At 36.8% G+C, this 121,896-nt stretch overlaps 7 protein-coding genes, 1 long non-coding RNA gene and 2 pseudogenes across 8 annotated transcripts in view; 8 read left to right on the top strand and 2 right to left on the bottom strand.

Annotated features, from left to right (window-relative positions):
- Nucleotides 1–200: 200 nt before the first annotated feature.
- On the top strand, nt 201–7,863 carry LOC131012970 (wall-associated receptor kinase 1-like). The gene is made up of 6 exons (XM_057940954.1): nt 201–965; nt 2,609–2,986; nt 3,087–3,611; nt 4,130–4,495; nt 6,136–6,312; nt 6,493–7,863. The coding sequence occupies exons 1-6, from the start codon at nt 416–418 to the stop codon at nt 7,692–7,694; spliced, it is 3,198 nt and encodes a 1,065-aa protein (XP_057796937.1). The 5' UTR covers nt 201–415; the 3' UTR covers nt 7,695–7,863.
- Nucleotides 7,864–16,195: 8,332 nt separating this feature from the next.
- On the top strand, nt 16,196–43,005 carry LOC131012021 (uncharacterized). Its single transcript, XM_057939926.1, has 5 exons — nt 16,196–16,784; nt 40,832–41,203; nt 41,403–41,936; nt 42,057–42,416; nt 42,621–43,005. Exons 1-5 carry the CDS (start codon nt 16,202–16,204, stop codon nt 42,869–42,871), a joined length of 2,100 nt encoding a protein of 699 aa, XP_057795909.1. The 5' UTR covers nt 16,196–16,201; the 3' UTR covers nt 42,872–43,005.
- LOC131012022 (wall-associated receptor kinase-like 1) lies at nt 42,950–44,372 on the top strand. The gene has a single exon (XM_057939927.1). It carries the CDS (start codon nt 42,950–42,952, stop codon nt 44,132–44,134), a length of 1,185 nt encoding a protein of 394 aa, XP_057795910.1. The 3' UTR covers nt 44,135–44,372.
- Nucleotides 44,373–49,823: 5,451 nt separating this feature from the next.
- On the bottom strand, nt 49,824–50,966 carry LOC131009908 (uncharacterized). The gene has a single exon (XM_057937308.1). The coding sequence runs from the start codon at nt 50,964–50,966 to the stop codon at nt 49,824–49,826; it is 1,143 nt and encodes a 380-aa protein (XP_057793291.1).
- A 2,197-nt stretch (nt 50,967–53,163) lies between these two features.
- On the bottom strand, nt 53,164–56,015 carry LOC131013204 (uncharacterized). The gene is made up of 2 exons (XR_009097593.1): nt 55,490–56,015; nt 53,164–53,711 (listed from the first exon to the last, which is right to left on the bottom strand). It is a non-coding gene; the product is annotated as an uncharacterized LOC131013204 (long non-coding RNA).
- A 6,549-nt stretch (nt 56,016–62,564) lies between these two features.
- Nucleotides 62,565–68,508, top strand: LOC131009907 (wall-associated receptor kinase-like 1; annotated as a pseudogene).
- A 14,134-nt stretch (nt 68,509–82,642) lies between these two features.
- LOC131013203 (wall-associated receptor kinase-like 8) lies at nt 82,643–91,359 on the top strand. The gene is made up of 4 exons (XM_057941268.1): nt 82,643–83,287; nt 87,753–88,124; nt 89,242–89,412; nt 89,972–91,359. Exons 1-4 carry the CDS (start codon nt 82,705–82,707, stop codon nt 91,159–91,161), a joined length of 2,316 nt encoding a protein of 771 aa, XP_057797251.1. The 5' UTR covers nt 82,643–82,704; the 3' UTR covers nt 91,162–91,359.
- A 2,658-nt stretch (nt 91,360–94,017) lies between these two features.
- Nucleotides 94,018–94,458, top strand: LOC131009906 (wall-associated receptor kinase-like 10). Its single transcript, XM_057937307.1, has one exon. It carries the CDS (start codon nt 94,018–94,020, stop codon nt 94,456–94,458), a length of 441 nt encoding a protein of 146 aa, XP_057793290.1.
- A 233-nt stretch (nt 94,459–94,691) lies between these two features.
- LOC131013202 (putative wall-associated receptor kinase-like 11) lies at nt 94,692–97,332 on the top strand (annotated as a pseudogene).
- Nucleotides 97,333–120,649: 23,317 nt separating this feature from the next.
- LOC131013201 (wall-associated receptor kinase-like 1) overlaps nt 120,650–121,896 on the top strand; it is a 3,325-nt gene continuing 2,078 nt past the window's right edge. The window contains exons 1-2 of the mRNA XM_057941267.1: nt 120,650–121,354; nt 121,453–121,803. Coding sequence (XP_057797250.1) covers nt 120,784–121,354; nt 121,453–121,803 — 922 coding nt within the window. The 5' untranslated portion in view covers nt 120,650–120,783. The remainder of the gene's footprint in view (nt 121,355–121,452; nt 121,804–121,896) is intronic.

Raw genomic sequence — 121,896 nt, 5'->3', positions numbered from 1 at the left:
TATTAGAACCTCTCCCTATATATATATATATTAACTCAAATATGTTAGGTTATACTACAAAGTTAAAACTTCTATAGCTTCAAGGAAGCTCACTCTAGGAGTTTGCTAGCGAACCAACTGAATAGTGTTTGGTTCAAAATCAACTCATTTTGTCATTAGACGATCGAGTTTAAATGAGATTTTATCGAACACAAAACTTGAGTAGCTAGCTCACTCAATTACAGTCGTCCTTCATATAGTTCTCTTCAATCCGATCGAACAAATTAACCGAATCCATTGGATTGGCCGCCGCAATGAATTAGTCCCAAATTGCAACACACCCGACCCATTCATAGAAAGAATTTCCCTTGTCAACTCTTATACTTTCTCTATATAAATAAAGTAATCACAAGAATTTGTGGTCTTGAGCTATGCTATGCATTCCAACATGCTGCCTTGTATCTTTAGTTTCATCTTCCTGCTTCTTCCACCAGTATTTTCCGCGGGTCTAGTTGCTAAGCCCGGATGTGTGGATCGGTGTGGGAATTTATCGATTCCATATCCATTCGGAGTCGGGTCGGATTGCTCGCTAGAGCCATCTTTTAACATCAGCTGCGATACTTCCAGTGACCCTCCAAAAGCCTACATCACCATTCTTGGTACACACGTTATCGAAATAAACGAGTCGTATGTTCGGGTCAAGTACCCGAATTTCCTGGCTTCAGCTTGCTACAATTTGTCGTACCACATGCCTCTTAACCTGTCCGGAACCCAATACACGCTGTCGGGAGCGAACTGGCTCACCGCCATCGGCTGCGATGATATGGTGGTCGGCACCGAACTACCCACCAGAAGTTCTTCGGCTGGTAGCACCTGCGCCTCGCTTTGCGCACAGGGGAATGCTACGGCCGGAATCGCCTATTGCCCAGACAATGGTAATCGCTCGGTCATCGGTAACGGCTGTTGCCAGGCCTTCATTTCGCAAGGTAATTGCACTTAATTGCTTATGTTTATTTAATTATACTTTAGATTTTCACTTGCTTCAATTTGTAATTAATATATTATGATAGCTTTCATTTCGGTTCCCCAACAGTTAGTAGACTTGGCCCAATCGGATCGAAAGCCATTCGCTTATCTGGGTATCTAAATATCGATTGGAAAAATATTCATTTGGTTATTTATGGAAGATTTGAACATGGGTCTTCAAGAAACACAAAGTGCTACTTATCCACTACACCACAACTCTTTGTTTTTTTTTTCTTAATACAATGATTTTTTAAATATTATAATATATATATATATATATATGAAATTATAAATTTAATAAAAATTGGTTATTCGGTTAAGCCGAATCGGTTATCAGGCTAATCGATACCCAAAATTTTTGGTAATTTAATAACCGATATCGAACTAATAACTGAAAAAATTGACTATCGGGTAATCAAATTCGAATAATTCGGTTCGGTTATCGGGGTTATCCGATACCCAATATCCATTTAGACAGCCCTACTTGTAGTGTAGGATAAAATTAATCTACTATTCAAGTGTAAGATATATATAACTAACAAAAGACTTACATATCTATCTATAATTAATTTAGAGAAATGTTATACTATATATCTTATGTGAGCACTCAAAAAATATAAATTTGAATGGTCTAAACCGCACGAAAAGCTTAATGATTTAGGTGGGTTAACCTGAAACCGAATGAGTTGATCCAATTAACATCTAGACATATATGAGTCAAATTGAACCAAATTGTGATAGGCTCACACGCCTTGGGTGGGGCCGGCCGGGATAGTTCAACCTAGTTGATGTCTATTTAAAAGAATAACAAAAATATTTACATAAGTGGCATATTATATCTTTTTAAACCCTAATTTAACAATCTAAAGGGAGTTTAAATAATACATGTATTATCAAGGGTTTTGCTATATAATTGTTTAGATCTCGGTCCCAATATTTTATGGATCTTGGCCTCATGAGAGGAGAGGATATTCCAAACATATATATTGGAGACATGATCATTATCCAGTTATGTGGAATATAATAGGTGGCTTTAACACGTCCTCACATGTATAGGCCTATATAACTCATTAACTACGTACTACAACATGCACAACGTGTAGACAAATCACATTGAACTTGAGCATGATCTGATACTGTATTAGAATTGGGCTCATTATCCCCTCAAAATATATCATAAGGGGAGATATATGGTACTTCAAACATGTATATATTGGAGATAAGTTGAAGTGGAATAGATAATGGGATCTTAATTTAACATAAACAACTATATGTCCTAATTAAACTCCTAATGGTGGATTTGGCAACCCTATTAATCAGTTTGTTTTCTTTTTCTTTTTTGTGTGTTTCACTCATATCCTAATATTAACTTTTGTAGTTTTGTTTGCCTTTTTTGTTTTTTACTTTAATTATAAAATATTAGTCACAGTTTATTTTATCCAGTAAAGGTATAGTTATTTTGCAACATTTTCTTAAACTTGATTATTAGAGCCGATTATATTTTCTAAATAGGGTATATAATTTTCTTAAACTTGAACTAAGAGTTAATTAGGCCATTTATAATATTATAATTATTTATATTTATTATGATGTTTATATATAGGCACCACTTACCTGAAAGCACAGTTAACTGACCTAAGCGGAGCATTGCAACGTCATAGGCTTTTCCCATGCAGCTACGCCTTTATCCAGGAGATGAGAAGCGCGAATCAATCGGGGTTTTCGTATCACTTAAATTTCTTACAGAATAATTCCAAGGCATTCCCAGAAGATGAGTTTAGGGCTACATTAATCACGGCACCAGTGGTGCAGCTGAACTGGCGGATTGGGAATAAGAATTGCAGCCAGCAACTATCGAATGACCCTACTTATGCATGTCGAGATAGGAGCATTTGTGTTGATTTATATAACACTGACGGATATCTCTGCAGCTGCTTTCAAGGATACAAGGGTAATGCTTACCTCAACGGAGGATGCCAAGGTTAGTGCCTAATTATTATTGGTTACACTTATACTTATAACAAATGCATACGGTTTTTATATTATGCAAATTTAATTTTATCTCTTGCTTCTTCCATTAGCATTTTCCAATTCAATTGCGAAACGGGGATGCCTGGACCAATGTGGGAATTTATCGATTCCATTTCCGTTTGGAGTAGGCCCAAATTGCTATTTGGAGCCATCTTTCAGCATCGGTTGCAATTTCTCCAGCAATCCCCCCAAAGCATACCTCTCCATTCTTAAGGCCGAAATCATTGACCTTAGCCCATCCCAGGTTCGGGTATATTACCCGAACATGGCTTTAGCCTGCTATGATTCATCAGATGGTAAACGTGGGATCAGCAAGACAGAGAGTCGAAGCTTCATTATTGACATGACTGCAACTCCGTTTACACTGTCGGATCAAAACATGCTCACCGCCGTTGGCTGTGATGATATGGTGGTAGGCTACGGTGAATCCAACCGAAGTTTTGTCGGGGGCAGCTGCGCAGCCTTCTGCACCAGCTTGGATGATGTTGACGCTCATGGATACTGCGCATCCTATTTATCTGATATGGATATGTATCTCCCAGGCGTAGGCTGTTGCCAGACCGTCATTTCCAGAGGTAATGATGGACGTTGTTAATTCTTTTTCCCCAAAAGATATGCATTACCAAATAATTTTATGAGAGCGCTTTTGAAATAGCCATTTTGAAGAAGAAGTATAATATTTGACCATTAATTAAAAAAAAATACAAAATCTGGCCATTTATTATGTGCTAAAACTATTTTGCCCTTAATTAGGGCGGATCGAATTCGGGTATATTTTTTATTTATTGAATAGAAGATATTTATTTATAAACCTTATCAAATAGCTACATATATATATTCATGAGTGTAAAATCTAATGAATTACTATATACTTATAAATATATAAATCTTTTATTTGCAAAATTACTCTTAAAATAAAAATACTCCATGTAATAGCAATATAATAGGTAGTCTATATTTTGTGTTGAAGACACTTTTTGTATCAATATAGATTATCCAAAACTAAAATATCTACTTTCTTATCCAACATAAAGATTCTTCGGAACAATTACTGGGAAAATTTTGAAACATTGACGTTGGTGTTCACTCACAGGCACCTCTTACCTAGAAGCAAATTTGACAGACTTAAGTGGACAATGGCGACGTAGTAAGCTGTTCCCTTGCAGTTTCGCCTTCATCACACAGAAAACTGAATATTCTTTTGGTTATTCGTTTCCGTTGGAGTACCTTCAAAACTCAACAGCACCACTATTAGATGATTTTTTTTCAATAATGCTAGCAATGGTGCTAGATTGGAGGATTGGGATAGAGAATTGCAAGCAAGCAAGAAGAAATCCTACTACTTTTGCATGTCGGGGTAATACTAGTTGTGTCGATTTTGAACCAAATGTTGGAGGTTACCTCTGCAACTGCTTGAAAGGGTATGAAGGCAATCCTTACCTCGGACAAGGATGCCAAGGTTGGTACCAAACTCTCCATTTCCTTTTTAAATAATCATCAAATCTATCCCAATTTTTTGCCAATCACTAAACATTATAAAAATAAGATACCGGAATCTCCGTCTATAAACCCCGTCTTTTCCATTGCAAATTTGGTCCCTGAGACAGATGTGCTGTCATAAAACCATTCGGAAACGGTCGTCATCTGATTCGCATTTGCTACGGTAAAAATTCGTCGATAAGTGCATTATAAAAACGTGTCATTAATGTCGCTAAACACTACCGTCTTAAAGTAATTTGCGACTTAACCCCACGTTTAGTTGGGTATTTTTAGAGGTTGGAAATGGATTCAATTAATTGAACTCATACTTGTTGTTTTGGTTTGAGTAATGAGTTAACCATTACTTTTATTTGAGGGTAACCCAATCACCCAATTTGTTACCTCACAAAATAGAGGAGAAACAAAAGAAAGGGAATATCTTACTAATGATTTTTTTTCATTGTTTAATCAAACACTCAATAAAAATAATGATTATTATTACCATTCCACTAATCATTTATTTGATTCTATTTTCTTTTCATTCATCTACTTGAACCAAACGAGCACTTAAAGTCCGTCTAGTTTTATTAAAATTTGGGGGAAATGAAGAAGTCCGTCTAGTTTTATTAAAACTTGGGGGAAGAAGTCCGTCTAGTTTTATTACAACTTTGCGGTTTGCCTCTTTTGAGGCTTTCCTTTGATTTTCCCCCTCCCTTTTGTTCCTCTGTTTCGAATTTTTTTCCTGTTGTACTTCTCCCCTTTTTGGTACCCCTACCTTTCTGTTCTATAAAATTTTCCTTTTTCCTGATAAAAAAAAAATGAAGAAGGGGCCCGCCTAGAGTTTTATTAAACCTTACAAGTGATTATCGTCGCAAAAAATTCATCATAATAAAACACGTATTTTGTAGTGAAAGCTTAGGATATAATTTCATCATAAAAATTCATCTTCGGAGGATAAATTTCAAAGGTCATGATATAATTGATAAGTTTCCAAGGTCATAATACAATTTATCAAAACACTAAAAGGTTAGCATATAATTGATCAAAAAATTTAAAAGATTGTGATAGAATTCATTAAATCATTAAAGGTCTAAAGATTCGATCCTGGCTCTTTCTTTTTTATGCTTAAAATTTATTATTAGATAAATCTTGTTAGATACTACCTTTGTCCCTCAAATAACTTTTTAAGAGAGAAGAGAATGATACTGGTTTTAACACGAAGTTGTCGAATATATTGCGAGTGGTGAAAAAATATCGTAATTAGTATTGAGAGATGTGAGGGTAAATGGAGAATAAATTATGCTAGGTAGTATTCAAAAATAGAAAGAAAAGTTTGTTTTGGAGACGTACTGAAAAGAAAAATTAGGAAGTTATTTGGGACGGTGGGAGTATACGTTATTATCTGTTTTACTTGTAGACTGTATGGAATTAATTATGGAAGTTAATGCTTAAAATTGAGATTTATTATTATTATTATAGAAGTTTGATCAAACAATATTTTAAGAACAGAGTCGTTCAAACTAAATTTTGTGGTAGTATCCATCTGAATCGTTGAAAATGAGATGAACAGGAAACGTAACTGAATAAGGACATTTCTTGTGTTGGTTTTCGGTGAAGTAGATATTGATGAATGTGGTGATGATACAACCAATCCATGCGAGTCAAATTCAATTTGCATCAATACTCCTGGCTCCTTTCTCTGTGAGTGTCCAAAAGGGTTTCGTGGCGATGGAACGAAATATGGCAGGGGTTGCATTGAGCTTCCACCATCCAAGTCCAAGATGATAATATTGACAGGTTAGAAAATATAATATTCCCACCTTAAAATAAATCACTCCAAGTTTCTTGTACTAGAAATTTCATATCCCATCCTCATACATGCATATATATGTTAAACATTAATTGATCATTTATTCAGCTCAATAAGTTCCGATTATTGTATTCACTCTATCGGTAAGTACTTTTACATACATGCAGGCATGGGCTCTGGATTTGGACTACTACTATTACTCTTAATGTGCATTTGGTTGTATAAGATGTTGAGAAAGAGAAAGGAAAAAATGGTTAAAGAGAAATTCTTCAAACGAAATGGTGGTCTTCTCTTGCAACAACAAACGAATGAAGGTGCACTTGGAAAAATAAAAGTTTTCTCTGCGAAAGAGTTGGAGATAGCCACTGATCACTTTAATGAAAGCCGGATTCTTGGACATGGAGGGCAAGGCACTGTCTACAAAGGAATGTTATCTGATGGTAAGATTGTGGCTATAAAGAAATCAAAGTTGGTTGAGGAAAATCAACTAGAACTATTCATAAATGAGGTGGTGATACTGTCGCAGATCAATCATAGGAATGTGGTCAAGTTGTTGGGGTGTTGTTTGGAGACTGAAGTTCCTTTGCTTGTCTATGAATTCATGCCAAATGGAACCCTTTTTGAGCTCATTCATGATCCGAATAATGAATTTCTAGTTCCATGGAACATGCGTTTGAAAATCGCAGCAGATATAGCAGGGGCACTAGCCTACTTACACTCTGCATCTTCCATGCCTATCTATCACAGAGACATCAAGTCTAGTAATATCCTTCTAGATGAAAAATATGTTATTAAAGTGTCAGATTTTGGAACTTCAAGATCCATTGCTATGGATCAAACTCACTTAACAACTCTGGTTAAAGGGACGTTTGGGTATTTAGATCCGGAGTATTTCCAGTCGAGTCAATTCACAGAAAAGAGTGATGTTTATAGTTTTGGAGTAGTTGTTGTGGAGCTTCTTACTGGGCAAAGGCCGATATCTTTCGATAAAACAGAAGAGGAAAGAGGGCTAGCAACACGGTTTCTGACATGCATGGAAGGAAACTGTCTGGACACAATTTTAGATCCTCAAGTTTGGCAGCATGGAAGAAAGGAAGAGGTGATTTTAGTTGCAAGGCTTGCACAAAGATGTTTGAACTTGAAGGGGAGAATGAGACCAACTATGAAAGAAGTGGCTATTGAATTGGAAAGTTATAGGATATCTGAAATGTCCAGCGATGTGAAAGTTGAATCTGAAGATGTGAGAGCTTTTGAAGACATGCCCACCATGATTTCGGACATTGAATACACATGGACAGGTAGTTATAAGAATGCTTCTACATCGTCGTCATCAGACACACATCCCTTAATGTTCCCAACAATTATTTGAAAGTTTGTCGTACTAGAGAACGTACCATTTATAGTAATACTCAAATTAGTGGCTCTCTTTGCACTCTTTCTAGTGAGAGGATGATTAAGACTTGATTCTATATGTGCGAGCTGTGAGATCAAATTTGATTTAATTTACTACAATATTTTTATATTTATCTCCTTATTCATATTTCTTCTGTATTTGCGAGTTTATTTTTGTATGATGACTTGGCAAATTGCACACGTTATATTAATTGCTGAAACGATATGAAGCTACCTAGACAATCTTAATCGTAATTGTTTAGATAGTCTTACATAATTAGTATCATACGATAGCTTGTAAATCATGTGGGCATTGTCTGTTTAGGCCAGCATCATTACCTACTACTGAGTACTACTGACATAGTATTATGGTCTCCTGCTCCTTTAGGTAAATATCTACTGGATTTCACTATTAGATGATGTGCTGAATCAATGATATGATTAGTTGGGTAATTATGTAATCATGTTCATATTAAAGCTATAGTTTTACCTATGTACACACCAGCTAGTGTTTTAATGTCTTGTATCAGACATCTTATGCGTGTCTTCCATGCTATCTCTTAAGGCACATAACTGGATGTGAATCTTGTCAATTTGATATATTTACTGTAGTAGTAGGCCTTGGATCAAGATCTGTGAGGTATATATAATGCCATCTTTGAGCTGAAGGTTATACATTAATCTTTTAATCTTGAACAGGTTTTTGTTTCTTTAGTAGAGTTGTCAGGCTTAATTATTTGAAAGACAGGAAAGAAGGAGCAACACTTATGGCAAAAGAGTGACCAGAAAAACAAATTCAAGCAGCAAGTGAGGAGAAATCCATCACAAACATGATCTAACAAATTTCTCCATCTAATTTTCAGACTTCTCATTTCGAAAGATTTTCTAAAATCATACAAGTGTTGATGCAAACTACTGACAATTTGAATATGGAGTCAGGGATGAATATTCGCCCCATTTCTTCCATCCTATGACGACTTTAATGACAAGCCTTGAGAATTCCCAAAATTAATTAAGGCAGTGTACTTACCACTCCCTCACTATAACCAAGTGTGTTTGTATCAGACATCTAGCGCTCCTCTTTACCAAGGCCGTCTCTGAGGGCAGACCAGCATGGGCGACCGTCAAAGCTCATGAGAGGTGAATATCGGAGGTAGGGATTTTGGCCCGGATGAGAGGCGAAGCCTAGGAATAACGCTCCCTTGAATATCGGAGCTAGGGATCATACAAGTTATTTTAAAGGTGTGTATGCTTTTTATCCCTCTAAATAAAGGGATAACAAAAATTTATGCTTTTAATGTTTGTTTTCTTATCCCATATTTTACACAAACACCATTTTTTCTTCCTTATTTTCACTTCAAGGAGGGATAATATTATCCCTCCATTTTAGTGTGATAATATTATCCATCCTTGAAGTGAAAATAAGAAGAAGAAAAGTGTTTGTATAAAATATGGGATAAACAAATATTTAAAGGCATAAAATTTTGTTATCCCTCCATTTAGAGGGATAGAACACACCCTAAAAGGTTTAATTATAAATTCAACCTTACACTGCATCTGCATGGAACACATTACCATCGGCATAGTAACCGCATGCGACCCATACTATAATAGCATTGAAAAGTCTACTAAATATATATAGCTTGTTAGAATATGGATAATCTATATATATTAGGTGTTATTTTGTACACAGTACAGAGACAATTGTTACATGAGTTGTTATCAGATCTATTAGATTTTATATTTTAAAGAATAAGCACAAGACTTATACTTGAAGTATAATTGTTGTATGAATATATTTCTTATTTATCTGATAACCCACGAATTTATTCAACACTATATGATTGGACTCTTATTTCTTGAAGAATAATTATCAGATTGATAGATCAAAATAATCCAAGCAGAGTTCTTATCGAATTGGACTTCTTTATACATCTTCTATATAAAGGCGAAGAGAAGAAGGTGGATCGGTTGCTGCATTCATTATTCTCGTATATCTCCAAAATATTTTCGTTAATCAAGCCAGACTTTATCCTTATATTTTTCAGAATATTTCGTGAGTTTTGTTACTACTTTGTTAGTGAGCGTGTGTTTGGTACTTTGCTTTTCCATGTTGGCTTGAGCAAGGTACGTTTTACTTGGTGTTTTGAAGTATTGTGTTGTAAGGGATGTGGTGTGTTCGCCGGGGTTCACATTTAGAATGTTAGTTCTATCTAGCTTTCAATATTTCACTGTTGGTGAAGGTTTGGAAAGTTATAGAGGCGTAGAAATGTTGAGTCTTTTTATAAGTTCTGTTGTAACTTATCTTCTCATAGTGAAACATTTTATCACTTTTTGTGTTTGTTCCTATTACTGTTCTTGTTACTTATAAAGTTACAGTATCTCGCTCGGTACTAACTCTGGTGATTGCGAGATTTTTATGTGTATCAGAACAGGTAGGTATTTCATAGCTTCACCTACATGAGAAAGAGAGAGAAAAAAAAAACAATTCAGATCCGAACCAAAAAAGAAAAAGGATAATAGAAGGTTTAATTTATGAATATCTTCTCACTGATTGATGTGTACTTTGGTTTACATTTTGAAGTTTTTAATGAATTTTATTAGATTAATAAACATATTTAAGTGAACTTGCTATAATAATTGAAGACATTGATGTGGAAAGAGTCCATCGAAAAGAAACGTAAAAAGATGAGAAATTGTCAATTTAATAATAATAATAATAATAATAACCACTAGTCCCGGTCCTTCCGGATCTTAAGTTGGGCTAAGACTGGATTATTTATTTATTGGCCCACCGCCTTGAATTTAAGCGGCGGCTAGGTTTATTAATTTTTTTTGTTCGTCAAAAATTATCATATTGAACAATATGAATTTTAATAAAAATATGAATTAAATTGTAAATGTAGTAAAAATATTACTTTAAATATGAGTAAAGTTCTATAAATCTTATTATTATAAATAAAATTGATAATTATTTCGTGAACGGATCGAGAAGAAAATTATAATAATTTTATTATAACTAAAAAAATGATAATTATTTTATGAATGGATCAAAACGAAAATTATAATAATTTTTTATGTACGAAAAAGTATGGAATTTTTTAAAATAATATTATACATTTTGAGGAGAGATCTTTTTTTTGAAAAAAAAAAAAAAAGTCTCCCCTCAAAAAGTATAATTGGGGGTTCGAAATGCAATTTCATTATTTATTTTTCGGAACAAATCTGATCGGTTGAGCAATTTCATTTTTAGTGAGTATTTATTATTCTTGTATGTAAGTTTTAATTTGCATGACAATAATTTGTCGTTTCATCGTTTGTGCCTTGTGTTGTTTAATTTAATCAGCATGGGTAGTTAATTTGTTTGGTTTGAGGAAATAATGAAACAATTTTTAATTTTGTAAGATCTAATTATGTGTTTAATTGATTTTAATTGAATTTTAATTTATTTCTTCAGTAAAGTGTATTAATCTATTTAGTACTAATTAATTTTTTGAGTATGGTGTTTTAATTCAGATTAGTATCAATTAATTTGATTAATCTGTAATTGTTGGAATGCCATTAATTAGTGGCGAAGCTATCTTACCGATTGTAGGAAATAAATTGATAGATGAATTATTACTAATTTGTTAATTTAAATTATAATCCTAAGATATCCATCTTAATGCTTGGAACTTTAAATCTAGGTTTGTTATTTCAACTAGGTTGTGTACTTGTGTTTCAATAAGAGAAATAATTAGTTTAAGTGTCTAATGCTAATTATAGAAAAAGTATATAAGAATTGATTTATCTTTGTATAGATTATCAGAGTAGTGATTATTAACTAGTATAAATTTATTCGAAGCTGAGTCCCTTTATATTTATTAATATCTTGTTTGTTAGTTCAGTTGATTATTTATTTTCTTAGTTTATAACCATTTCTCCAAATTTGAGATGTGGTCGCTACATCAAAACCCAATCTTCAGAAAATTGAGTAGATTAATTCGTTCTTTGTGATTCAAACTTGTTTGTTGTTATACTTATTTTGATTGTTAGCAAGATTGATGCATATTACTCCATCGATCCACAAAAATTTTGCCACATTATGTGCGATAGGGTTTTAATTAAATACTTCCTCCATTCACAAAAAAAAAAAAAAAATCCCGTTTGAAGGTTGTCACAAATTTTAATAAAGTTGTTAAAATTTTTGTAAGTAGAATAAAGATATAATTTGTAGAGATATGTTATTACAAACAAATAGAATAAATGTATATTATTAGTTAAAAAATACTCATATCGCAATTTACGGTACAATATACCAATCCACCCCTAGAAAAATAATATACTTATTTTGATTCTCAGCAAGACTAGGAGAATTATTTAGTGATAGGCGATGGCGATCTCGCCGAAACCATAATAAATAATGTGGTGCTGGAGAGTCTTGGTCGTTTCTAGAAGGGAGTAAGGGAGGCTTGGGATTTTGACCTTTTTGATTAGTTGGGACAAACTTTTTTACCCATTTTCTTTTGTGTTAATTGCTGCAAATACCAAAACTTCTACCCGAATTTCTGAATTTTATACGATTTTTAAATATTGTGATTATACCATAAGTGATACTATTTATTTTGAAAAATTAATCTTGATAAATAAAAATAGTAAGATTTATCATTTGTTTATATAAATGGATTGAAATAATATTGAAATATCTCAAGACTTTTGATTATTTCAATCATTTAAGCTAATTTTGCTTTATCTTTATTTTATTGAAAGAGTACTGAGAGTGAAAAATACATCTTAAATACCCCCAAACGTTTAATTTATTTTGAGTTAATTGGCCCTTAGCTTTATCTTTTGAGTTTACCTTTTCTTTTTACATTTTTCATGTTTAATTAGTGTTTGGAATGTATATGAGCAAATCGACATCACTAAATATATGAACTTTAGGCATAGTGCAAATTTTTCAAAGTTAAATTATAAAAGAAAAATAAAAAGAGTCAATATATCAAACTAGCCCATTCAAATAAAAAATTTAAATAATAGCCAGTTTTTGTGTTAAATGACTAAACTGCCCCTAAGATTAAAATTAAAAAACTACCCACACATAATCTCTCTCTCTCTCTCTCTCCTGCGACGGACGGCGAGAAACGCTGCCGTCAACCTTCCTCTGCCATCACCGCTGCTGATTCCGGTGTAGCTGGAGATGTACTCGTCGCCTTGCACCGCCGTCATCTGGTTCCGCCTCGACGACTAAATCCGATTCTCCATTTCTGAATGACAACGATTTAAATTGACAAGTTCCGCTGTCTCTATCGGTCGATCTGTTAGAGGTGAGTAAGGTGTTGCTATTGCGTTGTGTCTATTTCTGATCGATACGGATGGCTAGGGTTGGGAGGGGCATTGCATTTCTTCTTCATTCTTTCTATTTTTAAAGCTTTTCAATCTGAATTTAATTTATAGCAAGGGCTCTGAATGGGAGGAATCGTCTAGGAGCTTTGATTTTGTCAATTTCTCTTCGGGGCGGGTTTTGGTAGCTTAGTGATTTTTACCCATGGCAATCGATGCGTTAGATTTTTTGATTGATTGATCTGCATGTGGTCAGGGCAGGTTTGCAGATTTGTTGTGCGGTCTTGTGATTGTTATTTTGTCGGCTGGGGTGTGGCCACTGTTGGTTGTGCGTGGACGTGTTCTTTTTTCTCCTTCTAGAATTTGTTGTCGCTGTTGTCGTCCCTCGCCGACAACATGGCCACGGCAACAGCGGCGTTGCCGCGATTCAACCGGCGAATCGCCATGCCCAACCCTAGACGATCCAATTTCAGTCGATCAGTAGCCACAGATCACAAGTTGGATGCATCAAGCGCTCATGATTCCAGATCTATGAATTCACAACCAGATTTATGAATTCACAACTTAATGTTCTTGAAAACACAACCTGATCTATTAATTCACAACTTAGTGTTCTTGAAAACACAACCTGATCTATTAATTCACAACTTAATATTCGTGAATTCACGACTAACACTGTTTCTAGTTGTGAATTTAAATTTTAAAACTTGAATTCACAACCAATACTAGCTATTCAGTTGTGAATTCGAGTTTTTAAGCTTGAATTCACAATCAAAATTAATGATAGTTGTGAATTCAACTGGTCGTGAATTCGCGGGTAATTTTTAAATTTTTATATGCAAGGGTAAAATAGTAAGTGTGATTAATTTTTAATATTTTTTATCTTAGTGAGTAATTTTTAAATTTATTATTATAAAATGGCTATTTTTAAAATTCGTTCAAATAAAAATATGCGTGCGTTGATTTAATGGTAAAATAGTTAATATTAGAAATTAATAATCTTAAGTTCAATTCAATCGTCACATGATTTTTAAATTATTTATTTAAATATTAAAAGAAGTAAGATATACAAAGTAAAAAAGACGATAAGATATAGTGATTGGCCACACGCTGCATTTTCATTTTCTGACATACTCTTTTGTGTAAGACTTAGTTTATTTATGATTGTCGATTGATCATCGTTGGTCATCATTAAAAGATAAAAAAAATATAATCAAAATGAAAAGATGAAATGTCTAGAAAACAACACCCAGTTATTATTAAGAGTGGCATACCAACTCTTCTAAGAAGTCATTTTATCAAAAGTGATCATATGACATGTGTCATGTTGTTATGTTATTGAATAAGAAATTTTTTTTTGATAAAATTTTTAAGTTTAATTAGTATTTTTTTTTAGAATTAGTTTAAGTGAGTTATTAATAAAGTATAAAGATTGTATAATTAAGTTGGATTAATTTAGATTATTGATGGTAATGGGTCTAAGGTGAAAGTGACGGCAGACTATTTATTTACTGGCCACCGCCATGAACTTAAGTGGCGGCTAGAGTTTATTTAGGAGTTTTCTTTTGATGGTGCGTTCTCTTTGGTTGTAAATTTATCATAGAAAAATGAATGATAAATAAAAGTTCAACATTTAATTAAATTCTTCTTTTTTTTTTCCATATTTCCTATTTGACCCTTACTCATTCATCATTTACACTACAAAAGAGGAATAATATTATCCCTCCAAAAATGGTGTGATAATATTATCCCTCCTTTGTAGTGTAAATGAGGAATGAGTAAGGGTCAAGTAGAAAATGTGGGAAAAAAAAGGATTTAAATGGTAAAATTTTATTTATTTTTCCCTTTTCCATGATAAATTTACAATAAAAAATAACGAGTCTTGGTCGTTTTCAATTGAATTTTAATTTATTCTTTCAATAGAGTGTTTTAATCTAACTTTTTGAGCTTGATTACGTTAAGTTATAAATTCAAATTAGAGTTAATTAGTATTCTCAATTCAAAATTATTGGAAGATAGTCTTGGTCGTTTTTAAAAGGGAATAAGGGAGGCTTAGGATTTTAACGTTTTTTATTAGTTAGGACAAACTTTTCTACCCACTTTGCTTTCTTTCAGATGGGATCCTATGTCCTAGAATATAGTGTGTACCACATGTACCATTCTTCATTTTTTTATTTTATAAATTATTTTTTATAAAAATAAAAATTATTATTATATTATAAACTCTAACTAATATTTATCATTGAAAAATTAAAATTTAAAAAATTATATAACTTAACTTTGAATTAATGAACCCAAATAATATATTATTAATTCAAATAAATATAAAAAATAATTATAAACCCTAAAATGGATGAGTGAACCCTTATTAATTATCTTTATAATATATAAAAGCATAATAAATTAAAATTGAATAAAAAATAATTAAAATTATAATATAATAAGAGTGGTACACGGTGGTACACAGTATATTTTGGGACGGAGGATCCCATTTGTCTTTCTTTTGTGTTGGTTGCAGCAAATACCAAAACTTCTATCCGAATTTGTGAATTTTATACGGATTTTTAAATGTTGTGATTATATCATAAACGTTTAATTTACTTTGGGTCAATTAATTGGCCCTTTGTCTTTTTGAGTTTTCATGTTTAATTAGTGTTGGGAACGTATATAGTATATATATATATATATATATATATATATATATATATATATATATATATATGAGCAAATTGACATCACGAAATATTTGAATTTTAGGTAAAATGCAAATTTTCAAAGTCAAATGATAAAAATATATATATATATATATATTTTATTCCCATGAGGACATCCAAGCGAATGTAAATTTCTATACGTGAATAAAGAGGTTTAGTGCTCAAATTTCACTGTTCCTTTTTAAAAAAAATATGTTTGTGTTGATTCAGTAGCAAAATAGTTAATGGTCTTTGATTCGATTGAACGTCACGTGATTTTTAAATTATTTATCCAATTATTAAAAAAGTCAAATTAAAAAGTCAAAAACTCGGTAAAAAATATACTCATTGGCGATAGGAGGTTTGTCATTTTCTGACATATGTTTGATTTGTGTAAGTGGCCCACTTCTTTATATATAAGTAAACAAGTGATGAACCAATCTCAAGTGTAACGCTGCTCTTGCGCTATATGTATTCAAATATACCCATTATGCCTCGGCTACAACTAGTTTCTATTCTGTATTTCATCTTGGAGCTTCTTTTACCATCAATTTCTGCTGCTGTAATCACCAAATTACTTGGATGTGAGGGTAAATGTGGGAATTTATCGATTCCATATCCATTCGGAGTCGGGTCGAATTGCTCACTGGGCCCATCCTTTACGATGAGTTGCAATACTTCCACAAACCCTCCAAAGGCGTACCTTTCCATCATCAATAAAGAAGTGATTGAAATAAATGAAACATATATTCGGGTAAAGTATCCCAACCTAGTTTCAGTTTGCTATGATTTGTCAGCAGCGAAATCATCATATTCATACAAAGACAGTATGGCTGTGAACTTGACGGGGACTCTGTATGCGTTGTCGATGTACACAAACAGACTCACCGCCATAGGCTGCGATGACGCCGTGTTGCAGTCCAACGGAACTTCCACCAACGGCGGCTGCTCAGCGTTTTGTGATGACGACACTGAAAAGGGCGGCGTCGGGTATTGCCCATTTGATCCTACTTTGATCGGTAACGGTTGTTGCCAGGCCCAAATCGTCGGAGGTAATACACATAGTCATTTACGTATATAATGTTTTTTTTAGTCTACGAGTATATCTATATGTAAACATAAATTTCAATAGAAAGTGCTATCACCTGAAAACTGTTCAAAATATGAAAATGGAGCTACATGAACTCCACGGTAGGGGGTTCCATGGGGACACTAGGCCCAATTGGGGTTCTTTTTTAATTTAGTATGTAGGAGAAATAGGTATTTTTATGTGTTAATTGGTAAAAAAATATCCACTTTTTATTAAGTGTGTATGACAAATATCTCTTTTTATAAATATTTTATGATCAAAATAAGTGAACAAATTTTTAAATACTCTTAAATGTTGATAGTTTTGGTTGATTTTTTTATTAAAAATCCTACACATTTCTTATAGAAGTATACGATTTGACAGCAATCAGTAAAAATTCATGTTAGGATTGTGTAAGGTGTTGACTCTCAAGTACAACAATGATTTCAAGATTAAGGATAATTTAATTCATGTGGACATATGTAATGCATTTTTTTTCTTTTTTTTCGACTACAAAATCATCATAATACTCTCTTTGTCCTAGAAGAATATGCTCACTTTTCTTTTTTATCCATCCCACAAGAATATACACAATCCATTATTGGATATGACCCCACAACTAACCCCTTGTTTTTATTTTCAGTTTCAACATTTATTTACAACTTTACCAATACGGACATTTTTTTCACTCATAACGCACTCAATTAACATTTATTAAAATTCGTATCGAACAAACTAAGATACTCTTTCGAGTCGAAAGGAGTATATTTTATTGTAACGTTATTGTTATTTCATGTTTTTGTTTAATTTATCTTTATTTAATTAATTAATGGTTTGATTTTAAAGTTCTTTGTGGTGAATCTTAAAAAAATTAAGACTTGAGTTATTTATAGTTAAAACAAAAAAAAAATAAAGATATATAATTATATATAATTAAATTTTAAAAAATATTTCAAATCATATTGTATACGTGTTTCTTAAAATAAATTATATGTATAACATGCTATTATTCTAGGCTAAAAAAAACATGTCATTATTCTATAATAATTGCATAATATCCTATTAATAATTTTTATATTAAATAAATAGAAATACATAATTAAAAATTTTATATACTAAAATAAAGAAAAAAGGAAAATTAAAATGGTTTAAAATAAGGTTTCTAGTTTCAAGGAAAATGTTATTACTTAAAAATATTAATATGTTAGAACTTTAAATTATCATAATTTATTGATTTTAAATACATGTTTTACATGTTATATATCGAATGCGGTCCATTTATGATCTTTCATTCAAGATATGTATTTCATATTTGATTCAAAATATAATTAAATAAAAATATAAAAAAAAAATGTGCTCTATTTTCAAAGTGAGGGGAAAATGAAGAAATTTAATATTAGTAGTGAAATTAAGGGGTTAATGGACGGTTAATTTATTTTTTATGTATTAATTCTAAATTTTTGAATAAATTAGTTTCAAATTAGAGATTCTCTTTTTAATATAGCATACGTTTCTTTATTATTAAACTTACAATTTACTTTTTACATTGATTTTTCTATACTTTTTCTAGTTATATGTATATATATATATATATATATACATATATATATATATGTATATTTTTCCCTTTGTCCCATAAGAGTATGCACTTTTTACAATTTCGATACATTTTATAAGAATGTGAATTTTTTTATTTTTGGACACTGACCGCCACATAACACTACAATAAAGTAGGTCTCTTTTTTCACTCACAATACACTCGCCCAATATTTATTAAAATACATGTCATCATAAGTGATGCACACTTATACTAGATGAAGAAAGTATTAAATATACATTATTTGTATCAATGAACATTTTCTTTTTCTTTTTCTAAACTTTTAATTAAACATGTAAGTGATTATAACGTATTGATATTTGCTTAATCTTAATACATCACATCGGTGCACTCCAGTGAGACCCCTATTTTTTGTGAGACACTGAGTACAATGAATAAGACATATATACTGATGAATAAGGTTGTATATACTGATGATTAACAAAATTTAAAAAATTGGTAATGAATAAGACATATATACTAATGAACAACGCAGTATATATATATATATATATATATATATACAGTCCACATCAATAGGGGGAGTTAATACCATTGATGGTATTTAAGTGTGTCGGGAGTTACAGACAGAAACGGACGTAACAGCCCTGCTGTTTGAATTTGCCATGAATTCTCCGACAGCGGTTACAGAAGTAACGGCTCTGCAGTAATGTGGAAGCTTCCTGGGAGACCAAGGGTCCTCCCGGGCCAGGCCCGAGCGGGCTTCGTGTGCATGCGCGTAGGCCCAACCGAGTTGGGCCTCGAACCAAGTTTTCGTTGGTCCAAAAAGATAAGGGTAGGCCCAAAGACCACCCAAAGACCAATTGCCAAGATCCAAGTCCACGGCCGTGTGTCGGGTGACGGGGACGGGACGGGACGGGCCGGGATCGGGACCGGGCGCCGGGGGCCGGGGCCGGGCGTCGGGCGACGGGCCGGGGCCATTCCTCAAATGCCTCTCCCCGGTGTTTGATGTACCCATAATTGTTTGGTGGCTTTAGAAAGGCTTTAGTACAATGTCATGTTGTCAAATGGCTTCAAAATCAACGAATGTGACAAATGTGTCTACATCAAGAGCACTAATAATGGGTACGTTATGGTGTGTCTCTATGTAGACGACATGTTGATTATGGGAAGCAACAATCGTATCATTGTTGATACGAAGAACATGTTAAAAAGGAATTTTGACATGAAAGACATGGGGTTAGCTGACGTGATCCTTGGAATGAAAATTCTCAGGACCACTGATGGAATAACTTTGACACAATCTCATTACATTGAGAAAGTGCTCAAAAGGTTTAATGCGTTTGACAAATCGCCTGTAAAAACCCCATTAGAACTCAACGTTCACATGAAGAAAAACATGGGTGAACCTGTCGCACAGGAAGAATATGCAAGAATCATTGGGTGCCTTATGTATATTACAAATTGCACTCGACCTGATCTTGCATGCCCAGTGAACAAATTGAGTCGCTATACAAGCAATCCAAGTAAAGAACATTGGAAAGCACTTGAGAGAGTTTTGAGATACTTAAAGTATACTCTAAATTTTGGAATACACTACACGAGATACCCCCCGGTACTTGAAGGGTACTGTGATGCTAACTGGATATCCGACGCGAAAGACTCGTTATCAACGAGTGGTTACGTGTTCACTATAGGGGGAGGAGCAATCTCGTGGAGGTCTACAAAACAGACATGTATTGCTAGATCAACTATGGAATCAGAGTTCATCGCTTTAGACAAAGCAGGTGAAGAAGCCGAATGGCTACGAAATTTTTTGGAAGATATTCCATGTTGGTCAAAACCCGTGCCGCCTGTCATGATAAACTGCGACAACCAAGCAGCTATTGGGAGGGCGAAAAGTGGGTTGTACAACGGTAAGTCTCGACACATACGTCGACGACATAATACCGTAAGACATTTGATCGAAAGTGGAGTTATCTCAATTGACTATATAAAGTCAATAGATAATCTGGCCGATCCGCTCACTAAAGCTTTGAATCGAGATCAAATGTATAAATTGCTAAAGGGAATGGGTGTCAAATCCACAATATAAGGATGATTATAGTGGTAACCCAACCATGATGACTGGAGATCCCAAGAACGTGGTTCAATGGGAAAACTAAGCTATAAGACTCCAAGTAGAACACTCAAACTACTTGCATTCCCTAGAGAGCAACTGAGTGTTGAAACCTGCTTAGTGGTAAGGTTAAGTCATTGACTTTTAATGATTCCTAAACACCTCAGGGAGGTTGAGTATAGCAGGATACTCGGAAAAGAATCACCTATATAAGTGAGATGTGGGGGCCGCATCGACCTAACGCTTATGAATCCAAAGAGCTGTCCAAGGCCCGCAAAGGACAAAAACGTGAGAACGAAATGAGGTTGAGGCGTTAGTGTGTTAATACTGTTGTCTCGGTATACACGAAGGAGAAATGGTTCAAAGACATCAAGTTCTACCAATTCACCAGTATATCCGATAGTATTAACTAAGGATGGTTCAAGGCCGCAAACCACCTATTCTAATGCACTAAGGTCTCTTGAGAACAGAGCTTGTGTCTGCATTTGCATTTGGCTATTTCCACTCATGTGGGGGATTGTTGGAAATTGGTTGTGAGTAACCAATCTTTGAGAATTTTTCGAGTACCGAAAACATTTAATTTAGCATAATTAAATGGGACAGGATCGATCTACGTTCCGAGTAGATGATCGTAGTATATTTATTTACTCAAAACCGATTTCCGGTGAGTGAGAAATAATTGTTTAAAGTTGGGTACTTGAAACATTAAGCTGTGGGAAAAGATAAGCATTAAATAAGATTTAATACTTATCCCACATCGGAATGTGGATAACATTTATTACAGTATAAAAGCTATTACATCATAGGATGTAATAAAACTGTGTGCACACGTGACGGGTTGCACAGCCACACGCGCGCCGCCGCCGCCGCCGCCCGCCCGGCCCCGGCCCCGGCCCCGTCGCCCGACGCCCGGCGCCCGGCCCCGGCCCCGGCCCCGTCGCCCGACGCCCGGCGCCCGGCCCGGCCCCGGCCCCGTCGCCCGACGCCCGGCGCCCGTCGCCCGACGCCCGGCGCCCGGCCCCGGCCCCGGCCCCGGTCCCGGTCCCGTCCCGTCCCCGTCACCCGACGCGCGGCCGTGGACTTGGACTTGGATCTTGGCAATTGGTCTTTGGGCTGGCCTTTGGGCCTACCCTAGGCCCACATCGACTATTATCTTTTTGGACCAATGAAAAGTTGGTTCGAATAGGACGAGGCCCAACTCGGTTGGGCCAGCGCATGCACACGAAGCCCACTAGGGCTTGGCCCGGGAGGACCCTTGGTCTCCCAGGAAGCTTCCCACGTAACTGCTGCTGTCGGAGGAGTCATGGCAGAGCTGTTACATCTGTAACTGCTGTCGGAGGAGTCATGGCAGATTCAAACAGCAGGACTGTTACTGCCTGTAACTCCCGACACCATTTGAATACCATCATTGGTATTAACTCCGCAGGCTCCCCCATTGATGTGGACTGTGCCTATATATAGGACAGCCTCCATGCATCATTCACCACCTGAAAACAAGCATTACACTCTTACTCTGCTGCACTCTGCATCGTAAAGTTCTGTTCTCGCCTCGTTCCAGTTCGCCGGAGCTCGTTGGTGTGCGGTGCTGCTACCTACGAGACGAAGCCGTTTCATCTTTGGGGACGACACGCCAAACCGAGAGCACTACCGGGGCGTATCTCGTCTTGCGGACAGAGGACCTTCCTCGACTCGGCTGCCTTTACTGGTTATTAGATTGTAATTTTCAATACAGTTTTTCCCTTGTATTCTCAACTCCTACATTTCTGTTTCATTGTACTACGCCCGCAAGCTGTAATTCCAACAATCGCAAGACGAGATAGCTTGCAACGTGGGAGTTTTTGAACTTGTAAACTGAACTTAAAACTTTCGTAACTTAAACACCTTTGCTGGAGATGTCGACCGGTCCTGCGAACTCCACCGAGGCTGCCAACGCCGTTGCCGCTGCCAATGCTGCTGCCGCTGCTTCTGCCGCCGCTGCTGCCGCCGCGGCCGCATCAACCGTGGCACCCGCCACCTCTGCCGCTGCTGCCTCCACCTTTAGTGGTGGACATTTTGGTGGTCCAACACCGCTGCCTTTCATGTTTGGTGCTAACCAAACCACACTTGGAGGAGATAGTTCCGTGCAAGGAACGGTTGGCCAAACTCCGTTTGGGTCAACAATTGGTTCCACTTCGAGTGGTTCCGTGGGGTCCATGTTTGGACAGAACGTTGGGGCCTTCGGGACCAACATGATGGGCTATGGCCATGTGGTGGGGTCGGTTCCAACCCAACCCCCAAGGGCGAACGCAACCGCCGACAAGCCACCAAAGTTTTGTGGCTCCGACTACAAGAGTTGGCGTCAAAAGATGTTCTTTTACCTCACGACGTTGGGGTATGCGGGATACTTGACGGACAACGAGCCGCCCACACCGGCGGAGAACGAGACGAGCTTCACCGTTCGTGCAGCCTATGATGCGTGGCATAATGGCGATTTTCTTTGTAAAAATTTCCTTCTAGGTGGTCTAGGGGATAGTTTGTACAAAGTTTATGTTGATGTAAAGACCTCCAAAGTGTTGTGGGAGGCACTAGACAAAAAGTATAAGCTAAATGATGCTAGTACTAAGAATACTTGTGTAACCAGGTACATGGAGTACAAGATGGTGGACTCGAGGCCCGTCATCGACCAAGTGCAAGAATTCCAACTTATCTTGCACGACGTACTCGCCGAGGGACATGTGGTCTCCGACTCATTCACCGTGGTGGCGGTGATTGACAAATTGCCCCCAAGTTGGAAGGACTTCAAGACCTACCTCAAACACAAACGAAAGGGGATGACGTTTGAGGACTTGATCGTGAGGCTTCGCATCGAATGCGAGGAAAGAAGGATCGATGGCAAGGGGAAGGGCCAAGTTGAGGCCAAAGCTAACTTGTTGGAGCGTGGTGGCCCATCCAACTCCAACAAACGTGGGCGCCCTAATCCCAAGGACAAAGGCAAGGGCAAAGCCAAAGTTCCTGCCCGCAAGTTCGAAGGTGATTGCTACAACTGTGGCAAACCGGGCCACTTGGCGAAAGACTGTCGCAAGCCCAAGAAGAAGAAGGCGAAGCAAGATGCCAACGTTGTCGAGAAGGACTTCGACGAGTGGAACGAGGATGACTTAGCGGCGGTGATCACCGAGGAGGTCAACCTTGTTGAGAACCAAGGTGCTTGGTTCATTGACACGGGCGCAACTGTGCACGTGTGCTCCGACAAGAGGCGCTTCTCTACCTACAAGGCTGTTGAAGGGAGAAAGCTAAGCATGGGTAACCAAGCGTCGTCGGAAGTTGCCGGAATGGGTGATGTGGTGCTCAAGCTTTCATCCGGCACGGAGATAACCTTGAAGGATGTGCTGCATGTCCCGGACATCCGCAAGAATCTCATCTCGGGGTCCATACTAGTTAATAAGGGCTTTAGACTAGTTTTTGAGTCCGAGAAAGTTGTTGTAACCAAGTTTGGAAAGTACCTTGGTAGGGGTTTTCTCACCAATGGGCTTTTCAAGCTTAATGTTCAGCCGGTCAAGCGTGTAACTGGCAAGCCTATCAATGAAAATGCTACTACTTCCTCTTACTTGGTTGAGTGTTGTGATTTATGGCATTGTAGATTAGGACATGTTAATCTAAATGCGATAAAAAGATTAGTAAATATGGATTTACTAAAAATAAACGAGTTTAACACTCAAAACAGATGTCAAATTTGTGTTGAAGCAAAAATGACGAAGTCTCCGTTTCATTCTGTGGATAGGAGCACTAAACCTTTAGAACTAATCCACACCGACGTGTGTGATCTAAAGTTTGTGCAAACTCGAGGTGGTAAGAAGTACTTTATCACGTTTATTGATGACTGCACAAGGTATTGCTATCTTTATCTTCTAAGAAGTAAAGATGAGGCTATTGAAGCTTTCAAGAACTTCAAAACAGAAGCCGAGAATCAACTTGGTAGTCGAATTAAGATAGTTCGAAGTGATAGAGAGGGAGAATATGTTGCTCCGTTTGAGGAATTATGCAACGCTAGTGGTATAATACATCAAACAACTGCTCCATATTCACCTCAATCTAATGGTGTTGCTGAACGCAAGAATCGAACTCTTAAGGAGATGATGAATGCCATGTTGATTAGTTCTGGGTTACCCCAGAACATGTGGGGGGAGGCTGTTCTATCAGCCAACTATATCCTCAACCACTCAAGGGAAGGGACGTCACTCCCTATGAGTTGTGGAAAGGCAGAAAGCCCTCATACAAATACCTTAAAGTGTGGGGGTGTTTAGCCAAGGTACAAGTGCCTCCACCCAAACAAGTCACAATCGGTCCTAAAACAATTGATTGTATCTTTGGGTATGCACTAAACAGCAATGCACATCGTTTTTTGGTTCACAAGTCAGACATTCCAACAATGACTGTAGGAATGACGATGGAATCAAACAACGCTGTTTACTTTGAGAATATCTTTCCTTGTAAAGACAAGGGAAAAGAAGAAGCTAGTACAAACAATGATACTAGAGAAGAAGCTACTAGTTCTGAACCTGTTGAGACAGTGCCCGAATCGCGAAAGCGACCAGGCCCTGACCTTAAAGGGTCAGAACCAAGACGTAGTAAACGAGACAGGATAGCCAAGGACTTTGGTCCAGAATATATCGCCTTCATGCTAGATGAAGAACCTTCATCTATCAAAGTGGCGTTCTCTAGACCAGACGGACTACTCTGGAGGGAAGCAGTCCAGAGTGAAATTGATTCAATCATGCAAAACCACACTTGGGTGTTGGTTGATTTACCCGAAGGTTGTAAACCCTTAGGATGTAAATGGATCCTAAAAAGAAAATATAAAGCTGATGGATCAATAGACAAGTATAAAGCGCGCCTAGTCGTTAAAGGATTTAAGCAGCGTGAGGGGTACGATTTTTTCGATACCTATTCACCAGTGACGAGGATTACATCTATTCGAGTGCTTCTCGCGATTGCAGCTCTGCACAATCTTGAGATTCATCAAATGGATGTTAAAACTGCGTTCTTAAACGGTGATCTAGAAGAAGAAGTCTATATGGAACAACCTGAAGGGTTTGTAGTACCTGGACAAGAGAAAAAGGTATGCAAGCTAGTAAAGTCTCTCTATGGACTGAAACAAGCGCCGCTGCAATGGCACTTGAAATTTGACAATGTCATGTTGTCAAATGGCTTCAAAATCAACGAATGTGACAAATGTGTCTACATCAAGAGCACTAGTAATGGGTACGTTATGGTGTGTCTCTATGTAGACGACATGTTGATTATGGGAAGCAACAATCGTATCATTGTTGATACAAAGAACATGTTAAAAAGGAATTTTGACATGAAAGACATGGGGTTAGCTGACGTGATCCTTGGAATGAAAATTCTCAGGACCACTGATGGAATAACTTTGACACAATCTCATTACATTGAGAAAGTGCTCAAAAGGTTTAATGCGTTTGACAAATCGCCTGTAAAAACCCCATTAGAACTCAACGTTCACATGAAGAAAAACATGGGTGAACCTGTCGCACAGGAAGAATATGCAAGAATCATTGGGTGCCTTATGTATATTACAAATTGCACTCGACCTGACCTTGCATGCCCAGTGAACAAACTAAGTCGCTATACAAGCAATCCAAGTAAAGAACATTGGAAACGGCCCCGTCGCCCGACGCCCGGCGCCCGGCCCCGGCCCCGGCCCCGTCGCCCGACGCCCGGCGCCCGTCGCCCGACGCCCGGCGCCCGGCCCCGGCCCCGGCCCCGGTCCCGGTCCCGTCCCGTCCCCGTCACCCGACGCGCGGCCGTGGACTTGGACTTGGATCTTGGCAATTGGTCTTTGGGTGGTCTTTGGGCTGGCCTTTGGGCCTACCCTAGGCCCACATCGACTATTATCTTTTTGGACCAATGAAAAGTTGGTTCGAATAGGACGAGGCCCAACTCGGTTGGGCCAGCGCATGCACACGAAGCCCACTAGGGCTTGGCCCGGGAGGACCCTTGGTCTCCCAGGAAGCTTCCCACGTAACTGCTGCTGTCGGAGGAGTCATGGCAGAGCTGTTACATCTGTAACTGCTGTCGGAGGAGTCATGGCAGATTCAAACAGCAGGACTGTTACTGCCTGTAACTCCCGACACCATTTGAATACCATCATTGGTATTAACTCCGCAGGCTCCCCCATTGATGTGGACTGTGCCTATATATAGGACAGCCTCCATGCATCATTCACCACCTGAAAACAAGCATTACACTCTTACTCTGCTGCACTCTGCATCGTAAAGTTCTGTTCTCGCCTCGTTCCAGTTCGCCGGAGCTCGTTGGTGTGCGGTGCTGCTACCTACGAGACGAAGCCGTTTCATCTTTGGGGACGACACGCCAAACCGAGAGCACTACCGGGGCGTATCTCGTCTTGCGGACAGAGGACCTTCCTCGACTCGGCTGCCTTTACTGGTTATTAGATTGTAATTTTCAATACAGTTTTTCCCTTGTATTCTCAACTCCTACATTTCTGTTTCATTGTACTACGCCCGCAAGCTGTAATTCCAATGCACAATCTCCCCGGCAACGGCGACGGGCCGGGATCGGGACCGGGCGCCGGGGGCCGGGGCCGGGCGTCGGGCGACGCAACGGGGCCTTTCCTCAAATGCCTAAAGCCTTCCCCGGCAACGGCGCCAAAATTTGACTCGGTTATTTTCTCCCTCCGGTGCGTTTGATTTGTTTGTTCGTGTTGTGTATGCAAGGACGTAGAAGCTTGAAGAGAAAGCTTGCACCCTACTACGACAACATTCACCGACCTCGTGAGGCCCCTTTAAGCCTGGAGGAGGAGTCTGAGTCCAGTTCGAGAACCCTTGTGGAATCACAGTCTCGAGAGGGAGACCGTGAAGAGAGAATCGCTTCCGATCCCATTCTGGAAGCCATCGAGGATACACCTCCTTTGCACTCGGAAGGAGAAGAAGAAGTTCGGCCTAATCCTGACCAAGAAAACATGGCAGAGCAGAACGTACAGTATATGGGGGATTTTTCCAGGCCTGTTATTGGGACCACTAGCACTTCTGCAATAGTGTTTCCCACGGCGGTCCGGAATTATAATCTGAAGCCCAACGACTCAAACTTGCTGCCGCTCTTTCATGGGATGCCCAGTGAGGACGCCTTGCAGTTCGTCCGTGATTTCTGCTCTCAAGTGCAAACCTTCCCACTGTCGGGACTCACCGAGGATCAGTTGAGACTCAAGTGCTTACCTTATGCACTCAAGGACCGAGCTAGGACGTGGTTACTGTCCCTGCCGCCGAACTCCATCACCACATGGGGAGAGGCATGTGAGAAGTTCATGCTCAAGTACTATCCTAGCCACAAGACACAGGAGATTAGGAGCCAGATAATGAACTTCATGCAAGGAGCTGACGAGCCTCTCCACGAGGCTTGGGAGAGATTCCAAGAGCTCCTTCGCCAGTGCCCACAGCACCAGTTAGCACCCGTCATGTTGATGCAGTTCTTCTATGACGGATTGATTCAGACGGCACAGTTTATGGTGGATAGTACCGCTGGGGGCAACATTGCCCGAAAGACAGCTGATCAGCTCAAGGAGATCTTCAACACACTTGCAGCGAGTTCTCAACAGAAATCAGTTAGAGGAAGGAGGGTTGAAGCCAATGCAGTAGCTCCCAACAATGAGCTTCAGAAGCAAGTAGCAGAATTGATGAGACAAGTTCAGTACCTCAAGATGAACCAGGCAGAAGCCCCACCAGTTCACGCGCCACCAGCAGAAGGATGTGGAATATGTGGTGAATTTGGCCATGGAATTAACGCATGCCATCGAATGGGCGAATTCCCACCTGAAGGACAAGCTGAAGTCTATGCTGCTCAGGGCTATTCGGGGAGGCCTCAATTTGAACAGAGGCCCAGCTTTAATCAAGGGCAACAAAGCTCCAATTCGGGTTGGAGAGCTCAGCAGCAGAACTACACTCAAGCGTATCAGCAGCAGCAGCCTCAGCAGTATCAACAGTTCCCTATGCAACAAGGGAATTTTCAGCAGCAGCAATACCAGAATGCTCCTCAACAGTTTCAGAAGCAAGCTCAACCGCAGAAACCGTCTCTCGAGGACACCATGCAGTCCTTTATGGAGATGACCAAACAAAACATGGAGTCTCAGAGTGCTACTATCAAGCGCCTCGAGACCACAGTTGGGCAATTAACAGGAGCCTTGACTCAGCTGCAGCAAGAACAGCCAACGGGGAGGTTCCCAAATCAGGACCAACAGCCGCATCAAGCTCATGCCGTGGCGGTGATCGAGGAAAATGCCCCAATAACCGATGGGAAATGGAGAAGCAGAACCGTGCAAGCAATCAAGGCTACCCAATGCCCCAGTGAGCCATTGCCACCTGTCACTGTTGCACTAGACCAACCACCACCCAAGCAAGGAGATCCAGGTAGCTTTATTTTTGATATTAGCTTAGGTGGGGTTGAAAAGGTGTTTGGAATGCTTGATTTGGGCGCGGCAGTTAATTTGATGCCGTTTGATATTTTTGAAAAATTGGGTAATAAAAGGCTGAAAGGCACGAATTTGAAGATAGAGCTAGCTGACGGCTCTATTAGTAGTCCACGGGGCCTTGTCGTAGATGTTGAGGTGGTTGTGAGGGGAATTAGAGTGTTGGCTGATTTTGTCGTCCTAGATGTGGGAAAAGGGATTAGAAGCGAGAATGGGCATCTCGTGCTACTTGGCCGGCCCTTTATGGCTACCACCCATACTCGCATCGATGTGGGTACGGGGACTGTAAGTATGGTAGGGGCAGGTAGAGCGGTAACATTTTCTGTTTTTGATAAAAAACCTGCTACCCCCACCCCCTTAATTCAAATATGCTCGTATGTTGAAACATTTGACGCCTTGGATGAGGATTGTATTGTGCAGGAATCCCTTAATAAGTTGCAGGAGGAGGACGAGATTGTGGAGGAATTCCTTGCTAACTTGCAGGAGGAGGCTGACTTTGAGCAGGAATTTCGGGATAAGCTGCAAGAGGAAGATGATATAGAGCAAGGATTTCTGTGTGCTTTGCTATTGGAAGAGAAGTTGAATGAGGTTGGGTTACCCAATCTCGTTGGATGCGTGGATAGAGGGCCATTCAAGGATATGAGTATGGAGGACTCATTTGGAGGACCCGCAGCTGCAATTCAAGAAGATGTGCTTACAAGGGCGCTAAGGCAGCTGAAGCTCCAATCGGATTTTGGTTAAGGGGTTCTCTTAGTCGGGTTGGCGACTTAAAATCTAGCGCTGCATGGGAGGCAACCCATGTTTGCTTGCTTTTCCTTGTGTCGTTTTTCTTTCGTTTTGTTTATGTTGTGTTTTGTTGTTTCTGTTGTTTGGTGCAGGTTGTTGCGTTGGAGACTGCTTGCTCTATGGATGAGAGAGAGGCAGACATTGTGGGACACTACAGACTCACCACTTGATCGGTATTTAGGGAAGTTTCCTCTTTCACCCCTCTTTTTGTTTGCACTGAGGACAATGCCAGATTTTAAGTGTGGGGGGGCGCTTGTTGGTATTTGTAAATCCTGTGGGTGTTTTCCTGTTGTGTTCTTGGGCTTTCTTGTGTTGGGGCGAATGGTCCCCTTACCTTGTCTTCTTGCTTGTTTTTAAGTGCATCGCATGTTGATAGTGATTCAATGGCGATTCTGGATTGTGTTTGTGTTGTTTGTTGTCCTTGTCTGTCATGATTGATTTGTTCCCAACATGGTGTAATTAGCTTAAGCTTTTGGTGCAACACCCTGTTGAGCAACCCTTGACGTGATTTGTCCGGTAGATGCTAGGGGGAGTGTTTTCAGTGCAATTTCCTAATATCTTTCTCTGTGCTGAATTGTTTGGTTGGTTGTTGAGTTCTGATAGCTTTGGGTCTCTGCTCCTCTAATGGTTTCATTATGAGCATGGGAAACCACACGAGAATATTTTGGATCACCTCCAAAAGTTCAATCTTGTGAATTATGGCCCATCTATTAAGAGCGAAAATAACTTGACCCCAAAAAAAAGAGAAGTGAAATGTGAAAAATGAACGAATGTGAAAAATGAATGAGATATGATTGTAAAGGAAATTGCATTAGGAAATTCACCCCTAGCGGAGAATCGGGTCTGATCGGATTGAGTTGTATCACCTTCTTGTTGCATTTTTAAACCTTAACTTTGAGCATCTGATTGGGGACATTGATATCTTGAAGGACTTGGATTGGTTTGTGTTTGCTTGGTGAGAAGAATCGCTTATGGATTTTCTGTCGATGTTGTGACTGTTGCTTGAGGACAAGCAAGGATTTAAGTGTGGGGGGGTTGTTTAGCCCTATTTTGTGATGATTTTGTGAGTTTTCCTGCTGTGCTTTCGAGCTCGTTTCGTACCTTTTTGCTCTATATTTCATGTGCTCGATGATCTTTTTGGATGTACTATTGTCGCGTGCAGGATTCGCGAGTTGCCGAGCGTTTTGGCATTGTTTCGAGCATGTTTTGGAGTCAGGCTCACGGCCGCCGCCGCCAGGCGGCGGCCGCCGTGGAGACGGCGGCCGCGGCCCCACGGCGCGGGCCGTGCAACTCATGGAAGAGACCAGCGAAAGGCTCCCACGGCGGCGCCGCCCCACGGCGGCCGCCGTCCACGGCGCCGCCGTCTCACGGCGGGCGCCGCCAGCCATAAATCAGCCCAAATCCCTCAAATTCAAAGAAAAGGCCGAAAGGGGGGGACGGCGCCGCCGTCCCACGGCGGCCGCCGTCCACGGCGCCGCCGCCTCACGGCGGCCGCCGCCCCTGAGCAGATCCGGCAGTTACGAAAATTCCTTTAAAAGCCGATTTTTAGGGTTTTATTTGAGAACTCTCGACCCCAGCAGCCTCCAGGCGATTTTCCTTGGTTTTCCCCTTAGTTTTAGAGTAGTTTAAACATCTACAAACATCTTTAGACTTGGGATTGAAGATTATGTTTGCTTTCATACAGTAGATTGAAGATTGGATCATACTAGCTGTAAGAACTTGATTATTGTTTTCTTTATGATTGAATTTTAGTTTATTTCCATTGCCTAGATTATTGATGCTTAGTATTCAATTGCTTAAATGTTTATTCTCTTATCTTGCTTAGATAATCGTTGTTATGATTGTTGATTTATCTAATGCTTTCTAGATTGCTAGTTAGAACCCTAGGTTTATTGGTTCCCTGCGTTCTTAATCTGCTTCCTATTTTTCGCCTAGATAGATTTATATGCTTTCTGTTGATTCTGCATTAGATAATTTTGCAAGCTTTATTCAATTACGCCTAGATTTAAAGAGAAGAGTGTCAGACCCAGCTATCTGATTAGAGTGTTTAGGTTTTCTTTTCTGTTTCTTGTGAGTAGCACGATCGAAGCCCTGCTAAGTCTTCCTTGAGAGACGACTTGAGTCACCTTACCACCCTAGGACGACCTCGTATAAATTCGAGTCCATCCATTAGGTGTTTTAGGATGAGTCAAATTTTGGCGCCGTTGCCGGGGAAGGCTTTAGGCATTTGATTGTGTTGCATTGTTTTCTGTGTTTATTTTTGTTTCTTTCTTTTGACTCGGTTATTTTCTCCCTCCGGTGCGTTTGATTTGTTTGTTCGTGTTGTGTATGCAAGGACGTAGAAGCTTGAAGAGAAAGCTTGCACCCTACTACGACAACATTCACCGACCTCGTGAGGCCCCTTTAAGCCTGGAGGAGGAGTCTGAGTCCAGTTCGAGAACCCTTGTGGAATCACAGTCTCGAGAGGGAGACCGTGAAGAGAGAATCGCTTCCGATCCCATTCTGGAAGCCATCGAGGATACACCTCCTTTGCACTCGGAAGGAGAAGAAGAAGTTCGGCCTAATCCTGACCAAGAAAACATGGCAGAGCAGAACGTACAGTATATGGGGGATTTTTCCAGGCCTGTTATTGGGACCACTAGCACTTCTGCAATAGTGTTTCCCACGGCGGTCCGGAATTATAATCTGAAGCCCAACGACTCAAACTTGCTGCCGCTCTTTCATGGGATGCCCAGTGAGGACGCCTTGCAGTTCGTCCGTGATTTCTGCTCTCAAGTGCAAACCTTCCCACTGTCGGGACTCACCGAGGATCAGTTGAGACTCAAGTGCTTACCTTATGCACTCAAGGACCGAGCTAGGACGTGGTTACTGTCCCTGCCGCCGAACTCCATCACCACATGGGGAGAGGCATGTGAGAAGTTCATGCTCAAGTACTATCCTAGCCACAAGACACAGGAGATTAGGAGCCAGATAATGAACTTCATGCAAGGAGCTGACGAGCCTCTCCACGAGGCTTGGGAGAGATTCCAAGAGCTCCTTCGCCAGTGCCCACAGCACCAGTTAGCACCCGTCATGTTGATGCAGTTCTTCTATGACGGATTGATTCAGACGGCACAGTTTATGGTGGATAGTACCGCTGGGGGCAACATTGCCCGAAAGACAGCTGATCAGCTCAAGGAGATCTTCAACACACTTGCAGCGAGTTCTCAACAGAAATCAGTTAGAGGAAGGAGGGTTGAAGCCAATGCAGTAGCTCCCAACAATGAGCTTCAGAAGCAAGTAGCAGAATTGATGAGACAAGTTCAGTACCTCAAGATGAACCAGGCAGAAGCCCCACCAGTTCACGCGCCACCAGCAGAAGGATGTGGAATATGTGGTGAATTTGGCCATGGAATTAACGCATGCCATCGAATGGGCGAATTCCCACCTGAAGGACAAGCTGAAGTCTATGCTGCTCAGGGCTATTCGGGGAGGCCTCAATTTGAACAGAGGCCCAGCTTTAATCAAGGGCAACAAAGCTCCAATTCGGGTTGGAGAGCTCAGCAGCAGAACTACACTCAAGCGTATCAGCAGCAGCAGCCTCAGCAGTATCAACAGTTCCCTATGCAACAAGGGAATTTTCAGCAGCAGCAATACCAGAATGCTCCTCAACAGTTTCAGAAGCAAGCTCAACCGCAGAAACCGTCTCTCGAGGACACCATGCAGTCCTTTATGGAGATGACCAAACAAAACATGGAGTCTCAGAGTGCTACTATCAAGCGCCTCGAGACCACAGTTGGGCAATTAACAGGAGCCTTGACTCAGCTGCAGCAAGAACAGCCAACGGGGAGGTTCCCAAATCAGGACCAACAGCCGCATCAAGCTCATGCCGTGGCGGTGATCGAGGAAAATGCCCCAATAACCGATGGGAAATGGAGAAGCAGAACCGTGCAAGCAATCAAGGCTACCCAATGCCCCAGTGAGCCATTGCCACCTGTCACTGTTGCACTAGACCAACCACCACCCAAGCAAGGAGATCCAGGTAGCTTTATTTTTGATATTAGCTTAGGTGGGGTTGAAAAGGTGTTTGGAATGCTTGATTTGGGCGCGGCAGTTAATTTGATGCCGTTTGATATTTTTGAAAAATTGGGTAATAAAAGGCTGAAAGGCACGAATTTGAAGATAGAGCTAGCTGACGGCTCTATTAGTAGTCCACGGGGCCTTGTCGTAGATGTTGAGGTGGTTGTGAGGGGAATTAGAGTGTTGGCTGATTTTGTCGTCCTAGATGTGGGAAAAGGGATTAGAAGCGAGAATGGGCATCTCGTGCTACTTGGCCGGCCCTTTATGGCTACCACCCATACTCGCATCGATGTGGGTACGGGGACTGTAAGTATGGTAGGGGCAGGTAGAGCGGTAACATTTTCTGTTTTTGATAAGTGAGCTAGTGTTGTGATTATTGTTGGAATTACAGCTTGCGGGCGTAGTACAATGAAACAGAAATGTAGGAGTTGAGAATACAAGGGAAAAACTGTATTGAAAATTACAATCTAATAACCAGTAAAGGCAGCCGAGTCGAGGAAGGTCCTCTGTCCGCAAGACGAGATACGCCCCGGTAGTGCTCTCGGTTTGGCGTGTCGTCCCCAAAGATGAAACGGCTTCGTCTCGTAGGTAGCAGCACCGCACACCAACGAGCTCCGGCGAACTGGAACGAGGCGAGAACAGAACTTTACGATGCAGAGTGCAGCAGAGTAAGAGTGTAATGCTTGTTTTCAGGTGGTGAATGATGCATGGAGGCTGTCCTATATATAGGCACAGTCCACATCAATGGGGGAGCCTGCGGAGTTAATACCAATGATGGTATTCAAATGGTGTCGGGAGTTACAGGCAGTAACAGTCCTGCTGTTTGAATCTGCCATGACTCCTCCGACAGCAGTTACAGATGTAACAGCTCTGCCATGACTCCTCCGACAGCAGCAGTTACGTGGGAAGCTTCCTGGGAGACCAAGGGTCCTCCCGGCCAAGCCCTAGTGGGCTTCGTGTGCATGCGCTGGCCCAACCGAGTTGGGCCTCGTCTATTCGAAACCAACGTTTTCATTGGTCCAAAAAGATAATAGTCGATGTGGGCCTAGGGTAGGCCCAAAGGCCAGCCCAAAGACCACCCAAAAGACCAATTCCAAGATCCAAGTCCAAGTCCACGGCCGCGCGTCGGGTGACGGGGACGGACGGGACCGGGACCGGGGGCCGGGGCCGGGGCCGGGCGCCGGGCGTCGGGCGACGGGCGCCGGCGTCGGGCGACGGGGCCGGGGCCGGGGCCGGGCGCCGGGCGTCGGGCGACGGGGCCGGGGGCCGGGCGCCGGGCGGTCGGGCGACGGGGCCGGGGCCGGGGCCGGGCGGGCGCGGCGGCGGCGGCGGCGCGCGCGTGTGGGCTGTGCAACCCGTCACGTGTGCACACAGTTTTATTACATCCTATGATGTAATAGCTTTTATACTGTAATAAATGTTATCCACATTCCGATGTGGGATAAGTATTAAATCTTATTTAATGCTTATCTTTTCCCACAGCTTAATGTTTCAAGTACCCAACTTTAAACAATTATTTCTCACTCACCGGAAATCGGTTTTGAGTAAATAAATATACTACGATCATCTACTCGGAACGTAGATCGATCCTGTCCCATTTAATTATGCTAAATTAAATGTTTTCGGTACTCGAAAAATTCTCAAAGATTGGTTACTCACAACCAATTTCCAACAATCCCCCACATGAGTGGAAATAGCCAAATGCAAATGCAGACACAAGCTCTGTTCTCAAGAGACCTTAGTGCATTAGAATAGGTGGTTTGCGGCCTTGAACCATCCTTAGTTAATACTATCGGATATACTGGTGAATTGGTAGAACTTGATGTCTTTGAACCATTTCTCCTTCGTGTATACCGAGACAACAGTATTAACACACTAACGCCTCAACCTCATTTCGTTCTCACGTTTTTGTCCTTTGCGGGCCTTGGACAGCTCTTTGGATTCATAAGCGTTAGGTCGATGCGGCCCCCACATCTCACTTATATAGGTGATTCTTTTCCGAGTATCCTGCTATACTCAACCTCCCTGAGGTGTTTAGGAATCATTAAAAGTCAATGACTTAACCTTACCACTAAGCAGGTTTCAACACTCAGTTGCTCTCTAGGGAATGCAAGTAGTTTGAGTGTTCTACTTGGAGTCTTATAGCTTAGTTTTCCCATTGAACCACGTTCTTGGGATCTCCAGTCATCATGGTTGGGTTACCACTATAATCATCCTTATATTGTGGATTTGACACCCATTCCCTTTAGCAATTTATACATTTGATCTCGATTCAAAGCTTTAGTGAGCGGATCGGCCAGATTATCTATTGACTTTATATAGTCAATTGAGATAACTCCACTTTCGATCAAATGTCTTACGGTATTATGTCGTCGACGTATGTGTCGAGACTTACCGTTGTACAACCCACTTTTCGCCCTCCCAATAGCTGCTTGGTTGTCGCAGTTTATCATGACAGGCGGCACGGGTTTTGACCAACATGGAATATCTTCCAAAAAATTTCGTAGCCATTCGGCTTCTTCACCTGCTTTGTCTAAAGCGATGAACTCTGATTCCATAGTTGATCTAGCAATACATGTCTGTTTTGTAGACCTCCACGAGATTGCTCCTCCCCCTATAGTGAACACGTAACCACTCGTTGATAACGAGTCTTTCGCGTCGGATATCCAGTTAGCATCACAGTACCCTTCAAGTACCGGGGGGTATCTCGTGTAGTGTATTCCAAAATTTAGAGTATACTTTAAGTATCTCAAAACTCTCTCAAGTGCTTTCCAATGTTCTTTACTTGGATTGCTTGTATAGCGACTCAATTTGTTCACTGGGCATGCAAGATCAGGTCGAGTGCAATTTGTAATATACATAAGGCACCCAATGATTCTTGCATATTCTTCCTGTGCGACAGGTTCACCCATGTTTTTCTTCATGTGAACGTTGAGTTCTAATGGGGTTTTTACAGGCGATTTGTCAAACGCATTAAACCTTTTGAGCACTTTCTCAATGTAATGAGATTGTGTCAAAGTTATTCCATCAGTGGTCCTGAGAATTTTCATTCCAAGGATCACGTCAGCTAACCCCATGTCTTTCATGTCAAAATTCCTTTTTAACATGTTCTTCGTATCAACAATGATACGATTGTTGCTTCCCATAATCAACATGTCGTCTACATAGAGACACACCATAACGTACCCATTATTAGTGCTCTTGATGTAGACACATTTGTCACATTCGTTGATTTTGAAGCCATTTGACAACATGACATTGTCAAATTTCAAGTGCCATTGCAGCGGCGCTTGTTTCAGTCCATAGAGAGACTTTACTAGCTTGCATACCTTTTTCTCTTGTCCAGGTACTACAAACCCTTCAGGTTGTTCCATATAGACTTCTTCTTCTAGATCACCGTTTAAGAACGCAGTTTTAACATCCATTTGATGAATCTCAAGATTGTGCAGAGCAGCAATCGCGAGAAGCACTCGAATGGATGTAATCCTCGTCACTGGTGAATAGGTATCGAAAAAATCGTACCCCTCACGCTGCTTAAATCCTTTAACGACTAAGCGCGCTTTATACTTGTCTATTGATCCATCAGCTTTATATTTCCTTTTTAGGATCCATTTACATCCTAAGGGTTTACAACCTTCGGGTAAATCAACCAACACCCAAGTGTGGTTTTGCATGATTGAATCAATTTCACTCTGGACTGCTTCCCTCCAGAGTAGTCCGTCTGGTCTAGAGAACGCCACTTTGATAGATGACGGTTCTTCATCTAGCATGAAGGCGATATATTCTGGACCAAAGTCCTTGGCAATCCTGCCTCGTTTACTACGCCTTGGTTCTGACACTTCAAGGTCAGGGCCTGGTCGCTTTCGCGATTCGGGCACTGTCTCAACAGGTTCAGAACTAGTAGCTTCTTCTCTAGTATCGTTGCTTGTACTAGCTGCTTCTTTTCCCTTGTCTTTACAAGGAAAGATATTCTCAAAGTAGACAGCGTTATTTGATTCCATCGTCATTCCTACAGTCATTGTTGGAATATCTGATTTGTGAACCAAAAAGCGATGTGCATTGCTGTTTAGTGCATACCCAATAAAGATACAATCAATTGTTTTAGGACCGATTGTGACTTGTTTGGGTGGAGGCACTTGTACCTTGGCTAAACACCCCCACACTTTAAGGTATTTGTATGAGGGCTTTCTGCCTTTCCACAACTCATAGGGAGTGACGTCCCTTCCCTTGAGTGGTATTTTGTTGAGGATATAGTTGGCTGATAGAACAGCCTCCCCCCACATGTTCTGGGGTAACCCAGAACTAATCAACATGGCATTCATCATCTCCTTAAGAGTTCGATTCTTGCGTTCAGCAACACCATTAGATTGAGGTGAATATGGAGCAGTTGTTTGATGTATTATACCACTAGCGTTGCATAATTCCTCAAACGGAGCAACATATTCTCCCCCTCTATCACTTCGAACCATCTTAATTCGACTACCAAGTTGATTCTCGGCTTCTGTTTTGAAGTTCTTGAAAGCTTCAATAGCCTCATCTTTACTTCTTAGAAGATAAAGATAGCAATACCTTGTGCAGTCATCAATAAAAGTGATAAAGTACTTCTTACCACCTCGAGTTTGCACAAACTTTAGATCACACACGTCGGTGTGGATTAGTTCTAAAGGTTTAGTGCTCCTTTCCACAGAATGAAACGGAGACTTCGTCATTTTTGCTTCAACACAAATTTGACATTTGTTTTGAGTGTTAAACTCGTTTATTTTTAGTAAATCCATATTTACTAATCTTTTTATCGCATTTAGATTAACATGTCCTAATCTACAATGCCATAAATCACAACACTCAACCAAGTAAGAGGAAGTAGTAGCATTTTCATTGATAGGCTTGCCAGTTACACGCTTGACCGGCTGAACATTAAGCTTGAAAAGCCCATTGGTGAGAAAACCCCTACCAAGGTACTTTCCAAACTTGGTTACAACAACTTTCTCGGACTCAAAAACTAGTCTAAAGCCCTTATTAACTAGTATGGACCCCGAGATGAGATTCTTGCGGATGTCCGGGACATGCAGCACATCCTTCAAGGTTATCTCCGTGCCGGATGAAAGCTTGAGCACCACATCACCCATTCCGGCAACTTCCGACGACGCTTGGTTACCCATGCTTAGCTTTCTCCCTTCAACAGCCTTGTAGGTAGAGAAGCGCCTCTTGTCGGAGCACACGTGCACAGTTGCGCCCGTGTCAATGAACCAAGCACCTTGGTTCTCAACAAGGTTGACCTCCTCGGTGATCACCGCCGCTAAGTCATCCTCGTTCCACTCGTCGAAGTCCTTCTCGACAACGTTGGCATCTTGCTTCGCCTTCTTCTTCTTGGGCTTGCGACAGTCTTTCGCCAAGTGGCCCGGTTTGCCACAGTTGTAGCAATCACCTTCGAACTTGCGGGCAGGAACTTTGGCTTTGCCCTTGCCTTTGTCCTTGGGATTAGGGCGCCCACGTTTGTTGGAGTTGGATGGGCCACCACGCTCCAACAAGTTAGCTTTGGGTGATCTAGAAGAAGAAGTCTATATGGAACAACCTGAAGGGTTTGTAGTACCTGGACAAGAGAAAAAGGTATGCAAACTAGTAAAGTCTATCTATGGACTAAAACAAGCGCCGCTGCAATGACACTTGAAATTTGACAATGTCATGTTGTCAAATGGCTTCAAAATCAACGAATGTGACAAATGTGTCTACATCAAGAGCACTAGTAATGGGTACGTTATGGTGTGTCTCTATGTAGACGACATGTTGATTATGGGAAGCAACAATCGTATCATTGTTGATACAAAGAACATGTTAAAAAAGAATTTTGACATGAAAGACATGGGGTTAGCTAACGTGATCCTTGGAATGAAAATTCTCAGGACCACCGATGGAATAACTTTGACACAATCTCATTACATTGAGAAAGTGCTCAAAAGGTTTAATGCGTTTGACAAATCGCCTGTAAAAACCCCATTAGAACTCAACGTTCACATGAAGAAGAACATGGGTGAACCTGTTGCACAGGAAGAATATGCAAGAATCATTGGGTGCCTTATGTATATTACAAATTGCACTCGACCTGATCTTGCATGCCATGTGAACAAATTGAGTCGCTATACAAGCAATCCAAGCAAAGAACATTGGAAAGCACTTGAGAGAGTTTTGAGATACTTAAAGTATACTCTAAATTTTGGAATACACTACACGAGATACCCCCCGGTACTTGAAGGGTACTGTGATGCTAACTGGATATCCGACGCGAAAGACTCGTTATCAACGAGTGGTTACGTGTTCACTATAGGGGGAGGAGCAATCTCGTGGAGGTCTACAAAACAGACATGTATTGCTAGATCCACCATGGAATCAGAATTCATCGCTTATACTGATGAACAATGCAGTATATACTGATGAATAACTAAATTTAAAATATTTTGTTCTCTCCAGGATTCAAACCCTAAAAAAAAATTCGCCCTCTAGGTACAATATCAGCCATTGGATTGTTAAAATAAAAGCACGAGATCGTGTCTAAGATCTCACTAAAAATAGGGGTTCTCATTGGAGCGCTCTCATATATATATATATATATATATATATATATATATATATATATATATATATATATATAGGGGAAAACTAAAATAAGAACGCTTCTTAAAATATAAATTAGGAACCATTTTCAGCCCTTAGATCATCAAGATCTACGGTTGATTCATCACCTTGTTGGATAAATTCATGGTCCTGAGTTCGAATCCCAAATGTAGCAAAAAATTATTTTTCGCAATTCATGCCTTTATACAATTTATTCATGCGTGTTATACATAAAATTCATGCATTTTTTGCTGGTTCGTAATTCTTAAAATAATGGTGGTTTATTGAATAACCGCCCCCTATATATATATATATATATATATATATATATATATATATATAATAAAATTATTGTAAATTGAACACATAGAATGAAATTCTGGCTCCGTCACTGATCTAACTTATGATGTTTTCTCTCAGACTCGGGTTTAATGGGAGCAGAATTAATTGAGTTTAGCAGAATAGTGCAACGTAGAAGACTTTTCCCATGCAGTTACGCTTTTATCCAGGAAGTCTCAGATGCAATTGGATTTTCATATCCATTATACTACCTCCATAACTCATCAGCAATGCATAATGATAATTGGGCATCATCAACAAGTCCTCCGGTGGTGCGGTTGGATTGGGTTCCCGGGGCTCAAAACTGCAGCCAAGCAAAGCTCAACCCCTCTACTTACGCATGTCGAGATGATAAGAGTTTATGTGTTGATGTTGCTAATGTGAGTAGAGGATACCGGTGCAGCTGCGTGCAAGGATACGAGGGCAATCCTTATTTGCTTGGAGGCTGCCAACGTTAGTATTATTCTTTTATTATTCCTACAGAATATGTGAAAATTGTGGAAAAATAGAGGTTTACTTTACATGATTGATTATATACATGATTGAATATTTTTATCTTCATTATTGGAATTGCCAAAAATGCCCTTTAGTCGGTAATTCAAAATAATAAATGCACTCTAACTAACTTTGTTTCCATTTGATAATGTGCCAGCAATTTCATTTTCCAGTAGTTCAATTGCAAAAAATGGTTGCCAGGATCAGTGTGGGGGATTGTCCATTCCGTTTCCATTTGGAATCGGACAGAATTGCTATTTGGCGCCATCTTTTGAAATAGAATGCGATACTTCCACCAATCCTCCAAAAGCCTACCTCTCAGTTATGAAGGCTGAAATCACCAACTTCAATTCATCACAGGTTTGGGTCAACTATCCAACCTTAGGTTTAGCTTGCTACAATTGGTCGGATTCTCAACAGAGAATCATTAAGACAGAGGAGAAAAGCTTGATTATAGACTTAGCAACAACTCAGTACACGTTGTCGGAAGATAGCTGGATCTCTGTGATTGGGTGCGATGATGTAATGGTGGGTACGATCCGACATGCCACCAATCGGATTTCTGTAGGCACCATCTGCGCAGCTGTTTGCAAAAATAATCAAATTTCCAATGATTATTATGCATATTGTCCAACTAAAACTACAGAGTACTGGCCTGGGAATGGCTGTTGCAGGGCACCCATTCCTCGAGGTAATTAATTACAATATATATCAACTTGTGATTTTACAACATAATTAAACATAGTTTTTTTATTGATGAAAAAATGAACAAGTTAATAAACAAATATTCCCCAATATCTTTCACTTGCAGGAACCTCATACCTAGAAGCGAATTTGAGTGACTTTAGTGGACGATGGCCACGTACCAATTTCTCTTGCAGCTACGCATTCCTTGGAACCAAGCACGATTATTATCAAGCAACATACCCCATTTTGAATAACTCAACAGAGATTCAAACTGATGATTCACAAAAAAATTATCGGTTGACAATATTCCCACTGGATTGGAGAATTGGTGCGTCGAATTGCAAAGAAGCGCAATTGAATACAACTGATTATGTGTGTCAGAATAACACAGACTGCATTGATTTCGATGAAACAATTAAAGGGTACCTCTGCAACTGCTCCAAAGGATACCAAGGCTATCCTTATCTTAGCCCAGGATGCCATGGTTAGTACTCTTCTTTATTTTAACCTTATAGTTTAATAATGCTTAAACAATTTAAAATGACTATGAGAAAGAAATTAATTAACCCTGACCATTAACAACTATAGATGTATTTGTTTGAGTTTTATCATTTTCAAAAGCAATTTCAACGTGCACCAAATGCTAATCAACTCACATTTTACATGTTTTGTGATGCTTGTGGAGCAGATATTGATGAATGCGCGGATATTGCAAGTAATACATGCGTTTCAAATTCAATTTGCATCAACACTCGTGGCTCTTATCACTGCTTATGTCCAAAAGGGTATGTTGGTGATGGGAGGAAAGATGGCACACGTTGCATTCAGATGCCGCCATCCAAGACTAAGACCATAATCTTGACAGGCAACAATTTTTTTGGTTTTTGTTTTCATTATATTGTTTATCGGATCAAATCACGACTCAAATGTACACTATAAATAAAACTGTATATATGCAATTCCATAAGAATGACAAAAAGATTAATATAAAAATAAAACTCAATAAGCTTGACTTGCATGTTTATATGTTCATGGTTTCTCAATCGAGTAATTTTATATACAGGTATGGGCTCTGGATTAGGATTTCTATTACTCCTTTTAGCATGTTTTTGGTTGTATAAGGTGTTCAAAAAGAGAATGGAAAGAATACATAGAAAGAAATTCTTCAAACGAAATGGTGGCCTTCTCTTGAAACAACAAACAAATGAAGGCACACTTGAAAAAACCAAAATTTTTCCTGCAAAAGAGTTGGAGGTAGCCACTGATTACTTCAATGAAAACCGAATCCTTGGAGATGGAGGGCAAGGCACTGTCTACAAGGGAATGTTAGCTGATGGTAAGATTGTGCCCATAAAGAAATCAAAACTGGTTGAAGAGAACCAACTAGAACAGTTCATAAATGAGGTGGCAATACTGTCGCAGATCAATCATCGGAATGTGGTGAGATTGTTGGGGTGTTGTTTGGAGACTGAGGTTCCTCTGCTTGTTTATGAGTTCATGCCAAACGGTACCCTTTATAATCTCATACATGATCGCAATAATGAATTTTCATTTCCATGGAACATGCGTCTGAAAATCGCAGCAGATATTGCCGGGGCATTGGCCTATTTGCACTCTGCATCTTCCGTAGCTATCTATCACAGAGACATCAAGTCAAGTAACCTCCTTCTAGACGAGAAATATGTTGTCAAAGTATCAGACTTTGGAACTTCCAAGTTCATTGCTGCGGACCAAACTCACTTAACTACTCTGGTTAAAGGGACATTTGGATATTTAGATCCAGAATATTTTAATTCAAGTAAATTCACAGAAAAGAGCGATGTTTACAGTTTTGGAGTGGTTCTTGTGGAGCTTCTTAGTGGGCAAAGGCCAATTTCTGTTGACGAAGAAGAAGAGGAAAGAGGCCTAGCTACTCGGTTTCGTACATGCATAGAACAAAATTGTCTTGACACAATTTTGGATCCTCAAGTTTTGGAGGAAGGTAGAAAGGAAGAGGTGATTTTTGTTGCGAAGCTTGCACATAGATGTTTGAATTTGAAAGGAATAACAAGACCAACTATGAAAGAAGTGGCTACTGAATTGGAAAATTTTAGGATGTGTCTAATGCCTACTATAGTTGAAGATGAATCTGAAGATGTAAGAGTTTTTGAAGACATATGCACAACGATTTCAGACAATGAGCACACATGGACAGGCAGGTAGTTATAAGAGTATAGCCGTATCATCATCAACCACACTGACACATCCCTTAGGATAGGATTTATAACATAGTAAACTTTTTATGTCATACGAAAAATAGGTGTTTCGTCTTTCTATTTAATTTCGTTATGTTGATATCTCCAAAAAAATAACAAAGTCACTATTCTAAATTGTGCTGTAAACTAGTGACTCTATTTGCTCTGTTTTCACTCTTGTATCTCTTAGACTCTTACTATTCTAATTTGTGCCGTAAATTAGTGACACTATTTGCTCTCTGTTTTTACTAATCTCTGTTTTTACTTTTGTATCTTAGGATTTTCTAGATAGATTTAAAAGGTATTTTTGGTTGGGCTTACAAGCTCTTTAAAATAACTTATAAGTTACTTAGGAGTTTATAAATTCTTTTAAAATATTTGACAAAATAAACTCCTAAACAATTACTATAAGCTACTCTCTCCGTCCCATTAAGTATGGCTCCCTACTTTTGGGCACAGTAATTAAGAAGAAGAGTGATTAAAAGATAAAAGTTATAGTAGATAGTAATAGAGCCCACAACTTTTTATGTGAGAGAGTAGTTCCTTTTTTTGGGAGGGGCCATTATTAATGGGACACATGAAAAATAAAATAAAATGGAGTCATTATTAATGGGACAGAGGGAGTATAAAAATAAGCTCTCAAAAAATAAGTTCCTCTATCCCAAAAAAATATATTATATAGGTTATAGTGAAAATGACTATTTTCGTGAGAAATGAGAATAAAGTATAACTTAATATAAATAGACTAATTAGCTGTTTGTAATATACGAATATCGCATTCAATTAATATGGTGAAATTTTTTCCCTTTCTATGATTCGAAACCAGGTTCAAACGGCTATTCGTTCATTACAAATTATTTATTCGTAAACTTATACTAGCTTATTCGTATATTTATATTGGATCATTCGTTAGTTTCACTTTACACGATAAATTTGAATAAATTAATAGCAATTATAGAATTTGAATATCTTACGTTCCATATCCATTCTCATTTCTCACCACTCTCTCTCTGTACCTATCTATCTATCTATCTATAGGAGTGGGCTAAAATAAAAACACATTTTAGAATATAAAATAGGAACTATTTTCAGCTCATAGATTATCAAAATCTACGGTTGATTCATCACCTTGTTGGATGAATTCAAAATCTACGAGTTCAAATCTCATAGGTAGCAAAAAATTTATTTTTCACAATTCATACATTTACACATCGAATTCATATATTTTAGGTAGTTCGTATTTTATATGTTAAGAAGTGTTTATATCATAGTCATCCTGTGTGTGTGTATATATATATATATGTGAGTTTTAATCAAAATCAAAATTAATGTGAGAACTAACAACCAATATTAATCATTAATTTTTAGAGATTAGCGGTCTAGAATAACGGGTCAATTTAAGCTTTATAAATTGAAGATTTGTAATTTTAACACTTTACAGTTCAATACATACAAGATTTAAGGGATTTGTGCACGTTAGTTATGCTATCTTTAATTAACACGTTACTGTGTAATTAGCATTATTTTTTTGTTTTTTTTTTTGAAGAAAAAAGAGAGATATTATTAACCACACGTACATGGAGCATGGAGATGACCCTCCACAAAGGTCGGGGGTTCATTCCAAACATGCAACGTAAAAACATCTCTCGCAGCTTTAGCTAAGCAATGTGCTATAGCGTTTTGAGTACGACGAACATTACAAACTTTAAAACCGGGCATAGAAGACAACTCACGACGGCAAAAATCAGCAATGACTCCCCTTTCATTAATAAGCTCCGTCTTCTTTAAGATAGCATCGCATGCAATTTTGCTGTCGCAGTCCACAAAGCCAACCGAAAAGCCAAGACTCTTCAACCAAGAAAGCGCTTCTTTCACTCCCATAAGCTCACCTTCAACAACATCTCGCCGACCAGGGAACTTCATCGACTTTCCAGCTAAGAACTCCCCAACATGATTCCTAATCACTATACCAATCCCCATAGAGTTTTCGCCCGCAAAGAAAGTCGCGTCCACACCGCACCTTACCCAACCAACACAAATATCATGCCAACCAACACACGGTGCTCTCTGCGCGGCATTCACAGTGTCCATAGTAGGTGACAAGGGATTATTACGAGCCATCAACCACTCCTCCCGACAGCTTGAAGCAAGAATTATTGTACGATGTGGATTTGGGACAGCAGCGTCCCACACCGCCTTATTTCGATCTTTCCATACTTGCCAAAGAAGCATTCCAACCTTCGCCACCAAACCCCTGTCGGTCATAGTCATAATAGTCGACAAAGCTTCTTTGAAGGAATCACAATGCGCCCTAATATTAGTTAAAAGCAGCGAGAAACCAGCAGCCTCCCAACATTGTTCCACAAAAGAGCAAGAAACAAAAATATGCCAAGAATTCTCAAATCCTTCTTTGCAAATACCACATTCTCCACCCACCTGAATTCCACGGGAAAGAAGATTCGCTTTGGTCGGGAGATTATCCTTTGCAGCTCGCCAAAGAAACGACTTCACTTTCGGGGGAACAGCAAGCTTCCATATGTGGGGCCAAGGCCCCTCCTCTCTATAGCGATGATCCAACACCATCTCACTCGCAATATTATAAGCTGACTTAATAGTATAGCACCCACTATCAGAGAAGTGCCAAATAGGTAGATCATTGCCAGCATTCGGACAAAGCGGGATGCTTTGTATAGCAGCTACATCAGCAGCTGGCAAGAGCTGCTCCAAAAGCTCCATGTTCCAACCATTAGTCGACGCATTAATCAGCTCAGAAACCCGCAAGTTTTCCATACCCGGCGGAGAAGGAATAGAGACCCTGAAATTATCATCACGGCGAATCCAGGGGTCTTGAAAGACCCTAACTTTAGAGCCATCCCCAATCCTCCAACGAATCCCTCTCATCACAAGATCTTGCGCCGAATGAATACTACGCCATGTGAAACTTGGATTATGCCCAAGTTTAGCAGAGAGGTAATCACCATTAGGAAAATATTTGGCTTTCAAGACCCGGCTAACAAGTGCTTCCGGGTCATGTATCAACCTCCACGCAGTTTTCCCAAGCATCGCCACATTGAATAGCTGGAAACTACGAAAACCCATTCCACCACTCTTCTTGTCCACGCAAAGTTTCTGCCAGCTTGACCAATTAACACCTCGACCAGTTCCCACTTTGTTTCCCCACCAGAATTTGTTCAATAATTTTTCCATATCATCCGTAAGACCTGTTGGAAGAGAGAATATCGCCATGCAATAAGTCGGGATAGACTGACCCACTGCTTTGATAAGGACTTCCTTTCCCGCCTTCGACAACTTCTTGCCACTCCAGCCTTGGATACGATTCCATAATCTATCTCTCAAATAATGAAAGATTTCATTCTTTTTCCTGCCGATAAGAGAGGGAAGACCAAGATACCGTCCAGTGTTGAGCGGAGACCAAACACCAAGAAGCTGAGACAAATCATCTTTATCGCCATCCGAAACGTTTGCACTAAAGAGAATACCCGATTTTTGATAATTGATGCCCTGGCCCGAGGCCCTCTCGTAATCACCAAGGACCCTCTTAATATTTGCACACTCCGCAACTGAAGCCCGACAAAAGAAGATACTATCATCTGCAAACATCAAATGGGAGACCGCCGGGCCCCCGCGACTGATCTGTATACCATGCAGATTACCCCTCGCCATTTCGTGGTTAATCATAGCCGACAACCCCTCCGCACAAATAATAAAAAGGTAGGGGGAAAGAGGGTCACCTTGCCGTAAACCTCGCCCAGGAAAAATCGGGCCGACCATCGCACCATTCACCATTACATCGTAAGAGACGGATCGAATACACATAGACATCCAGTTTCTCCACTTAGGGCAGAAGCCCAACTTATCGAGAACAGCTTCCAGATACTCCCAATTAACCCGGTCGTAAGCCTTACTGATGTCAATTTTCAAAGCCATCGTACCAAACTTCCCGCGGGTCTTCTTCTTCATAGAGTGAATAGCCTCAAAAGCAATGAGGATATTATCATGAATAATCCTACCCTCCACGAAAGCGGATTGAGCTCGATCGACAAGATGAGGCAGGGTACTTTTCAAACGGTTACAAAGAACCTTAGAGATTAACTTGTAAATCACATTGCATAAGGAGATAGGGCGGAGATCCTTCATACTAGATGGATTAGTCACCTTGGGGATGAGAGAAATAATAGTTCGGTTAAGCTGAGGGGGGAGAGCAGCGGCATTCAGCCACTCACAGCAACTCCGGACAACATCGTTCCCAATAATATTCCAGAACCTCTGATAAAATTTCGGGTTGTATCCGTCGGGCCCCGGAGATTTATCCGGATGCATTTGGCTAAGGGCATCAGCAAACTCCTTAGGCATGAAGGGCTGGGTGAGTTCAACATTCTTACTCTCATCAATACAAGGTTGAAGCTTTCCCAAAACCTGATTGAAATCGCCCCCACCATCAGATCTCTCAAAAAGCGCAGTAAAATAATCTTTGGCCGTGCTCCTCATTTCTTCCTGAGTTGTAGCCCAGCTACCATCATCACGCTGAAGACGGGTAATAGTATTCACTTTCCGTCTAGCTGACGCCATGGAGTGAAAAAATTTGGTATTCATGTCCCCATCTTTAAGCCAGAATTGCTTCGCCCGTTGTTTCCAATGCTCATCTTCTTTGGCCAGGATAACAGCCATAGCCTTCTTCGCCTGCAAAAGATTGTTAATAGACGTAGAATCATTCTTTCCTTGGAAACGTTGGATGCTAACTTCCAACCGGCGTTTAAGCACTCTATCATGTTTACATTGATTCGAAGCCCAGGTAGAGAGAGATTCAGAAACTGCCTCCAACCGATCAATGATATCAATGCCTCTGAGATTAATCCAACAATCCCGAATAATCTGAGGCAACTCCGGTTCCGAACACCACTTGTTCTCAAAATAGAACCTACGCCGATGAGAAGAAACATACGTCCCATCACATTTGAGAAGAATGGGGGTATGATCTGAGATAGAGGCTGTGACAGGAGTGAGTAGCGCATTTGGAAAAAGAGATTTCCAATTCTCCGTAGCCATAGCTCTATCAAGGCGCTCTTCAACATAATTCTGAGTACCAATCCCACGGGACCAAGTAAAAGGGTACCCCGTAAGAGCAATGTCAGTGAGACCGCAATCGAACGTAGCCTCCCGAAAGCCATTGAAGAGCCAATTAGGATGAGGGACACTACCACGCTTATCTCCAGGGTCCAAAAGATCATTAAAGTCCCCCATAACAACCCAGGGAAGGGTATTAACCTCCGCGAGCCGACGAAGGAGATTCCAAGACTCCCGACGTCTCCCTCGTTCAGGATAGCCATAAAAACCAGTCAAACGCCACTCACCATTAGTATCGAACACCTGCATATCAATATGGTTCGAAGAAAAACTTAATAATTTGCAAGAAGAGGAAGACTTCCATAACAAGCAAAGACCTCCACTCCGTCCAACACAATCCACCACAAAACAGCCTTCAAAGTTAAGGCGAGAACGAATCATTTCCACACGATTTCTTTTAGCAAGAGTTTCACACAAAAAGATAAAATTAGGCCTGTGAGCACGAACGAGCTCACACAACGTCGGAATTGCAAGAGGATGGCCCAACCCCCTGCAATTCCAACTTAGGGAATTCATTGCGACCGGCCGGCTCCGTCCTCGAAGCCCGCCGATAAAGAAGTAGAAGCATCCAGTCCATCTCCAGGAAAACCAGCAAGAAAAGACTCAGATGTTGGGGTAGTGCTCGTATTTTCAGAGGAAACGCCACGTCTCCGTTTCCGATCATCCAGAATAATCGCGCTAGGATCAGAAAGTTGCATGTAATCCGGATGGTTATTTGTGTAACTGATATCCTTCAATATTTGTCGTGGCAGATTTTGCGGGGTAGGATCACGCATTTCTCGGGAAGACAAAACCAAAAGAGGTTGATCCCGTAAAACTAGCTCCTTCCTTTTTGGATCAGTTTGAGGCGGATTCTCCGAAACCCTAGTTGGCGCCGCCACCCCACTAGGGTTTCCTCCTGCTCCATCAGTACGAATCCATTTCTCCCCGGCGAGATTCTGGCCGCGCCGATCAGCCGCTTTCAGCCCCACACCCCATTGCCGCTCCTTATTCTTCACCTCATCATTGAACATTAACTCACAAAAATTCTCTGAGTGACCAAGCCGCCCACATAAGAAACAGAAAACATTAAGTCTCTCATACTTGAAGGTAACAACAAAGGTGGATCCATCTTTACTTTTGATTTTCTTGGATCTTTTCAGAGGTTCATCGACACGAATTCCCACTCTAATCCTCATATATTGTCGCCAAACACCAGTAGAATTGGTTGAGTCATATTCTAAGAAGTTTCCGATAAAGTTTCCAAGTAATTTACCTATCCCCTCTGTGATATAACCCGCCGGAAGATCATGAATTTTGACCCAGAATGGTAGCACATCCAACGGAACGGACAGTGGAAACTCCCCCCGGTGCAGGCGATGTAGAATCAAGGGAAAATTTCCGAAAGCCCACGGTCCTCCTTCATACACCCGAACAAGATCAACTTCATGGAAAAACTGAAAGATAAATCTGCCTCCTCCAATATCTTTCATAAAGACCCCTTTCCCTGGACGCCATATACTGGCCAATCGACTCCGCATCAGATTAAAGTTGATCGGCTGTTCCGTAAGGAAACGTCCAACAAGACAGAGATCTGCTGGAACGGGTGAATCACCAGCAACTTCATCATCAAGAAGAAGTTCATCATCTTCTCCCATTAGGTTTAAGCCTGCCATGCGTGCCTCCATAACACAGCAAAGGAAAACGAAGCAAAGAAACAAAGCAAAAAAACCAAAGCTCTCAACAGAGGAGAGAAAACCAAAAGCTCTCAACAGAGGAGAGAAAATTACTTTAGCATTATTTTTTTGTTATAACCAACATAGTAATTTTTCCCAATTTGACTTAAATAATTTCATATGATGTTATATAAAAATTATTGATGTGCAACTCACATTTAATTACAATGCAACAAAAAATTAGAATGCAAGTTTAAATTATTATTCATGCAACTAACATATTTATAAAAAGAAGCATTACATTATAACATAAGATTTTTATAATTACAAAATTATATATGTGCAACCATATAATATAACAAATGCAATTTCAATATACATAGTATCCAATATATCTAGTGTGCAACTTGAATATACTATAAAAAGTACTCATGCAATTATAAAATTATATTCGTGCAACTATATAATATAACAAATGCAACTCCAATATACGTAGTATCCAATATACACTGTGTACAACTTCATATACGTCGTGTACAACTCTAATATACGTTGTCTGCAATTCAAATATACGTAGTATAATTACACCATAAATGAAAAATTATAAAAATCGTTGTGCAAATTGCATACACACATAATGCAACACATTAACATAATTCATGCAACACAAGATATGTGAGTACATGAGAAATAATCATTATACACATAACATCGTAAAAACAATGCAACACATTACCATTTACCATGCAAGATATATGTCGCATGCAGCCGCAAGAGATGAAATATGGATTAGAAAAGAAAGAGTGAAAGTTATGGCGGTAAATGCGGAGTGTAACGGTTATTTTCAAAAGTCTATTTACCTTTTAATCCTTATGCCAAATTTTAGTCGGCGTGTGCTTAATACGTGAGGGCTTGTAAATTTAATATGAGCCCTCTATATTCTTGTAATCAATGGTGTATAATAGTTCTTAGTTTCAATGTTAAGGATTATTTCTATGTTAACCTAATCATATATATATATATATATATATATATATATATATATATATATATATATATATATATATAGGGTTAGGTTCAATGAAAAAGGCCTAAATATAAGAAAGAAGAGAGAAGTAATCTCATCCGTTGATCTTATCTAATCTAACGGACATGATTTGTTCACGCCATATTCAACGGATTTTTTCGTTGAACATATGGGGGGTCGAAACCCAGAACCCCCAAAAATATTGTATATGTTCATGAATGTTCAACAAAAAAATCCGTTGAACATGGCGTGAACAAATCATGTCCGTTAGATTAGATAAGATCAACGGATGAGATTACTTCTCTCTTCTTTCTTACATTTAGGCCTTCTTCATTGAACCTTGGCCTATATATATATATATATATATATATATATATATATATATATATATAGAGCTGTTCCAATGAGACCCCTTAATTTTAATGAGATCTAGGGCACGATCTGATGCATTTATTTTATCAATCTTATGGTTGATATTGTATGTGGAGGGTGATTTTTTTTGGCAAGGTTCGAATCCGTGAGGAAGCAGAATATTTTAAATTTTGTTATTCATCAGTATATACTACCTTGTTCATCAGTATATACTGCCTTGTTCATCAATAATTCAATATATATGTCTTATTCATTACCAATTTTTTAAATTTTATTTTTCATCGGTATATACATTGTCACACCCCAATTCTTGAATGAATAAATATAATCGAGGTATAAATAATTCATAGAAATAAACAAGGAACAACCTTGTAAAAACCCGAAATATGATAGAAAGTCGGGCTATGCCCCTTTGGATCACAAGTTTTGTTTCATGCTTCTGACAACTGACATTCATTGGCATAAATTAAGTAGTGAAGAGTCTAAGCTCGGTCAGGTATATCATTTGAAATTTAACATGAAGATCTTAAGTTGGGAAAACAAAAGACTGATATGAGTAATTGCTACAGCGGAAGTCTAACATATGAATTTTAACTCTAGCCTCAGCTCCGTTCCGTCAGCACCGGCCAGCCGACCTGAAAACATTTGAAAGTATTTTTGGGCTAAGTACTAATGTACTTAGTGGGCATGCATTTTCTGAAACATTTCATATTTTAATAAAGACAGTTTATCCAATCATACTTGACATGACTTAGAAGGTTTTAAATTGAAAGAAGTACTTCTAAGCATGTTAAAACATTTTCTTTCATTTGTGCGCACATGTCACACTCCCTTTCTGTTACTCGCTGTGATCCCGGACCTCTAGCCACCGACGGATCCATTTCTCCCATTGCACTTGCCCTGGGGACGTAACTCAGACAAGTTGAATTGACCTCGGGACGCTACCCAGGCAGGCCTTACATGATACATGCTCCGGAACACATCCAGCCAAGCACCCTTATAACGCCTCTTACATGAATTAGTGCCCGATGGAGATCAACCCACCGAAACAACTAACAAGTGTACACAATTCTCAAATAACGTGTTAGGCCATAAGAGAACCTCGATCGATCCATGAATTGCGAGCCTTAAACAGAGCAGAGTGCACATAAACATTTTATTGGATAAACAGTTTTCATTACATTAAATAAACAATTTGCATTTCATTGAAACATTTAGAGCTTAATAACTCAATCATACTTTGTACATTTGGAAAGTAAGCCCACCTGGTTAGGCAAAGCCTGAAGATCATAATCACATATAAACCTGTCTTGGGAAAGCAGCGCTAATCCCCCTGGTCACAAAGCCTACAAGAAATTCTATCCTTAATAGGTCTCATGAAACTAATCTTAATGTATTTATGGATGTACTAAACATACTTGATTCATCACGCCGGGTTTTCAAATTTAATGAATAAATACTTGAAAACTAAATTTCTTGAGTTAAGGACACCAACAATATCCTTACTCGATTTTCTTTTAGTGTTTTAGGGTTCTAGCATCCATAATTCGTTCCATTAAAGACAATCGAAAACCATCATAACCTCGTGACTAACCACATAATATCACGTAATCACGTAAACAATAAACAGAAAGAAATAAAATCCTCAAGTTTAGTATCATTAAAATCACAAGTTCACATGAACATAAAAGAAATCATGCACCATTTTATAACATTCTATACATTTCATTTTTTTTTCATGTAAATAAATAAGAAATTCCATTATTCATTTATAAATAATAAAACATTTTAAAATCCATTGAGATGAAATAAAACATTTTAACCATTTAAAATCCATACTCAAAAAGCCTTGAAATATTATAAAAATGAGGGTTTAATCCCAAAATTTGTTTTCATTTTTAAAGTCCATCAATAAATTAAATAAAAGAACGGACCTCATTTAAAATAAATAGTCCCAACCTTAAATATTAAAATTTAAATCAAGAGATTTAAATTCACTAAAATAATTTAGTGAAAATTCAAATACATAGGCAACACAATCACATAAGGCACATAAGAATCACAATCAAACATCATTAAAATATGCTCTGTTTTTACACTGACTCAACTTCAAAATTTAAACTGTTCTGGCTCCGACATATCCTGGACTCGAGACTCATACTGAAAGAAATATCTTCGAGTCTAGTTTCATTTAAAAAAAAAAATAGAGTCGAAAGCTCCAAGTGGTTTGAGAGATATGACGTTTTTACCACGATCTACCATTTCTGGCAGTTTTGTGCAACCGAAGGTTACAATTTTTGAAAAATAGTAAACGTTGTCAAACTGGGCTCAACTTTGGTGGATATCTAGATAACACAATAAGGTTGATACCATAAAAAGTTGGAAAGCTAGATCACATAGGAAGCTACTTAAATGAATGACTCGTTCCCCTGTTCTCTGAAATTCTCGGTAATAATGTGCAGTTTAGGTTTTGCATTTTAAAGAAATATCAAACGAAGTTGAAATAGCTTGAAATTTTACCAGGGTACTCAAGACTCATGTATAAACTTGCTATAAAATTTTCAAAGCTATTAGACATCGAAAAACCATCGATCACAGTAGGTCAGTAGGCCTACGAAATTCTCCACTTTGTATTTAAAACTTATATATCTTAATAATATCTCTAACTTGAATATAACATCATAATTCTCAACAACAACTCATCCCAAAACTCATTTCATCACTTCTAATCATCAATCTAAACCATCACTTAACATCATAGCATGCTCAAGAACTCATATACCCACTCAAATCTTCAAATCAACATCATATAACAAAATCACATATAGAAACACATATATATATCATCTTCTTCCTCAAACTAACATTTTTCATTTTTCACTTCTCAACCTCAAGCTTCAATCTCATCCATCATTAATCATCTAGATCATCTCATAAACTCAAATCCATCATCATATAACTCAAGCCAAGTCAAGAAAATAAACAACAAAATTCGTAGGGTTTCAAGCTCCTAATTTTCGAAAGTTTCATAAAAATAAATTGGGTGATTTTCTTGCTCAATCATGATCATATACTCACTCACATATCATTAATATGATCAAATAAATAATCTAAGATCACTTACTCAAGGATTTAAAAGGTGATCAAGACTTTGCTCCAACTTTGATCTTAGCTCTAGCTTCTTGAATTTGATGAGATATGATAGTATTTGATTGGATTGGATGGTGGATTATCTCATAGTAGTGTTTGATGAAGCTTCTCTAAGCTTTCTTCAATGGACAACAATAGAGGAAAAGAGAGTATAGAGAGAGAGAGGGGAGGCCGAGAATTGAAGTGTGAGGGAGTGAAGTGATGAGCTTTGTCTTGCAATGGAAGAATGATTAAGGACAAAGCATTATTCATGATTAAAGCTTGGTTCCCTACCACCTTAGCACACTAATCCTATCTTCACTCATCACACTTCCACTCATGTTTATTAGATAAAAATAAGTTAGTGGTAGGGAAAAGAAAAAATTAGTGGTGGAAGAGTAGGTGGATAAATTAGGTGGAGAAATTAGGTGATTGAATAAAATAAAAAGTCTTCCGGGTTGTACTATGAAAACTGTAATAATCGTTCAGTGTTTGCTTAAATAAATAGCTCGTGAAAATACTTGAATGCTAAATTAAATAAATATGTAATGCATATAAATTCAATAACTACATTTACAAATGTTTTTGTAAATCATTTTTGTTGGAATTAAAAATAAATTCATTTTCTTTATATCCGGCGTGAATCATCTTACTTCTAAGTTCGAAAATAAATTCTAAACTTAATATAATTGGGCGGGGTGTTACATACATCTTGTTCATTAGTATTATATGTCTTATTCATTGTCCTCATGTTATACGAAAAATAGGGGGTCCCACTGGAGCGCACCCATATATATATATATATATATATATATATATATGAGGGGGCTAAAATAAAAATATATTTTAAAATATAAAATAAGAATAATTTTTTGTTCTTAGATCATCAAGATTTACGGCTGATTTATCACTTTGTTTGATGAATTCATGGCCCTGGTTCAAATCTCATAGAGAGCAAAAAATATAATTTTTGAAATTTATAAATTTACACAGCAAATTCAACATATTCTATATAGAATTCAGTGGTTCACATTTTATATTTCAAAAGAGATTTATAACCTAACCTCTCCCAATATAGGGGTGCGCTCCAATGAGACCCTTATTTTTTGTTAGACACTGAGGCCCTTATTTTTCAATGAATAAGACATATATACTGATGAACAAGGTAGTATATTGATGAATAATGAAATTTTAAAAATTGGTAATGAATAATACATATATACTGATGAACAAGGCAATATATACTGATGAACAATGCAGTATATACTGATTAATAGCGAAATTTAAAATTAAATGATATATAATAAATGCAAAATATGGTTTAAAAATAAAATACTAATTACTCAATACAATTCCGAATTTAAAAACATAATTTTTAATTATGTATAAAGTGTAATGATAATTAAAATTATTAAATTATTTTAAATTATTTGATAATGAAATTAATATTACACATTATTATTATAGAGTATTTCTCATAATAATAATAAATAAACATTTTCATATGCAAACATAAATAAAAAGTTGTAAAATTTTACAAAAAGAGAAAGAAAATAAAAAAATATTTTAAAATTTTAATAACCTATTCGTTTTAAATTCATTTTTTTTATAATTTTTATATCATATTAAAGATCTTCTGACGAACTTAAACTTAAGATGCACATTGAATATTTTTTATAAATTAAATTTGACAATGTTTAGAATAAAATAAAAATTATAAAAATAAAAGAGAAAAAATAGTAAAAAAATTGACGGGAGAAAGAGAGAAAAAATAGAGGAAAAAAATGAAAGGAGAAAACTCTTCTTTTATATATTATAAAATAAAAACTAGAAAGAAAAGAGTAATAAAAATAATTGCAGTCTTGCATAATAAAATGTACATAATTTTCATGATTTCACAAAATATTTTATGCGGATCACAAAAAAAATTATAAACTAACTTCCTTTATAAAATAAGAGAGAGAAAGAGATTAATTTTAAAAAAAATTAATTTGAATATTTTTTTATTTTAAATTTATTTTTTTTATATATTATAAATCAAATTAAAGCTATTGTCATGATATTTAATTTGATACACGTATTGAATTTTTTTAATTAACCAAACTGTATAAATTTTAGTAAAAACAAAAATTCTAAAAGTAAAAAAAATTAAAGAAAAGAAAATAAAATTTGGAATCACGTAAAGAAATAAAAAGAAAAAGAAAGATAGAGAGAGAGAGGGAGAGAGAGAGAGTGATGGTAGTTAGTTAAATAGGGAGAAAATAATGGGTTAAATAGATAGAAATAGAATAATGGAAGAGAGAAAATGTGACGGTAAAAAGCTATCGTTGTATTGATCTTTTATGTATATTATATAGATTTTGTCTTGAGGCTTTAACGTTCGGAACGGGCGTGACACTAGCGCACCTTTTTACATATTGATGAATCTGATGAGTGATAAGAAGATGGCGGTAATTAACTTTATGCATTATTCCACCCTTAAAACACGTCACATTAAAGATAAATACTCCCTCCGTCCCAATATTCAAGTCTCGTATTCCTTTTTGGGCCGTCCCAATATTCAAGTCCCCTTTCCTTTTTTGGCATCAATTAGCATACAATTAATAGATTTAATTATCTCTCTCTCCTCTCACAACCCAACCCACCTGCCTCTCTCTCTCTCCTCACTTCTCTCTTCTCTCTCAAATCGTCATCTCCCCCCTCTCTCCTCTTCTTCTTTCACCGCCTCGCCGCCTCCACCTTCCACCGCCTCGCCGCCTCCACCGCCTCTCAGCAGGAATAAGGGCGGCGACTCCAACCCCCAATTTCACCGCCTCCCTCCTTTCCCCTCTCTCTCTCTCTCCTCGCCTTTTCTCTCTGAAACAAGGCTCGCCGCCGGCCTTCCTTCCCTCACGCCACCGGCCTTCCTTCCCCTACGACCGCCGCCCGTTTTCCTTCCCCAATTCCAGAAACCTTCAAATCCGACCAAATACCAGTAAAATCACCGTTCAAAACCATATCTCTGCGGGAATGAAGACAATAAAAATTCGAAGCCAAAAGTCGAAGCTTTCCCCGACCACTGCCTCGGAGAACGACACCCCTTTCGGCGTGCGGTCACCGGGAATTGAGCGGCCAAAATTTGCAGATTTGGGGAGAAATGGTGGCCTTGCCGGCAGATTTGGGGAGATTTGGTTGTAGATTTGGGTTGCAGATTTGGTTAGGGATTTTGGTTGCAGATTTGGTGCGGTGGATTTCTGAGCTTGATTTTGCAGATTTGGGGGAGCTGGAGCGATTACAGCCAGTGAAGGAAGTGGCGGTGGTGACGACCGGCTGCAAATTGGGGAAGCTGGTGGCGGTGGAATTTGTGGAACTGGAGGAGGAGCTTCTGATTTCTGGCGGCCGGTGGAATTTGGGGAAGAAGGTGACAGCCGGTGGAATTTGGGGAAGAAGGTGACGGCCGGCTTCTGATTTCTGGCGGTGGAACAGTTGGTCCACTGTTCTTGTAGCATTATTAGTTAATTTAATTAAGAAATAAAATACCATTAATTAAATCACTAATTATGTGGTCCCTACTATTTTTACATCTACTTTAACTCTCCTAAATACCCGTGCCCAAATGAAAGGGGACTTCAATATTGGGACGGAGGGAGTACATATTGTCGTTATTCAAACTCTCCTAATGAACAGTGGAAACAATACACTTGCAAATGTAAGACAACTTGATGTATAATATCAATTGACTTTATACTGTGACATATGCTAAAAGATTGTGAAGCATATTATATTTTTGCTCGTACATTTCAAATTGATTATGCAATTAAAATTTAATATTGATTGGACATTACACGTAGTAGAATGTTTGAACTTTGAATATAAACGGTTCCATTAGTTCCTACGTACATTCAAATTGTAACTTTAAGTCGATTAAAATCATAAAGTAAGCTTCTTTTTTTTTGTGAAGAAAATCATATAATAAGTTATTTTAGAAAGTTTATGATTTCAATCTTTTTCTTCTTTTTTTGTTATTACCCAAAAAAAAGAAAAACACACTCACATACTGATTGGACATTACACATAGTAGAATGTTTGAACTTTGAATATAAACGGTTCCATTAGTTCCTACGTACATTCAAATTGTAACTTTAAGTCGATTAAAATCATAAAGTAAGCTTCTTTTTTTTTGTGAAGAAAATCATATAATAAGTTATTTTAGAAAGTTTATGATTTCAATCTTTTTCTTCTTTTTTTGTTATTACCCATAAAAAAGAAAAACACACTCACATAGTAACCCTTTAGGTGACTCGAACCCCCCACCTCTTGGTTAGAGGAGAAGCGTCTTACCAACAGACTGCACTTCATTGTCATGATTTCAATCTTAACACAACACTACATGGCCTTTAAAAAAAAAAACACAACATTACATGGAACACTTTACCATCAGCTTAGTAACCGCATGCGACCCATATTATAATATTGAAAAGTTTACTAAATATATATAGCTTCAACACATAAAAAAACAAATTCCACAAACTATCACTTTCTAAATTCTTTATTAATTTATTTTATGAAAAAATATAATAAAATGTTTAATTTGTGAAAATCTTCTCACTGATTGATGCTTTATTTTAATTTACATTTTGAAGTTTCTAATAAACTTTGTTAGATAAATTCAAAAAAAAAAAAATTTGTTAGATCAATGTACATGTTTAAGTGCTTTTGATGCAGAAAATTGAAGATTGTTGTCAGAGTCGAGTGCAAAGAAGCATTAAAAAGAGAAGTTGCGAATTTAGAAGATTATTAAGCCACTAATTGCGGATCTTTTGTTGGACTAAGAGTATTATTTATTTAATGGCCCACCGCCCATGAACTAATGTGGCGGCCGGGCCTGGCGGCTAGGTTTTAATTTATTTATAAATATTTATAATCTTTAATTTATAGGTCTGGAAAGAGTATAATTTTTAGTTCTCGTTCGGTTCAGGTAGAGCAATGAAAATGAAATCAAATAAATGAGAGGAATTGTAACAATAATAATTATTATTTTTATTTAATTTAACAATAAAAATGAATCACTAATAAGAAATACTCTTTCTTTTGTTTCTCTTCTATTTAATTTAGTGGATAATAAATTGAGTGATTGAGTAATGATCAAACAAAAAATAATGAATTCAATTAATTAAATCATTTTTCAACTTCCGAAAAGGCCCAACTAAAAATGGGATTAATTCATTTTATTCTTTCCAATCCGAGGATTGGAGAGCAATTTAATTATTTATATTTTAGAGCAATTAAAGTAATGAAGTTAAAGATAAAAAAAAAAAAATGAGAAATTTTTATATAATCATGTGAACACATTATTTTTGAATCAATCCTATAGGATTTTGGGTTATTTTAGAGCCAACTCTATCAGGTGCCGGACTATTCGATTACGGGCTATTTGGTTTATTAATTTTATTGGATTGAAAATTTTCAACCCTAATTTTCTCGAATTGACGAACTAATCGGCCAGTCAACATAATTTGAATTAGATTGACATAGCAAATACCAAAACTTCTAACTGAATTTTTTATTTTTATAGGAGTTTTAGATATTATGATTATGTGGTAAACGTTTAAACTTTTACGCAATTAGCCCCTCATATATTTTTTGAGTTTACCTTTTCTCTTTAAAATTTTCATGTTTAATTAGTGTTTAGAACGTATATGAACAAATTAATTGACATCGGGAAATCTTTGAACATTAGGCAAAGTGAAAAATTTTCAAAGTCAAATGACAAAAATGAGAAAAATAAAAAGCGAATGTGTTTGATTTAACGGTAGAACAATTAATACTAACCGTCTTAAATTTGATCAAACCGTCATGAGATTATTTAATTATTTATTCTAATATTAAAAAATTCTAATTAAAAAGTAAAAAAGACAGGCAAAATATACTGATTGGCCACTAGCCGCCTTTTCATTTTCTGACATAAGATTCATTTGTGTGTCCCTAGCAGGCAGGGGCGGAGCCAGACTTTCGACTCAGGGGGGTCCAAATTTTTTTTTCCAAAAAAATAATAATTAAATAAAAAATTTAAAAAATAAATAATAATAATTAATATAATTATAATGTTATTTAAATTATATAACAAGTTTAAAAATAAACATAATTATTTTTTTAAAAAAAGTCCAATATAACAATTAGCAAGCATATTAATAACCAAGCACAAGTTATATTGTAAAGTCAATACCCAAAATCATCATTTGCAAGCTCTACAGAAGCGGGGCAGAAAACTAGAAAAATCTCAAATTATAGCATATGTTTTCTTTAGAAAAGACATACCTTACCATTTAGCAACATTACCTTTATTCTGTCACAATATACCATAATACATCATACAACATTACCTTTACCTCTACAAAAGCACATGAATTATTATTATAGCAGATGAGATAACCACCACATTAGTCGTCTAGCATCACTAAACTAGTACGATAATTTATTGTTTTATTTTTTGGAAGGACACTGGAATAAATTTATGTGAACATGAACTTCCCCCGCACCCCTTAAATAAAACTAGAGTAACAATGGGTAAGGAGCAAGGACTAAGGAACATGAACTTCCCCACACCCCCTTAACTAAATTTATGTGAGCATTGAGCTATTATTGACCAAGAATAGGAAACACAACATTTACTTGCGGAGCAACGAAAGGCAAATGAACTGAGGGAGACGAATGGAGGCAGCTCAGCGGTAGACGAACGGTAGAGTCAAACTGGGATATGGCGATTGCGAGTGAGAACGAACGGAGAGCAACGAAGAAATAGATGATGTGCAACGAAGTTAAGGATTGAAATTCGCAGAAGTTAGGGATTGGAATTCCAATTAGAAAAATTAGATAAAATTAATATTTTTTTATTTTTTTTAAATATATTTGTAAAATTACTAAAATACCCCTGGGATTTTTGGAAATTCCAGGGGGGTCCAGTGACCCCACTGCCCCCCCCCCCCGGCTCCGCCCCTGCTAGCAGGCCATTTCTTTTACGTAATAAAAATAAGTGATCAACCAATCTCAAGTATATATAATGCCTGCTCTTGAGCTATGTATTCAAATATACCCAATATGCCTCGGCTACAACTAGTTTTTATCTTGTATTTCATCTTGGTGCTTCTTTTACCATCAATTTCTGCTGCTGTAATCACCAAACTTGGATGTGAGGATAAATGTGGGAATTTATCGATTCCATATCCATTCGGAGTCGGGTCGAATTGCTCGCTCGGCCCATCCTTCACGGTGAGTTGCAATACTTCCACAAATCCTCCAAATGCGTACCTTTCCATCATCAATAAAGAAGTGATTGAAATAAATGAAACATATATTCGGGTAAAGTACCCCAACCTGATTTCAATTTGCAATGATTCGTCAGCAGGTGAATCATCATATTCATACAAAGATAGTATGGCTGTGAACTTGACGGGGACTCTGTATGCTCTGTCGATGTACACAAACAGACTCACCGCCATAGGCTGCGATGACGCCGTGTTGCAGTCCAACGGAACTTCCACCAACGGAGGTTGCTCAGCGTTTTGTGACGACGACACTGATAAGGGCGGCGTCGGGTATTGCCCATTTGATCCTACTTTGCTCGGGAATGGTTGTTGCCAGGCTCAAATCGTCGGAGGTAATTGTCAGTTACGTATATTATGTTTTTTTCAATCTACGAGTATATTATATCTATATGTAAACATAAATTTCAATAGAAAGCACTATCACCTGAAAAAAGTGTTCAAAATATGAAAAATGAAGCAGTAGATAATTTTTACATTGAGTTTTCTACTTTTTATGGAGTAGATAGTTTAGTTTCTTTTATTTTCTTTTCTAATATTTTTTCTTAATAAAAAGATTTAATTTTTATTATGTGAATTATCAAATTGTTTAAATAAATATTCCTAATTTATGTTAGTTGTTAGCTCAATCTGCATGTGGATAATTATATATTTATCTATATATACTATATTAAAAAAACAATGTTGAAATTTGAAATCAATTACAAATTGAATTGGCAACATTTTTGTACATAAAAATAACTTAGGTCATAATTAATGTAATATTCAAAATTAATTTTAATTTAAAAATACATTATACCAAATTAATCGCACTAATTTATTTTGAAATAAAATTTTGGCCTCATCACTGTTCTAACTTGTTATGTTTGTTTAGACACGGGTTTCGTGGGAGCAGAATTAATTGACTTGAGCAGACTAGTCCAACGTAGAAGGCTTTTCCCATGCAGCTATGCGTTTATCCAAGAGGCCTCAGATGCAACTGGATTTTCATATCCGTTATACTACCTCCATAACTCAACAGCGTTGCATAATGATAATTGGGTATCATCGACAAGTCCTTCGGTGGTGCGGCTAGACTGGGTTCCCGGGGCTCAAAACTGCAGCCAAGCAAAGCTGAATCCTTCTACTTATGCATGTCGAGATGATAAGAGCCTATGTGTTGATGTTGCTAATGTCAGTAGAGGATACCAGTGCAGCTGCGTGCAAGGATATAAGGGCAATCCTTATCTGCTTGGAGGCTGCCAACGTTAGTATTATTCTTTTATTCATCGTACAGAACATATAAAAATAGTGAAAATATATGTTTTCCGCCCTTTTCCCATAAAAGAGAATGCACCCTTATGCTTATCATGAGATCATTTTTTAGGTGTTCATTGTACTTTAAAAGGATGTTTACCTTACATGATTGAATATTTTTATCATGATTATTATAATTACCAATAATGCCCTCTAGTCGCTAAATGCCTTCTAACTAACTCTGTTTCCATTTGATAATGTGCCAGCAATTTCATTTTCCAGTAGTTCAATTGCCAAAAATGGTTGCCAGGATCAATGTGGGGAATTGTTGATTCCGTTTCCATTTGAAATTGGGCAGAATTGCTATTTGGTGCCATCTTTTGAAATAGATTGTGATACTTCCACCAACCCTCCAAAAGCCTACCTCTCAGTTATGAAGTGGGAAATCACACACTTCAATTCATCACAGGTTCGGGTAAACTTTCCAACCTTGGGTTTAGCTTGCTACAATTGGTCAGATTCTCTGCGGAGAATCATTAAGATAGAGGAGCGAAGCTTGATTATTGATTTATCGACAACTCAGTTCACGTTGTCAGAAGATAGTTGGATCTCTGTGATTGGGTGCGATGATGTGATGGTGGGTACGATTCGACATGCTAATCGGATTTCTGTTGGCACCATCTGCGCAGCCGTTTCCAAAAATAATCAAATTGCCAATGACTATTATGCATATTGTCCAACTAAAACTAATGAGTACTGGCCTGACAATGGCTGTTGCAGGGCACCCATTCCTAGAGGTAAATATTTATCAACTTATGGTTTTACAATATAATTAAACAAACTTATTTTTTGTATTGTTGAATATATTAAACAAGCAAATATTCCCAATGATTCACTTGCAGGCACCTCTTACCTGGAAGCGAATTTAAGTGACTTCAGCGGACGATGGCCACGTACCAATTTCTCTTGCAGCTACGCATTCCTCGGAATTAAGGATGATTATTATCAAGCAACATACCCTATTTTGAATAACTCAACAGAGATTCAAACTGATGATCCACAAAAAAATTATCGGTTGACAATTTTTTTGTTGGATTGGAGAATTGGTGCGTTGAATTGCAACGAAGCACGATTGAATTCGACTGATTATGTGTGTCAAAATAACACAGACTGCTTTGATTTTGATTCAACGATTGGAGGGTATCCCTCCAACTGCTCCAAAGGATACCAAGGTTATCCGTACCTTAATCCAGGATGCCATGGTCAGTGCCCAATTTTTTTTTCTTTTCTTTAATTTAACCTTATAGTTTATAATGCTTTAATTCTTTGGAATGCCTACGAGAAAGAAATTGATTAGATCTAAGTATTAACAACTATAGATGTATTTTTTTTTTAGTTTTATCATTTTCAAAAGTAATTTAAACTTGCTTCAAATGCTAATCAACTGACATTTGACTTGTTTTGTGATGCTTGTGGAGCAGATATTGATGAATGCGTGGATAATGCAATTAATACATGCGTTTCAAATTCATTTTGCATCAATACTCTTGGCTCTTACCACTGTTCATGTCCAAAAGGGTATGTTGGTGATGGGAGGAAAGAAGGCACACATTGCATTCAACTGCCGCCATCCAAGATACGGACTATAATTTTGACAGGTAATAATTTATTTTTTATTTTCATTCCAATATTTATGGGCTCAAAGCACAGCTCAAATGTAAACTATAAATAAAAATGTTTAAATGATCATATGCTACTGAATAAGTTTGATCCAAAAAAATAAGTAAATAAAATATAACTCAATAAGTTGTGACTTACATATTTATGGTTTCTCCGTCGAATAATTTTATATACAGGTATGGGCTCAGGATTAGGATTTCTATTACTCCTTTTAGCGTGCTTTTGGTTGTATAAGGTGTTCAAAAAGAGAATGGAAAAAATGCTTAGACAGAAATTCTTCAAACGAAATGGTGGTCTTCTCTTGCAATAACAAACAAATGAGGGCACACTTGGAAAAACAAAAGTTTTTCCTACAAAAGAGTTGGAAGTAGCCACTGATAACTTTAATGAAAACCGAATCCTTGGACGTGGAGGGCAAGGCACTGTCTACAAAGGAATGTTATCTAATGGTAAAGATTGTGGCAATAAAGAAATCAAAGTTGGTTGAGGAGAATCAGTTGGAACAGTTCATAAATGAGGTGGCTATACTGTCGCAGGTCAATCATCGAAATGTGGTCAAATTGTTGGGGTGTTGTTTGGAGACGGATGTTCCTTTGCTTGTTTACGAATTTATGCCAAATGGCACCCTTTATGATCTCATACATGATCCCGATAATGAATTTCCATTTCCATGGAACATGCGTCTGAAAATCGCAGCAGATATAGCCGGAGCATTGGCCTATTTACATTTTGCATCTTCTGTAGCTATCTATCACAGAGACATCAAGTCAAGTAACCTCCTTCTAGATGAGAAATATGTTGTCAAAGTGTCGAACTTCGGAACTTTGAAGTTCATTGCTACGGACAAAACTCACTTAACTACTCTGGTTAAAGGGACATTTGGGTATTTAGATCCAGAATATTTTCATACAAGTAAATTCACAGAAAAGTGCGATGTTTACAGTTTCGGAGTGGTTCTTGTGGAGCTTCTTAGTGGGCAAAGGCCAATTTCTATTGATGAAGAAGAAGAGGAAAGAGGCCTAGCTACTCGGTTTCGTACATGCATGGTAAGCAACTGTCTCGACACAATCTTAGATCCTCAAGTTTTGGATAAAGGTAGAAAGGAAGAGGTTATTTTAGTTGCAAAGCTTGCTCAGAGATGTGTGAATTTGAAAGGAATAATAAGACCAACTATGAAAGAAGTAGCTACTGAATTGGAAAATTTTAGAATGTCTCAAATGTCTTCTATAGTTCAAGATGAATATGAAGATGTGAGAGTTTTTGAAGACATATGCACAACGATTTCAGACAATGAGCACACATGGACAGGCAGGTGTTATAAGACTGTAGTTGTTTCGTCATCAGACACACTGACACAAAACATTCGGTCCCATGCTTTAATTTGAAGAACATTTGTATACCTCATGCCTATTTTATGAGAAATGAGAATTAATCTTCGCCTTTTAAATTTTAAATCTAATGGTTATGATTATTTCACTTAAAAAATGATGCCTATTTAGGAATGAGTAATTAGATGTGCCATTTTTTCACTTTTTAATACTTTAAAGGTTAGTTAATTAATTTCTATTATTCTACATAGCCAAATATTGTGTCTTCTTATTATTTACCAAAATTTTTTGGAGTTGCATTAGCTTCTCTCGAGATGCGAAGAATAGCGTAAATAAAGACTCTCTTGGTCCTTTCGAAGCAGATATTCGTACGCCATTGGGTTATTTGAGGTGGTTTCGACTTTCCGAAGGGATAACCTTAATTAAGGCCTTAGGCTAGCAAGGTGAATGGATTTAGGAAAAAAAAGATCCTGGTTTTAAAAGAATAAAGAAGGCTATGGGAAAAGATCCCAGACTAGGCTCGCTACGTGGAATGCCTAATCGCCGCACCGATCATTCGGGGGGAGGCGGGACACTGCGAGGTGGGTAGTTTATCTGGGGCCGATGCCTCCTAAAGAGTAACGGAGGTGTGGGGAAGCTCTCATAGAAGCTTTGGCCCTTGCTTTACATAAATTGTTATGAACTGACTAAATGACTAGATTATCCCGGAACGCTAGCTAAGCTAATAGTTTGAGTTCCCTTCAGCTCTGTGAGTTCAATCAAGTCAGGATCAAGTGCAGCTCTTCCCGCTAAACTAAGGCCGCAGAGGAGTTGTGACACCCTACCACCTTGTGACACCCAAATCCAAATTCAATTTTAAATGAAAACGCACGCGGAAAATCATAACTATAAATAGATATTTAATATGAAAATCGTGAAAGAAATCTCTATTCAAAATAATTCACTCAAAATAACATCTTTAAGGAAAACTAAATTTAAAATATTTGATTCGCCATTCGACCTTCCACGCGCCTCCGGCCTTTAAAACCTAAAAATGTCAAATATGGGATGAGCATACAGGGTACACTCAGTGTGGTGACAAACATGGATTTCATACCTTAATATCGCACGAATTGTTGTCATTTTCCCCAATGAATTGATTGCATTTATGTGTTTGTATCCCAATTTTGAGTTTTATGAAGTCTTGATTGCTTGGTATAGTTTTTGAGTATTTTCAGGGCAAATCAAGATGGGTGGAAGCAATTCCTACTCAAACCAATGACTCCAAAGTGGTGATAAAGTTCCTCCAAAAGAATATCTTGACAAGGCATGGAATTCCAAGGGCCTTGATAAGCGATGGAGGATCCCACTTTTGCAACAAGTGGATGGAAGGCCTTCTCAAAAAGTACGGGGTGAAGCATAGAGTGACAACGGCTTATCATCCCCAAGCAAATGGTCAAACCGAGTTGGCATGCGGGAACATGCAATAATTGTCCAAGTTAATAAAACGGTAACACATACGGCCATTTCATATATATCCTCAATATTCGCACTGTGGCAGTCCAAGGACTTTAAAGTCCCGGACCCTATTTACGGGCCCCTGGTGACATCCTCAATATAATGGTTGCAACCCTGTAATATGTAATCGCATTGTGGCAATCCAAGGACCTTTCCGTCCTGGACCCTATTTACGGGCCCCTAGCGATACATAACCTCAAATCGCATTGTGGCATACTAAGGACGGTGAAGTCCTGGACCCATTGAGCGGACCCCTAGCGATAAATGTAATTCACAACGCATATGGTACACACATAACATTAAAATGGACAAGAATTAACCCGGGCATGTACTGAAATAAATCTCACACCTTAACTTGACTTGAAAATTTAACTTCGATAATTCAAAATCACAGTCCACGCCCTAGTCGCGCCGCACCTAGCCAGATAATTTCAAATAATAAACATAAGGGCCTAATTGAACTTTAAAACAATAATAATAGTTTGAATCTTAAGAATTTATTATCATAAAACCATTTAAAAATCATTAGCCTAATAGATTATAAAAGAGCTTTTCTTATAAAAAGATTTGGGCTCAATATTTAGTTAAAACTTAATTCAAATTAATAATTCAAGCCCAAATATATTATGAATGACATCCTTTATAACATAATATGCAAATGCAAATCCATTTGATAATTAAAAGGAGTCCAATCATTAATAAAATTTAAGCCCCAATTAAAGCCCATTCCCAAGCCCATCATCTAACCCTAATAAAAATCACATACTCACATCTCACAAACACACACACACCCAGCTGCTCTCTCTCCTCTCACCCGCTCACTCTCTTCTCTCCACCCCTCTCTCTCCCTCTCGGCCTCCTGCTTGCCGCCGCCACAGGACGGCCGCGCCGTCGCCGGAGGCCGGCGGCTCTGCCTCCCCCTCTCTCCTTTCACTTCCCTCTTTTCTTTCACCTCTAGTCTCCCTTTCACTCTTCTCCGCACCCAACAGCGGCGTCCACCCTTCTCCGACGATAATTGCCGCCAGCCACCAACCTCTCCTGCTCGGCGTCACCTTCTCGCCTCTCTCTATTTCCTGACCGACAGCAGCGGCTGTCAGTGCCGCCCTCACGTCGACAGCGGCGCTGCCCCTGCTCCTCTCTGCCGGTCGCCGCCTTCCGCCAACAGCAGCGCACGGCGGCGTCATTCCACCTCCCCCCTTATGTATTTCTGGCTCCTCAACAGCCCATCTAATTTCATCTTGAATTCTATCTCTGCTATTCTAAAATACCAGTTTCTTTTCTGTAAAAGCAGTGGATTTTATTCTATTTGATTTCTTATGAATAATGGATTCAATTATAAGTATGCATTTCTGGATTTTTGAAACAAGAATTTGTACGAGATTTTTTGGGTTTGACATAAGAAGAAAAATGGAGAAATAACTGATGTGATCGAAATGAAATTACATAAGTGAAAGGAGTTAACATGAAAAAGGAAATGAGAGTGGATTTTGAAAATAATTTGGTGGCTGAGTAGTAAAATGGTACTTGCTGTACAAAATCAACTAAATGTTATGGGCTTTTTATTAAAATCCAGCCCAATGCAAGTATATAAAAATAATAATAATAAGGCCCATTATAAATGTTTATACCCTTGAGCACATATACGAATATATATATAGGGAAGGGATCAAAAAAGAATGCTAAATGTAGAGAGAATGAGGAATGAATCTCGGCCCTTCAAATCTGCCCATCCTACGGCTCTTGATTTTACTAAGGATTTGAATTAATAACTCACTAAAAGGTTAGATTTGTCATAACATATTTAAGCTATCCGAAAATATCTTTCAATACTATGGAAAGATTTGATTTTTTCCTTAATCCCAACAAACCAAAATCGTTGAGTGAGGAATTTGGAAACAGATATCTACTATAATTATGCTAATTATATTAATTTATATTAAAAAAATTAACAAGGTCAAAACTTCTTTCCTGTTGTAGTTTTATTTCTTTCAATGCATAATTCTATTTAAAAACATTCAATCATCATTTACGTGTTCGTTAATTCAGCTAATAAGTCTATGTGATAAAAAATTCAAAATATTTATTTTGGTATTCATTAGCTTTTCCTTTATATTCATACATGCATTAATATATATAATTTAATTATAAATTTGTTGTTATAATAAATAAATAAGTAATGATAATTACTTCCATAATTAAAAAAATATTAATTCTAAAAATTATATAGAAATTTGTATATCAAATTTTATTCTCTTTTATTATGTTTTACATTATTTATGATTTTTTTTCACAATTCTCTATCATATCAATATTCAAACTTCATTACTAGAATACTTATAATTTTATAATATTTATTCAAAAAAATTTAGTTTAATAATTTTTTGTAAATTATATTATTATTTGATTTTATTTCACGATTTGAACAGTAAATTGTTCACATTATTCGGACAATTTGAAAGTTTATTCAGTTTATAAATGTAATATGTTAAATTATTCAGATCAGTTAGATGTTCATTCAGCAGAGTCTGTATTTCATATTTTATAACATATTCAGTATATTTTTCACTTTATTCACAAACATTGAAAGTTTATTCAGTTTATAAATGTCATATGTCAATACATATCCATTCAATGAGACTAATAGTATAAAATGAAATCATATCTTGAAATATATTTTTTTAGGTGCAAAATGATTTATAATAAATTTTGCAAATACAACTATAAATTATACTGAATAATATATAAATTTAACAAATAAACTACAATATATACTGAATAATACATAAGCTAACTGCACAATTCAATAAAATTATAGTATGTGAAGCTTTGTCAAAAAGTATGCGAAGCATCGAATTTATAGCATCGAATTTATATTGAATCTTGGATCCTTGCACATTTCTCCAAAAGTATGTGAAGCTTTGTCCAAAACGGCCCTTTTCACCTCATTTTCCTCCCATGCCAAAATGGGTGCACAATACCGTATGCGCATCCTTGAGAATTGTTGCGGTCGTTTATTAGATATGTTGCATTTTCAGCCTGCGTGCCATCACCAATGAATGAACAAATATGACTTTAAGCACACATAATTTATATAAATTATAGAATAAATTAATGAATAAAGATCAAATTTATTTGAATAAACTACAAAAGTTAATGAATATACCTGAAAAATTTATGAATAAACTACATAACATACCGAATAACCTATAGTCAGATATTAATTTTTATACAAAAACAGAATTGTAGTTAAATTGTATTTGCCTCAAATTAAATTATATAAATAATAAATAAACAAATATGACATGACCACACATAATTTATATACATTACAGAATTATTAAATGAATAAAGATCAAATTTATTTGAATAAACTACAAAATTTAATGAATAAAGATCAAATTTTATTTGAATAAACTACAAAAGTTAAAGAATAAACATGGAAAATTTATGAATAAACTTCATAACATGCCGAATAACTTATAATCAAATAAAAAAAATTTATGCAAGAACAGAATCCTAGATGATAACCTGTAATCACTACATCCTCATGATGATAATTAGAAAACTAATTTTAAATCCAAATCCCATTCTAATGAAATCCTCAAGATGGAGACGAAGCTTCCCCAAATCGAATACTTCTCGTTAAGATGAATATTTAATTACAAACACGAAAAGCCCTTTGCTTACACCATCTTCACTATCCAAAATATAAAATAAACAAGTAATAAAATAAAGTAACAACTCGCCCCCATTTAACGGATCGCCGCCGAAAACATCAGGAATCAATTTGTGGTGAGAACTTCCATTCTATTCCATAAACAGAGAATACATGATCTATTCAGTAAATATTAAAATTTGTAATTAGACCTTTGATTTTCATAGCCACTCACACGATATTCACGAACAAAGAAGAAGAAATCAGTAAACGCCGCCGGAAAATCTACAACTAACAACTTACACGGTTTTCAGCAAACGCCGTCGGAAAACTGAACCAATCGTCTTCCAAATCCAGACGGCCAAATCAAATGTTCGCGGCAGGATAACTGCAATGTCGTCGGCCAAATTCAAGCGTCGCTCTTGTAATTGGAGATGAATCGCCGTTCGTTTGGGAGGAGACGCGTCTGGTGTAGGGTTTCCAAAGTGAGAGGAGTTTGTTTGGAAAAGACGTGGGTGAGGGGAGAGATCATTCCTTAAATTAGGAATGACAGTTTTCTGAATAGACAAATTGTCTAATATACCCCCAACGTTTTTTATATGATTTTTAAAGTTATTCAGTAAATTAAAAATGTAGATTAATTATTAATTAGTTTTAATCTGAACCATTAATATATTCAGATCCTATGGTTAGGATTCATTCCTTATTCTCTACACTAAGGGGATTCTTTGTAGATCTCCACCCTATATATATATATATATATATATATATATATATATATATATATATATATATATATATATATTTTCTAAAGATATAGTCTGTAATTTGAAATTATTTATCTAACTAAGGGCGCGACTAGACATATCCACTGTGACAGCCACCTTCCGTCTGTCCCTCCATCCATATAGAGCTGCTTCCCAAACATTTCCTGAAAGTAGACGACAAGTTTTAAATCTTAATACATGCAAAGCATATCTCGTTGAATCAGTCTTTTTCGCCACATCGCACTACTAGGCCAGCCATAAGCCCTAAGTCAGGGAAAGGGAAGCGGCAAAACAAAAGTACAGCGTCGTTCCTTAGAGGTTACTTTTCGGGCCAGCCATAGGTTCGAATCCTGCAACCTTTCTTGTGGATCATCCTGTGGTTACCAGATGATGGGGTTTTGGCGTTCCGAGCCGTCCAATCGATTGAAACTGCAAAGTAGCTACTTTCCCTGTGAGGCTAAAATCATGCTACATAACTAGAGTTTCAAACCCCAATAAGGGAATCAAAAGTCTTGTTTTTCTGTACCGGCATCGATGTGCCTGATGTTCCTGAGGGTCATGTTAATTCGTTGCATAATTAATTATTTCATTTTATTTAATGATATGTAGATTTTAGTTGCACAATCAATAAGAATCATTGCACAAATATGGTAATGCATACGATTGCATAGATATGTGGCGAAAATGCACAGATGAGTTTATAGATTTGTAGTTGCATAGATGAAGGATTCATAGTTTCTGAGTTGCATGGTTGAAAAGATTAGTAGTTACATAATTGTATAGTTGAAGGGTTCGAAGTTCTGAGTTGCATAGTTGAAGGATTTGGAATTGCATAGATGAAAGATTTCTATACAAATCGTATTAACTTCCTATGCAACAAACCAACAACCCTACAAGTGAAAGTGAATAGTAAATATTTGCAATAATTACAGTAGGCAATTATTTGATTATGCTAAATTACAATGCTAACCCTTGTTATATTTCTTGCCTTTAATTTAAAGAAAACGCATGAAATATCTTTTGTAAGATCTCAGGGCACTCGTTAGTTTTGATATTATTAATGGTTTAGATTGGTTCTTAGTTCCAATCTTAGGGAGGGTTTCTATATTAACCCACCCCTATATATATAACATCTTCTTTAATTTTGTTATAACATTCTCTCTCTTACCTATCTCTTCTTTTTCTTTATTTTATTAATTTTTTCAGAATTATTTCTCTTTTTCGTTATCATGACATTTATTGTGTTAGGTTACATTAGTCAGTTTTTTATTTCATTTTAATCTTATTCTATTCCTTTGAATTTTCGTTATTGTTTTCGTTTGAATTTTATAAACAAAATGCATTATAATTCTGTAATTGCACATGAATTTTAAAAGTATTCATACAATATAATATTTTAAATTATCTGAATTTATCACAAAATTAAACTTCCGAGTGATTTCTTGCGGGGACCCTGGATCCTAACCCAAATGAAATACTTAGAAGATTCCATCAGTCAACAGGCATCGGTCATCACAGTACATACCACGCGCATTGAATTTCAGACGGCTTATTTATTGAATTGCTTCATTTTTCTGTATTTAACATTTCAACAATATTATTTTATAGTAGTTCCTAATAAAAACAACATTTTATAGTAATTTCTTTGTTCTTTTTAGAAGAACGTCAAGTCCTAACTGTATTTATGTGATTACATTTTTGTAAAGATCTAGGGTTTTTTTTAGTCAATAGATATATAAGGTTATGATACAAATTCCATAATCCCTCTTGTATGTCACGTACGGTGAAAACACAGTTAATATATTAGTATTAAAAGATTTTATTAATGTTTAATTAAATTTATTATTATATTAGAGATTATTTAATGAGGATTATTTATCTTAAATTAAAGTATATTAATTTTAATTAAAATATATTAATCTTTATTTTAAACTAATTATTAGTTTATAATTAAATTTTAATAAATAATTATAGGGGTGGGGCCGGCCATGGTGCCAAGATCGGCTAGTAATTAAATATCCTATTGTTTCGAAAATTTAGAAAAATATTGTAAAAGTTGAAGTAGCTCTGGATATTTTGCAGAACGAATTTCGTTTTAGACAATACTAAAAAATAAAAATTTTGTGGAGGAAAGCCGGACAAATGAGTTAAGTTGTATTTTGAGCCTCGATCGATGAAGAGTTGACGTTGACTTTGGAATTGAATAATCTATGGTAAGTCTTCATTGCATGAACTTCATATATATATATTACTAATATTCTTTGTCAAGTGTATAAATAAATCCAAAAGTTAATTAAAAGAAATATAACATGGGAATACCAACATCATCTAGAAATAAATTAGTTGATTTTCCTCAAAGAAGAAAAAAAAACAACGACAATTGGTCATAATGTCAAAAAATTAATTGAAATCATGATTATTCTTGTATCTTGCATTCCATATTTGCTGCTGATGATGAGAATGTTGGAATATAAAAATAAACTTGATTTTTTGAGTGAAGATATTTTAAAAGAAAAATATATAGAATTCTAGAAAAAGTAAGTGAAGATATTTGTATTAGAAATATCTAGAATCAAGATATTTTAGAAGAAAAATATAGAGAATTCTAGAAAAAGTAAGTGAAGATATTTGTATTAGAAATATCTAGAATCAAGATATTTTAAGTAGAAAAATCTAGATAGAAAAAATCAAGAGAATTCTAGAATTCTCACTTGACTACTATATATATGTGGAGGTTGTATCAATTGTTTAGAACGAAGTGAATTGAAGAAAGATTGTGTTAGCAAACTACAATCCTCCCATTCAAATTCCTAAGCACACACGTCCACAACCAATTTCTCCAAATTTCCTTCTACCAATTAAATAAATCCTCCATTATATATACTTATATTCCAACAAAGTGGTACCAGAGCCACAAGATTCTACTTGTGGTATGGCGAATTTACAATCGTTTCAAGTCCCCATGCTCAACAAGAGCAACTTCGACAATTGGAGTATCAAGATGAATGCGCTATTGGGAGCCCACGACGTTTGGGAGATCGTGGAGAACGGCTATGAGGAGCCGCAGGACGAGGCCGCACTATCCCAACAACAAAAGGATAGATTGCGAGACGCGAGAAAGAGAGACAAGAAGGCTCTCTGTCTCATTTATCAAGCGCTAGGGGACGATGATTTCGAGAAAATCTCGAACGCGAGCACCGCCAAGGAAGCGTGGGAGAAGCTCCAGAACGCGTGCAAAGGAGCGGAGCAAGTAAAAAAGGTACGACTTCAAACTTTAAGAGGAGAGTTTGAGTCTTTGCATATGAAAGAGTCCGAGTCAATTTCGGATTATTTTTCAAGAGTCTTGGCGGTGTCTAATCAAATGAAAAGAAATGGTGAAAAATTGGAGGATGTTAGAATTATGGAGAAAATATTACGCTCACTAACTCCAAGATTTGAGCATATAGTAATCACAATTGAAGAAACTAAAAATTTGGAGGAGATGACGATCGATCTCTTGTTGGGGTCGCTGCAAGCATATGAGGAAAAGCAAAAGAAGAAGCAAGAAATTTCAGAGCAACTTTTAAAGTTGCACGTAAGCCCAAAAGATAAAGAAGAAGATCCGAGCAATGGCTATGGACAGTCCGGGAGAGGACGTGGCAAAGGGCAAGATCGAGGCAGAGGCCGAGCACGTGGACGTGGTCGAGGACGAGGAGGCTTCGTCAACAATGGTGAAAGAAATGAGTTTACAAGTGGACGTGGTCGAGGACGAGGAGGCTTCGTCAACAATGGTGAAAGAAATGAGTTTACAAGTGGTCGGGGGAGGAGCAACCCGCAGTCGAGGTACGATAAATCTTCAATAAAGTGTTATAATTGCCATAAATTTGGGCACTATGCTTCCGAGTGCAGAAGTGAAAATGTAAGGATTGAAGAAAGGGCCAATTATGCCGAGAACACGAGCGAAGTAAATGGTAGTGTGCTTCTGGCATATAAAGGAGAAGCTGGAAGAGATGGCACGTGGTACCTCGACACCGGTGCAAGCAACCACATGTGCGGGAAGAGAAGCATGTTCGTGGAGCTCGATGAGTCGGTAAGTGGCAACGTCTCCTTTGGTGATGAATCTAAAATTCCAGTTAAAGGAAAAGGGAAAATTTTAATTCGCTTGAAGAATGGAAATCATGAATTTATTTCCAACGTTTATTACGTGCCCAATATGAAGAATAATATATTGAGTTTGGGACAACTCTTAGAGAAAGGTTATGATATTCACATGAGAGATTATAACCTTTCAATAAGAGACGGCAAAAATAATCTTATTGCCAAGGTGCCAATGTCTAAAAATAGAATGTTCTTATTGAATATTCGAAATGACATGACAAAATGCCTGAAAGCGTGTTACCAAGATAAGTCTTGGTTGTGGCACCTACGGTTTGGGCACTTAAATTTTGGCGGCTTGGAGTTGCTATCAAAGAAAGAGATGGTGAGAGGCTTACCATCCATCAAACATCCCGATCAACTCTGCGAAGGTTGTCTACTCGGGAAGCATTTCAGAAAGCCATTCCCAAAGGAGTCAAGCTCAAGAGCTCAAAAGCCACTGGAGTTGATTCATGCTGACGTGTGTGGGCCGATAAATCCAAGCTCCCTCGGTAAAAATAATTATTTTCTGCTATTCATTGATGATTTTTCTAGAAAAACGTGGGTATATTTCTTGAAGCAGAAGTCAGAAGTATTTGATGCATTCAAGAAATTCAAAGCTGCCGTCGAGAAGGAGAGCGGACGACAAATCAAGGCCCTGAGGTCCGATCGAGGCGGAGAATTCACATCAAAGGAGTTTCTAGAATTTTGCGAAGCAAATGGAATTCGACGGCCCCTGACAGTTCCGAGATCCCCCCAACAAAATGGAGTGGCGGAAAGAAAAAACAGAACAATCATGGAGATGGCGAGGAGCATGCTAAAGACGAAGAATCTGCCTAAAGAGTTTTGGGCCGAAGCAGTGGCGTGCGCGGTGTACCTATCCAACCGATCGCCGACAAGGAGCGTGTGGGGAATGACTCCACAAGAAGCCTGGAGCGGGAGAAAGCCAGGAATTTCCCACCTAAAGGTATTTGGGAGCAAAGCCTACGTGCACGTACCAGATGAGAGAAGGAAGAAGCTCGACGATAAAAGTGAAGCATTCATCTTTATCGGGTACGACTCTAACTCTAAAGGCTATAAGTTATATAATCCAAATACCAAGAAAACAGTGATAAGTCGAGACGTGGAGTTCGACGAAGAAGGAGTCTGGGATTTCAGCTCCAGCGGTGACTTCACCTACATCCCACAGTTAGAAGAACAAAGAGCAGAAGAGCAAGTTGGAGAAATACAACAAGAGCCAGTGACTCCACCAGCTTCACCAGTGCCAGTCACTGAAGACTCGCCACCATCTTTCTTAAATGAAAGAGTCACACCACGAGCAAGGAGTTTGGGCGAGATATATGAGGATACTGAAAGGTTAGAAGATCTTACCTTATTTTGCCTATTTGCTGATTGTGAGCCTGTTAGCTTTGAAGAAGCAGCAGATAGTGAAAATTGGCGAGTCGCGATGGATGAAGAGATCAAAGCCATAAAGAAAAATGATACATGGGAGCTCGTAACACTACCAAAAGGGCACAAGGCCATTGGAGTCAAGTGGGTGTATAAAGTTAAGAAGAATTCCAAGGGTGAAGTGGAAAGATATAAAGCGAGGCTTGTCGTGAAAGGATATAGTCAAAGAGCTGGAATCGATTATGATGAGGTATTTGCTCCTGTCGCTCGCTTAGAAACTATTAGACTAATACTCTCTCTTGCAGCCCAAAATAGATGGAAGATTTATCAAATGGATGTCAAGTCAGCCTTCTTGAATGGGTATATAGACAAAGAAGTCTATATCAAGCAGCCAATGGGCTACGAGGTGAAAGGGCAAGAAGATAAAGTCTTGAAGTTGAAGAAGGCCCTATACGGACTAAAGCAAGCACCAAGGGCATGGAATAGCAGGATCGATAAGTACTTGGAGGAGAATGGCTTCACCAAATGCCCTCACGAGCATGCCCTCTACGTTAAAGTCAATGGAGAGGATATATTAATTGTGTGCTTGTATGTAGATGATTTGATCTTCACAGGAAATAATCCAAAGATGATTGAGGAGTTCAAGAAGGCCATGTCAAAGGAGTTTGAGATGACAGATATTGGGCTGATGGCGTACTACCTCGGCGTGGAAGTCAAGCAACTCAAAGATGGGATCTTCATCACACAAGAAGGATACGCCAAGGAAATTCTCAAGAAGTTCAAGATGGAGGACTGCAAAGCAATCAACACGCCAGTGGAATGCGGGATAAAATTATCCAAGAATGATGGAGGAGAAAAGGTGGACCCGACATTGTTCAAGAGCTTGGTTGGAAGTTTACGGTACTTAACTTGCACAAGGCCGGACATTCTTTATGCGACAGGACTTGTGAGTCGCTATATGGAGAATCCAACCACTACGCATTTTAAGGCGGCGAAGAGAATACTACGATATCTCAAAGGTACGCTCGACTATGGCCTATTCTATTCAAATACTGATGATTATAAGCTTGTTGGCTATAGTGATAGCGATTGGGCTGGAGATAACGATGATCGAAAGAGCACAAGTGGCTTCGTGTTTTTCATGGGAGACACTGCCTTCACCTGGATGTCAAAGAAGCAACCTATAGTGACATTGTCAACGTGTGAAGCTGAATATGTGGCTGCCACATCCAGTGTTTGCCATGCAGTTTGGCTACGAAGTTTACTGGAAGAGCTTGGATGGCCACAAAAGGAGCCAACAACGATTTGCGTGGATAATAAGTCAGCAATCGCGCTCTCAAAGAATCCGGTGTTTCATAATCGAAGTAAGCATATTGACACTCGCTTCCACTACATCAGAGAATGCATCGCAAAGAAGGAAGTTCAAGTGGAATACGTGAAATCACAAGATCAAGTTGCAGACATCTTCACAAAGCCACTCAAGCATGAAGATTTTATCAAGCTGAGAAGTTTGCTCGGAATGACAAATCAAGTTTAAGGGGGAGTGTTGGAATATAAAAATAAACTTGATTTTTTGAGTGAAGATATTTTAAAAGAAAAATATAGAGAATTCTAGAAAAAGTAAGTGAAGATATTTGTATTAGAAATATCTAGAATCAAGATATTTTAGAAGAAAAATATAGAGAATTCTAGAAAAAGTAAGTGAAGATATTTGTATTAGAAATATCTAGAATCAAGATATTTTAAGTAGAAAAATCTAGATAGAAAAAATCAAGAGAATTCTAGAATTCTCACTTGACTACTATATATATGTGGAGGTTGTATCAATTGTTTAGAACGAAGTGAATTGAAGAAAGATTGTGTTAGCAAACTACAATCCTCCCATTCAAATTCCTAAGCACACACGTCCACAACCAATTTCTCCAAATTTCCTTCTACCAATTAAATAAATCCTCCATTATATATACTTATATTCCAACAGAGAAGACAGTAAGGATTGGAAGCCATTAAACACTACAAAACCATTGCAATCCACCTGTAGCGATGTCCGTTTGAGCCCAGCCCAGCAAATCGAATGAAATTCATATCAATGAAACAAGCTTGCATATCCCCCTAAGTTGGATTGGGCATAGCCCTAAGAAAGGCAGTTAACAGATAAGGTAAAGGTATGGATAAACTTGAAGAAATATCTTCTCCAAATTTCGGAGCAACTAAGATTTAAACGTGCATCGAGGACAACCCTAGCCTCCAAGAGATTAAAAGCATGTCATAAAATATAGTTATATTTGAGGATTTATCAATTTTGGTAAGTAAAACAATTCACTTACATTTTTATATATAGGAAAAGTATATAGATATATGTATAGGTGTAACAAATTTTGTGACAGGTCTCTTGATGTCATTAAAATTGTGTCATTATTGGACAGTTAATGTAATGTCAGTTTTATATATTGATTAGTTTTAATTATCTCATAATTAGAATTTAATAATTTATACTTAGAGTTTAATAATAAAATTTAATTATACTAAGGGTATGTTATCTTTAATTGTAAATTTATTATGAAAAAAAGGATAATCAAATGTTCCCCTTTAAATTACTTATTTCTTTCCCCTATAAAAAAAAGAGGATATTATTATTCCTTATTGGAGTGAATAGGAAGAATGTGAAATTATGAAATTATCTTTTTTAGAAAATTAAAATTTAGATATATTTTTTTCATAATAAATTTATAATAAAAGAGATCCGGAAGGTGCAGCCGTCCGCACCGAGTGCGGCGGCTCATTCCTCTATTAATATCTGGAGGTAATTGCCCCTAAATACATTAGCTTTCTCCATTTTCTGGAATTGCACATCACCTTTAAAATCCGCCTCATAATACATAACCTTTCTTTTTCTTCTGGAATTGCACATGGTCAACCAACCACCAACCGGAAAAATGACGTGGATGCCGGAAACGCCACATATACACGTCGGAAAAAAAAATTAATTGATGTGGCAGCCATGTAGGAAATTATAATTTTTTTTTTGCTATTAAATTCGAATTTTCAGAATATAGAATTAAGACATTAATTTCTCAAATCCCTAATTTTTCCCTAAATCCCCTAGTTTTACAATTTCCCCATTCGCAACAAATTGTCGAACGAACATATCTTTATCGGCTTGCGCTGAACCCGATGGTTAGCCTCCTGACATCGCTGATCGCAACCTTCCATCACTAGATCTCACGAAAACAACAATTTCCCATCAGCCCTGAAGTTCTACCATAATCAACAACACAACAACAATAAATGCATTTAAACCAGCCAAAAAAGGATTATATCAACTAAATTTTCAGCACAGTAGGCCCTGAATAAAGAAAGCAACCCATGCCAAATGCACAATGAATAATTCAATTGGCCTGCTTGTTCGCTTTAACTGAGTTCGTGGAATCTATCCAAATTAGCAGCTGATGTTAAGGGAAAGATCGCAATCTAAGTTAAATCAACAGCGACACGTTCGTCTCCCTGCCTCGTTCGTCCCGTGAGCCAGAGCCTTGGTCGCCGGTTCGTCGCGTGTGCCGGAGCCTTCGCTGTCGGTTCGTGTTGGTGTAATCGCTAGAGCAAGTGTAATCGCCGAAGCTGGAGCCTCTCTTGGTGTTGGTGTAATCGCTGGAGCTAGGGCAATGTGAAGCAGATCGAAATTCAAGTCTGAACGCTAGGGCAATTGTAAAATGGGGGAAATTGCAAAATTAGGGAATTTAGGGGAAAATTGGAGATTTGAGAAATTAATACCTTAATTCTATATTCTGGAAATTCGAATTTAATAGCAAAAAAAATTATAATTTCCTACATGACTGCTACATTAATTAATTTTTTTTCGGCGTGTATATGTGGCGTTTCCGGCATCCATGTTATTTTTCCGGTTGGTGGTTGATTGACCATGTGCAATTTCAGAAGAAAAAAAAAGGTTATGTATTATGAGGCGGATTTTAAAGGTGATGTGCAATTCCAAAAAATGGGGAAATGTAATGTATTTAGGGGCAATTAGCCTTTATAGCTGCAACTGACAAAATTGTACTATGCGGTCCATGAGAATTTTCCTTGTTCCACTGCACCGTATAGCCGACGTAATGTTGAAAGTACAGCTTTACAGACCATGGTTGTCAACTAAATAAATAAATTACCTATCTATATATACTTGTTGAAATACGAGATTATTAGTAATTAATTAGTATTAGCCGAGTTTTTGGGTGGCCAAAATACAAATGTTTGCTCAACTCTGGTTCATCCACTTCATCTTCTTCTCTCATCTCCTTCTCCCACTCGCAGCATTCTCCAATTCAGTAGCCAAATCCGGATGCCCGGATTCGTGCGGGGATATACCGATTCCGTTCCCATTCGGAATCGGGTCGGATTGCTCCCTCGACCCGTCTTTCAACATCTTGTGCAATACTTCTGCGGATTCTACGAAACCCTACATTAAAACTCCTTCTTCTAACGTGAATCTCGAACTCGTCGAAATTAAGGAATTTGAGATCCGGGTCCGGTCGCCGAACGTGCTGAACATCGCTTGCTACGATAGCGTAGGCAAGCTGGTTTCGAGCTCGGAAGATTACTGGTTTGGAATTCATTTGGAGGGGAGTTGGTATACGTTTTCGGAAGAGAACTGGCTCACCGCCATCGGCTGCGATGATATGGTGCTGGGGATGGGTGGCAACAGGACATTCGGCGGCGGCTGCGCTTCCTACTGTGTGAACCGTCGTGATTACGGCGGTCTCGGCTTTTGCCCTAATGATGCTAATGGTTACTCGCCCGGCAATGGCTGTTGTCGGACCCCTATTCCCAGAGGTACTCATTCTCAATTTCATTTCACTGCCCTTGTTCTACGAAATATAATTTTCTAAAATTTATTGCTTTAGTTATTTTTTATTGAGTTAATTGCATAAAATCTTTGATCAAAGTGAAAACAAAATGAAGTACGTCAATGTTTTTGACAGTCTGTGTTGAAAATTATATGTCGAAACAAAACAACCAAAATTAACTTAGTCGTGCCGTGCGTAAAAATCGTAAATTGAGGGATGTTGAAATAAAACAATTGAAATATCAAATATGCACATTGAAATTTGGGGATACGATGTCGGAACATAACTTGTGGTCTTAAATGAAATAGATATTTAATCGCTATGTCGAATTTGTAACTATTTCCAAATATCATGATTTTTTCCGCCAACAATTCCTTATTCCAAAATGGGTAGTGCTAAATGGCCTTAATTATGGCTGCCATAACAGGTTAGAATAGTAAATTTGTATTTGTTATAATTATATATTTAATGATTTTTAATTATGGATTTATCATCTTACAATATTACCCCTATATATATATTCTCTACCATTAATAACTAACGATTATTTCCTTATATATGTTATATATATATTGATTTATTTGTTGATTGCTAACTTGATTTTATTTTAAAGGGGTATTAACTGTTAAGCCACGAATATATATATATAAATTAAGCCACGATTTTTTATTTTTTTAATAAAATGAAGCCACGATTTTAAAGTTCATATTTTTAGGTTTTAACTTGAAAGCTTGACTTTTGTTAGCCAACAATGTCAATTTCATTGCCGAATTATTTTAATTATTTCTTCAAATATCACAATTTTAGCTCATTAATTATTGGGTTAATAGCGTTTTATGTCCCGAATTTTCACCATTTTCTATAAAATGTCCCAAACTTTCAACTTTTTTCATAAAATGTCCCGCTATACAAAATTCGATGATGGAAAGATAACAAAAAATCCTGAACTTTCAATATTTTCCACCAACAGTGGTTCCTAATATATTTTTTCAACAATGGAGATTTTCAAAATATTTCATCCTCCGAGATAATTTAACTTTCTGTCATTAAATTTTGTATAGCAGGACATTTTATAGAAAAAGTTGAAAGTTTGGGACTTTTTAGGAGAAAATGAAAGTTCAAGACATAAAATGGAAAATTGTGAAAGTTCGGGACATAAAACACTATTAACCCTTAATTATTTAATGTGAAATATGCATGGTTCAACTTAAGCAAAACTTATCATTGATAAAAAAAAAAAAAAATTAATTTTAACTAAATATATTTGAATTAAATATCTTACATTATATCTTTAAAATGCGTTATTCTATAAATATAAAGATTCTTCATATTGTTTGTAGGTACGAAGTAAATCAGTACCTAAAGTTAGAGGATCGAGTCGAGTCGATATGAAACAAATTAAATTAAACTTTTATTAGTATTTAAGTACAAAATTCTAAATTGTGATATAAATTTTCCTGCTATCCTGTATGTATGTTCAAAGTAATAATGATTATATATATATATATAAGACAAGGACTATATAATGCCATTCGTTTCAACTTAACATATTTACTCAATTTTTTATATGGTTGATAAATATTAAGTTCTAGAAAATAATATAAATACTCATTTTGGCTTGCATTTCATTTTATTAAAGCTCACTCAAAATATCTATACTATATTAAAAATGGAGTTTTCAATTTTAAATTGATTTCAAATCAATTTGAAATTGTTTTCAATGGCAATTTTGAAAATACTTTTAATATGAAGGTTATAAATATATTATTCACGTCCCATTCATTTCACACGTTCACTAATTAAACCAAATCTGTTATCTATTAATTAATTAGACAAAAAACCATTAAAATGAATTTATACAATCCCACGTTCACTAATTAAACCAAATCTATTATCTATTAATTAATTAGACAAAAAAACCATTCAAATGAATTTATACAATCCACGGTCAACTGAACAAATAAACTACTAATATGTTGTTATAAAATAAAATCAAATAAAAATTAGTTATAATAAAATTAAAGGTTTATGTTTAAACTATATTTTTCTTTTTATTTTTCATCTCTTTAACTTCTTATTTGTTGTTTTATTTCTTACCAAAATTGTGAAATTCGATTAATTATAAAATATTTAATATGCATATCAAATTAAAGATCACGATAAGAGTTTTATATAAATATTTGATTTAAAATGTAAAAATTAAATTTGTTTAAATATTAAAATTTTATAATTTTCTCTCGCATTTCTCATCTTTTTGAAAAAAAAATATATTTTTAATTTTTTATTAGTATTTTTTTTAACTTTTTTTGCTTTCATAATATCAAATTTTATAATTGTAAATTCTTATTATTTTTAAATTTTTTAATATTCAATTCAAATATATTTAGTTAAAATTAAATTTTATTATATTTATGAGTATGATAATTAAATTAGTATTAATTTTTATATAAATTTAAAAAATAAAAAATATTTTCCCGTGCATTGCACGGGATGCAAATTCTAGTTCAATTACATAAAGAAGATATTTCAAATTTAATGAAACTATAAATAAGTTTTTAGTGGTAGAAGTAGAACCTACATAAGGATGGAAATAGGCTATCAATCTTAAAAAAAAGGTTGAAAATAGGCTAGTTAATTTGCCATAATTAAATACGAGGTACTTGAAAAATATGTAATAAGAGTGTTAAGAAGATGTAGTTTTACTCGAGAAAAGATTAGAGCATGATAAGAGTGTAACAGAGAATTATATATAAGTTGACATGTAAAATGCTTTGTTTTTTCTATTTAGGATTGCATGTAACGAGGAGGTAAGATGACAACGAGTTAAACTAATATTTGATAGGTTTTAGATCAATTCCTTTTAGAAGTTTTATTTTTTCAAGTTTTTTGTATATTTAATTTATTTTATTAAATATCATTCGAATATATTATTTTTTATTTCTCTTTTCTTATATCTTATGAACGTAATAAATATAAGTTTTTTTTTAAATTTAAAATCACATTATTTTATTAAATATTCCTATATCTATTCAAAGTAAATTTCAACAATTCAATTCCAATATGCCAAGCTATCTACGAACATGGAAGTATCTAACTAAAGTTTGAGGATCAAGTCGAATTTGTAATTTGATCTTATTTATGTAAAATATTTAATCATAGCAAAACTATTTTCTCGCCTAAACTGCAATTGTAATTAACTATAATTTCAGTTTCAATTTCAAAGAAATATGTAGAGAAATATGGATAAACATAAAAGCAATTTTTTGGAAGATCAATAAAAAATAATTAAAAAATTAACTTACTTTATGTCATGATCATCAACATCATCTATATTTCATTAATTTCATTTTAAGATTTTTTTTATATTCTGTAACATATTTATACTTATATGATACTCCGTATATATCATCAAAATTTATTTATTTTTATTTCATTTTCTTCAAGAATAATAATAAAGAAATAAATTTATAGAATTATTTGGATAATTTAATATTAAAATTAAAACATTTTTGAAAGTAAATAAATAAGTATATAAATGTATTGCACAGTTCATAAATCAAAACTAAGAAATAATTCAATATGGGAAAGAAAAAAGAATAAAAAGGAGAGATAGAAAAGTTGAAAAGGCCACGATTTGTGGTGTCAAGTAAATGACAAAAATCAACTTTTGTTTTTTTTACTATGTTAAAAACATTAAATGAAACTAACTTATTCATTTTAAATTATATTTATATAATTTATATTTTAAATTAAATGTATTTTCATGTGTCATTTAAGATGTATATTATATATAGTTTTTCTCAAAATACAATGTTGCGAAAATAAGAAAAAATATATTTAAGATAAAGAATGATAGAGAAAATAAAAAAAATTTAAAAGTAAACCGCCATCTCTAAATTAATTAATGTTGTAAATTGTAATGAAGAATTTTAAGATCAACATGCTTAAAAGAAGATTATATAATTGGTTAGATATTTAAATCTAATTATAGAATGAAGAATAATTGATAATTAAGAAAACATATCCAAAAATAGTTTTGGGACATTTTAGTCCCAAATGTTTTCCATATAATGTTAAGGGTATTACGGCAGCCATAATTATGGCTCGATATAATTTCCCTTCCAAAATTTCGTAATCGAGAACCGTGTCCACATAGGAAAATTATGCGTCAGCCTTGATTGACCGAAGAAATTAATCTTATATTGTATCTTTAATTAGGATGTTAAAAAAAAATTGGAATATTGTGTTAAGATAGTGCATAATTTACAATTTTAATCTAACATGGTGATTTTTCAATATATAGTTTACATATTTCTTGAAAGAATTATATTTATGTTATAGAGATTCTATTGCAGTCAAGTTACACAGATTAGACAGTAATTTAGCATGTGAACCTTTTTTTTTCTTTCTTTTATTTGGTAATGAGACCAGAAAATATGTTCACTCTGAAGGGCTGAGCTACCTTGGAGCAAAGTTCATCGACTTACGTCAAGAATGGCGGCGTGATACGAAGCTTTTCCCATGCAGCTACGCGTTTGTGGAGGAGAAGGTCATCAGCGATAACTCCAACTTTTCATATCAATTATCCTACCTTAATAGTAGCAGAGAGTATCTAAACTTTGAATGGGGCCCCACAAATACGCCGCCACCGGTGATTCGGCTGGATTGGAGGATTGGGGCGGAGAATTGCAGCCAAGCACAACGGAACTCTACTTATGCGTGTCAAAACAATACTGAATGTGTGGATGCTACCATTCAAGGATACCACTGCCTTTGCCGCCAAGGATTTCAAGGAAATCCTTACCTATATCCAGGATGCAAAGGTTGGTACATTTTGTATTTTTGTTTTTTTTGCTTTTTGTTGTAATAAATATAGATTAAATGCATCAGAACTGTTCTTTTTATTCATATATACGTACGTTCGCGTATTATTTGCCAAAATAAATATATTTTTTACACAATAATAATATTTAAAAATTATATTTAATACATGTCTTCATCATCATTTTTCTTATTATAAAGTTGAGCCACACTTCCGTGCATTCCACCTTAATCTAATCCTAATTATTTTTTAATAAATCTTAATTAAAGATTAGTAAATTCTAGCTAATTGTGATTAATATATGTACACTTATTAAATATTAATTATTTGCTAATTGAAATCAAAGTATATTTAATTAATTACTATTTTAATATAATATATTTCTTAATTGTTGTTCTCCATGCACATAGTGTGCAGGGATCCTCAGTCCCAACTTTGTGTCTCATCATCCATGTTCCACTATTAATTTCATTATTTAAAAAATATTATATATAATAAAAAGTACTTATGTAATAAATCCTAATTAACATTTACTACAGAAATGAAAATTTAAAATTTTATTTGCCATAAATTTGAAATAATAAAATCAATAAATATCTTTTAAACTTATTAAATAAAGAATAAAATTGAAAAAAATCACAATATATTGAAATTGAAGCAAAAAATTAAAGAAATAATTTTAAAAATATATAGTGAGACACCAATTAAGTTGGGATACAGGATCCCAAGTGCACAAAGGCAACAGTTGTGCACAAGTTTTTGTGTTAAAGTTTTGTTGTGGTATTTCTTTTAGAATTCCACGCACCCTTACTCAGATAATTTAAGTGACTAAACCCTCTACCTATAATTAAGGTAGAGCGTCTTATCAACTAAATTGCGCTTTGTCATGGAATGACAAAATATGGTGCAAGTATTGTATGGCATAGATTTTCTTTCCAAAATATCTTCACAAAATGAAAATTGTAGTATGTTTTTCTTCTTTTATTTTGTTTGAAGTATTCTTTCTAGCTTTAGATACCATAAATTCTAAATTCAATAATGGAGAGTATCTCTACTTGTTTCTAAAGTATATATTTTGAACTAATAAAGGAGAATTTCGTCTATTATTTATGGTGCAGATATTGATGAATGTGCTAATAACTCTATGAAATGTCAAGCAAATTCTGTTTGCATCAATACACCCGGCTCTTTTGACTGCTCCTGTAAAGAAGGGTATTATGGCGACGGAAGGTTAGACAGTGTTGGTTGCATAAAGCTACAAACATCCAAAAATATCGGACTCCGAGTAGGTAAGAACTTTCCAGCCCTAAGCTGGAGAATTTGGATAAGTCTTGTCTCTTATTTTATTTAATTAGTACAACTTGAACTGGAATATGGCGTCATGATTATACATATACGCGTGACATGCACAAATATATATGAAAAGTCATCTTATGTGCAATTCAATAAAATTTAGGTCTAGTTAATTTTATTTATTTTGAGAGGGTTAATTGCATCTATTAACATGACTTCTAATCATTTTTCGATTTTAAATTCTTGCACAAAAAAAAAAATACATGACCTTTTAATTGACACAATGGGCTACTCGACCCAATTTTCTGACTACATCAGATTGATGTGACATACATGATTTGTACGTTAATTAGGGAAATTTTTAGAACATAAGGTATACTCGCTCCATGTTGGTTGATATTAATCTATGTGACGTCAATTTAGCTAGAATGAAATTGGATGGATGTTGTATGTACACAAATTAGAAAGATCCCATTTTTCTGTTTAACAATTTAAAAGTGATGTTGTAAATAGAGAGCCCCTTTCTAAGATGCTAATTGTTATAAGCACATGCAGGTCTAAGCTCTGGAATTGGATTTCTACTGCTTATGTTTATCTGGTCTTGGTTGTACAAGGTATTCCTAAAGAGAAAAGAGAAAATGCGCAAAGAAAAGTTGTTTAAGCAAAACGGTGGCCTTCTTTTGGAACAAAAAACAAACGAAGGCACAATTCGAAAAACCAAGCATTTTCGTGCAACGGAGTTGGAGAAAGCCACTGATCACTTCAACGAAAGTCGGATTCTTGGACAAGGAGGGCAAGGTACAGTGTACAAAGGAATGTTGTCCGATGGTAAAATTGTTGCAATAAAAAGATCAAAGCCGGTAACTGAGGATGAGTTGGAGCAGTTCATAAATGAGATTGTGATACTATCACAAGTTGATCATCGAAATGTGGTTAAATTGTTGGGATGTTGCTTGGAAGATGAGGTTCCTCTACTAGTCTACGAATTCGCACCTAATGGCACTCTCAATAATCTCATTCATGATCATGAGAATCTATTTCCGATTTCATGGAGCATGCGTTTGAAAATTGCAGCAGATATAGCCGGGGCATTGGCCTACCTACACAATTCATCTTCCATTCCTATCTATCATAGAGATATTAAGTCTAGCAATATCCTCCTAGGCGAAAAATATGTTGTCAAGGTGTCCGATTTTGGAACTTCTAAGTCGGTTGAAGAAGACAAAACTCACCTAACCACATTGGTTAAAGGGACAATTGGGTATATAGATCCAGAGTATTTCCAAACTGGCCAGTTTACTGACAAGAGCGACGTTTATAGTTTTGGAGTAGTTCTTGTCGAACTTTTGACAGGACAAAGGCCGGCATTCCAAGGCGAGAAAAGCCTAGCAATGCGGTTTCTTGCATCAATGGAAGAAAGAAATCTGGGCGCCATCTTGGATCCTTTAGTCCTGGAGCAAGGCCTTAAGGAAGAGATCATCGCGGTTGCAAGGCTTGCTCAAAGATGCTTGAATTTGGAGGGGAGAATGAGGCCAACCATGAAAGATGTGGCTATAACATTAGACAGTTATAGCAATATTGCACAGATGTCTTCATCTGGTGGTGAAGATGAATCTGAAGAAGCAAGTGGATGTGAAATAAAGGCTATAATCACTTCAGACGCTGAATACGTATGGACATTTAGTGGAAGAAGTGAAATATCATCTTCATCGGATAGTCATCCATTAATGATTGTAACAGTGTGACTTTTTTTTTCATGTCTATTTATGACTCTTCGCAGCAGTAGGTGTAACGTATTAATGTTGCTTCATTTATCCTCTTATGTTGTTTTGTAACCTTAGTTGTTTCTTTGAAAGATCTGGAGATGTATCCGAAGCATCACTGACTTGCTGTTGAAGAAAAATGCAGCGGCAAAATCCTTCTATGCACTCTTCAATTTTGCAGTCTTTGTTGGTCATGCATTTCCTTTGGTGCGCCGAGCGACAATCAAGTCCCAAATTAACATGTCAATATTAGAGAGAGAGAGAGAGAAAAGTACCTGTTGCGACAAGCAAGAAGATGGCGACTAAAATAATCAACTTCTGGGAAGCCATTCTCTTCTACGAATTATCAACCAAGTAGAATAATGCACCTAAATTGATTGGTTAACTATGTATAAATGTATAGAATAATGTTTCATTTATATACACACACATACAAATTGAAAAGGTAGATTCTAATCATTGCGTGGTTAATTTTAGCAATAAAATCACAGTATCAGAATTCCTGCTCGTACGCATTATAAAATCTCACTCTGCATTTTTTGGCGTGGGGATAATTCCTGAATAAAAACGAATTTTCCTCAATATTTAACATCTCTATCTCAATGCAGCTGATACCTTATAGATTGCTATGGACCGTATAGTACTCTTATGTTGTAAATGATTTTACTTATTATTCTCCAAAACTAAATCACAGTTTGATCTTTAATTAGTTTACTTTCAGATTTAGTTGCTTAAAATTTCCATGTCACTACATAAATTCTTCCGACTTGGACTTATTATTGGTTTTTAGTAAGGATGTCGTCTTAATTACATCAAAAATAGGTTAGCCCGAATGACGAATGAAAGAGTTATACTTATGTTCTAAAAATTTTAGTCCAAATGTCCCATAACCAAATAGCTCAATTACCCTTTGGATTAACCCAAAATTAAATAGCTTTAAGCCCGATAAGACTGACCCAAAATTAAATTAAAAGATATGTTCTCTTTTATTATGAAAAATAAAATATATCTAAATTTTAATTTTTTAAAAAAGATAATTTCATAATTTCGCATTCTTCCTATTGAATCCAATGAGGAATAATAATATCCTCTTTTTTACTAGGGGAAAGAAATAAGTAATTTAAAGAGGAAAAAAACTTATTTGGAGTGTTTTGGAAACAAAAAAGGAATCTAAAATGAGAACTTGAAAAATAAAATTCAAGTAACTAAATTTCCATCCAATCTCGTCCTTTTCATTTTTCTCTTTGGTTTGTTGGAGCCGGGCTAGTAGGAGTAGGATTAAAAAGCCAAAAATTGAAGAAAAAGAGTACATGACTGAACATGATGCGGAATTTATTTACATTTTACAAGATTGAATTTTGATTTATTTGTGCAAACTATCTTTAGTAGAAATAGGAATATAATGCTAGAAACTAAAGAATATGGGATCATAGTCTAACAAAAAATATTATATGAAGTAAGAAAGAAATTCATTTTAACAAATCGCCTGTATCTGATAATTCCATCTACTCTAACATTATTTAATCTTTTAATTTTTTTATTATCATTTTCAATTTTTTGGGTTTCTATTTATAGCCTTTTGAGTTTTATATTTTAATTTATGTAGATCGTTTTTTCACTTTCTTGTTTTTATTTTAAAATTTTTCTAGGTTCATTTTTTAGTTTTTCTTGATTTTGTTTCTCAATCTTTTTAGGGTTTATGTTTGGTGAAGAACCTATACATTTGTACATATTTTCACATGAAAAAAATTTATATCTTTACTTGAGAATGGAACTATAGGTGATGTCTATGTGCTCGAATTTTATACATGGACACATGGCGACAATCTATAATGGTGTAGAAGATGTTATGTTAGTGGATTCAAACTAAGGGCGGGCGCAACAATTTTTTTTTGGTGTAGGCCATATTCTATTTATAGAATTATAGTGTAAATAGCGTTTGCATAATGGATTCAGCTAGAAGAAGATGATAAAAAAAAATGTAAGGAACCAAAGTGGTTATTGGGTCAAAGATTCGAACAAAATGAATGAATTAGAGCACATGGATCACTTTAATTTCTACATTTTCGGGTAAAAGATTTGAACCAAAATGAATCTAGCTAGCAGAACGCATGGACCAGTACTTCAAATTCTATATACACATTAGACAGCTCATTTATTGTATTGTTTTCTTGGAAGATGTAAGATTCCATCACTCCTCACAGTATCAGAAAATTAAACATGTTTACCTCATGTCGTCTTCTATTGGAATAACATTATTGGTTGTTTGAAATTCATATTTTCTGTATTAAAAGAAGCAATATGGTTTATGGGTAAAAGATTCGAACCTAAAATAATGAATCGATCAGCACGCTGGATTATTTATTATAAGACGTTAGATTCCATCTATCCTCGTCTTCCCAAGTTGGTAATTTATTCCAACTATTGGTGCCCTTCTTGCTGTTGGACTCAGTCCACAAACACGCACCATCCTAAAAAAAAGGATTCTCTTTATAACATGTTTAAAATTTTAGAGTACATTTTGTGGGATCAACTTTCATGTTGTACCATGTTATTATGTTTTCTTTTTTATACTCTAATAACAAGTTTATTAGTTTATACACATTAGTACTGGTATATTAATTACTTTCGCAGAAACTTACCAATGATGGCGATACATAATCATAAATATTTAAATGAGCAGGAGATGATCAAATATAATATATTTGAAACACTAAAATATACTGCACAATGATAATTCATTACTTTGATCCTTGTTATAAATATATGTTTCGAAATTGGGATGTATGTATAAATTAGCATACTACTCTTGAGTTGGCATTAATTAAAATTCATGAAATGAGTTGTCTTCTGCACTTCATCTTCTTCCTTCTTCTTCCACTAGCATCAACCGGTTGCCCTAACCGGTGTGGAAACGTACTGATTCCATATCCATTTGGAGTCGGGTCGGGTTGCTTTCTGGAGGCATCCTTTAACGTCACTTGCAACACTTCTACCACACCTCCCAAACCGTACCTCAACATTATTAATCTGAAGATAGAAGTGGTTGAAATAAGAGTTGATAACCCGGCCTATATCCGGATCAAGTACCCCTACCTGCTGTACGGAGTTTGCTATCATACATCTTCAGGAAACATGACGTGGACCGATGGCTGGGGGATTTCATTGTGGGATACCCAATATACGTTGTCGGAATACAACTGGCTTATCGCTATCGGCTGCGATGATGCTCTGACGGCGTCCATATATAAAGGCCAAGGCAACCAAACTTTCCGCTGACGGCTGCATAGGCATATGTTTCGATGACCACGGTTCATCTGGCTCCTTCCCCAAAAACGGCGACAGGAACTCTGGTGGAGATGGCTGTTGCCGCTCACCCATTCCCAAAGGTAATCATAAATTTTTGTTACTAATTTTAGTAATTGGATTCTTTTTTAGGACTACACGCACTAAACCTACTGGTTTGAAACCAATTGAAATGTGTTTATTCGTCAATTTTAATAACTGGAAATAACCACTAACTTTAGTGTTGATCTCACAGGTGTGCCTCGACCCTTAGCGCGGCTTCAACCGACTTAAGTAAAAGCTGGAAAAGTGAAAGGGCTTTTCTAAGGGAGAAAGGAAGCCCAAGCGGCTCCGGTTATTCCTTTAACTACTCCATCCTTAAGCAAAACTCGACTGATTTCATAAATAATGATGAGATGGTGGTGCGTTTGGACTGGAGGGCCGGCAACCACAACTGCTCCCACACACCAAGGAATTCTACTTTTGCATGTAAAGCTAACACTGATTGTGTGGATTTTGGATCTGAGGTTGAGGGATACCTCTGCAAATGCTCCAAAGGATATATCGGCAATCCATACGTTGCCTGTCAAGGTTGGAAGCTTCTCACATTTATTGTTTATAATTAGTAAATTTTTTGTTAACTGCAAAATAAATCTCCAACTTATACTCATCTTATAATATTTAGATCACTTTCGAACGTTTGTAAATAAATACCAATCCTTTTTAATATTTGCAATTTAGCTTCACACTTATTTTGATGATCGAAAAAATGAATGAACGCCAATGTGGACTAAAATGGTCTAAGCTAGACAATGTCTTTCTCTGTGTAATTAATTATATTGTTCTATAGATGAAGAAAATTTCTACTCGAAGCTCACTTTGGAGTTTTAATTGCATATGGAATGACGTTGCCCCAAGCTGGTCATCATACATCACCTTTGTTATCACTTTTAGACCATGTTGGCATCCATGTCATCCTTTTGATTGTCTGAAAAATTAGGAAGCTCAGTAATTATAAAGATTTGGTATAGATTTGCAAAAGTTAATTTAAAGGAAGATGAAGAGGAAAATTACAAAAAGAGAGCCTATTGTGAAACGGGATGAACACGTAATTGATGAGCGTCGTTATTGTATTGTTTGTGGAGCAGATATTAATGAATGTGATGAAAGTCCATGTGCTCCACATTCTCATTGCAAGAATCTTCCCGGCTCTTTTAAGTGTACGTGTTCAAGAGGGTATCATGGTGATGGAATGAAAAACGGCACGGGCTGCACAGTCTCGCCATCATCCAACGTCATCAAAATTGTTTTAATAGGTAAATTTTATGCACTAAGATTTTACGTGTAGATATATTGTCATCTTGCACATATGATACACAAGAATAAAATTAAATTTTGAAAATTTTAAGCATCGATCATTAGTTCATATATTATGATGTGATGAGTATAACTTTTGCACACAGGTCTGGGATCTGCATTGGGACTTCTAGTACTTGTATTACTATGTTTTCGAATGCATAAGGTGTTTGAGAAGAAAAAAATTAAAAAGCGCAAAGAAGATCTCTTCAAACAACTTTTTCTTTTGCAACATCAAACAAGTGAAGGAACATTTGGGAATACCAAACTTTTCACTGCAAAAGAGTTGGAGAAAGCCACTGATCACTTCAATGAAAGCCGCATTTGTGGACGGGGAGGCCAAGGCGTAGTGTACAAAGGTATGTTATCCGATGGCACAATTGTGGCAATAAAGAAACTAAAAGAGGTTGATGAAAATCAAGTGGAGCAATTCATAAACGAGGTTGTGATATTATCACAAATCAATCATAAGAATGTGGTGAGATTATTAGGATGTTGTTTGGCCACTGAGAGTTCTCAACTTGTGTATGAGTTTTTACCAAATGGAACCCTATTTGATTTCATTCATGATCCAAAAATTGAATATCCACTTACATGGAACATGCGTCTAAAAATAGCTGCTGACGTAGCAGGGGCATTGGCTTACTTACACTTTGCGTCTTCTATACCCATTTATCATAGAGACATCAAGTCCACTAATATCCTTTTAGATGAAAAGTATGTTGTCAAAGTATCAGATTTTGGAATTTCCAAACTTATTCAAGTAGATCAGACCCATTTCACCACATTGGTTAAAGGGACATTTGGATATTTGGATCCAGAATATTACCAAACTAGTTAGTATACAGAAAAGAGCGACGTCTACAGCTTTGGAGTAGTTCTTCTTGAACTTCTAACTGGAGAACGACCAATTTCTTTGGAAAGAGCAGAAATGGGAAGAAATTTAGCTGCACATTTTCTAGCATACATGGAAGCAGACAACCTTGATGCCATTTTAGATACTCATGTTTCCGAGGAAGCTGCAAAGGAAGAGGTGATTGCAGTTGCGAGGCTTGCAAGAAGATGCTTGAATGTTAAAGGGAAATTTAGGCCAACCATGAAGGAAGTGGCCACAAAATTAGAATGTTTGAAGATATCTCAAAAACCTTCGATTGTTGATGATGTACTTGAAGAAGCAGAAGCCAAGTACATGATGTTTTCCGACACTGAGTACACATGGACGATTAGTGATCATACGATTCATACCTCATCATCAGATCCACAATTCTTAATGTCTGAAGGAGTTTGATGTTATTAATGTCTATTTTATGTTTTTTTATAATTTAAAATGATTTTCATTTTCTATCTTGTGTGACGATGAGAACCATGTATAGAAAAAATTAATATTTCCATTGGTACTAACTAGTTTGTATATTGGGATAAAATGCAGTTCTTCTTTCCTTTTATTATTTTATTAGCACAAAATCTCACGTACAATCGAGTGTACCATACACTCGTGTTGTACCCTGCCCAAATCCCCTGACCCGAACCCGCTTAAATTATAAAAAAAAAATCTAACATCAGCTTTTTTTTTCTCTCCCTTCTCTTTTGTTCATTTCCTGCCTTTTCTCTCAATGCTTCTTCGCCGTGGCTCCTTCTCCGGCGAAGGGCCGCCGACTGACTGTCCTCCATCTCCCTCGCTAACCCCTCTCTCTCCTCTCCTCTCAGATCGACGGCGAGGCGCCGCCATCTCTTCTCTCTCTGTTCTCAGGGGCTCCGCGCCACCAACACACAAGAACAGCAGCGGCGGCGCTCCCTTCCCGGAGGAGAGAAGTCGCCAACCGACGCCAGACCTATTTTAAAGTCAGCCACCGTCCCATTTCTCTCTCTATGTTTGTGTATCTTGTCGGCGAGGATCTTGGGGAGTAGGAACTGGGCTGACTGTAGTCCCTCAATATGGGATTCAATGATGTCAATTTCTACTAAATTTTGAAGTGTCTCCTCTACTGAGATATTCGGGGATTTCTTCGGCAATTGGTGGGTATAGTCAGTAGCCATTCTTGGTGTCTGTTCTCCCAGGAAGATGAGAGGAAATCTTGGATCATCTGCACATTTCTCTTTTTTAATTCGGAAAATTTAATGATTATGATTATCTTCAAACTTACTAACAATAATACTCCCTCCGTCCACGAATTAAAGCCCCGTTTGAGGGTGGGCACGGAGACTAAGAAAGCTAAAAAAGGTGTTGTAGATGAAATATAAGGGTAGTTGACTAAAGTGATAAAGTAGTTGACTAAAGTGTTAAAGGTGTTGTGTGGTGGGTCCACTAGTGATAAAGTGTAATAAATATAAAATATAAAAATGATAAAGTTGTTGTAAGGTGGGTCCATTAGTGGCAAAGGGTAGTAAATATAGGAAAAGAAGAAGAGTAAAAAGATACATAAAGCACAATAGGGCTTTAATTGGTAGACAAAAATTTAAGTGCAAGTAGGGCTTTAATTCGTGGACGGAGGGAGTAATAAAAAAAAAAAGTGGATGTAGGGCTGGAAAAATATACCGAAAACTCGGTATACCGGCCATGCCGTACCGTAAAATACCGGAAAATACCGAATTTAAGGTATACCGATTTTTCTGGTAAAGTTGATACCGTACCGAAGATTTACGGTAAGGTAAAGGTATGGATTTTCCAGATACCGGGGTATATCGGTGTATATCGATACCGCGGTATATACCGAAAAAATCAATAAATACCGTATTAAATGTATATGCCGGAACACAGTATGATATCGTATTACTGGTATACCGAATATTATTGTATATACCGGTGATGCGGTATCATACCTTATTCTAGTATACCTTAATATTTGGTATATACCGGTAATAAGGTACAATACCTTACCGCAGTTGTCCGTATATATTGGTATACCGAAAATCGCGGTATATATCGTATCAAAATCTATAGTTTTAAAATATATAATATATATTTTTATGTTTATATTTTGAAAAATATTTATAAATTTTATAAAATGATGTATATAATCTATATTATGTAAATATATACAATTGTACATGAATTTATAAATATCACCAAATGATACAAAAACAAATAAAATATAGTAGTATATAGTATAAGTCATACAATAATATAAAATTGTTTATTTTGATATTATAGTATAGTTGTAATATATAACTAAAATTATTGTTTTACAATAGATTATACATCTAACTTATATTAGTTACATATATAATAGCATAGTTATAATATTAGTATTATATTATAAATAATATTACGTCTAACATATAAATTATATGTAACTTATAACATCTATATAATTTATTATATATTACATGAATGCATACAAGTATGCGAATATAAATATCATCAAATGATATAAAAATGAATAAAATATAATATAGTATGTAAGTTATATAATTTAATATAACTGAATTATTTATATTGATATCATAACACAGTTATAATATAATATTCTATATTATATAACTAAGATTATTGTTTTACAATAAATTATACATCTAACGTGTAACATCTATGTATATAATAGCATACTTATAATTAATATTGATATTATATTATAACTTAGATTACATCTAACTTACTAAGTCTCATATAACTTTACATTGATATCATTAATAATAAATGTATTACTTTTTGTTTATTTGTGATATATTTTAATTATTATGTCATTATTATATTTGTTAAATATTATTCATTATCTAAACATGTTTTAAATAAATAAGTTATCAATTTTTTACTGTATTGAATTTTTTCGATTTCGGTAATACCGATTATTTTGGTATACCGTTAAAGTGCGGTATACCGTGAAAGTACGGTATATCGAAATTCAGTAAGGTATACCGAAATAAAGGTACGGTAAAGGTTTTGTATATTCTCCATACCGTACTTAAGGTATACCGAACTAAGGTATACCGTAGGTAAATGTATGAATTTTCTCCATACCGGAGGTAAAGGTAAGGCATAAGGTATGGACGATTTAATAAGGTATACCGTACCGTCCCACCCCTAGATGTAATCATGTAAAAATGAAAAAAAAAAATGATGATGAATTGGAGCACGGCTTTCTACAAACCGTGATGAGCATGTCTGCCACATTCTATATTGATGAGTTATACGATTGAGAAAAGAATTTGAGAAAATTAAGGAAATATTGCAATGAAATATTTTTTAGATATATTAAAATAGTGACATTTACTAAGAAAAATAGTGTCATTTTTAAATATAATAAAAGTGTCGTTTATTAAGAAAAATAGCTATGATAGTGTTAGTGTTATTTTCATACAGTGTCATTTGTAGAACTATATGGTGTTAGCGTCATTTGTATAGCAGAAGAGTGTTCTCTATAATAATGATAATGTTATTTTCACAAGTTAATAGTGTTATTTTTATAATAAGTATATAGTATCATTTATAATAGTGTTAGTGTCATTTTCATATAGTGTCATTTGTAGAACAATATAGTGTAATTTTTATAACATAATAGTATCATTTATATAGTGTCCTCAACTTGTGTATGAGTTTTTACCAAATGGAACCCTCTTGGATTTCATTCATGATCCAAAAGTTGAATTTCCACTTACATGGAACATGTGTCTGAAAATAGCTGCAGATGTAGCAGAGGCATTGGCTTACTTACACTTTGCGTCTTCTATACCCATCTATCATAGAGACATCAAGTCCACTAATATACTTTTAAATGAAAAGTTGTTAGAACCGGGTACACGATCGAGATATTACAAAATAAATATTTTGAGATATTACAACTCAAAATAATTGAAAATATTACAAAGAAAATAATTTGAGAAATTACAACTCAAATAATTGTATACAACTGAAATATACTGTATAAATAAATTATACGTATAAACTAAGTCGAGTCGAGATGAATCTCTTCCCGCAAGAAGATTATCGCCCCGGTAGTGCTCTTCGGTTTGGCGTATCTTCCCCAAAGGTAAAACGACTTCGTCTCGTTGGATGTAGCACCACAAACCGGCGAGCTCCGGCGAACTGAATAGGATTAAGAACTGAGCGCAAGTGTTATGCAGAGAGTGTGTGTAGAAATGGCAGAATGCAGAATATTTGTTGATCTTTTGTAGGTTGTTTCTGCATGCTCTCCACAAGCCTATTTATAGGCATGTAGTAAGTATGAATTCAACACCTTGAATTCTACTCCGACGGCTGGAAGCCGTAAAGGTTGAAGATGAAGAGATGACCGGTGGTCGCAGTCAAAAAGATGAAGCTGCCATGCAGAAGTCGAAGTTGGCGTGCTTCTGCTACTGCTTCTTCTGCTGCTGCTGCAACCTGTTGCTGTGTGGGCTGGGCTTGGGAATAAAACAATCATTTGGGCCAAGAATTAAATTCTGTTGGGCCAAAATTAAAAGCCCAGTGGAGTTGGTCCAAAATAATAGTTTGGGCCCCAAACACCACCCCAAAGCACCAATTGCCAAGATCCAAGTCCTTGGCCCGTACCCGACCCGCCCGCCCATCCGGCGGCGGCGACGTCGTCGTCCGTCCGTCCGATCGATCGATCGATCATCGGCGGCGGCGCGCGTGTGTGTGTGCGCGAGGCTAGTACTTAGATCAAGCCCACTAGCAAGCCCACAAGTCAATTTATCAACTCCATGTGCTTTGCTATTCTTATACATGAAAAACATCTCTATGTTTTCCAATGTGGGATAGCATAACAAATGTTATTTTCCCTCTTCAACATCCAAACTTTGACATACAATATCTCACTCATCGGAAATCGGTTTTGAGACTTCAAGTATATCACGTTGATCTACTCGAGATGTAGATTAACATCCAATAATTATTTTAATTAAATAATAAATATTTAATTAAATAATAATTTTCAGATATGGCATAAAACCATATTTCCAACAATCCCCCACATGAGTGAGAAAACAGTATGCGAAAGTATGCAAACACTTAGCTCAGTCCTCTTAAGAGACAACATTGCATTTGGAAAGGTAGCTTGTGGCTTTGAACCTGCCATAGTCAATATTATCTAGTATACCGAGTCAACAATATTGACACAATATTGCTTCAATCCTTATTCGTTCTCACGTTTGTGTCCATTACAGGCCTTGGAACACCTCTTTGGATTCATAAGTGTTTCAATCGAAGCGGTCCCACTTCACACTTACATAGGTGACTCTTAACTCAAGTATCCTGCTATACTTGTCCTCTTCGAGGAGTTCTAGAGTCATTAAAAGTCAAAGACTTAACCTCACCACGTGCAGGTTTCCGAACACTCACTGTTCTACAAGGAATAGGCAATTCGAGTGTTCAACACACGGATTTTCATAGCTTAGTTGTCCCATTGAACCAAGTTCTTGGGATCCTCCAGTCATCATGGTTGGGTTGCCACTATGATTATCCTTAATTTGTGGACTTCAAACCCATTCCCCCTAACAGTTTATACATCTGATCTCGATGGATACTTTTTGTCAAAGGATCCGCTATGTTATCAATTGATCTTATATAATCAATTGTGATAACTCCACTAGTGATCAGATGTCTCACGGTATTATGACGTCGACGAATATGTCTCGACTTACCGTTATACAAATGGTTTTGTGCTCGTCCGATAGCAGCTTGACTATCACAATGAATTATTACGGACGACACAGGTTTCGACCAACATGGAATATCCTCGAGGAAATTTTTAAGCCACTCGACTTCTTCACCAGTTTTATCCAAAGCTATGAATTCTGATTCCATGGTCGATCTAGCAATACATGTTTGCTTCTTGGATTTCCAAGACACAGCACCACCCCCCACAGTGAATACATAACCGCTCGTTGAAAATGAGTCTTTGGCATCAGATATCCAATTTGCATCACAGTACCCTTCAAGTACAGAGGGTTCCCTAGTATAATGAATCGCATAGTTTTGAGTATATTTCAAATATCTCAAAACCCTTTCAAGAGCTTTCCAATGTTCATTACTAGGGTTAGCTGTAAAGCTGCTCAACTTGTTTACCGAGCATGCTATATCGGGACGAGTGCAATTTGTTAGATACAATAAGCTCCCAATAATCTTCGCATATTCTATCGCGTCAACAGGTTCTCCCTTGTGTACACTCAAATGCACATTAGGTTCCCATGGTGTCTTAGCTATTGGCTTGTCAAAAGCGTTGAATTTCTTTAACACTTTCTCAACGTAGTGAGATTGTGTTATAACAATACCATCAGGTCTTCTTAGAATTTTAATTCCAAGGATAACATCAGCTAAGCCCATATCTTTCATGCTAAAATTTTTACTTAGCATGCCTTTGGTTTCTTGAATCACTCGGGAATTACTTCCCATGATGAGCATGTCATCTACATAAAGACAAACAATAACATATCCGTTATTAGAATTCTTAATGTAGATACATTTATCGCACTCATTGATTCTGAATCCATTTGACAACATTACACTGTCAAATTTTAAATGCCATTGAAGCGGTGCTTGCTTCAACCCATATAAAGACCTTTGAAGTTTGCATACTTTGTGCTCTTGCCCAGGTACTACAAACCCTTCAGGTTGCTTCATATATATTTCATCTTCCAACTCGCCATACAAGAACGCAGTTTTCACATCTATTTGGCGAATCTCGAGATTGTGCAAGGCAGCAATAGCGATAAGTATCCGAATAGATGTTAGTCTAGTCACAGGTGAATATGTATCGAAGAAATCGTACCCTTCTTTCTGCCTGAAACCTTGAACAACAAGTCGGGCTTTGTACTTATCTATAGTACCATCAGATTTGTACTTCTTCTTTAGGATCCATTTGCATCCTAAAGCTTTAGCACCAGGTGGTAGATCTACTAGCACCCAAGTATGATTCTGCATAATGGAATCAATCTCAATATCGATGGCTTCTTTCCAGAGAGCTGCATCTGAGCCAGATAAAGCTTCTTTGATCGTCACCGGTTCGCCATCTAGCATAAAGACAACATAATCCGGTCCATAGACATTAGCTTTTCTAACTCGTTCCCCACGTCTCGGTTCTACATCCATAGGTTTAGACCTTGGTCTTTTCCTATTAGGTGGTACATGATTAGAACCCGTGGCATCATCTACTTGAGTAGAATTACTAGCTACTTCCATAGGTTTAGAACCTGTAGCATCACCATCAACTCCATCATTAGAGTTCGATGTAACTTTATCCTTGTTAGGATAGATATTTTCAAAGAATATAGCATTCCTTGATTCTATCGTTGTCCCAATATGTATATCAGGTATCTCCGATCTGTGCACTATAAAACGATAGGCACTGCTATTATGTGCATAACCAATGAAGATACAATCCACCGTTTTAGGTCCTATTGTAACTTGCTTTGGTAAAGGCACTTCTACCTTGGCTAAACACCCACACACTTTGAGGTATTTATACGAAGGTTTCCTTCCTTTCCATAGCTCATAGGGAGTTACATCTTTCCCTTTGAGTGGAATCTTGTTCAAGATATAGTTGGCCGTTAAGACAGCTTCCACCCACATGTTCTGGGGTAATCCTGAACTAATCAATAAGGCATTCATCATCTCCTTAAGAGTTCGATTCTTGCGTTCAGCAACGCCGTTAGATTGTGGTGAATAAGGTGCAGTCGTTTGATGTATTATACCACTTTCGTTGCATAATTCAGCAAACGGAGCTACATATTCTCCACCTCTATCACTTCGAACCATCTTAATTCGACATCCAAGTTGATTCTCGGCTTTATTTTTGAAGTTTCTAAAAGCTTCAATAGCCTCATCTTTACTTTTCAATAAGTAAAGGTAACAATACTTTGTGCAATCGTCTATAAAGGTGATAAAGTACTTCTTGCCACCTCTAGTTTGCACGAACTTTAAATCACAAACATCTGTGTGAATAAGTTCCAATGGTTGAGTGCTCCTTTCTACCGATTTAAACGGTAACTTAGTCATTTTGGCTTCAACACAAACTTCACATTTTTCTTGTGAGTTGTATTCATCAACTTTTAGTAAATTCATTTTTACTAATCTCTTTATAGCATTTAGATTAACATGTCCAAGTCTACAATGCCATAAATCTGAACACTCAATCAAGTAAGCAGAAGAAGTTGATGAATCTTTATTGATCTTAGCCTTGGCAGGCTTACAAGCTCTTACTCCAAGTTTGAAGAGTCCTTCGGAGGCATAGCCTTTCCCTAGGAACTTTCCCCACTTGCGTATTACAACATAGTCAGATTTGAAAAACAATTCAAAATCCTTATTCGTAAGCCTAAAGCCCGAAATTAAATTCTTTCGGACAGTTGGAATGTGTAATACGTCTTTCAATGTGATCTCCACGCCCGACGTGAGTTGAAGAATCACATCTCCCATGCCAAGGACTTGGGATGTCCGCTCGCTAGCCTCCATTATCATTTTGTTTTCCACTTCCTTGTAGTTGTGGAACAACTCACGATTTATGCATATATGGACGGTAGCGCCGGTGTCCACGAACCAAGCGTTAGGATTGTCCACATGATTCACCTCGGAGATCATGGCAGCAAAGTCATCGTGGTTCCAATCGTCGAAGTCCTTCTCGACGTTGTTCACGTTGCTCTTTGCCTTCTTCCGCTTTGGCTTGCGGCAATCCTTAGCCATGTGACCTTGTTTGTCACAATTATAACATACACCATCAAACTTTGATGGTTGACTACCAACTTGCTTCCCTTTACCCTTATTATTAGGGTTAGGACGACCACGTTTGTTGGAGGGACCGCCTTTCTCGGTGAGATTGGCCTTTGCCTCCATTGGAGCTTTTCCCTTTTGATCACGACTTCTCACGTGATCCTCCATTTGAAGCTTGGATAACAATATCGGCACGGACATCTCCGAGCGCTCATGCTTCAAAAGGTTTTGAAATTTCCTCCAACTAGGAGGTAATTTCTCTATGATGATTGCAACGAGCAATGCATCCGCCAAGGGCATCCCTTCGGCTTGAACCTCATGTGAAAGATTTTGGAACTCTTCCACTTGGTCCATCAATGGTCGGGAGTCGACCATTTTATATTCCAACCATTTGGCAACGACATACTTGGTAGTATTCGCCTTGTCCACTTGATACTTTAGATCAATGGCCTCCCACAATTGTTTTGCGGTTTCCTGAACCTTGAAAACACGGTAGAGCCGTTCGTCCAGAGACATGAGAACGGTGTTACGGCACAAGTAGTCTCCGCGGCACCAGTTCAAATATCCGGCACGAATTTCTTGGCTCGTCTCCCCTTCACTCGGGGTTGGAGGTGTATCCTCCTTCAAGAATCCGGCAAACCCCACGGTTGTGAGGTAGAATAGCATCTTTTCTTGCCAATATTTGAAATTCTTGCCCGAGAACGTTGATGGTTTCTCGGCAAGACCAATAGTTCTAGATGTTTGCAATGGGGCCATGGTTGACGTTGAAGCCCCCATTGATGCAAACGAGGAAAACATTGACGACGTGGTTGAACCGATGGTTGCAGAGGTGGTGGAGCCGTCCATATTGACGTCGGTGTGAGCCATTTCTCGAACGTGTATCAACGGCAGAGAGATAATCTTCTTGCGATTGTTAGAACCGGGTACACGATCGAGATATTACAAAATAAATATTTTGAGATATTACAACTCAAAATAATTGAAAATATTACAAAGAAAATAATTTGAGAAATTACAACTCAAATAATTGTATACAACTGAAATATTTTCAATTATACGTATAAATAAATTATACGTATAAACTAAGTCGAGTCGAGATGAATCTCTTCCCGCAAGAAGATTATCGCCCCGGTAGTGCTCTTCGGTTTGGCGTATCTTCCCCAAAGGTAAAACGACTTCGTCTCGTTGGATGTAGCACCACAATCCGGCGAGCTCCGGCGAACTGAATAGGATTAAGAACTGAGCGCAAGTGTTATGCAGAGAGTGTGTGTAGAAATGGCAGAATGCAGAATATTTGTTGATCTTTTGTAGGTTGTTTCTGCATGCTCTCCACAAGCCTATTTATAGGCATGTAGTAAGTATGAATTCAACACCTTGAATTCTACTCCGACGGCTGGAAGCCGTAAAGGTTGAAGATGAAGAGATGACCGGTGGTCGCAGTCAAAAAGATGAAGCTGCCATGCAGAAGTCGAAGTTGGCGTGCTTCTGCTACTGCTTCTTCTGCTGCTGCTGCAACCTGTTGCTGTGTGGGCTGGGCTTGGGAATAAAACAATCATTTGGGCCAAGAATTAAATTCTGTTGGGCCAAAATTAAAAGCCCAGTGGAGTTGGTCCAAAATAATAGTTTGGGCCCCAAACACCACCCCAAAGCACCAATTGCCAAGATCCAAGTCCTTGGCCGCGGCCCGTACCCGACCCGCCCGTCCGGCGGCGACGACGTCGTCGTCGTCCGTCCGATTGATCGATCAATCGATCGATCGATCGTCGGCGGCGGCGCGCGTGTGTGTGTGCGCGAGGCTAGTACTTAGATCAAGCCCACTAGCAAGCCCACAAGTCAATTTATCAACTTCATGTGCTTTGCTATTCTTATACATGAAAAACATCTCTATGTTTTCCAATGTGAGATAGCATAACAAATGTTATTTTCCCTCTTCAACATCCAAACTTTGACATACAATATCTCACTCATCGGAAATCGGTTTTGAGACTTCAAGTATATCACGTTGATCTACTCGAGATGTAGATTAACATCCAATAATTATTTTAATTAAATAATAAATATTTAATTAAATAATAATTTTCAGATATGGCATAAAACCATATTTCCAACAAAAGTATGTTGTCAAGGTATCAGATTTTGGAATTTCCAAACTTGTTCAAGTAGATCAAACCCATTTCACCACACTGGTTAAAGGGACATTTGATATTTGGATCCAGAATATTATCAAACTAGTCAGTATACAGAAAAGAGCGACGTCTATAGCTTTGGAGTAGTTCTTCTTGAACTTCTAACCGGACAACGACCAATTTCTTTGGAAAGAACAGAAGTGGGAAGAAATCTAGCTGCACGTTTTCTAGCGTACATGGAAGCAGACAACCTCGATCCATTTTAGATACTCATGTTTTCAAGGAAGCTGCAAAGGAAGAGGTGATTGCAGTTGCAAGGTTTGCAAGAAGATGCTTGAATGTTAAAGGGAAATTTAGGCCAACCATGAAGGAAGTGGCCACACAATTGAAATGTTTGAAGATATCAAAGCTTCTGTTGTTGAATGTACCTGAAGAAGCAGAAGCCAAGCGCATGATGTTTTCAGACATAGAGTACACATGGACAATTAGTGATCATACATCATCATTAGATAAGGACGATTAGTGATCATACTTCATCTCTTAATGTCTGAAGAAGTTTGATGTTATTAATGTCTATTCTATGGTTGCTAGCTTATAATTATTCAAGATATATGTTTAATCCTTATATATCAAATAGTTTTTTATTAAATATAATAGGGCTAAATGCATATAAATTTATAAATTTTAGGAAAACTCTATTTTTAACATGAATTTTCAAAACTTTATTTTTATACACTAATTTTGAGATCATTTTCAATTTTAACAACGAATTCAAATTACCTATGAATAAATAAAATGACAACGTATGTGAACCTATGTGTATACACACGTCAGTGTCATGTATGTTTTTAAATCTCTGGAGATAAATTCGTTATTAAAATTGAACATGAACCCAAAGTTTATATATAAAAATGAATAATTAAAAAATTCGTGTTAAAAGTGAATTTTAACAAAAAAAATTGAATTTATATACATTTAACCCATTATTATAAATAACGGTTAAAATATTTTTGTAAACTTTTTAGTCTGCTGGCCCAACGACTCAGTCCGAAATCCAAAGTTTTGGATATAGCCTAAAAGAATATTGGTACAAATACTTCTTCCGTCCCACGAATTTTGACACGTATTTATTTTTGAGCCGTCCCACGAATCTTGACACATTTCCAAATAAGGTAATAATTATTACATTCTCTCTCCTACTTTATCCCTTTTATTACCTTCTTTATCTTACTTTATCACTTTTATACTGTATTACCTACACACTTAAAACACTAATCTACAACTCCTTAATTCTCGTGCCGCAACCAAACGTGTCAAGATTCATGAGACGGAGGGAGTAACTCATAACCAAATAGCTGACCAATATGAAAATTTTGCCCATCATACAAATTATAGTATGCGAACATATACAATACTTAATAAAAATGGTCACGAGCTGGGTGCATTTGTTGGCCTAGTGGTAGGAGGTTAATGTTTAAAACCTGAGGTCCTGGATTAAAGTCTTCCGTCGCACGATCTTTAAACTTCTTTATTATTTACTGATGTAATTTATATATTAAAAAAAAAAAAGAATTGTCACTGACTTGGTTGGCTGCATGAAAGTAAAGTTATTTAAAATATGATTACTTTTTTTTTATTTGGGGGAGTTGGGGAGGGGGAGCAGTGAGGTTTGAACCCGAGACATCACTGTTCACACATAAGAGGTCGCACCGCTTGGTGTCCCCTTCAGAACTTAAAATATGATTTCTAGGAAGGTGATTATGAGTAAAATGAATAATAGCATATATTTCTGCCACATGTTTGATAGATAACTCGAAAGCTACAATAATTTTTTTCACTATAAAATTCATATAACATCCAAATGACAAAATAAAATATCTAAATGACAAATTTTGTGATTTGGATGAATAACCTTTAAATATTGTATATATGATGGTGAGTATAAGATTGCATTTTAGTTTAATGCATGTCAATATTCATAGATCAAATATATTTAGTTAAATTTAATTTTATTTTTTTTATATTTATAAATATGATAATTGAGTTGATAATAATTTTATAAAATATAAAAATCTAATAATGTTTCATGTGTGTATTACACGGGATCCAATACTACTTATTATTAAAAGTCATGAAATTACATTTGCAGTACTTGGGGACTGATCAATTATTCAGTCCGACCTATGCTTTTTAATTAGGCCGAAATTTAGTTGGGCTGCCCGAAAACCTATGGCCATGGTTGCTCTTTCTAACCTATTTCAAATATGGGCAGCCCAACTAGAAATTCTGATCATACCATAATTGCAGTTAGGAGGCCTGCATATACATGTTTGAGACGAGGTCGAGGAGAAAGAGACCAACCAAGAAAGCAGTGTTTGCCGATTTGAAAGTTTAAAGATATGTCAATGATTCAACAGAGTCTGAAGTCAACCCCAAGTTGACTTTCAAAGATTCAATACGTATGTTTGGAACTGTATGAAACTATATACGTATGTGTTTTAGTTCCAACCATTGCACCAGTTAATTAAACACACGATTATCACCTGCGTACGAACAAATTTAAGTGACCGATTAAACTTAATAAGAAAAGTGGTCTCATGTATCCATGAGAAAATCAACGTTAAATGCATGAAGTTTTAGATCCGAAAAAAAGATGAGCTGATTTTTTTAATTTAACCTAGAAAAGTTCTAATTATCTATCATCGATCATATTCATAATGGATTAAAACTACATCATAAACTAATAAAAATATTTTATATGTGAAAACCAATGAAAACCAACAAAATCACACTTTCATTAATTAAAATTCAATGTAAGTAAGAAAGAAATTCATTTTAACTAATCGCCTGTATTTGATAATTCCACCTACTCTTACATTATTTTATCTTTAATTTTTTTGTTATCATATTTAATTTTTGGGAATTTCTTTATAGCCTCTTGAGGTTTATATTTAACTAGTGTTTGCATCCTGCTATATGCACGGAAAGCGTTTTTATATGCACGGAAAGAGTTTTTATATTTCTAGGTTCATTCTTTATCAGTTCTTTTTTTGGGGGGAGATGGAGGGTACTTCTCAATCGTTTTAAGGTTTATGTCTGTTACCTATACATTTGTGCATCACATGAAAGGAAATTTATATCTTTACTCGAGACTGGAACTATAGGTGATGTCTATGTGCTCGAATTTAATTTAGAGGCACTCTCTCATGCAACCGATTGCACCGTGCAACTGGCTTCTGAATGACACTGCTTCAACATACAAATGACACTTGAAGATCTTCAAGTGTCATTCGTATGTTGAAGTAGTGTCATTCGAAAATATTCAAGTATCATTTCCCGAATGAAGTAGTGTCATACTGAAAACCAGTTGCACGGTGCAACCGGTTACATAGGAGTATTTGTGTTTAATTTATGTATGGACAAATGACGACAATTTAAACGGTGTCGATGGTGGATTGGTGGGGACTATATATATATATATATATATATATGTATATATATATATATAGGGGAGGGCTACAGTGAAAACACTTCTTAAAATATAAATATAAACGTTTTTTAATGTACGAATTTTATCCAACAGGGTTACGAATTCATCCAACATGGTTACAAATTATGAAAAATAAATTTTTGCTACCTTTGGGATTCGAACCCTGGACCACGAATTCATCCAACAGGGTTACGAATCAACCGTAGATCTTGATGATCTAAGGGCTGAAAATCATTTATATTTTATACACTTAAGAGTGTTTTTATTCTAGCCCTCCCCTATATATATATATATTTGATTGAACAACTTCGTACCCTCTTTATTCGGCTTTTCAGTCCTTTAAAGCGTGTCTTGTTTCTTTCGTTAGGAGTGCCAAGGTCAAGGCTAAGCCTTAGTCGAATTCTTCCCCTGATCTGAATGAAACTTGGGAGCCGAACTTGAGCTAGCAGCTTTTGTCTTATTAGAGAACTAGAACGAGACCCGACCATTCCTTTAGTGCGCTCGTAGATCGGTGGGATTCAACCATGGACTAGTGCAGGTCAGAGAGCTCGGATAATGGATAACCCTTTCCAACCTGACTTCAACAAATCTACTGAAAAAGTTCGTGATCCATGGGAAAACTATATATATAGGGGAGGGCTAGAATAAAAACACTCTTAAGTGTTTAAAATATAAATGATTTTCAGCCCTTAGATCATCAAGATCTACGGTTGATTCGTAACCCTGTTGGATGAATTCGTGGTCCAGGGTTCGAATCCCAAAGGTAGCAAAAATTTATTTTTCACAATTCGTAACCATGTTGGATGAATTCGTAACCATGTTGGATAAAATTCGTACATTAAAAAACGTTTATATTTATATTTTAATAAGTGTTTTTACCGTAGCCCTCCCCTATATATATATACTATATATTATGAGTTTGAAATTTTGAAAAGACAATTTTTTTTTTATATAATTTTTTAATTAAATGGAATCTAAAAGAAAATGGCGCGCAAGCATTGTACTAAATCCAACCCAAATAAATGGTCAAGCCCATTAAATAATTAAAAGAACTCCAAATTTTTTTTTTTGAGCGAAAGTAATAAAAATATTACTAAGAAGAGAACTCCAATTCACTAATAAACTTCTCGTCACTGCAAAATATATCTATTCAATTCGGACTGTATTTAAACAGTGCGGGCATATTGCTCAGCATTACACATAGAGGTGAGCATAAACTGAATTGCACCTTAAAATCGACCGAAATGATGCGGTTCTACAGACATTGATGCGGTTTTCGATTCTATTTTTGAAAGCAAAAACCGCAAAAAATCGGTTCGGTTTCAGTTCTTCCGATTTTGTTCGGTTGGGCACCGAACCGAATCGATATATATAGGGGTGAATTATACTAAAAATGCTATCTTTCGTGATAAATGAGAATAATTGAATAAGCCAGTATATAGTGTTGCATAAGCTACTTGTAATGACTGAATAACATTTTTACCTGGGTTCGAATTCTGAAGGGAGCGAAAATTATAACTAATTAATTGAATTTCGTTATTCAGTCATTACAAGCAGCTTATTCAACACTATATACTGGCTTATTCAATCATTCTCATTTCTCAAGAAAGATAGCATTTTTAGTATAACTTTTTTCCTATATATATATATATGTATATTATTTTATATTTATATTATAATATATACACACTACAAAAAACGCGTAAATAGCGACGATGGCGCTGCTGCCGGTAATTACCGATGGCACGGTGGCGGCAAAAACGGTGACCCGCCTTTTGCCTATTACCGGCGCATTACCGACGGCAAAATAGCCGCCGCTACCGCTAGCGGCGGTTGCACCGTCGTTAATTTAAATATATATTATTTATTATCGACGGCAATTGTCGTCGCTATTTACCGGCGGCATGCGACCGCCGCTAATCACCACCGCCGGTGACATCCGACGATAGCACCACCGTCGTCCGGCCAAAATTATCGACGGCGGTGCCGTCGATAATTTTCCAGCAACTCTCCGCCGTTCAACGGCGAAAATGCCAGCGGCCACTGATCGTCGTCGGTAACGCCATTACCGACGAGCCGATTAGTGACGGCAAGTTGCAGATGGCGTCGCCGTCGGTAGCATTTTTCACCAGCGGCCGTGCCTTATTACTGACGGCAGAATGCCGTCGGTAATCTTACGTTTTTTTGTAGTGACAAATTTTTATTATATTTTTAAAAATTCAAAAACTCTACCCCTTCTTGACTCCTTCTGCCCTTCACATTTTCAGTCACAAAAACTTTAGTGAGAAAGGCATTTCACACTACTTCTTCACCTCTATTGTTTCTCTCTAATGTTCTTCACCGGCACGCGCTGCCTGAATTGAGCCTCGTCCTCGCCCCTCGGCAGGTGGCCCAGGCCGGCGCTGTAATCGGCCTCGCCCCTTCCGGCGACCCCCCGTGCGACAGCAGCAAGTCCCCCTGACTCTCCTCTTTCGTTAATTAGTTTATATGCTTTCATCGGTGAAAATCTGTATGTTTGAAATTTTGTGGCTGAAAATCTGCTTCCGATGGTAATTAATCTATATTGGTGAAAACATGTATGCTTCCACTGGCAATTAATATGTAGCTGAAAATCTATATGCTTCCATTGGTAATTAATTAATCTATATTGGTGGGAAAAAAATGCAAATCGACGATTTTTTCGGTTCGGTTTCAGTTCGGTTAAGACCTGGTGCGGTTCGGTTCTCCTGCTACGGTTGATCAGTTCGATTTTCAGTTTTTGAAATTATGCACACCCCTAATTACACACATGTTCTTTTTATAGCTTCACGGCTTCAAAAACTCTTCCTGAAAAGCGATACTTTTCTCCAAAACATATAAAAAGATCATTAAGAACCACTTAAGATTCGAAATCATTTTCAAAAGATGATATATAGCACCAGGGGCGGAGCCAGGGGGCAGTGGGGTCACTGGACCCCCCTGGAATTTCCAAAAATCCCAGGGGTATTTTAGTAATTTTACAAATATATTTTAAAAAAATAAAAAATATTAATTTTATCTAATTTTTCTAATTGCTCCACCATCTACTCGCCTCTCTCTCTCTCTCTACCATCTCCCTCATTCTTCCTCTCTAAATCGCTCCACCATTTCCCCTCTGCAAATCCACCGGCGCCGCCGCTCACTTCCCCTCTGTTCCACCGGCGCCGCCTCCCTCTTCCCCCTCTGTTCCGCCGCCGCCGCCTCCGTCTCCCCCCTTCCCCCTCTGTAAATCCGCTCCCCCATGAATTAGGGCTAGTCGCCGCCTCTGCCTGCCTCTTGCCTCTCTTCTCATGCCGTCTCTCGCCGTCAGGTCGCCTCTTCTCTCCTCCACCATTCATGGTGCTTCGCCGTCAGGGTTTCGCCGCCTCCTCCCTTGACCCTTCTGTTCCGCGGTGATGAGCGACCTCTGGGAGGGCTACCTGAGCGGGGGAGGCGTCGTCCGTGGTTGGTGAGATTGAAGTTGTGTGTGCTTCGCCGGAAGCCCTAGATCCGCCGAAATCAAGGTTTTGCGGGCGGCGGAGAGGCGAAGGTGAGGGCGGAGAGGTGAAGGTGAGGCGACATAGATCTAGCTCTGTTCGTGAGCTTCGCGCACCGCAGCCTCAGATCTCTTTCTCTCGAGCTCAAGGCACATGAAGTTGTGGTTTGATTTATGTATCTTTGATTTTGGGGATGAAGATTTTATGTATCTTTGATTTTTGTGGAGGATGATGCCTTTATGTATCTTTGATTTTGGGGATGAAGCTTTGATTTAGAGTACAAATTTTTTCTGTGATAATTTTCGTTCTGCATTTGTTCTGCATTTTAGGGTTTATAATTTGTTCAACATTTTAGGGATGAATTCTTGTTTGAGTTCGTTGAATCTGCATCAGTCGAGCTTCATTTAGGCATTTGTTTGAGTTCGTTGAATTCTTGTTTGAGTTCTTGTTTGGTTATTAATATGCTTGCTAATTGTTATATTGGACTTTTTTTAAAAAAATAATTATGTTTATTTTTTTAACTTGCTATATAATTTAAATAACATTAGTATTATTTATTTTTTAATTTTTTTTATTTAATTATTATTTTTTTGAAAAAAAAAATTTGGACCCCCCTGAGTCGAAAGTCTGGCTCCGCCCCTGTATAGCACCAATATATCAAGCATAGAAATTCACACTAAAATGTCCAAAATATATGTGTATAAATACGACTAATAAATTATCAATACTCTCAATGTAAAACTCTTTCTCCATTATCAATATATGTTATTCACTAAATGTGTAGAAATATAAAAGATGAAAGACATATATTTAAAGAATAAAAAGAGTAATAAAACAAATTAAATTGTATAAAATAAAATTATTTTTTGATAAATTACACAAATAAATAATAAAAAATTAAAGATCGCATAACGGTAGAACCAAAAATAGCTTATAAACAGCTTATAAACTCCAAAAATAAGCTCCAAGAGCTTATAAGCTCCCCAAAAAATAAGTTCTTCAACCCCAACTTATTTTTTTATAATCTCATATGCAACAATCATTTTACAAATATTTTTCAACTATAATTTATTATTTTTATCATTTATTATCCAAGTTCATTTTTCTTCGATTTTCTCTCTTTAAAAAAATATTTTCTCTCTCTAGCAAAAAAATTATCTCTATAACTTATAAGCTCAATTATCCAAGCACTTTGACAATTTATTAGCTCTTAAAAATTACTCCCTTCATCCCATGAATCTTGACATGTATTTCTTTTTGGGCCGTCCCACGAATCTTAACACATTTCTAAATAAGGTAACTTCTCTCTCCTACTTTATCACTTTTATTATCTTATCTCTCACACTTTATCGCTTTTATACTTTATTAACTACACACTCAAAACATTAATCTACAACTCCTTAATTCTCGTGCCGAAATCAAACATGTCAAAATTCGTGAAACGAAGAAAGCACATCTTATCAGCTCTTTAAAATAAACTTAGCCAAACACCCTCTAACTTGATTTGCATAGGTTGAATTGGCCATTGACTGCTTCAATGAAGAAATCAATATCAGTTGTGGATTGAATTGGCCATTGATTGCTAACCACATGAACAAGGGAGGATTCCACAGGCCTTCTAGAAGGTATTACAAAACCATTAATGTCTAACTTGATTTGCAGAGGTTGAATTGGTCACGGACTGCTTCAATGAAGAAATCAATATCAGTTTGTTGGTAATCCTTGACATCATCTAATGATACGCAGCGGAAATAACAGTCAATGAAAAGATCTAGATTTACAATTGATTCATGTGTAGAGATTACAAACACACAACAACACTTAGAATAACTTACTTGTTGTGTAGCAAACAATCCTGTAGCAATTCTTCTAGCAATCCTGCAGTTTGAATCCACTACTATGGTATCCACGCATATTGCAGATTCGATGCAGGAACAATTCCCGATGCACAATTCAATTATCGAAAGCTAGGAAATCTCCGATTGAATTCTATAGTGCTCTAAGTGTTTTCTCTCTTGTGATTTTACGTATCTCACGTGTGTTCATCTCACAGACAAAAGAAACTATTCTTATATGAATAAGACATGCCTGTAAACCCTAGGTTAAACAGGTCGGGCTTTTCTTTTGTCTCCAATTAATTAATCAAATAGTCAAACTATTTACTAACTAATTAAAACTTATTAGAATATATCAAATATATCCTAATCTAGTCCATATATCTTTCACAGTTGTGGATTGATTTGGCCATTGATGGCTAACCACATGAACAAGGGAGGATTCCACAGGCCTTCTAGAAGGTATTACAAAACCATTAATGGGTCGTCGGATATCCCTTGGCCCACCAAAAAGGTCACTATCTCATTATGGGCTGGCTGAGTTGGGTGGGTTAGAAATTGGCCATGATTGGCCCAGTCTCGTCTATTGAAATTCATCGGAAATGCATTATTATATAAACTAGTACATTCGTCTAGTTTTACATCAAAATCAAAATTAAATGATGTAGTGTGTATCGGTGAAACGATTAAAAGTTAGTGTCTAAAACCGAAGGTCTTGGATTCGAGCTCCATGTGATGCGGCCTTTAAATTTATTTATTTAATCATGTTAATTTATCAAAAATAAATAAATTAAATGATGTATCAAATAAATAAAAAATAGTAAATATTAAATATAGTTAGAATATAAGTAAATGTAAATTATTTTTTCTTAAAAAATAAAATAATCTACATCAATTACTCAATAAAGATCCTTAATTTTATTTTATAATTTTGAAAAGTATCGTTTTTAATTTTCCATCTATTTGATGGAAAACTTTATTTTCTTCCCTAAAATTATAGAATAAACACATCATTCAAATTAAAAGAAACGAATAAATAATAAAAAAAGAGTTTTCACATCACAATATATATTTTTAAAACATGAGCTAATCATGCATAAAATTATTTATACTAAGTTGGCTCATTACCTATGTCATCTTATTAGAAAAGCTTCAATTGATAAGTAGGAAAATAAATTATATTATTAGAATTTATTAGAATACTAATAAAAGAGTTGAATAATTATTTGATACAAAATCAAAGATCTTGCATTTATCTTTAATTTAAGATATATATATATAATATTTTTTATAAATAAAATTTGATTTTTTAAAAAAATCATCAAAACATGAAAAAGAGAATATGGGAGGGGGGGAGTAAAAAAATTGAAGAATGCGTATGATGAAAGAGAGAAGAGCGGAGAGAGAAAATATATGGGATTTATTGAGTTTTATAAATACCCTTTTGATTGATTCTTTAATTACAATTTTGCCACAAACTGTGTTTTCATATAATAAATAGATTTATAAAAATTATCTAATGTAAATTTTTATTCATAAGTAGTATGTTAAAATTCAACGGGAATTCATTGTTATATAAATTTATAAAATTATTAAAAGGTAATTTTTGATTCATAAATTTTATTTCATTGATATATAATAATGAATAAAATAGTTTTAAAATAAAAATTATAATATTTATTTGAAATTGACCTAAATTAGATGTCTTATGAATTGTATATCTAAGCAGAGTACTGGCCCACAAAATTTTAATAAAGAAACTGCAACATTTATTTAAAATTTACATGAATTAGATGTTTATAACTAAATGGGGTGAGAATCATATGTATACTTTTTTAAATCATACAATTACCCTTAATTTAAGTATATATAAATATAAGAGACATCGTAGATAAATCAAATTTTATAGAGCAAATCTTTTTTTTCATAATAGGCATAGATCTAAAAAGAAAAGAATGGTGGTATTTTTGTAAATATTTGTACTAGGATAGGTTGGTTGCTTTTATTCTCGTGGCACACCATCTTTGACGCCCTTCCTAAAAAATAACTATAATTTGTGTACATGTTTGTTTTTTGTTTTTTTGTTTTTTATTTATTTTTTGTTTTTTTCGACGAAAGTGCCTGTATTGATGTAGTAGTAAAGTGATTATTTTAATTTATATGAATGCCATCTTGCTCAATTGATTTTACTAAATTAGAAAAAAAAAAACTACAAATGTTAGATTAGTATGTGTATTATTATTGTTTTGTTACAACTTACAAAATGGTGAATAATGATTCAGGAACTTGGCCTGTCAAAGAGTCGAAACAAACGCAAATCTTAATTTTTACGACTAATTAAAAGAATAGTTTGGGATTTAATTGATTCCTCTTATTTATTTGGTCACGCATGTATCTTATCCTTAAGTATCTTACTTTTTTCAGTTTTTATCTACACAATAAGTTATATTTCCCTTTAAAACAATGCGAAAAAATTAATAACTTTAACTAGAAAACTAACAGAATTATTTGAAGCAAGTTTTTTTTTATATTCGTTTTATTTAAATTGCTTTTACATTTATGTCTATTTAGACTATCCAATTTCTACTTCCTTTTTTTTTAAACTACAAGAGATATCTAAATATAATTATTATGCAACCTGCACACATGCGGGACCTCACCACCACCCAAATAGTGAGAAAATATCACTGCACGCAGGCGAGAAACGTCATGCGTGTGGGACCTCAACACCAAATAAAACAACACCGAACGCTGACGGGAATACAACACCACCCAAAGTGGGAAAACATTACCACACGCATGCGGGATTAAACCCAACACCTTTTACAAATGAGTTTTTGGGTGCCTCAACTTTGCTACTAGAGCAAGGTCTCATTGACCAATTTCTACTCCTCTTAAATCTGAGCTTTCTTTTCTTTCTCAATCTTCATAACACTCCACGGTTGGGAAAGATGGCCTTTGAATTTGAAGATGACGAATCGTGAATTTTTTGACTCTCGTGATTTGAAATTTTGGGGTTCCATGATTTTATTTTGCCATATTGTGTTGATAAACATAAGGTAATAAGGTGAAATGATTCAGATAAATTGATTAAATAATGTGGTCCTTCACAGCAAGCCTAGAGAACACATCACCGCCTTCAAAAACATTGGCGAGAAAGGAGATGCTATCCTCCTCGCAAGCATTTGGACGTGTGTTGTCTGGTGTATATGGAAAGCGAGAAACAAATGTAAGTTTAATTATGGAAGTTGGTGCAAAGATAAGATCGTGGGTTGAGATTATTGCGAGAGTTTGGGGATGAAAAGATGCATACAAAATTACGTGCTCTACTACCGATTTCAGATCGTAGTCCTTGGGAGATCAGATCCTTTCCTAATCCCTTGCTTTGTGCTTCTTCAAGTTCATGTTTTGGAGTTGTTTGATTCTCTGGAGTTGTACAAGTTTTCTATTTAAAGAATAAAAAGAGTAAACAACTCCAGAGTTGTTTGATTCTTTGTTGCTGTTACTTTGTTTTTTTTTTTTTGATGAGGAAAAAACTTTTACTTCGCTAGTGTAGTCTAAAATTAAAAAATGGCGCTCATACACTACAGTTCACCAAAAAAAGTGTAGTCTATACGAATACACTACGATTTTTCTATAAAACCGTAGTTATAGGGGTGTAGAGATTGCCTAAATTTGTAGTAGTGATTCAAAACCTCAGACCTTGAAAATTAACCCTCTACCTCTAACTAGGTCAACACACGCACACAAAATAAAGCTTTTTATAATAGGCATAGATTGTCCAAGTTGTGGCTTGTGCTTCCCTGAGAATTTACTTTTAAAAATTAACAAAATAATGCAGAGCTTTGTTATTGTTGGATGCGAACTCGATCAACTTTTAATGACGGCGTGGATACATCGAATAATTATGCACCTTCTTGCTGTTGAACTCAGTCCACCAATCACGCACCATTAGATTATTCCCGGAAAGAAAAGGGTTCTCATCGTGGATTTAAAAATATTTTAACATTAAAGTACATTTGGTTCAATTTAAATTTATTAATTCCATGCTTGTGGAATCAACTTTAAGTTGTAGCACGTTATGTTTTCTTTTTTATATTATAACAACACGTTTATTACTGTATACACATGAGTGGTGTATTACTTTCGCAGAAACTTACAAATGATGGTCATAAATAATTATAATTTATATATGACCAGGAGATGATAAAATATAAATATAAGTATTTGGAAAACTAAAATATACTGTACAATCATAACATGTACGTAGCTTGATAGTTACTTACCGTGATCCTTATTATAAATATATGTTTCGAAATTGGGATGTATATATGAATTATCATACTACTCTTGAGCATCGCGTTAATTAATTAAAATTCAAATGAGTTGTCTTCTGCACTTCATCTTCTTCCTCCTTCTTCTTCTTCTTCCACTAGCATCAAGCTACGGATCCGGTTGCCCTACCCAATGTGGAAAGGTAAAGATTCAATATCCATTTGGAGTTGGGTCGGGTTGCTCTATGGAGGCATCGTTTAACATCACTTGCAACACTTCCACGGCTCCTCCCAAACCATACCTCAACATTAGTGATGAGAAGATAGAAGTGGTTGAAATAAGAGTTGATAACCCGGCCTATATCCGGATCAAGTACCCCTACCTGCTCTGGGGAGTTTGCTATCATACACCTTCAGGCAACATGACGTGGACCGATGGCTCGGGGGGGATTTCATTGAGGGATACCCAATATACGTTGTCGGAATACAACTGGCTTATCGCTATCGGCTGCGATGATGCTCTGACGGCGTCCACATATAAAGGCCAAGGCAAACAAACTTTCCGCGACGGCTGCATAGGCATATGTTTCGATGACCACGGTTCATCTGGCTCCTGCCCCAAAAACGGTGACGGGAACTCTGGTGGAGATGGCTGTTGCCGCTCACCCATTCCCAAAGGTAATCATAAATTTTTGTTACTAATTTTAGTAATTGGATTCTTTTTTAGGACTACACGCACTAAACCTAAGCACTAACTTTGGTGTTGATCTCACCAGGTGCCTCGACCCTTAGCGCGGGTTTAACCGACTTAAGTAAAAGCTGGAAAAGTGTAAGGGTTTTCCCTTGCAGTTATGCATTTCTGATGGAGAAAGGAAGCCCAAACGGCTCCGGGTATTCCTATAACTACTCCATTCTTAAGCAAAAGTCGACTGATTTCATAAATAATGATGAGATGGTGGTGCGTTTGGACTGGAGGGCCGGCAACCACAACTGCTCCCACACACCAAGGAATTCTAGTTTTGCATGTAAAGCTAACACTGATTGTGTGGATTTTGGATCTGAGGTTGAGGGATACCTCTGCAAATGCTCCAAAGGATATGTCGGCAATCCATACGTTGCCTGTCAAGGTTGGTAGCTTCTCACTCTAATAATATATATATATCCACAACTTGACAAAAAAAATTACTTGGTTTTGTTTTTATTTTGAATAAACTTATTGT

This window comes from Salvia miltiorrhiza, chromosome 2 (genome assembly GCF_028751815.1).
Source record: "Salvia miltiorrhiza cultivar Shanhuang (shh) chromosome 2, IMPLAD_Smil_shh, whole genome shotgun sequence".
Classification (NCBI taxonomy): Eukaryota; Viridiplantae; Streptophyta; class Magnoliopsida; order Lamiales; family Lamiaceae; genus Salvia; species Salvia miltiorrhiza.
This window is presented reverse-complemented; position numbering and strand designations above follow the sequence as displayed.

Coding starts and splice junctions, on each gene's coding strand:
- LOC131012021 (XM_057939926.1), top strand. CDS start 16,202: ATGTATTCAAATATACCCATTATGCCTCGGCTACAACTAGTTTCTATT. Junction 16,785..40,831: donor CCAGGCCCAAATCGTCGGAG/GTAATACACATA, acceptor GTTTTCTCTCAG/ACTCGGGTTTAATGGGAGCA. Junction 41,204..41,402: donor TTTGCTTGGAGGCTGCCAAC/GTTAGTATTATT, acceptor ATAATGTGCCAG/CAATTTCATTTTCCAGTAGT.
- LOC131009906 (XM_057937307.1), top strand. CDS start 94,018: ATGAGTTGTCTTCTGCACTTCATCTTCTTCCTTCTTCTTCCACTAGCA.
- LOC131012022 (XM_057939927.1), top strand. CDS start 42,950: ATGTTTATATGTTCATGGTTTCTCAATCGAGTAATTTTATATACAGGT.
- LOC131013203 (XM_057941268.1), top strand. CDS start 82,705: ATGTTTGCTCAACTCTGGTTCATCCACTTCATCTTCTTCTCTCATCTC. Junction 83,288..87,752: donor TCGGACCCCTATTCCCAGAG/GTACTCATTCTC, acceptor TTCACTCTGAAG/GGCTGAGCTACCTTGGAGCA. Junction 89,413..89,971: donor AAATATCGGACTCCGAGTAG/GTAAGAACTTTC, acceptor AAGCACATGCAG/GTCTAAGCTCTGGAATTGGA.
- LOC131012970 (XM_057940954.1), top strand. CDS start 416: ATGCATTCCAACATGCTGCCTTGTATCTTTAGTTTCATCTTCCTGCTT. Junction 3,612..4,129: donor CCAGACCGTCATTTCCAGAG/GTAATGATGGAC, acceptor GTTCACTCACAG/GCACCTCTTACCTAGAAGCA. Junction 6,313..6,492: donor CAAGATGATAATATTGACAG/GTTAGAAAATAT, acceptor ACATACATGCAG/GCATGGGCTCTGGATTTGGA.
- LOC131009908 (XM_057937308.1), bottom strand. CDS start 50,966: ATGGCAGGCTTAAACCTAATGGGAGAAGATGATGAACTTCTTCTTGAT.